General features: G+C 39.2%; 4 protein-coding genes and 1 long non-coding RNA gene across 16 annotated transcripts in view; 2 read left to right on the top strand and 3 right to left on the bottom strand.

Moving 5' to 3' along the window:
- Positions 1–28,974: 28,974 nt before the first annotated feature.
- On the top strand, positions 28,975–45,110 carry LOC128318155 (B-cell receptor CD22-like). Its single transcript, XM_053233534.1, has 7 exons — positions 28,975–29,087; positions 31,415–31,713; positions 39,564–39,836; positions 40,708–40,974; positions 43,223–43,468; positions 44,261–44,371; positions 44,467–45,110. The coding sequence occupies exons 1-7, from the start codon at positions 28,975–28,977 to the stop codon at positions 44,523–44,525; spliced, it is 1,368 nt and encodes a 455-aa protein (XP_053089509.1). The 3' UTR covers positions 44,526–45,110.
- A 3,452-nt stretch (positions 45,111–48,562) lies between these two features.
- LOC113524717 (uncharacterized) lies at positions 48,563–56,290 on the top strand. 4 transcript variants are annotated; one of them, XR_008301578.1, is made up of 6 exons: positions 48,563–48,978; positions 49,494–51,664; positions 52,016–52,901; positions 54,514–54,707; positions 54,954–55,887; positions 56,014–56,290. XR_008301578.1 is itself a non-coding variant. In XM_053233094.1 (2 exons), the coding sequence occupies exons 1-2, from the start codon at positions 48,769–48,771 to the stop codon at positions 50,106–50,108; spliced, it is 825 nt and encodes a 274-aa protein (XP_053089069.1). In that variant the 5' UTR covers positions 48,563–48,768; the 3' UTR covers positions 50,109–53,149. The 4 variants fall into 4 exon arrangements, 1 of the variants encoding a protein (XP_053089069.1); XR_008301577.1 differs by having other exon boundaries at positions 49,494–51,274; positions 51,391–52,901; XR_008301576.1 differs by having other exon boundaries at positions 49,494–52,901.
- A 1,550-nt stretch (positions 56,291–57,840) lies between these two features.
- LOC128318089 (uncharacterized) lies at positions 57,841–62,964 on the bottom strand. Its single transcript, XR_008301579.1, has 2 exons — positions 62,697–62,964; positions 57,841–59,251 (listed from the first exon to the last, which is right to left on the bottom strand). It is a non-coding gene; the product is annotated as an uncharacterized LOC128318089 (long non-coding RNA).
- A 3,096-nt stretch (positions 62,965–66,060) lies between these two features.
- Positions 66,061–92,421, bottom strand: LOC128318156 (carcinoembryonic antigen-related cell adhesion molecule 5-like). Its single transcript, XM_053233535.1, has 15 exons — positions 92,262–92,421; positions 85,011–85,283; positions 83,976–84,248; positions 78,333–78,605; positions 77,298–77,570; positions 75,012–75,284; positions 73,864–74,130; positions 70,740–70,985; positions 70,537–70,644; positions 70,280–70,333; positions 70,146–70,187; positions 69,983–70,051; positions 68,296–68,373; positions 67,963–68,022; positions 66,061–67,137 (listed from the first exon to the last, which is right to left on the bottom strand). Exons 1-15 carry the CDS (start codon positions 92,419–92,421, stop codon positions 67,130–67,132), a joined length of 2,457 nt encoding a protein of 818 aa, XP_053089510.1. The 3' UTR covers positions 66,061–67,129.
- Positions 92,422–137,154: 44,733 nt separating this feature from the next.
- LOC113540087 (zinc finger protein 570) overlaps positions 137,155–144,179 on the bottom strand; it is a 12,639-nt gene continuing 5,614 nt past the window's right edge. For 2 of the 9 annotated variants that reach the window (XM_026936304.3, XM_026936305.3), the window contains 5 exons: positions 142,919–142,982; positions 141,929–141,998; positions 141,227–141,275; positions 139,703–139,889; positions 137,155–139,449 (listed from right to left, as the gene is read on the bottom strand). In XM_026936304.3, the coding sequence (XP_026792105.3) occupies positions 137,794–139,449; positions 139,703–139,889; positions 141,227–141,275; positions 141,929–141,998; positions 142,919–142,982 (2,026 nt within the window). In that variant the 3' untranslated portion in view covers positions 137,155–137,793. Of the gene's footprint in view, positions 139,450–139,702; positions 139,890–141,226; positions 141,276–141,928; positions 141,999–142,828; positions 142,983–143,255 lie in introns of all 9 variants that reach the window. The other 7 variants (XM_026936306.3, XM_034303876.2, XR_008301575.1 and 4 more) reach the window with 6 other exon arrangements.

The following is a 144,179-nucleotide window of genomic DNA, read 5'->3' on the forward strand; positions in this document are numbered from 1 at the left end:
AACCGAGAGGGGTTACAAGGGCAAAGTGAAGACAGTGAAGATGAAGAGGCATATCCACAGATACAAACAGAAATGTTTAAATGAAACATCAAACTATTTAAGTCCACATAAGAAGTGTAGCATATGATGCACTCAGATTATAAGAGAGAGTTCAGATATACACAGCTGTTACTGATGCAATATGGTCAGTGTACTATAAAGTAATATAGTCAACATGTGCCAAGTAAATTTCAAATATTTCAACTCGAGACCATCTTGCTATGGGATCACACCAGCCACGATGCAAAATCAGAATTGGAATCAGAAGTCAAAATCACACATCACACAATCAGTGTGTGTGGCATGTTTACGTACATGTTACGACTAGGGCTGAAACAACTAATCGATAACATAGATAATTATCGATAATGAAAATCGTTGTCAACGAATCTCATTATTGATTACTTGGCCTGCGCACTTCATGACACGTTTGATCATAGCGTTTCGGCAAAAACAGACGCACTTCAGAAGAATGGCGGAGAGTACAGGTGCAGCAACAGTGGGAAAAAAGTGAGCGACCCAAGTCCTCTAAGGCATGGGAGCACTTTCCATTAAATTCTGTGAGGAAAGTTGTAACTTGCAAACTTTGCAAAGCGGAGCTCCTGTGGCACGGTAGGACGACAGTGATGCACGAGCACCTGAAACGGAAGCATGTGGGACTCACAGATGACGGCGAAACATCAGGGCGGTGAGTTTAATTCACATTTGTTATTATCTGCTGTATCTGTATGCTTACAGTTTTATGCTGCTTTTGCATGCTTACAGTGTCCGTAGTTAGTATAGCGGAAGCGATCTAGTTGTAAAGAGCGCCGTGTTAGCTAATAAAAACAGCTGTTCATGTTAGTTCACAGTGCATTAACTAATGTTAACAAATACAAGTTATTATTTAATAATGTATTGGTAACTGTTGAAATTAACATTAACAAATATTAATACATGCTGTAGAAGTAGAGTTCATTATTATGTCATGTTAACTAATGTAATTAACCTTATTTAAAGTGTTACCAAAAAATCTAATATAAAACATAAATGATATACAAGTAGTTTAATAATCAGTGCTTTATTATTCATACGCTATTCTTTATATTACATATATTTTACATACATACATGTATACACGTGTGTGTGTGTATGTGTGTGTGTATATATATATATATATATATATATAATATACACACACACACACACACACACACATATATATAACCTTTATAAATATATATACATTTTTTTTTTCATTTCAGAAAGAAACAGTGCACCATGAGTGAGTTTGTTCAGAGAAAAAAATCAGCCATGCACTCCACAAGAAGCAGCTGTTGTAACTGATGCCATCCTCAAAACGCCGGTCACTGACATACGGCCACTGTCAGAAGTTGAAGACCAAGGTTTTAAAAGCATGATCAGCGTACTCAATCCAGGATACACACTAATTTCAAGAACACATTTTACTAAACTGATGAAGAGAAAGTACCAGGAGACATTCCAGAAGGTAAAAGGTGACATCAACAATAGTGAGAACAGAATTGCTTTAACTGCAGATATATGGACAAGTGTAGCCACTGAAGCCTACCTTGGCATTACATGCCATTACATAGGGGATGAGTGGAAGATGATGTCTGTCTGCCTCACTACCATGCCACTCAAAGACAGACATACAGCAACAAACATCGCAGAATGGTTGGAGGATGTAGTGACGAAGTTTGAAATTCCCACAGAGAAAATCATTGCCATTGTACATGACAATGGTGCCAATATTGTGGCTGCAGCAAACATACTGGAGAAGAAGTTTGGATGGATCAGTACCCGCTGCACTGGCCACACACTGCAGCTGGTGATCACTGCTGCATTAAAGATGGAATAGTATGTACTACGTGATTAGTCGACTGATTGAGCAAAGGTGGCCAGTCACTGCAACTCTCTCTGACCCATCCATCACACAAAGAGGCAAATCTTGACTTAAAACCTGACCAGTGGAGTCTGCTTGAAGAGCTTTCCACTGCTCTTAAGCCTTTTGAATGTGCCACTGTGTTTATGAGTGGACAAGAATATATCACAATCTCTTCAGTGCCTGCACTTGTGAAAGGGCTGTTGAGGTCCACTGAGGGTGCAGCCTTTGATTCAGCTCCACTGAAGTCCTTCCAGGCCATTGCAAAAGAGCAGCTTCAAACTAGATGGAAGGACATTATTTTTGAGCAAGTACCAAACACAGTAATTCTCTCCTCTGCCCTGGATCCAAGGTTCCGAAGGATGAAATTTCTAACACCAGAACAAATGATAAATGTGCAGGCAAAACTGCAAACAGAGGCGCTTGCTGTAAGAAGGGAGACGGTGCAGCAGAAATCATCCACTTCGACTGTGACTGCAGCTGATGAACCCTCAACATCTGGCTCTTACCTTGACTCACTCCTGGAGTCTGGAGGCAGCAGTGAGGAAGAGAATAAAGAGGAGCAAGCTGAAGAGAACATCACCAGCCAAGTCAGAAATGAGATCCAGGCTTATTTTTCTGAGAGGCCAATTGCCAAGGAGGAAAATCCTTTGGACTGGTGGAGAGTTAATTATGCAAAATATCCCACCTTGGCAAAGCTTGCAAAATCCTACCTATGCATCCCAGGCACCTGAACTCCACCTGAGCGCCTCTTCTCTGCTGCAGGCAACATAGCTTGCAAAAAGAGAGCCAGCCTCAGCCAGGAGCATGTGGACATGTTGACTTTTTTGCATTTCAATTCAAAGTTTATGGAAGATTGACTGTTTAAACAAACAGTGATGGTCTAGCACTTTGTAGTTCTATCTCTTTGAGAAAAACAGTTTGTGGTTTGGTTTTGTTCATTTATATAAAAAAAAGTTCTGCTGCTAAAATAACTGGACAAAGTGTTATGATAATGTGAAGTTTTACTTTGAAATTTACATTTGTAACACCCAGTGTGTTCATTTAATTTAAAATAAACAAAGATATTTTAAAAATTGTGGGTTTTTAAAAATCTGATTAATCGATTAATCGAAAAATTAATCGTCCAATTAATCGATTATGAAAATAATCATTAGTTGCAGCCCTAGGTCCGACCCATGAGTACTCGGCGAGTACTCGGACTACACCCATCTTTGAACTCGGCCTTCATTTTGATCTCAACTACACTAACTAACTATTCCACCCTGAAGCTCCGCCCGGTTGTTGCTTGTACAGCACTTGTATATATCTTGCATAATATTCCACGTTTTGTATATATCTGGTGTGTCCCGTGTGTGTGTTCCCAACAGCACCTCATACTGCCCTCCAGCTAACACAACCCTGTGCTACTAACGCTGTATGACCCAACCCTAGACTGCGTCATAACAGTAGATTTAAACAGAAACTGAAGCCCAATAACATAAAAACTTTAAGTACAGTGCTATTTTATTTGCTAGTCTATTAAAATTTAAAGTAATTGGGACACAAAAAGAAAAAAAAATCCTGAGAATCAGTGGAGGTTCAGTGCCCCTGTGACCTTCAGCAGCAACAGGAATCTGTGGAACCGTCACACATTCCCCCTCAGTGCACAGCAGCGTGTGTCCTGCAGTGAGTGCTGCTGTGCATTTGTTTCTGTTTCTGGAGCCATATTTCCATGTTCCTGTGTAAATCCACACTTTTCATTTGGATTATGGACCTGCCTACTTTGATATTGACTTCCTGAACTTTCACCTCTGCTTGGAAATATGATGATGATGATTGGTTTGCCCTTAATAAAGAGCATGCTGAGTTTACTCACTTGTGTCCTGTCTCATCAGCTTTGCACATTACAGCTTCTCACATTATTTTTTTTTGTCTTTATCCCTGAGGAAAATTGTTTTGTTGCAGCAGTACAATAAACAACAAAAATGCAAGGACACAGAAAATGCACAGATTGTAGTACCCATTACAGTAAGTAAATAAAAATAAAATATGATAAAAATGAAATGCTAAGTAGCAACAAAAGTAAAGTAACTGTAGTCCAGGTGATTAATAAAGTGACTGTAAGTAGAATTTGTCCATAAGAAAAAGAATATATATGAAAAAAAATACATTGTGAAGGAATGTAAAAAATGTTGCATTATTGCATGGTTAATACAGGGTGGATGAGCTGTGCAACAGCTCTAACAGTAAAAATGATGAACTGTTCACACCTAAAGGGAAAAAAAAGCACACCACATTCACTGACTGCTTACATGCTGGTCATTGCTATTATTGGTGACTTTTTACCACCACATACAGAAAAAACAACAGCTCTCTCTGTCTGACTCTCTGCACTTCCTCTTTGAAACATATGGTTTTAAGACTCCCACTACAGAGGACATAAAAAGTCTTTACAGTCCTGTTAAAATTGCAGGTTTTTGTGATACAAAAAATGAAACCAAGATAAATCATGTTAGATCTTTTCCCAACTTTAATGTGATATAGAAACCAACAAAATTCAAGTGAAAAACAAGTAAAGTTTTTTTTTTTTTTTTTTTTTATTGGGGGTGGGGGTTCTAAGGGGAAAGAAAAACATATTTTGGTTGCAAAAATGTGCACATTCCTTTACTAATACTTGGTTAAAGCACCTTTTACTTGTAATACAGCACTCAGTGTTTTTGGGTAAGAGTTTACCAACTTAGCATATCTTGATCTGTCAATTGTATTCCACTCTCCTGTGCAAAAAATGCTCCAGATCTATCAAATTGCAAGTCAATCTCCTGTGCACAGCCCTCTTCAAGTTATTCCTCAGGTTTTCGATAGGATTTAGATCTGGGCTCTGAGTGGGCCATTGCAAAACACTGAGCTTCTTCTTCTGAAGCTATTTCTTTGTTGACATGGATTTGTGCTTTGAGTCAATATCATACTGGAAGGTGATTTTTTTTTTCATCCTCAGCTGTCTAACAGAGTCCTGCAGGTTTTGTGCCAAAATAGAACTATCCATGATTCCATCTATCTTGACTAGAGCGTCAGTACCAGCTGAAGAGAAGCAGCCCCATAGCATGATGCTGCTACCACCATGCTTCACTGTGGGTATAGTGTTCTTTGGGTGATAAGCTTCCTTTTTTTATAATTATGCCTAAAAATTTCTACCTTGGTCTTTCTCATCTGACCATAACACATTTTGCCACATGATTTGGGGTGATTTAGGCAGGCTTGGATGTTTTTTTTTTTTTCATGAGAAAGGGCTTCTGTCTAGCCATCCTACTCTATAGCCCAGATATGTGTAGAATAAAAGAAATTGTTGTCGCATACATGGAGTAACCAGTACTTGCCAGATATTCCTGCAGCTCCTTTAATGTTGCTTTAGGTCTCTTTGTAGCCTCCCTGATAGGTTTTCATCTTGTTCTTTCAACAATTTTGGAAGGACGTCCTGTTACAAATGTCACTGTGGTGCCCCATTGTCTCCACCTGTTGATGATGGCCTTCACAGTGTTCCATGGTACATCTAATGTTTTGGAAATTCTTTTGTACCCCTCTCCTGATAGACCTTTTAACCATGAGACCCCATACATGGTTTGTAAGCTCTTTGTGGACCATGGCTTCAGCAATCGGATGAAACCAAGAACCTGTTAAGAAAATTCACCATAAACAGATGATCTTTATTTGGGGTTAATCAGAATCACTTCATTGATGACATGTGTATAATAATTACTTTTCAACATGAGTTTGAATGTGATTGGTTCATTCTGAGCACAGTCACATGCCCCTTTGTATGAGTGTGCACTATTGGTTGCTATATCATATTAAAGGTTGAAAAAAATATGACATGATTTATGTTATTGTTTTTTTTACTTCAATTTTAACAGGAGTGTGTAGACTTTTTTATATCCATTGTATATTCAGCCATGTGGGGAGACTTTTTAAACCACTACTATAATGCACATAATGCACACTATGAGTGGTGAAAACATTTTTGCTGCTTGTAGTGAATCCTAATAACATATGTAACTATAATATAACTAATGTATGAATTTCAACCTGCATTACCTCTCTCTCTCTCTGTCTCTCTCTCTCTCTGTCTCTCTCTCTCACACACACACACACACACACACACACACACAAGTGTGATTAGTCTTTAGAAACACAGGAAGTGTTGAGGCTTTAATACAGACACTGCTCATTCAGTCAGTCATCAGTAGGACAGGATGGAGCTCCGTCCACTCCATGTGATGCTCTGTGAGTAAATGTTCTCTGTATGTCTTCATGGCAGTGAGGGGTGCTGAATTAAGTTTCTAATTAACAGGCTGAGAGTCCTGTGTCTGTGTGATTATTTCATTTGTCTGTAGTTCTGTTTCGATGCTGAATTTAGAATGAGCAGTGAATTCTGCTTTTTGTGGTATGTTTACATTCCACCCAATTTATTTTCTGAGTAAAATATTAAATCTGCAATTGCATGCTGGTGTCTCACATATGTGCAGAACATTAAAGCTGAGTTCATGATTTTAACTGCAGTTATCTATTGGAAGTCAGTATTTATTTAAGATTTTACATTTTATAGTTTATTCAATATTTGTTTGGTGATATTTTCTGTACTCTAATGTTTGTAAAGTGTAGAATGTTGCTCTTGTAGATATACTATAAAACCTAGCGTCTGGCAGGAGACTGTGCCAAGCAGACAGGAAATCAATTGACTCAGTTTCTAAATATAAGATGTTTATATTCATAGAGACATGGCACTGTGTTCAATAACAGAACAGAATGGATGCTGCTTTGAATAAATCTATTTGAGATTTATATAGCATATAGAGTGTGATAACAACTAACAATTCATATTATACTACCACGCTGGTGAATTCTCAGTTCTGATTGGTTAGAAGGTGTTGATTAATTTTCTCTAACAGCAGCTCTGACAATAGTGTTTGTTGCAAGACAACAAATTTCAACCTGTTTATTTCAACAGGTTTATATTACTGTTGTCACGCTTTATCATTTCTTTATAAAGTGACTTGTACAGGGACTTGTGTAGTGGACAAAATCATGTTATTTAACAGACAATTTCATAATGGTTGATATGGTGATGTTTTCTGTAAGAAGACGATTATTAACATTTATGGAACGTTTATTTAACATTTATGGAATATTTATGGAGTCTCGAGTGTCAGTGCTTTGTAATGGTCAGTAATTTTTCCATCATGAGAAAGCCTTTATTCCACTAGATTTGGAAAGGAATGTAGATTAAGACAAACTGTCCTTTGAGGTTTCTCAGTAACATGACAACATTTTTTGCCTCTATATTTTTTGTAACTTTAAGTGTGAAAACAGATGCTGGTGAAAAGGAAATGACTGACTGTTGCTATAACACTAGTGACAACAAGAGCTAACTTGTGGTTTGTGTCTTGTGATTGTCACACAACATTAAACATGAACATAAATGGTAAAAAGTATTACATGTTCATTAATAATTTAAAACATTGTAATTGTTGGCAAATTGCTGTGGTATAAGAGGAATAAAACACTTCAGGATATGCTGTTATTGGAAAATAATCAACTTTGGAATGGTAAAAGTAAATCCACTTCACAATGAGCCACATCAGACCACCCCATTGTTGGATTATTTTACTTCATCTGTCATTTCTTCTGTTTCTCTCCCTACTTTTAGTGCTGACGGGACTCATCCACTGCATACCAACAGGTGATTCTTGTTCTTGTATATGTAAAACTCAGCCTGCTCATTTTAACAGATGATTAAGACAAGTGGCTCAAATTAGTAAAATCATATCTAATAATACATGTACTGTAAATTTGAGTTTATTCATCTTTCTGCCTTAAGAACATTAAACTTTACTCAGTGTTTAGATCAGCTTTACACATATAGATTCAGTGAGACCTTAGACTAAGAGCTTTTAATATAAATGCATGGTCTGGATCAGTATTGGGCTTGGGGGTGGGGGATGGGTGCATGGTTGAAAGTGTAACAGAGGTTTCTGTGGAAGTATGCCCCCTGTGGTCAAAAGTGTACAAGATGTGTGTAGTTTTTATGGGGTGGGGATTATCTGCATATTTGCATAAGACTGGTGTAGATTACAGTACAGTAAATTAGCATCATGATAGGAACACCTCATTCCTTTTTAGAATGGACCGTACCATTTGGCCTTAAAGAAAAAAAAAATATATAGGAATTAGGACATATAGCATGTTTTAGTTATAAATCTATGTATATACTTGTTAAAAAGTCATGAATATAAGAATATCATGAATACATCAAGCAAATTGTCTGTTCCATCTTGAAAGACTAATTAGACTTAGCCTATTTAGAAGATGGTATGCCCCATCCTTGCTACCCACCTACATAATGAAGAAAGAAAGAAAGCTCCTAGCATGCTGTGAATTAACCTTTTCAACTTGGTCCTCACTGTGACCACCCCTCCCCAAACATCATGTCTGATACACTGTTAACAAAGCAGCTAACATACTTGTCACACTCTTGTGGGTTATGAGTGAAATGAGGAAATGGTAAGCAGGCCTGGTACGACTCAGAAAGGCTGTTTATTCTTTCTTTTTTTCTTTTGAGCACTTTTTTTTTTCTTTTGAGTGTCAGGCAGCAGAGACATTTGCAGTTAGGTTTATTAAGATCAGGCAAACAGTTCAAAACTTGAAGCAAGATCAAGGTCAAAAACAGGTGGAGATTCAGGCAATCAGCAAACAACATAAAGTAGGCAAAGACAGAACTCATGGAACCAGATTAAAAAAGTCAAAACCAGAATAGCTAGAACAGAGATAAAGGCATGGTAAGTCAGACAATGATACATTGAGTATTACTTCGCAGTGAGTGAGTGTTTTTGAGGTCTTTATATAGTGGTGAGTGTGAGACAAGTGTGCATGATTAGAAGTCTGGTGACTGTGAACATGACAATGGACGTGTGAGTTGGGAAGTGTAGTCGGTGGCAGCCAGGTTTGTAGACTGCAGTGTGTTCTGGAAATGGAGTCTGGTGCTGACATGACATACTATTCTAGCTATTCTAGCTCTCAATTCGACATCTCAAACACACACACATACACTTCAGCTCTCACTGCTTGGCTCACGTGCCACGCAGCACACTGGCGGTCTCTCTGATACACTGTTAACAAAACTAAGTTACTAGCATGCTGTATAAGTGTGTATAAACCTGGCAAACCCAGTCCCCACTGTGACCATCCCTACCCCAAAACTGTTTTGTTTAACTGTGTGGATTGGCTATATCTGGGTTCTGTTCCAAGGGGAAATCCCAGAGGGTAATCCCCGTGAAGGATGGAGGGGTGGAGCCCTCCCCACCCTCTGTGTTTCCCTGACATGGAGGTGATGTGGATGGTACCAGCACTGCCTTCCCAGCTGATGCTGTGTATAGTTCACACCATGCCTTGTACTGCAAACATTTCTCATACTATTTCCTGAAACCCTGGCCAATTTGTCCCAAGAAACAGTGGATGGGTGAGGCGAGGACTAACTGCCACCTCTACTCAATGTAGAGGGCCCTGGACACCAGCAGATACTTGTGAACATCCCCGTGCACACACATTACCTTCACCAGTTGTGCATTACCCAATGCCCCGCCTTGAATTAGGCTTTGGTAGAATGAGTTTTGGTTACAACCTCCACCAAGGCCTGACGTGTACTCCCTTGTATACTCACTGGTATTCAGTATGTTCCTGCTCAATCAAGGGAGGCTTGCGTTGAGTCAGTGCTCCCACCTCTATAAAGGAACACTGATCCTGGAAATGCTAGGACTTTCCAGAATCCCAACAAACCTGCCCATGCTTTGCCACTGTCCTGGCGGGCACAGATGGTTCTGCCTATGTGGACAGAGAGGGGGCAAGGGGAGACATCAGGGAGGAAGGCGAGAAATGAGAGACAGCCGACACTCGACCATGCCCCTGCTGCCTCAGAGGTCCCCACAGGTAACCTTCCAATCACACAGAGTGAAGTTCCCTTTCGATACTAAACTCGTACTGCGTCGCTAGACGCTATGGGGAAAAACTCCTTTTTCTCCGATGACTGAAGCCTTTACAATCACGCAGTGAAACTGCATGGCCATTGGTTCGTGCAGTGCAATAAAGCGAACCAATGGCTCGGCAGCGGAACTGCACGCGCCTATGGCAGAGAGGCCCGCCAGAATGGGCGGAGCCATCTGGCTATATAAGCGGGCATAGTGCCATAGGATCTCAGATCAATTCAACTGAAGCGCTGAAGATTTCTCTCCGCTGGTTAGGAGACTTTAGCCTGCGCTCGCCGTCGACACGCCTCGCAGCGGACAGAGCTACTCGCCTGCGCCGTCCCGTTGTCTGCCGAGCGTCAACCGCCGTCAGCGTCCGGCGCAGATACCGGCTCGTTCCCTGCCGCCATCCGGTGAGTTTGAAGCGCGTTTTCGAAACCAAAACCGAAACCTAAGCGCTAACAGAGCAAAGCGTTAAGAGCATTTCCGCTAAAAGAGCAAGCGTTAAAAGAGCATTTTTTCTTCTAAAAGAGCAAGCGGCATTGAGATAATGCCGCGCCGTCGCTGCGGTTCGTGCAGAGTCTCTCTGCACGCTGATGACGGCCATTCAGAGTGTGTTTCCTGCCTGGGTAAGCCCCATGCGGAAGCCGCTCTGACAGAGATCGAATGTTCACATTGTGTGAACATGAGTCTCTCTTCTCTGCACGCTCGGATCGCTTTTTTTCCGAAAGCGATTCCGCCTCTCGCAGAAAAAACAGCGGGGCAGAGAGGCTCAGCGCCCGGCCGCGAGCGAGCCCATGCAGAGATGATTCTCCCGTCCTTTTCGAGTGCCCGGCCCAGCGTCCCTCGGGCGACGCGAGTGACAAGGTTTCTTTCGGCGAGATCGAGGACGAGCTGCTAGATGACAGCATGTCTTTAGCGGCGTCAGACGCGGAGAATATTTCGGGCTCTCCTCTCGACCCTGTTCTTCCGCTGTCAGCGTCACCAAGATGGGGATGCACGCCGAGCTTTTCCGCATTCTCTCTATAGCAGTGGAAGAGCTGGGATTGGAGTGGTCTGTGCCAGAGGAACCCACTCGGAGCCGCCTTAAAGAATGGTTCCTGCCAGTGCGCCATCAGGCCCCCCGTCAGCGAGCCGTGCCTTTTTTCCCAGAGGTCCACGATGAGCTCACCAAATCGTGGCGCACGCCCTACTCAGCTCGCCTTCGCACGTCAGTTTCGTCCGCGTTCTCCACGGTCGACGGCGCAGACAAAAGGGGCTACGAGAGGCTACCTCCATTGGACGAATCAGTGGCCGCACATCTCTGCCCGCCCACTGCTATTGGATGGAGAGCGAAGGTCGCGCACCCCTCAAAGCCGTGTAGAACCACGTCTGCCCTTGCTGGACGAGCGTATTCCTCCGCTGGGCAGGCGGCTTCAGCTCTGCACTCTATGGCCGTGCTTCAGGTTTTTCAGGCCAAACCACACAGGCGACCCAGGCCCGCACCAGCGCAGCAGCCTGCTAAGCCTGCATCTGCGCCGGTTCAGCCTGCCCAAAAGCCTGAGCCTCCGCAGCGCTCCTGCTCGGCCAGACGCCACTCGTTTCTGAGACGTCAGGGACCCCAGCCCAAGCTGACGTTGGATCCTGCGCCTCGGGCGCCGTCCTGATTTGTCAGACAGGAAGAGGAGGGGGCAAGGTCTTGCTGTCGCCGGACCACCCCCCAAACTAGTTCTGTTATGTCCCCGAGCACCCTGTTCGGTTCCGGGTGCCGGTGGCTATGTGTTTGTAAATGCTGTTGTGGATACTGGGTCCATTCTAGTAGCGCCTCCACAAACAGCTGTTGTTCTAACAAAAATAAAACACAAACATTTTCAAAAAGAGAGCAAAATTCCTCTTCCACTTATAACGAGTGTCAGGCTCCCTCCCTCCCCCGCGATTCAGCGGTGTGGTTCCCACCTTAGTACAGGGCAAGGACGCTCACGTTCTACGCTCCGAGGTGATGGTTCTACTGGCGAAGGGCGCCGTAGAAAAGGTTCCGCCAGCACAGAGCGAGTCGGGTTTTTACAGCCGCTACTTCCTCGTCCCCAAAAAGGATGGCGGCCGTCGGCCCATCCTCGATCTCAGATGCCTGAATCACGCGCTCATGAAGCGGCCGTTCAGGATGATTACCTTGAATCAGATCCTCTCGCAGATACTCCCAGGGGACTGGTTCTTTTCTCTGGACCTGAAAGACGCATACTTTCACATCCAGATAGCCCCCCATCACAGACGATTCTTGAGATTCGCCTTCGAGGGAGTGGCTTATCAATACACAGTCCTGCCCTTCGGACTGTCTCTGGCTCCTCGTACTTTTACGAAGTGCATAGATGCGGCTCTTTCTCCTCTGAGACAGAAAGGAATCCGCATTCTGAATTACCTCAACGACTGGCTCATTTTAGCCCAGTCAGAGGCCGAGATAGTGTCTCACAGATCTCTCCTCCTCAGCCACTTGGAGTGCCTAGGACTCAGGATCAATTTCGCCAAGAGCTCACTGTCTCCCAGCCAACGGATTTCGTTCCTGGGGCAGTTTTTGACTCAGCCCACATGAGGGCTGTAGTCTCACCAGAACGTGCAATAGTCAGCAGCTCACGGCCTCCTTCAAAATTGGAGCTCTTCGCTCCCTGAAGATGTTCCAAAGGATGCTAGGCCTCATGGCCACCGCATCGCCAGTACTACGGCTGGGCCTGCTCCGCATGAGACCTCTTCAGTACTGGTTGAAACCACAAGTGCCACCCAGCGCGTGGCGTCACGGTTACCTTCGCATCAGGGTGACCCAGGCCTGCATAGTGGCCCTGGCCCCTTGGAAGGAACCCCATTGGTTCAAGCAGGGCATAACCATGGGCATTGTCCACAGAAGGAAGGTTGTCTCGACAGATGCTTCCAACGTGGGTTGGGGAGCTCTGTGTGAGGGCAAACCGGCCTTCGGCTCCTGGTCGGTTACAGAGGGTCGGTCACACATCAACTGCCTCGAGATGGCGGCAGTATGTCGAGCTCTTCAGACCTTCTTGCCGGACCTGAAGGGGCACCACATGTTAGTCCGCTCGGACAGCATGACGGTGGTCGGCTATATAAATTGCCAAGGCGGGCTCTCCTCGAAACGACTTTTCGAGATGGCAAAACGTCTCTTGGAGTGGGTACAGCTCAACCTGCAGTCGTTGAGGGCGGCACACGTCCCTGGCGTGCTGAACCGGGGAGCAGACATGCTATCTCGGAGCAACGTCCCCTCAGGGGAGTGGATGCTCCACCCGCAGACGATTCAGAAAATCTGGGAGGTCTTTGGCAGGGCAGAGGTCGATCTCTTCGCCTCAAAAGACAACTCTCACTGCCCAATGTATTTTTCAAAGAACGAGGATGCGTTGGCTCACAATTGGCCCAACCTCCTCCTGTATGCTTTCCCCCTGATCGCTTTGATCCCTCAGGTAGTCAGGCGAATCAGGGACCACAAACACAGAGTCCTCCTAGTGGCTTCGCTCTGTAGGAACCAGCCTTGGTTCTCGGAGCTCTCTCAGCTGCTTACGGCAGCCCCATGGCCCATTCCCCTGAGACGGGACCTCCTCTCTCAGGCGAACAGGACAATTTGGCACCCCCAACCCGAGTTATGGGCGTTGCATCTTTGGGCCCTCAACGGGAATCAGTAGATCTCCCTGAAAGTGTCCTGAACACTATTTCACAGGCTAGAGCCCCATCTACAAGACGCTTCTATGCCCTTAAGTGGTCAGTCTTCTCTGCCTGGTGCGCAGCCCGTGGCGAAGACGCTATTGCTTGCGACATATCGTGATATTGTCTTTTATACAAGAGCTGTTGGACAAGGGCCGCTCCCCGTCCACACTCAAGGTTTTCGTGGCAGCTATAGCAGCTTTCCATGCTCCTATAGCAGGACAGTCTGTGGGCCGGAACAATCTAGTTGTTCATTTTCTGAGGGGTTCCAGGAGGCTTAATCCGCCCCGGCCCCCCACCGTCCCTGCGTGGGACCTGCCCACAGTCCTGAGGGCCCTCAAGGGGTCTCCGTTTGAGCCACTACAGTCTGTGAACTTAAGGTTCCTATCGTTAAAAACCGCCTTGCTACTGGCGCTAGAGTTGAACCTTCTCTGCCCCGTCAGGGCGTTGAGAATTTACATCGAGCGTTCCGCTCCATTTAGGCAGTCGGAACAGCTCTTTGTGTGCTTTGGCGGCTGCACCAAAGGGTCTCCGGTCACAAAGCAGAGAATTTCTCGATGGCTAGTTGACGCTATTGCACTAGCATACTCCTCCCTGGGCCTCCTGAGCCCCATAGGAGTGAGAGCCCATTCCACTCGGGGCGTGGCCTCGTCGTGGGCATGGTCTAGCGGTGTGTCCATGGCAGACATTTGTGCGGCGGCCAGCTGGGTCTCGCTGTCCACATTCACCAGGTTTTATAGCCTGGATGTTCCAGCCTTGCAGGCTCGGATCCTATCTGCCTGAGAGACACGCCGGTTATGACAGGCGTATTCCTTGTGCATTTTTGGCCCTTTTGGGAGTGCTCAGTATTATTTCGAAACGATTATCCTAAGCTGGGTTCACCTCGGTGAGCTCAGCCCTTACGTCTCTCGCGGGTTGCACCCTGCTTATGTTGGTCCCTCTGAGCCTTAATCGCTCAAGGCCGGTTCATGCCAGTCATTCCACGTTCTTGGCACGGCGTGATTGTATTGGTTCCCCATAGCGTCTAGCGACGCAGTACGAGTGTAGTATCGAAAGGGAACGTACTCGGTTACTTACGTAACCTCGGTTCCCTGAGATACGGGAACAAGTACTGCGTTGCATGCCGTGCCAGGACGTTGCACAACTCAAGGTCGTCGCTTCAGTCGAATTGATCTGAGATCCTATGGCACTATGCCCGCTTATATAGCCAGATGGCTCCACCCATTCTGGCGGGCCTCTCTGCCATAGGCGCGTGCAGTTCCGCTGCCGAGCCATTGGTTCGCTTTATTGCACTGCACGAACCAATGGCCATGCAGTTTCACTGCGTGATTGTAAAGGCTTCAGTCATCGGAGAAAAAGGAGTTTTTCCCCATAGCGTCTAGCGACGCGGTACTCGTTCCCGTATCTCAGGGAACCGAGGTTACGTAAGTAACCGAGTACGTTATATTTGCACATGCAAATGTGACACCATTGTTCCCACCAAGTCGTTTGACCTGAAAAAGGGTGTTACGTATGTATTACCTAGCCTTGTGTCCCCACCTAGTAACAAAAACACTTGTGTGTGTATAATCTTGTGGGAAAATAACATGGAAAATCACTTCACCAATCATTAATCCAGATTCTTTTGAATTTTTTTTTTTTTTTTTTTTTTTTTTTTTTTTTACATTTTACCAACTATCAGCTACTTGGGAGAGCACTGCTTTTTCTTGATTGTGCTTATGTTTATGTTCTGCCACATGTATTCTTTTTGGTCCCAGTTCTTTCTCTGCCCTGTCTGGACACTGGTTGGTTCTCCTAATGTGTTTTGTTTTTCATTTTGATTAGTTTGCATTTTATACTCTTATGTTTCTTTGTCTCATCACAAAGGCTAATCGATTATCATGCATCGCTAAGCATGTTGTTCCCTTGCTTTCAGCTTTCAGATTTCTGACTCTTTCCTGTGTTAACATTTTTAAATATGGATTTCCCTCATTTAATATACATTAATATACTGTATATTGAACCAAGGAATTGACACTGACTATGATTTTTGGATTGAGGCAATCAGTGGTTCAATATTAAGTGCAACCAGTAATGGAGATAGTGGTCATCTTTGTAACCATTAGTTAGTACAGAGGCAAGGGGTGATACAGTTAGTATTATATAGTATTTCTGTCCATTTAGTTAAATATGGTCCAAATCCAAATAAGAGAGGTGAAAGGAGCACTCAAACACCTTCTCAGCATCTAGCGATGGATTTAGATTTAGTTGGCAAGAACAACTTTCAGATCTGAAACAATAGTCACAGAACTGATAATATAATCATTCATTTTTATTTCCTTTTTCCTATCTAACAATTCTATGTTTATTTCACAGTATGACTCCGAATAGACTGCTCAATACGAAAATGCAAAACCATAGGGTTCGCAACCTGGTATGTCTAAGAATACGGCAGTGAGGACTAAATTTATGAAACAAATAAAACATAAGTACATTTTTCATATTACCCACTTACATCGTTTGAAAGAAATAAAATAACACTCACAAAATTATGAGCTCCTGCACAACATGGTACTTTCACTCCATCAGAGTTAAAATCTTTGAGTTGAGAGTTGAGAGTTGAAGATCATATAAGGTACTCATAAAACATTTCAACATGAAGTGCACCACATCGTTACATTAGCAAAAGAATTTAAATAAATAAAAAATAACATTGCACTGCATGGTGTTGCATCATACCATTGTGGATATTACATGCGATATCATTCTCTCAATATGATACTTGCTTGACATAAAACATCAAAACATACATCCACAAGTGATACTTATCCAAAATATTGTCATGAAATATTATATTTACCACTGGATGACATGAAATACACCAAAAAAATTCAGAGTGCGCTCCTCTCCTGCACTTCTCACTGAGCATCGAGTAGTGTGTGTGCACACGTGCATAGTCTCTTTGCTCATACCTCACATCGCCACTTACTGACACCTCAAGGTTAATTCAGGCAATAACAGCTTTTCTTGTCCTTATACTTAGCTGGAGCCATTCATCTGAACAGGAAATAAGTTTCACACAGTGCAAGGAAAGAAGCAAAATAAAGGGACCGTTACCACCCTGTTACATTTAGGAAGTTATTACTATTGTACCATTGCATTAAGTTAATGAATCTTTGTGTGTTTTCTGTGGAGTGTCTCCCTTTGATGAGATCAATGTTCATAAGTGTGGGGATTACAGATTCTAGTTTAATTGACAGTGCTTTACTTATCCTTTATATATTTAAATTTATTTATGATATGGGATGGTAGTTGAAACATTGATTGGAGTCTTTATTTGGTTTTAAAATTAAAGTCAAATTTAAAATTAAATTAAAGTGGTTTTAAAACACCTTTGGGATGAATTAGAATGTTGATTGAGAGCCAGGCCCTCTCGTCCAATCAGGGACGGATTATGAGTAAAGGCCTCCCAGCGTCCAAACAGTGAGGTTAAAAGACACTAAGTTTTTAAAATACATAGGTTTAAGGACATACAACATAGTCTGAACCCCTGCCCCAGTAAACAGTTTAAAAAAAAAAAAATGTTGAAGAGGGCCTTTGTATGTACTAGTCAACATTTCATACTAGAATTCTCACCATAGTGTGCAACTATCACTGTACAGCACATGATCATCTATGTGCTGAAACTCTGCTTAAAATCGATGCCTGTCTGCTGCTTTTGATGTAAGTCACACTTGTATCTAAAACAATTCAGAAACACATAGGATGTGAACAGTGGCATACACAGGAATTGCTTTCAGTGTGATGAGGACCTATACAAAATAAAATCTTTTTTTTTTGCGTTATTTTAAGGCACAATCTACCTTCAAATGACTTTGCCATATTAATAATGTTGCCATAAATTACCTTTATGACAGTTCCAATTAAATGATTAAAATAACATCAATAATAGGGAAACGTTATGCCTTTTCTTATAAATCCTGATCTACTTTCTTTTCCTACTGGATTAAACATACTGCAGGCTACTTCATCAGCTCTAACTTCGATATCTCTATGCTTATAGTGTAGCTATCTGGCTAGTAGCTTTCAGACAGAAACGGGGAAGACGCATGGTCCCAATTGGTTAATCCTATTTCTCACCATAGCAGCAGCCATTAAAAAAGGAATGCATTCATTAAAAAAAAAACCTTTAATCAGGATAATAAATGAGTTAAACATGTCATAAATAAATAAATAAATATCATAGCTTTGGATTACAAACCACCCCTAACATCCTTGGCTTAGCTGTATATGGCCTAAAATAGTAAACTAAAAATAAACTAAAAGTAATCTATAAACAAACAAACAAACAAATTGTATATGTCAAAGGATAGTACTGAGCTACAAGAACACTATCCTCCTGTCCTCATGGATGTTTGTGCTGTAATTAAAACTAAATTAAAGTTTAAATAAAACATAGTGTATGGAAGGGAGCCTCAAGTTCTTCATTATATAAATATATTTCATGCCAATCATAATTGTAAAAGATGCCTGCACCCTCAATCAAGACAGGCTAAATCCATCCCTGAATCCCACTACCAAACTAGTGAGCCAAAATAGCTCAGCACAAGCTTCCCTTTCTTAAAAGATGATGATAATTAGCTTAACAATATTATACCTGCAATTACAGGGAGCAAACCCTGACTTGCACAAGGTGGGGCCCTATAAACTATTAAAAGAAAATTATTTGTTCCAGTGTAGGCCTAGCACTACATATTTAAAGGAGAAAAGGTATGCATAATATCTCACAGTACATAAGACTTCAATAGGCAGCACTCTCAGCACCTCTAATGGCCCACTCTACCCCGCAATATCAACTCTATGGTCAAGTGACAATGCAGTTGTATACTGGTCTGGAGGACCATGCTGTCTGAGTTAGGGCAGTGTTTCTCAACCAGAGGTCTGCTGACCCCTTGTGGTCCATGGCATAAATTACAGGGGGTCTGTGGGATTGTTTCTAAAAATATTGAAAATATGTATGTGGTATTTTTGTTAAATATTTCAAAGTAAGTGTAGTTTCAATACATTTTTAGGCCCATTAAATTTCAGAAAAGCCACAGCCACAGACTATGCTTAGTCGTGAACAGTTTCAACTCTCTCACTTACTTTGCTTGGTCATTCTGGAGTGTCCTCAATCAATGTACAGCATGTCATTATTAGCGCAAGGTTTATAATGTTAAAATTCAGAGTGTACATCAAATTACATGTAATGTTAGCAATAAAATGTGTGAACGTTTTTCTATTCACCTCAGGCTGCAAAAACTTCAATTTCAGGTTTAACATTGATGGGTAAAATGAAATGTTAAATGTGATAATGTCAATGTGTAATGTACAAAAATGTCATTGTTAATATTACAGCAGTGTGAATAGCAGGCAGTATATCAAATCTAATAATGAACTGAAAAATTATCAAATTTGACTCTTGTTGCTTTATGAAAATGTGTAATGTAGACTCCTTATATATTATTATACATTATATACATTATAATTATATTGTATATTAATGTATACATATTATGTAGGGGGTCCATGAGGATCAGTCAGAATATGCTAGGGGTCCACGGCTGAAAAAAGATTGAGAATCACTGAGTTAGGGGGTCTAGACAAATCATCCACAAAGCTACGACTACCTCATGTTGAAGGTGTAATGATGGTTTCTTTTCTTGTGACATCTTCAAAGTTATTGTGTAGGCTGTTTCTTCAGTTTTTCAGAGAGATTTCTGGATCTATGATCTTTTCATGGAGGTTCTGACATTAGGGCCTGAGTCCTTGAGCTCCTGGGCCTGTGCCCAGTAGGCCCGATCAGTAATCCATCCTTACGTTCAATACCTTGATCTCATAAATCATCGATCTCGATTCTCCTTTGATTCAGTGGACACAAATTAATGCCCATGGTTTTTTTGGATTGCAACTGTACTGGGATATGAGGTGGGCAAGGACATAAGGAGGGGATGGTGAAGCATGGGTTAACATAATTAAGGTAAGATAACATTTGGGAAGGGGGCAGACATATGCTGGTAAATGTGGTAAATGTGCATATACTATGAGCATACACTTATAAACCCTTTTGTCACTGGAGAAAGTGTACTACATATATGTTGACACACCATAATAGTGTGTTTTGGTTCACAGTTAGGACTATAGAACTGTGTGACGTTATAACTTATAAGCATATAAAGTTTATTCCTTTTATTCAAGGAAAAAAGCTTTTTATGTATTAAGACATTTTTTTTACCACAATTTCCCATTTTTTATTGTTTGGAGGTGACGAGATTCATGGTTAATGTAGAAACGTGGCAGTGCAGTATTCTGATGGCTCCACACACCCTCTCCAAAATTTTCGGCACCTCTGTGCTTTCCGGTTTTCAAACATGCTTCTGAATATACCCGGATTTCTGATTGGCTGGGAGAAGATAATCACTAAATTACACAGAATGTGGCCCCCGCTGAATATGATTAAAAATGAGGTAAAAGTATTTATTACATATCAACGTTATCCAAAAAGCATAGTGGATATGTGGGTGTGTTCAATTATTTTGGTACCGAACGTGTAAGAGCACCTTCAGAGCAGTGGACTGAAAGTTTGATACATGAATATACATCTTGCTTGTGACAGGATGTTAATATTTGTTTTGGTGTTACACGTACGATAAATGTGAACTTTTTTCTACGAGACTGGGTGTTAATACAGAAATTTGCTATCGCCTCAGTAGGGCTGTAAACACATGTGTGGTGCACATCTAGTAGCCAAATGCTACCTAAGGTTAAAATAATGGACAGGGAACTAAATCAAAGCTAGAAAGATAGAATATAAAATGCTTCATATACATAAACTACAATACACACAATATAAGCTAAACACTGAAAGATAAATAGGCTTTATGTTTAAGGACAATGGATTAAAAAATGGATTCATGTCATAATAAGTAATGATATATGGGATCAGTAGTTCCACCTTTTATTTATTTCTTTTTAACTCAGGAGAAAGATTAAGGACATTAATCATCTTGAAGCTGTCTGGTTTGGTTCACATGGAGAATTTGTCAAAATATAAGCATGTCTCATTTACGCACAGTTCTGACCTTGAACTTAAGTCCATTTTTCTTGGATAACTGTGTAAGCCATGACATTAACACAGCAAATGTTATTGTTTATTGATACTGATACTGATCATTTCTATTATCAGTATTGTTAATAAAGTGAACAAAAATGGAAGAAAATCATGATGATACTGAATCATCATTTCAGAGTTCATTTTTTGTCTAATAATAGCATATTTTATGAAAACGGAGGTTGGTCTTAAATGTGGATGAAAGGCGTGATGTCTACTACTGAGGGCTTATTTCACACACTCTCAGAACACATCTTTGTGCTCATTTAATAGAAACACACTCATCTACTCAACTTTAGTTAGAAAACCCAGAAAAGGTCTTGTAAATATATAGTTTCAGAATGAGAATTTTATCAATAGGCTATAAATGAGAATCAGGAAAAAAACAGTGGGGATGTGAAATCTGCCAGGATAATAAGAAACTACAAATGCATCAGGTTTAAAGGGTTTGTTAAAGTTTTAATGCTTTTAATGGGTTTGTATTTCTACTACTGCAGCATGCCATCTCCTTGCATTTTAAATACAATATGCTGAGTGAAAACAATGTTGAAATAAGAACAGTGAAGAATAAATACTATCTATCTATCTATGTATACATCTATATATATATATGTATTACCATAGTTACATATATATGTGTATACACACACACACACCGATCAGCCATGACATCTCGTTACAGTGGCACCGGTCAGAGGTTGGGATATATTAGGGAGCAAGTGAACAGTCATTTCTCAAAGTGATGTGTTGAAAGCAGGAAAAATGGGCAAGCGTAAGGATCTGAGCGACTTTGACAAGGCCATATTGTGATGGCTAGACAACTGGGTCAGAGCATCTCCAAAACGGCAAGTCTTGTGGGATGTTCCCTGTATGCAGTGGTTAGTACCTACTAGAAGTGGTCCAAGGAAGGACAGCCTGTGAACCGGCAACAGGGTCATGGGCACCCAAGGCTCATTGATGTGGGTAGGGAGCAAAGGCTAGTCCGTCTGGTCTGAACCCACAGAAGAGCTACTGTAGCACAAATTGCTGAAAAAGTTAATGTTGGCTATGATAGAAAGGTGCCAAAACACACAGTGCATTGTATGGGTCTGCAGACCGGTCAGAGTGTCCATGCATAGCCACAGACCAGTCACCACCCTGTCATCAGTGCCCACCCTGTCCACTGCCAAACGCACCTACAATGGGCATGTGAGCATCAGAACTGACCCATGGAGCAATGGAAGAAGGTGGCCTGGTCTGATGAATCACATTTTCATTTACGCCATGTGGACGTTTGGGTGCGTGCTTGTCACTTACCTGGGGAAAGCATGGCACCAGGATTAAATATTGGGAAGAAGGCAAGCCGAGACAGTGTGATACCATGTCCTTATGGACCTCACTTTGTGCACTAGGGCAGATGTCATGCTGGAACATGAAAGGGCCTTCCTCAGACTATTGCCACAAATTTGGAAGAATACAATTGTCTAAATGTCTTTGTATGCTGTAGCATTAACTTTACCCTTCACTAGAATTAAGGGGCCCAAACCCTGAAAACAGCCCCAGATCATTATCCTTCCTCCACCAAACTTTACTGTTGGCACTATACATTCTGGTAGGTAGCGTTCTCCTGGGGTCTACCAAACACAAATTCATCCATCACACTTCCATATAGTGAAGAGTGATTCATCACCCCAGAGGACACATTTTCACTGCTTCAGAGTCTAGTGGCGGCATGCTTTACACCACTCTAGCAGATGCATGGCACTGGGCATACTGATCTTAGGCTTGTGTGCAGCTGCTTGACCATGGAAACCCATTTCATGAAGCTCCCGATGCACAGTTTTTGTGCTGATGTTGATTCAGGAGGCAGTATGGAACTCTGTAGTGATGGATGAAACAGAGGATAGGCAATTTTTACGTTCTACGCTCTATGTTCTACACAGTAGGTGACCCCATTCTGTGAGTTTGCATGGTCTACCACTTCATAGCTGAGCTGTTGTTGCTCCTAGATGTTTCTGTTTCACAATAATATCACTTACATTTGACATTTCAACTGGGAAATTTCAACTGAGAAATTCCAACTGACTTGTAGCAAAAGTGGCATCTTATGACAGTGCCACGTTTAAAGTCACTGAGCTCTTCAATATGAACCATTCTACTACCAATGTTTGTCTATTGCGTTTGCATGGCTATGTACTTGATTTTATGCACCTGTTAGCAATGGGTTTGTCCAGACCCCTAAATCAGTTGCTTAAAGGTTATCCATCACAAAAATGTCAGGGAAAGGAGAACTGCAAAACTCCAATTACGACTAAGTATTTCAAGCCCTCACATCCATGTGGGTCTCGACGGGATGAACGTTGTAAGTTGGCTTTTCAGGAGCTAAAACGCCATTTGACACAAGCTCCAGTGTTAGCTTTTGGTGATCCTAACTTACTTTACATATTACATGTTGACGCAAGTACGAATGGCCTGGCTGGTGTGCTATACCAACCGCATCCTGAGGGATTGCGCCCAGTGGCATTCTTTAGCAGAAGTCTCTCCCCCTCTGAAAAGAATTACCCAGCGGACAAGCTGGCATTAAAATGGGCCATAGTTGACAAGCTACGTGATTATCTTTAGTGACTTTTGAGGTCAGATCGGACAAAAATCCCCTGACCTACATCCTGAAGTCGGCTAAGCTAGATGCTACTGGTCACAGATGGCTGGCAGCTTTGTCTACTTACTAGTTCAGTTTGAAGTATCGGCAGGGGAGGAAAAACATTGATGCAGATGCTTTGTCTAGGCGACCTCATTCCCTGTCGGAACTGGAAGAAAACTGGCAGAAAATTCCAATTTCTGGGGTTTGTCAATCTGCTGAGGCAAAGGGGAAATAGAAGAGCGACAATATTCTAGGCATAGATGACATAGATGAACAGCAGAGTGGTGACTTACCTGATGTCAAAACGGTCTGTTGCCAATCTACATTTCTGGTCACAGGGTAGTTACCTGACTTGAGGCCTGGTGAAATAAATGCCGCTCAGAAAAAAGGATCCTTGCCTTAGATTGGTATAGATAGTGGTTAGGCAGAAATGTCCTGCTAGCAGTGTTCAGTCTGATCACCCTGATGTGAAACTTCTAAAGAAAGAATGAGAGAGATTGTCAGTTAGTCAAAGCCTATTGTATAGGGTGGTTACCCGGCATAAGTGAAAGACAGCAACTCTTGCTTCCTACTGAGTTTTGTGATTCTGTGTTGACGTGTCTTAATGATGGTAATGGTCATTTATGGTTTGAGAAAACCCTATGCGCTCATGCGTGACAGGTTTTTCTGGCCTAGGATGAAAGCCGAAGTGGAGGCTTACTGTAAAAGCTGTGACTGCCGCATCCTGAGGAAGACTTTGCTTCAGAGTCACATTTACACAGTTCTGTTCCTCTGGACCTAGTCTGTATTGATTTCCAGTCAATTGAGCCGGACACCTGAAATGTATGCAATGTGTTGGTAATTACCAATCATTTTACTTGGTATGCCCAAGCCTTTCCATACAAAGACCAGAAAGCTTTATCCATTGCAAGAACCTTGTGGGAGAAGTATTTTGTTCACTATGGTCTGCTGAATCGAATCCATTCTGATCAAGGCCGGTACTTTGAGAGCCAGTAGATTAAGGAGATGCTGACCATGTTGGGGGTACAGAAATCCCGAACTTCTCCATACCATCCACAAGGAGACCCACAACTGGAGAGGTTTAACTGAAGACTTCTTGATATACATATGGGCCCCAACGGAAATCCAAGCGCTTGGTTCAGACCCCGCGTGCCTCGCTCTCGCCATGCAGAGGGGATTCTCCCGTCTTCTTTGAGCGCCCAGACCTGCATCCCTCGGCTGATGCGAGCGACATGGTTTCTTTGGCGCAATAGAGGAAGAACCGCTAGATGACAGCACGTCTTTAGCAGCGTCAGATGCGGAGGATATTTAGAGCTCTTCCTTCGACCCCGCCCCTTTGCCGACTATGGATTCCAGCGTCACCAAGACGAGTATGGACGCCGAGCTCTTCCACATTCTCTCTAAAGCGGTGGAAGAGCTGGGTTTAGAGTGGTCCACGCCGGAGGAGCCCAACAACGTCTGCGCTTGCTGGAGGAGCTTACTCTTCTTATGGGCAGGCAGCCTCAGCTCTGCACTCAATGGCCGTGCTCCAGGTTTTTCAGGCAAAACTTCTCCAAGTTATGGACGAGTCGGAGCCCGATCCTGCGGCCTTCAAGGAGCTGCGCAGTGCGACGGACCTGGCCCTTCAAGCTACGAAGGCGACAGCTGAGGCCATCGGGAGGTCAATGGCCAATTTAGTGGTGTTGGACCACCACTTGTGGCTAAACCTGACGGAGATCAAAGAGACGGACAAAGTTCCTTTCCTCGATTCTCCAGTTTGTCTCACGGGGCTGTTCGGACCTGCCGTCGAAGGGTTTGCACAGCGCTTTACTGCCGCGCAGAAGTCGTCTCAGTTACTGCGACACTTCTTAATGAAGCGTTCAAGCTCTGCGAGTGCCACCAGTCGCCCCTAAACCCGCCCCAACGCAGCACCCGGCTAGATCTGCGCCTACGCCTGCTCAGCCTACTCAACAGCCTGAGCTTCCGCAGCACTCCCGCTCGGCCAGACGCCACTCATTTTTGAGACGCCAAGGACCCCGGCCCAAGTTGACGCTGGATCCTGCGCCTCGGGCGCCATCCTGATTTACTGGACAGGAAGAGGAGGGGGCAAAGTCTCACCGTCGCCGGACCACCCCCTAAACGATCTCTGTTATGCCCCCAAGCACCCCGTTCTGTTCCGGGTGCCGGCGGCGATGTGTTTGTAAATGCTGTTGTGGATATTGGACCCGTTCTGAAAGCGCCCACACAAGCAGCCACTGTTATAGCAAGAACAATAAAACACAAACATTTTCAGACAGAGAGCATACTTCCTCTTCCACTTACAATGAGTGTCAGATCTCCTCACGGCGATCTGCCACTCGAACCAATCCAACCCCTCGCCACATGGGCAGAAGCCTGGCAGGCCATCCCCAGAGCGTCAGATTGGGTTTTGGGGATTATAAAGCGAGGTTATTCACTCCAGTTCGCTCAAAGACCCCCGCAATTCAGCAGTGTGGTTCCCACCTTAGTGCAGAGCAAGGACGCTCATGTCCTACGCTTCGAGGTGATGGCCCTACTGGTGAAGAGTGCCGTAGAAACGGTCCTGCCAGAGCAGAGTGAGTCAAGATTCTACAGTCGCTACTTCCTCGTCCCCGAAAAGGGTGGCGGACTTCGGCCCATCCTCGATCTCAGACACCTGAACCACGCGCTCATGAAGCGGCCGTTCAGGATGACTACTTTGAATCAGATCCTCTCGCAAATACGCCGAGGGGACTGGTTCTTTTCCCTGGATCTGAAAGACGTATACTTTCACACCCAGATAGCCCCCCAACACAGACGATTCTTGAGATTTGCCTTCGAGGGAGTGGCTTATCAATACATGGTCCTGCCCTTTGGGCTGTCCCTGGCTCCTCGTACTTTTACGAAGTGCATAGATGCGGCTCTCTCCCCTCTGAGAGAGAAAGGAATCCGCATTCTGAATTACCTCGACGACTGGCTCATCTTAGCCCAGTCAGAGGCCGAGCTAGTGTCTCACAGATCCCTCCTCCTCAGCCACTTGAAGTGCCTAGGACTCAGGGTCAACTTTGCCAAGAGCTCGCTGTCCCCCAGCCAACGAACTTCGTTCCTGGGTGCAGTTTTCGACTCAGCCCGCATGAGGGCAGCAGTCGCTCCAGAACGTACGCTAGCTATTCACCAGCTCGCGGCTTCCTTCAAAATTGGAGCCATACGCCCTCTCAAAACGTTTCAAAGGATGCTAGGCCTTATGACCTCGACATCTCCAGTGGGCCTGTTGGGCCTGCTTCGTATGAGACCCCTCCAGTACTGGCTGAAACCACAAGTGCCGCCCAGCGCGTGGTGTCACGGTTGCCTTCGTATCAGGGTGACCCAGGCCTGCGTTGTGGCTCCGGCCCCCTGGAAGGACCCCCAATGGTTCAAACAGTGTGTAACTATGGGCATCATTCACAGGAGGAAGGTTGTCTCGACGGACGCTTCCAACACAGGTTGGGGAGCTCTGTGTGAGGGCAAACTGGCCTTCAGCTCATGGTCGGTCACGGAAGGTTGGCTACACATCAACTGCCTCGAGATGACAGCAGTATGTCGAGCTCTTCAGACCTTCTTGCCAGACCTGAAGGGGCACCACGTGCTAGTCCGCTTGGACAGCATGACAGTGGTCGCCTATATAAATCGCCAAGGCGGGCTCTTCTCGAAGCGCCTTTTCGAGATGGTAAAGCGCCTCTTGGAGTGGGCACATCTCAATCTGCGGTTGTTGAGGGCAGCACATGTCCCTGGCGTGCTGAACCAGGGAGCAGACATGCTATCTCGGAGCAACGTCCCCTCAGAGGAGTGGATGCTCCACCCACAGACGGTTCAGAAAATCTGGGAGGTCTTTGGCAGGGCAGAGGTCGACCTCTTCGCCTCAAAAGACAACTCTCATTGCCCAATATATTTTTCAAAGAGCGAGGATGTGTTGGCCCACAATTAGCCCAATATTCTCCTGTATGCTTTCCCCCCGATCGCTCTTATCCCTCAGGTAATCAGACAAATCAAGGACCACAAAGACAGAGTCCTCCTAGTGGCCCCACTCTGGAGAAACCAACTTTGGTTGTCAGAGCTATCTCAGCTGCTTACAGCGGCCCCGTGGCCCATTCCCCTGAGGCAGGACCTTCTCTCTCAGGCGAACAGGACAATTTGGCACCCCCAACCCGAGTTGTGGGCATTACATCTTTGGGCTCTCGACAGGAATCAGTAGATCTCCCTAAAAGTGTCCAAAATACTATATCATAGGCTAGAGCCCCGTCCACGAGACGCTTCTATGCCCTTAAATGGTCGGTCTTCTCTGCCTGGTGCACAACCCGCGGCGAAGATTCTATTTCCTGCGACATATCAGTGATATTGTTCTTTCTACAAGAGCTGTTGGACAAGGGTCGCTCCCCTTCCACGCTAAAGGTCTATGTGGTAGCTATAGCAGCTTCTCATGTTCCTATAGCAGGACAGTCTGTGGGTCGGAACAACCTATTTGTTCGTTTCCTGAGGGGTTCCAGGAGGCTTAATCCGCCCCGGCCCCCTACCGTCCCCGTGTGGGACCTGCCCACAGTACTGAGGGCCCTCAAGGGGTCCACTTTCGAGCCACTACAGTCTGTAGACCTAAAAACCTTATCGTTAAAGACCGCCCTGTTACTGGCGTTAACATCGGTCAAACGAGTAGGTGACTTACAGGCTCTCTCTGTGAGTCCTGCCTCGAGTTTGGGCCTAACGACTCCAAGGTCGTTCTGAAGCCGAGACATTGTTATGTTCCTAAGGTGCTCTACACCCCATTTAGAGCACAGGTTATCACTCTCTCGGCGCTTCCTCCATCAGAGGAAGACCCGGAGTTGAGCCTTCTCTGCCCTGTCAGGGCACTGAGAATTTACATAGAGCGTTCCGCTCCATTCAGGCAGTCGGAACAACTCTTTGTGTGCTTTGGCGGCCGCATCAAAGGGTCTCCGGTCACAAAGCAGAGAATTTCTCGATGGCTAGTTGACGCTATTGCGCTGGCATACTCCTCCCTGGGCCTCCATAGCCCCATAGCAGTTAGAGCCCACTCCATTTGGGGCGTAGCCTCGTCTTGGGCATGGTCTAGCGTGGTGTCCATGGCAGACATTTGTGCGGCGGCTGGCTGGGCCTCGCCGTCCACGTTCGCCAGGTTTTATAGCCTGGACATTCCGGCCTTACAGGCTCGGATCGTTTCTGCCTAGGGGCACACGCCTGTTTATGACAGGCGTATTCCTAGTGCGTTCTTGGTCCTTTCTAAAACGTGCTGAGACGACACAGGATTATTTTGGAATGGTTATCTTAGGCTAGGCTGTCCTCGGTGAGTTCAGCCCTCCTGCCTCCATCGGGTTTCACCCTTCTTAAACTGGTCCCTCTGGGCCTTATTGCTCAAGGCCGGTTCATGCCAATCGTTCCACGTTTATGGCACGGCGTGATTGTATTGGTTCCCCATAGCATCTAACGACACAGTACGAATGTAGCATCGAAAGGGAACATACTCGGTTACTAACGTAACCTCGGTTCCCTGAGATATGGGAACGAGTGCTGAGTTGCAGGCTGTGCCATAACGTTGCACAACTCAGTGTCGTCGCTTCAGTCGATTTGACCTGAGATCCTATGGCGCTATGCCCGCTTATATAGCCAGATGGCTCCGCCCATCGTGGCGGGCTTCCTTGCCATAGGCGCGTTCAGTTCCGCTGCTGAGCCATTGGTTCGCTTTGTTGCACTGCACGAACCAATGGCCGCGCAGTTTTCACTGTGTGATTGTAAAGGCTTCAGTCATTGGAGAAAAAGTTTTCCCCATAGTGTCTAGCAACGCAGTACTCGTTTCTGTATCTCAGGGAACCAAGGTTTCGTTAGTAACCGAGTACGTTTTTTTCATCTACCTTTTATGCAACTAGTGTGTGTGGTAGTTGAGTTGTCATGAATTCCACTTCACAATGAGAGTGCTGCTTTCTCTTGGTTAGTTTTTCATGTGTTTTTGTTTGTTTTGCCATGTGCATTTGTTTCGGTTCCACTCCTGACGCCATCCCTGTCATGTCATTGGTTGGTTCCCCTAATGTGTTCATCTGTTCTATGTTTCACTTCGATTAGTTTGCCTATTTATATTGTCTTGAAGTCTTGATAATTTCAATATTGCCACCATTATTAGAGGTGTAACTTTACACATGTGCCTGTTTAACTTTTTTTGAGATTTGCCTCATGATTTGGATTTGTTGATCATTACCAGCCATTTTAATAAAAATCGTCCTCTGTAATTGTCACCGTCTCTGCTGCCTGAAACAATAATTTCAATATTGACAACAATATAAGCTGCATAAATATATTAGGATAAATTCAGTTATATTGGGACAGTTAAACCTAGCATTATTTATTTTCTGGCTTGATAAGTGAACGTAAAAACATATCTTTGCACCTTGCAGTGGAAGTGTTTGATGGAAATTACATGACTTCATTCATGTGACATCATATCAGGGGGCGTGGTCAGAATTCAACAGGAAGTCTTATTTATTATTACATTTAACCTTTATTTAACCAGATAAAGTCTCGCATGCATGCAAAGTTTCAACAAGCAAAACAGTCATGCAATTATACAATACAGTGAGCATAGCATCATAGCATCCCAAAAAGTTGACCTAAAAATTTCTTGAGGTAGAAAAATGACACACATATTGTACAGTTGTTTCTTTTTTAAATAAGATTCTAAAACTGTTATTTATGATGCATATAAACATGTGATAAACTGTAACAAAATAAGCATAAAGCTAGTTCAAATCATGTCCAGATGTTTATAATTTAATCATTGTGAAGATTTTCAGACATGGGGAGGTCATTTGGAACAGCACAGTGTTCAGTTTAATTGAGACTTAAATACAATAAGTGGAGAGAGGAAAAGTGAAGGGATGTGATGGATGCATGAATGGATGAATGAAACACCCCACAACTATGGTTAAATGAGGCATTGATGGATTATATGTGCTTTAAATGATGTTTTATGAAATGTTTGAATAAGCAGGTGATTAAGGTAGACTGGGAAATACAGAATGTTACTTAGACCTCCTACTGAGTATGCAGAGATTTCTACTTAGTGTACTGTCTTCATATCATTTTAATGATGTACATTTATTTGTTTATTTGTTTGTTGTGAGGTGGCAACACGACTCACTTTTACTGATGTTTAGTCAAAACACAAAGTGTTAAAAAACAAGACCATTTCTAAACATTTCCAATATGTCTTCCAGTAAAGATTATATGTGTACTTTTGCATTTTGTATTCCACTTTTCCAAAATAATCTTTACTCTATACACCCATAAAAATAAACTGATGTAGAGAGTGATTAAAGATCTGATAAATTATCACACACATATGAGTAGTGTCAATATAGCAACATTTACACAGCTACATACAAAGAACTCTTTCAGCTAAATCATTTATTAAAGTTAAAGAGAGACAGTGTGAGCACGGCTGAGCAGGGCTGGTGTGAGGTGAGCTGGAAAGCAAGTGGCACAACACTAGTTTAGCTTTGGAAGAAAATATCACCAAAATCTGTAAAACTCTTTTAACAAGCTTCTCAGAGGCTGTAAAAGGGGCTTCATAAAGGTCATAAAGTTACTCCTTCAGAAACATCAACATGCTCGAGTCGAGACATGCCTGAGTGTGAATGAGTGAAGAGGACGAGGAGTGAACTTTTATACACTGAGGGTAAGAGGCTGTAGAATCTGAAAGAATGAGAGAGATTAGAGAGTGAGTGTGTATGAGGAGTTATCAACTGATAACAGGTGTATAGTAATGACTAAGGATGTGTATCGCAGAGTTTTATGTATATATAACTAGTCTAGAACTAGTGTAGAAGATGTCACTTGTCAGTACAGTAACATGATTATTTTTAGGGCTGAGTCTGTATTTTAAGATTGTGATCTACATTTACTTCATCAGTAGTGATTGTTGTCTGACAGAACTTAATCATTTACATGTGAGCAGATATACTGTATCTACACTCTGAATGGTCACCTAAATTCTGTATTCAATTTTAATATGTTACTACTTCTTTAAATGATAGTGTCCGAAATAAATTCATACATAGAAACAGTAGTGATTTTTTTCTTACAGAGAGTCCTAAACCTGTGGTGTCTATAACGCCTGATACACAGATGTTCAGAGGAGAGACTGTGACTTTCAGGTTTGACATACAAGAAGGAAGAGACACTAAGTGGACACATGGCTGGTATAGGGATTACACATCCTACCCATCCCACACAACACAGAAGTTCAGCATCAGCTCTGCTGAAAATGATCAACATGGTAAATACACCTGCACAGGGAGGAAGAGAAGTGACTCTCAGATCTCAGAGACGAGTGATCCTGTTACACTCTCTGTATCAGGTGAGTGTGTGAATGTATGTTATTGCTTACGTTATGTATGTTAAATTTATCACTAGTTTCAGATTTTGTTCCAGATTTTATCATATGAGACACAAAGTCCCATTATAAAGATTATACAGCTTCTTTTTTGTCTGTTTACTTTTGACTTTCAATTTCCTAGTTTAAAGTTACCGATTCTATTGATTTGTAAAGAATCACTACAACTTATTAGTCAGTCTGACTGCTGGAATGTCATTTTGCCTTTAATTTTATTTTAAGATTGTTAGAAAATCATTGATATGTATAAGAAACATGTTCTTCACCTAATAGTCAAGCTGATGCTACTGTCATGATTCTACATGTTTGAAAACTGAGTTCAAGGTTTCACTGTTGTGGCTTCACAATAAAAATCTGTAAGTTTAGTTGCGTGAAGAAGATTTTTAAAGAGATACTGATGTGTGCAGTTGGTGGTGCAGGTTGTGTCAACCCAAGCTTACAACAGCAAAACACACTTTACCCCATTTTTCTTTAACATGCACACACAAGAACTAGAACACATCTCAGTCCAACACAGAGTCTCTGTAACACATCAGCTGCACCAAAGAGCCCTACGTTCACTGACTGGAGGAATTCAGCAATAAAGATCTACTTGTTAAAAATAACTAAAAATGTACACTCTAGTAAGAAAATCACAAAGCCAAACAATGTGTCATGTCAGTGCCGGAATCTGCACCGGACTCTATTTCCCACAATGCACCATTACCTACAAACATGGACACGGGACTACAACACCCATGCACCATGTTCAGTGTCACACTCACAGTCACCCAATTCCTGATCACACACACCTGGACCCTGTTAGCACACACACTGTATAAGCACATTCACTGCACCAGCACACTGCAAAGTATTTGTTCAGTTTGTGTTCTCACCTGATGCACTAAGCCTTTGTTTGTTGCTTCCTAATTCTGGTTTTGACCCTCGTCTTTGCCTTTGACTCTTGAACTTTGTCTTGTTCTGTGATCTCCAGTTTGTACCTCGCCTGACCTTCAGCCTGTTTAACTTTTTTGAGATTCGCCTCATGATTTGGATTTGTTTTTCATTACCAGCCTCTGTAATTGTCACCGTCTCTGCTGCCTGACACAATAATTTCAATAGTGACAACGTTATAAGATGCATAAATATAATAAGATAAATTCAGGTATATTGGGACAGTTAAACCTAGCATTATTTATTTTCTGGCTTGATAAGTGAACGTAAAAACGTATCTTACTGAGTCCCTGCAGTGGAAATGTTTGATAGAAATTACATAACTTCATTCATGTGACATCATATCAGGGGGCGTGGTCAGAATTCAACAGGAAGTTTTATTTATTATTTCATTTAACCTTTATTTAACCAGGTAAAGTCTCATTAAGATTAAAAATCTCTTGAAAAAGAAGGCAGCATGCAAAATTTCAACAAGCAAAACAGTCATGCAATTATACAATACAGTGAGCATAGCATCATAGCATCCCAAAAAGTTTATTTAAAAATTTCTTGTATATATTTTTTAAAATAATATTCTAAAACTGTTATTTAAGATGCATATAAACACATGACAAACTGTAACAAAATAAGCATAAAATGAGTTCAAATCATGTCCAGATGTTTATAATGTAATCATTGTGAAGATTTCCAGACATGGGGAGGTCATTAGGAACAGCACAGTGTTCAGTTTAATTGGGACAGTCTTAAATACAATAAGTGGAGAGAGGAAAAGTGAAGGGATGTGATGGATGCATGAATGGAGGAATGAAACACCCCACAACTATGGTTAAATGAGGCACTGATGGATTATATGTGCATTAAATGATGTTTTTATGAAATGTGTAAATAAGCAGGTGATTAAGGTAGACTGGGAAAGACAGAATGTTACTTAGACCTCCTACTGAGAATGCAGAGATTTCTACTTAGTGTACTGTCTTCATATCATTTTAATGATGTACAGTTATTTATTTATATATATATTTATTTATTTATTTATTTATTTATATGTTTGTTTTTTTGTTTGCTGTGAGGTGGCAACACGACCCACTTTTATTGATGTTTAGGCAAAACACAAAGTGTTAAAAAACAAGACCATTTCTAAACATTTCCAATATGTCTTTCAGTAAAGATTATATTTGTAGTTTTGCATTTTGTGTTCCACTTTTCCAAAATATTCTTTACTTTGTACACTCATAAAAATAAATTGATGTAGAGTAGAGAGAGATTAGAGACCTGATAAATTCACACACACATATGAGTAGTGTCAATATAGCAACATTTCCACAGCTACATACAAAGAACTCTTTCAGCTAAATCATTAATTAAAGTTAGAGAGAGACAGTGTGAGCACGGCTGAGCAGGGCTGGTGTGAGGTGAGCTGGAAAGCAAGTGGCACAACACTAGTTTAGCTTTGGAAGAAAATATCTCCAAAACCTGTAAAACTCTTTTAACAAGCTGCTCAGAGGCAGTAAAAGGGCTTCATAAAGGTCAAAAAGTTACTCTTTCAGAAACATCAACATGCTCGAGTCGAGACCTGCCTGAGTGTGAATGAGTGAAGAGGTTCAGTTTTATACTGAACCACTGAGTGTAAGAGGCTGTAGAATCTGAAAGAATGAGAATTATTGTTTTCTAGCACTATTTTTTTGCTTTTTTATTAAGTATACCTGTTAAAAGTGTAATCACTTTTTACTGTCAGTTATTTCTAACATTATTGTGATCTACATTTCCTTCATTAGTAGTGATTGTTAAAATGACTCAGTGCACCTCTGACAGAGCTTCATCATTTACATGTGAGCAGATATACTGTCTTCCATTTTAAAATCTTACTACTCATTTAAATAATGGTGTTGGGAATTAATTCATATATAGAAAAAGTATTGATTTTTTTTTTATGTAGTCCTAAACCTGTGGTGATTATAGAGCCTGATACATAGGTGTTCAGAGGAGAGAGAGTGACTTTCATGTGTGACATACAGAGAGGAGGAGACACTGAGTGGACACACAGCTGGAATAAGAAAGATCACACACTCTACTCAGACAGAACAACACAGGAGTTTGACTCAGTCAGAAATGATGCCAGTGTTAAATACACCTGCAGAGGGAGGAGAAGTGACTCTCAGAGCTCAGAGAACAGTTACTATTTATATATGTAGAAGTTATCAGTAGTTTTAGGTTTCATGTTTTTTCCCCAGATTTTTTCAGCTACATAGTGTCATTATAGCAACTTTAAATTTCTTTTTGATTTTTATTTTCCTATTTTAAAGCCATCAATTAACTTGATTTGTCAAGAATCACCACAACTGATTAGCCAATCTGATTGGTGGCACAGAGTAAGCATTAAGTAAGAAAGGCAGTCAGTCCCACATCATCTTCCCTCTGCTCTTATTTGAAACAGAAGAAAATAATTTTGTGTACGAGAAACACTTTCCTATTTATCTAATAGTCAAGCTGATTCTACTGTCATGGTTCTACAAGTTTAAAAAAGCTTTTTTCACTGCTGAGGATTCACAGTAAAGTGTTCAAGTTTAATAATTGACTAACATTTCTAAACAGATACTGATAGGTGCAGGTTGTGATACATGACTTAACACACTATTTACAAAACATCAAACTAACAATAACAAATACAGTGACTTTTACACTTCAGTTCAATCGTTCAATTTCATTTTATAGAATGTTCTGCATATAAGCTGTGTTGAAGAGTCATATTGAAAATTGTTTAACACTGTATCTAAATGCTGAATCAGACACAAAAATAATAAAACTTATGATGTAAAGATAAAAGAAGCTCTGATACCTTCATCATTTTATATCGACAGAAAAACCCAAACCGACTGTGAGTGTGAATGCTCAGAGCTCCGTCTACACTGGAGACAGCATTACTCTGAGCTGTAAGTCTGTGAAAAAAAAATTATTGGAATTGTGTAATTATATAATATATTTAAATGATGTTTACATGTACTGTATGTGCTGAAGTTTTTATTATCTTTGAATAGCGAGACCAAAGCCTGTAGTGAAAGTACAGGCAGCTGAGCGTGTGTTCATTGGGGAAACCGTCACTTTCTCATGTGAGATACAGACTGAAGGATCCTGGCAGTATCGCTGGTATAGGGATAATAATGAACTCAGAGATGCTGCAGGAAAGAAAACATACACAATCTCTAATGTTAAAGCCTCTGATAAAGGTGATTATACCTGTAGAGGAACACAGTCATCAGACCCAAATTACACACAGACCAGTGATGCTGTTACACTGACTGTATCAGGTGAGTGTGTTTTATGTCTATTATGTTAATATTGTCTATTGCATTAAAACTAAAAAGTGTAGAGATGTATTCTGTATAGAACTGCTTTAAACATTGAATAATATCAACTAAATGAGTTATGTGTATCACAAGAATGTATCAACTTTGTACATCAAGACTGAACGGATCTGAGTATGAGTTCATCGAGAAGAAAGATAATCACGTTTAAATCATCTTATTTACTTCTTAAGTAATTTACTAATTATAAACCACAGAAGAATCACATCATGTAGGCACTTGCTATTTCCTATTCCTATTACTGTAAAATCTACAGTAAAGTTTTTTACAGTGAAAACAAAGTTTCTGTAACACATCAGCTACAGCACAGAGCCCTACCTTCACTGACTGGAGAATTCAGCAATAAAGATCTGCTTGTTAAAAATGACTACAAATGTGCACTCTAATAAGAAAATCACAAAGCCAAACAATAATTTTCAATATTGACAACATTATAATATTGTAAATATAATAGGATGAATTCAGGTATATTGGGACAGTTAAACTTAGCATTATTTATTTTCTGTCTTGATAAGTGAATGTCATTTATGTGACATCATATAAGGGGGTGTGATCAGAAAGAATGAGGGAGTTTTATTTATTATTTCATTTAACCTTTATTTAACCAGGTAAAGTCTCATTAAGATTTAAAAATCTCTTTTTCAAGAGATACCTGGGCAAGAAGGCAGCATGCAAAGTTTCAACAAGCAAAACAGTCAAGCAATTATACAACAGAGTTAGCATAGCATCATAGCATCCCAAAGTTGACCTAAAAAATTTCTCAATGTAGAAAAATGACACACACACACACACACACACACACTATAGTTTTTTTTAAATAATAATGTTCTAAAATTATTAATTAAGATGCATATAAACACATGATAAACTGTAACAAAATAAGCATAAAGCTAGTTCAAATCATGTCCAGATGTTTATAATTTAATCATTGTGAAGATTTTCAGACATGGGGAGGTCATTAGGAACAGCACAGTGTTCAGTTTAATTGGAACAGTCTTAAATACAATAAGTGGAGAGAGGAAAAGTGAAGGGATGTGATGGATGCATGAATGGATGAATGAAACACCCCACAACTATGGTTAAATGAGGCATTGATGGATTATATGTGCATTAAATGATGTTTTTATGAAATGTGTAAATAAGCAGGTGATTAAGGTAGACTGGGAAATACAGAATGTTACTTAGACCTCCTACTGAGAATGCAGAGATTTCTACTTAGTGTACTGTCTTCATATCATTTTAATGATGTACAGTTATTTATTTGTTTGGCAACACGATCCACTTTTATTGATGTTTAGTCAAAACACAAAGTGTTAAAAAACAAGACCAATTCTAAACATTTCCAATATGTCTTTCAGTAAAGATTATATGTGTAGTTTTGCATTTTGTGTTCCACTTTTCCAAAATATTCTTTGCTCTATACACTCATAAAAATAAATTGATGTAGAGTAGAGAGAGATTAGAGACCTGCATCATCACACAGCAGTTATTTTTTGACCCTCACTTCGATCACAGCTGTTATTTAAGTTAAAAAGTTTAAAGTTTCACTGCTGTGCTTTTACAATAAAGAGTTAAATGATTGAATAAGATTTTTAAAAAGACACTAATGCATGCAGTGTGATACAGAATTTGAGACACGATTTATAAATCATCATGTGGAAAAGCAAAATCACAGGAGCAATACAGTGACCTTTACACTTCAGTTCAATCATTAAATTCTTTTTGTAGACAATATACTGTATATAAACCATGTAAAAATAAAAAGTCACATCACTGAAACCTTTACAATAAACACTGTATCTAAATGCTTAGTTAGGCACAAAGATTAAACTACTGCTCATGTTGTAAAGGTAACTCCAGCTTTTCATCATTTTATATCAACAGAAAAACCCAAACCGACTGTGAGTGTGAATCCTCAGAGCTCCGTCTACACTGGAGACAGAGTTACTCTGAGCTGTAATCTGCTGTCTATTGGATGGACTTTTCTCTGGTACGATAATCAGCAGTCAAAATATCTGACACCTGTAGATGCACACAGTAACACATGTGATGTAACAGTCTCTAATGAAGGACAAATAAATTACTACTGTAAAGCACGCAGGGGAAACTACGACTCAGAGATCAGTTATCCAGCCACGATTACAGTGAGAGGTACGTCATGTTTTCTACATTTTCACTACACATTTAAAATTAGGAAGACGGTGAAAACCTAATTATTTTATTATTTTCGTAACTGTTTCAGGAAGTATTATAATTATGTAATTATGTAAATATCTAATATGTTAAATTTATCCTGTATATGGTTAAAACGTTTTTGCTCTCTTTCTATAGCGAGACCAAAGTCTGTAGTGAAAGTACAGGCAGCTGAGCGTGTGTTCATTGGGGAAACCGTCACTTTCTCATGTGAGATACAGACTGGAGGATACTGGCAGTACCACTGGTATAGAAATAATAAAGAACTCAGTGATGCTGCAGGAAAGAAAATGTACACAATCCCTCATGTTAAAGCCTCTGATAAAGGTGATTATACCTGTAGAGGAACAAAGTCATCAGACCCAAAATACACACAGACCAGTGATGCTGTTACACTGACTGTATCAGGTGAGTGTGTTTTATCTCACATATTGTCTATTTCATTAACAGTGAGAAGTGTAGAGGTGTATTTTGTATAAAACTGCTTTAAACCTGTCTTTTATACTTAATAACGTGGGTTTGTAAATTTGTCTGATGAACACAGTATGTTAGAAACTCTAATCCTGCCAAGAAACTCACCTCATAAACACTGGCTACATGAGCTAAAGGCACGGTTATTATCTTACTGTAATCAAACTTAATTTTGAACTTAACCAGAAAGTACAAGATGCAGGAATGAAGTGTTTGTATGTGTGATGAATAAAAGTGATCTGCAGGTAAACTGATGTGATCTTCTAAGATTGTAGAACAGAGTTCTGCCAATATAAACATGTGATATAACAGTGAGAGATTACACTTATGACCTGAAATAATAAAAGAATAGAACAGCTACTTTTGCTATATTCAGCTTTATGGATTTGAAAAAAGAAATCATTATTCTACTTCTAATTGTTAATTTGAATAACATCCACTGAATGCGTAATGTGTATCAAAATGTGCATGGTCTCTGTACAGCAAGACCAAAGAGATCTGAGTATCATCAAGATGAATTTATCAAGATGACTATTTTGTCATTATATCATTTATTTATAATAAATCACACAACGCTAAATATGTTGAATAAAAGAATCACATCATGTGGGGACCTGCTACTGGTCTAATCTTTGTTCAGTTTCTCTTTCAGCAAATAAATCTGAACATGATTATTTTAACTTACTGTGCTACACTAATAAAGTAATACAATAATAGAAAAATATGTAGGCCTAGTTATTGTTTAGCTGAGACCAGGATCATCACAGAGACAGCAAAAATGTTTTTCACTCTGTAGAGGTGATTAGTACAGTAAAGATTACATTACTCCTGAACTGTGTGTTTCTTCTCTAACAGAAAAACCTAAACCTGAACTCACATCAGACCTTAAAGGAGCTGCACTGACAGGAAACCCAGTGATTCTGTCCTGTACACTGAAGCTGCAGTCTGCTGGATGGAAGTTTTACTGGATCAAAGACACACAGAGCACTGAGACTGAGACTGAAACACACTCCTACTTCATCAGATCAGTTAGAGTCTCTGATAGAGGTCAGTACAAGTGCAGAGCTGGAAGAGGAAACCCAGTCTACTACACACACTACAGTGATGCACTCTGGGTAAACGTTACTGGTGAGTATGTGCCTGCACTGCACAGAACATGTTAACAGTAGAGCTGGGTAGGAACACACAGTTACTAACCCTAACCCTAAGCTATATTTACACTTCTTTATATATAGAAGAAATAAATTTTCCCCAGTATCATACTCGAGTGTGAATGAGTGAAGAGGAGGAAGTTTGAACTTTTATACTGAACCACTGAGTGTAAAAAACTGCAGAATCGGAAAGAATGAGAGAGTTATTGTGAGGTGTTGTGAATTGTGTGTGTGTGGGTGTGTGTTTGTTGGGGGGGGGGTTTAGTGGTTAGCATGCTTGCCTCGCACCTCTGGGATTAGGGGTTTGAATCCTGGCCCTGCCCCGAGTGTGTGGAGTTTGTCTGTTCTCCTTGTGCATTGGGGGTTTCCTCCAGTACTCCAATTTCCTCCGCCAGTCCAAAGACATGTGCTGTAGGCTGATTGGCATCTCTAAATTGTCTGTAGTGTGTGAATGGGTACGTGAGTGTGTGATGTTGCCATGCCATGTGTCCCCTGCCTTGTACCCCGAGTCCACTGGGATAGGCTCCAGGCTCCCTGCGACCCTGTGTAGGATAAGTGGTACAGAAAATGGATTGTGTGTGTGTGCAGCATGTAATAATGAGTAAAAAATGTGAAATTTTGTGACTTAGCTCTGGTGCAATGTAGCACTTCAAACAGAAAGCTCCTTTTTACTCAGTAAATTATTGTCACTAGCATCTTTTATGCTCTATGTATAGTTTAATCTATAATCTTCCTTACTTCACACTGCAAATCTTTTTTTATATCATTTAATTTTCTTACTTTCTTAAGCAAAATACATTATAATATTGACATACATATTAGAATAATATGAATATAATTATTAACAGCTGAAGCTCCTCCAGTGTCTCTGATCATCAGTCCCAGCAGAACTCAACACTTTACTGCTGACTCTCTCTCACTGAGCTGTGAGGACCAGAGTGACTCTACTGGATGGACAGTGAGAGGATACACACACAGTCAGACATTGTTCGATTGTTCATCAGTTTCAGGATCTACATGTAACATCAGCTCCCTCTCTACATCACACACTGGAGTTTACTGGTGTCAGTCTGAATCTGGAGGACGCAGTAATTCTGTCAACATCACAGTGCACAGTGAGTCATTTTATCAATTCTCATCAGTAGTATTTTAATACATAAAACATATCTAACATTTAAAAAAAATATTCTAAAGTTTTGTAAAGAAGTTAATTGATAACTTACTTGCAGTAATAACAGATGAATACTTATTTATTATATTGTGATTAACAGAACTGCAGTAAAACCTGTTTTAATGTCTGAAAGCTACTGAAAAACTTCTGGAAACTTTACTTAACACAGTGCCTTAGTTCCTTTTAAATGAACAATTACATTAGACTCTTCAGCTCATGTAGCTCTCTGTTTCCTTCTCTCTGAGTCACTCTGTCATGGTTAACATAACTGCATAGCTATGTATTTCCATAACCTGAGAAAATGATGAAAGCTTTAACATTAAACTACATTCATAGATAGTTATTAAGCTGCTGCTGTGTTCTTTAAGATTTATGATGTTAATTGTGTTGTAGGCAGGACAGCATGTAGGTCTGAATGACTGCAATATTAGCTCGAAACTTCTGATATCTTCCATAACTGGATTTAATATTTTTTCAATTATTTTTAAAAATAATTTAAATTATAATATTCATAATATTCAGTCTGTAACTTAACTCCCATTTATTTGTAAATTCCACGAGCTTTGAGTGATTTGTAATTGTAAAAAAAAAAAAAGTCAAATGAAAAAATTGCCACCACAAGCAAAATAGAATACTAGAAAAATGTAGGGAAGTTAGAGCCTGTGGGTCATATAAATGCTACATTGCATATTAAACAAAAAGTTATATGGAGTTGCCATCCATATAACTTGTGATTCCTATTCATCTATTTCAGTCACGTTACGTCTTTCTTATAGCTGTCATAATTATGACCATAATTTATGATCCATACCAAGTCCCAGGGGAAAATATATAGAGATCTGGAGTCAGAAGAGACATTGCCAAATCTACAATTCACATACATTTACGTATTTATTTAATCTACAGTCCATCTCTGTACATGGGCAAGAGTCTGAGGGCTTTAGTGCACAGATACTTAGCAGAAGGAAGTAAAAAACGAAGGCACAAAGATAATAAACTTTATGTAATCTCTGTGTAAACTTATGTAAACTTGTGGACAGACCTCTACTGATCTGTTCCATGTGAGGTTACTGTATGATCACACTGCCATATTTATGATCAAAAGATTGTGGAAGATGTGGCTATAGATAAATAAACAGCAGTATCACAGCAGTCTCTAGCTTCATAAATAGAAACAAAAGTTTGTGGTCACATTATTTGTGAGCTAAAACTAGCTAGTGAACTGTGTAGCCTAGGTAGATATGTACAGCTACCAAATTCAAATTCAACACTTGGAATCAACTTTAGACCTTTTATCTCCTTAATTTGTCATGAAATAAGGAGGAAACAGGCCACACCTGCTCATGAAACTGCATATCAGTCAACTGTCCAATTACTTTTGAGCCTGTGAAAATGGAGGAACTAATAAAAAATGGCTGTAATTCCTAAACGGTTAATGCAATATTTTTGTTAAACCCCTTGAATCCACTGTCGAGGTGTACAGAGGCAAAATGATGAAAATTGTGTCACTGTCTAAATACTTATGGACCTGACTGTAGATATGGCCAGCAGATATGTACAAGAAGATATTTATTATTTTGAAAACCCACTGGTAAAGCTACAGACAGCAACATTAAACATAAACCCTCTGCACATCTGTCTCAGACAAATGTTCAGATAATTTATTTAGCTTAGCACATATAGCTATAGCCACCAACTTACTGATGTAAGGTGCTCATTACAGAGAATGGAGTGTTTTGGAATGGAGTGAAAGTGAATCATTCAAATTGAATCAAAATCATTATTTTTGACTGAGATTTTCAGAGTCACATTTTCCACAATCTTTTGGTCACAAATATGGCAGTGTGGTCATACAGTAACGTCATATGGAAGAGATCAAGAGGTCTGTCCATAAGTATTTGGACAGTGACACTGGAATTACAGCCATTTTTTACATAGTTCCTCCATTTTCACAGGCTCAAAAGTAATTGGACAAACTAACAATCATAAATTTTAGGAATATGTCTAATACTTGGAAGCAAATCCTTTGCAGTCAATGACTGCCTGAAGTCTGGATCCCATGGATATCACTAAATGCTGACTTTCCTCCCTTGAGATGCTTTGCCAGGCCACAATTTCAAAAATTGGACCTGACTGTATACTTGTATTTTACACACTTTGTGTTTTCAGTGTCGTCTTTCTCTTTCCTACAGATGGAGATTTGATCCTGGAGAGTCCTGTCCATCCTGTAACTGAGGGAAATCCTCTGACTTTACACTGTTTAATTAGGTCAAAGATCTTAGATTCTGGTGCTGATTTCTATAAAAATTATTCCATCCTCCAGTCCCAGACTACAGGAGAGATGACCATCCACACTGTCTCAAAGTCAGATGAAGGTTTCTACCACTGTAAACACCCAGAGAGAGGAGAGTCACCGAAAAGCTGGGTTTCAGTCAGAGGTGAGAAATAATTCTTATATTCATTTAAAGAAAACTTTTGCTGTGTTGGAGTCAGTTTTCCATTCTTAAAGCATTTAAAAAATATTTATTATGACTTATTTCTCCTTTACACCTTTTAAGCTACTTGAATGCTAGTCACAAGATATTTACTACTCATTGTAATTTATGGTGTAGAAATCTCTTTAAACCTCCTTGAAATGCCATGACTTTTACACCATTTTCAGTAAAATAAGCACAAGTTGTGTTGTATTTGGAGTACTGTAGAGCAGCGAAACATGCTGAGTGATTATCAAAGGCTGGCAGGCTGGACTCTGTGTCGATGTTTAGCCAAGATACTTGCATTTCAAGCATTAACACTTTATTTATTAAAGCCCACTTCAGACACTCTATAGTCAACAAACCATCTATAGGCTGTGACTAACCTGCCAGGTGACTGTCATCAACCAGCCTATCAACTCAGGCTAGACAATACAGCACTGTCCAAAAGCAAGCCTGATTTTTATATACATTTTGTCTTAGATGTTTATTTTATATCTTCTACATTATCAGTAGGAAAGAGCAAATATATCTGTCCTCATGTTCAACTAAATATTCCAGAGAAACACCAGTATGTTGTTAAAGAAAGTAACATCAAGTTACAGACATCTTTTCAGACTTATTAGAGACAGATTCATATTTTGACATGAAACTTAAATGTATGACCACTAAATTAATGCTTTATATATGATTAATTGTAATTTATTATTATTTTAATTATATTATTATCCATAGTATTTACCCCTTCATTTCTAGCACATGGAGAAGCTCCATTGTCGGTGCTGAAGCTCCTCAGCAGTGTCGTAGCGGCCTCTCCGTATGTGCTGGTGACCATCATTCTGGCAGTGAAATGTTCCAGAGCTCGAAGTAAGAACTCACAGTGTTCTTCATTAGCTATAAAATTAAACCCTAACATTTAATAAGAGGCTAATTTAAAGTGCTCATGATTGTGTATTTTACAGATGACCCTGATGAGGACAACAGACCGTACAGAGTGATAGAAGCTGAAGCGTCTGTCTGACTGTCAGGTTTTTACATTATTTTTATAAACTAGCTTTTAAATAACAACATCTCTCAGTGCAACAGAGAACACATTCGTGTATGTGCTCTGTCAGTAAGTACAGTTTTAGTGATGAGTGGCTGTGATGCTGTTTCTGTGATTTTGGATGAAAGCTTTAACTTCTAATGATGCGTTAGGTTTTATATAGAGTGATTTCTATTCCTGATATATTTGTATTTGTATTACTTGTATGCATTTATTTTCACTATTTAAGCTTTGCTTTGTATTATTGTTGTTTTTTTAGCTATATGTCTTGTAATTTGTTTAAATTCCATATTAATGTTTATATTGTAGCCAGCATTTACTCAGGGATGAATATGCAGTATGGTTTGATGCAGTGTGATATTTGTAATTAAATAGAGTAAGGCTTATTTTGTAATATTTTATGGAAAGATGAGTTTTGTTGTTTAAAACAATGTTGTAATGAGACTGAAGTGTGCTTGTTGGATACATTTTAATAAAAACAATGAAGTCTGTAAGAAAAAAAAAAGGTTTTCAGTTTTTACTAAATACCCCATTGGATCATTTATTGCCTAGTTGTCTTTCATAACCCATTCAAAAAGGTTGACAGAGCAGATTTGTTTGAAAATGTTGAGGAGAATGGAGTGTCTGCGTCCTGCAAGACTACAAACCACGCCTATTACAAGGAACGCCCTCTACAAGGAACGCCTACTAGCAAATCACACTACACAACATTCCCACGCCCACTACACAACATTCCCACGCCCTCTCCCCCCTAACCCTAACCCTATGTTTTACGTATTTGTTGTGGGTGTAACTTGTAATAGTGGGTGTGCCTTGTAAGGGGTGTGGTTTGTAATCTTGCAGACGGATACACTTGCTATTGAGAGCTACAGGAAGCACGTGACTGCGTGGCGGCGAGAGCAAAGAGAGCGGAAATGATCTGGATGCAGTCTGGTTTGGTTACGCCTGTTGTCTCTGATTCTGTTGGCATTGTGTACCATCTCTGAACATCCTGCATGACTTGAATTTCTTTTCTGTCTGTTGAAGGAGCTCAGCGCCTAAAGCCGGGGTTGGATCTTCTGGTGGCAGTTTTTCCATTCACTTGTTGGATCTTATTCACTTGTGCTGTATGCTGTGCTCTCAGTATCATGTGTGTGTCTGTGTCTCCATGTGTGAGTGGGGGGACTCCTTGATTGGTGGGCTGATTGTGTCCATCCTTAACCTCCTCCCTGTGAGTAAGCCTCGGCTCCTCCATTAGGAAGTTCAATGATCGTTTCTGATCTTCAGATGGATATCGTATATCATATTTACACTTAGTGTGTGACTATCAGTGACCTGTCTTCATGGTCTGTTTCATGGATTATTTTTTTATTGTGGGTTGTAAATTAATATTTGTATTTTTATATATCTACGTCTCCTGCCTTTCACTAGTGAAACGATCCTGTGTTGTTCTTTTTGTGATCCTGTTTAGATTTAGTAAATATTCTGAGTAAATTTCCCAGGGTGGTGTAGTCATTGCTTTCTATTTAGCACTTGAGCTATTCTCTTTGCCCCTGATGCCACACAGTGAAAAACCCCATCTCTTTACACCTGTTACTGTGTCTTATCTCATGAACATATTTGGCATGGGTTTGTACAGTTTCACCAAATTAGGAAACGTCCAGGACAACCTTCCCAAATTGCAGATTGTTTACTGACTGCTGAAGAATCAACACGGGAAACCTCCATTCTTTCTTGTAGTCTTTGTAAATGTAACAAGATCCAAGCTCTTGTCTCTCTATTTCTTTTTTTTCCCTCTTCAGGTATAGCTCATGAGCCACCCATATTCATGTCACTTGTTTCTCCTTTTTCCTTAATAAGGTATTGTAAGAATGATTGATTGTGTGTCGGCTCATTAGCGGAAAACTGCTAACAGTTCAAAGCAAACAAATAGCAGGTCACTGATTGTTTGCTACAGCTGACTACATTAAGTCATTACAAGCAATAGACTGTATATAAGCAACACACAATTACAAAAATATATGAGAACAACAGTCCAGGAAGTGAATCTAGGCAACAATAGTTTTCCTCCCCACTATAAAACTAAACAAACTGTACATGGATTGTGCAGAAAAGGATGACATAACCATCAGGACAGTCTATGTGAAGCAGGGAAAGCTCACAATCTGCACATCTGAAGCAGGGACCTGATGATGTACAGCCTCAGTTGTATCAGTAGTCGAAGACAGTGACTTTGACCATTCTTGGCCAGAATCCACAAGTCACAGTTCCTTTCATAGTGCATGCTCTTTATGTAAAGTCTGAACAGATATCCACCAAAAACACACCCCATCTGCTCCTACCCAACAGAAAGTAGTCTACAGTCTAAAAGAACACGCTGTGGAATGCAAATCTTTACTGATCTATGCTAAACAAACTGATTCAGACGTCCCTCAATGTGAAGACTTATGACATTACCATGCCGGTAAAATCACAGTCACATATTTAAGATGATAAACCATTAATGTGGAGTATTACAGCAATTTTATATTTAAAAATACATTTTAATCATTTAACATAAAAACTGTAAATGGGCTTTTATGAGGTTGTAGGTTAAATGTTCTGTGTAAAGTCGTGTATATATCCATCTGAAAACCCAGCATTGTGGATTTATTCCGTTTATATAGAACAGCATATTAATCTGAAACATAAGAGCATGAAACAATGAGGTAATGACGTATATGTGAAAGCCTACAGTAAACAGACTTTGTCATAATTTGAACATTTAAATTAAACACTTGAAATTGAATTGAACATTTTTTTCCCAACAAAAGTACCAGGGATTTGCTAAAACCTAATTACGTTAGTGTTTATGATACAGACTGAGTGAACATTTCCAACTCTGTTCATCACTGGGCTTGAAAATGGCTGTTGTGTTTTGGCTTTTCTCAGCAGTGTGAGTTAAACAGTGAGAAAGAGGGAGCAGGTGCTAAAATGTTTTTGCACTGCTGAGCCATCGTTTCACACTCTCAAGCTAAAAGGCTAAAAGATGCACTACTTAAAACTTCTATGGGAGGTCCAGATGACTTGTAATGAATAATGAAATAAGAAAAAGAGAATATAATATTATTGTGAATGAAGCAGCTCCACACAGATATACACCAGTCAAGTTTGTCACCATATACTGTAATAAATAAAAAGTTTAGAACATTAGACACATTTACCCTGACTTTGAGTATACAGTATGTTAAACAAAAACATAATGCTAACTCTCTGCTCATATGTGAAGCTCAGTACCACAGTAAAGCCACATTCATTGCAGTTATGTTGTGTTTTACTTGCAGTACCTTGTAGAACCAGTAGGTACACACAGCACAGCCGAGCTCAGATGTGCAGACGCTAATCTATGATTACTGAGGCTTTTTTTTTTTCAGCAGCAGTGATGGCAGTTTAAGACAAACCTTTAAAGTAACAAAATTCCAACTTCTCAGTTTCACTTCATGCTCCTGTCCTACCTAATAATCTGTTCTCTCTATGGAGAGCTGTAAATGCACTCCGGCTGCCCGATATGATTAACTCACATCTACTGCTGTGGCTCCTCTCAGCCTCGAAGCTGCCTGACTGCTGTTGATGTTCTACGATTGCTCTGCTCCTCCTGCTGCTTCGGCTTTCTGCATTATGACTCGCCTCCTGCTGCTGTGGATAATCTCACCTGTATACCCTGAAGATGTGCACTTCCCCAAACCAGTTTATATCCACCACTCACCTTCCTGCTTCACTGAGTAGTCTTATCTGAAAACCATACACAACTGCAAATTAGCTCACGTCAGTTATTTCAGATCATTTCAGATCTAAAAAATAACCATTCACATCTAGCAATGAATGTTCTGATTAATTAACATTATTACACAAAGTTTCCTCTTATTTGTTCTTCAGAAAATAAGTGACGTTCAGTGGTGTAAAGTAACGAATTACAAATACTCTCGTTACTGTAACTGAGTAGTTATTCTCAGGAATTGTACTTTATTAGGTAGTTTTAAAACAGTGTACTTTTACTTGAGTACATTTTTAGCGCTGTATCAGTACTTTTACTGCGCTACTTTCCCTCAACCTGCCGTCGCTACTTTATATGTTTATTTTTTCGTCAACGGTGATTGGCTAAGGAGAATAATCAGTCCCGTGATTCCCGTCGAATCAAATCACACATAGAAAACTTGCATCAGACAGACTTCAAGACACCTGGCGCCAATTTAGTTTAATCATGGAGGAGGGAGGAAGTGTGGTGGATGCTTCAACATGCAACAGCTCAAATACAGCACTTCAGCATCCTTGGCCACACCTGAAGCAGCTTTTTGCAGTGAAGGCGAAGAAGGGCAATTGTGTCATTATGTCCTGTCAACTTTGCCTGCCTAGACCTGTTGAAATATTGGCATTCAAGAGTTCTTCCTCTAATTTGAAAAAACACATCGAGGTAAGTTTTGAATATCTGCTAAGTATCATACCTTAAATATGTTAAATGTTATAATAAAAGTCACAACCAATATAGTGCGGGGGCGTAAATGCGCAATCTTTCTGGGAAAGTGTGTTCATGTAGAGGTTTTATGAGCCAGTGTGAATTAGGGATGCACTGAACGTTTGGTAACCAAAAAATAGCACAAAAACTGCTGGACACTCTTAGCTTGTTAGCCAGGATTCAAAGTGCACCTATCGTTAACCTCTCGTCACAGCTGTATTTTTGCCTCTTACACAGGTTTCGCTCAGCATATAAACACATTAACCTGCTTTCTGTCGGCTTATTATCGGTGCATATATTAATGTAATGTGTTCTCACATGGGGATTTAAAATTGTAGTCCATGAATAGCAAGTAACATTTATATTTTATAGTTTTATATTTAAATCATGTTTGTTTTTTAAATGATGCAAGCAAAAGTTATCAGTGGTTACAAATGTGAGTTACTCAATTTTGAAGTGTATTCTTTTTACAGAGAAAACATCCATCGAAATTAAAGCAGTACAAAGAATGTGTCTTGAAAAGAAAAAACTCAGAAGAACAGAGGTGTGATTCAGCTGTGAAACAGATGAAGATTAAAGACTACTCCATGTCATGCAGGCAGGTTACTCAGTCCACAATTGACAGGCTTGTAGTTGAGTTTGTCTGGGAAAGCCTTCAGCCCTTTACCATAGTTGAACTTCCAACATTCAAAAATCTAATCCATACAATGCAACCTAGCTGTACAGTTATGTCCAGACCAACTGTGAAGTTGAGAATCGAGGAAGCAGCCGCAAAGGTAAAAAAAAACATTGCTGAGATGGCAAAAGTCAGCTATATAGATACCACTACTGATTGTTGGACAGCTCGACAACGGAGTTACATCGGTGTAACCGCACACTGGATCGATGAATCTACACTGGAAAGAAGGTCTGCTTCGATTGCCTTTAGACGCTTGAAAGGATCCATACATTTGATTTGCTTGCAGGGTGTTATGTGGCTAGGCGATAAGATGTTCAAAAGTGTCGCGCCGGCCCTGCTTGTCCGGGAGGACAATATATATGGTATGAAAGGAGCCAAGTGCGGAGACGGATCAAAAGACTCCGCCTAAAATGCGGCCGCCTAAAGCGGGACACGAACCGGAGAGTTTGTGAACCCCAAGCTGTAACTGAGCTAATTCTATTGTATGGGATTTGTGAGTGTTGCAGTGCTTGTGAAACTGGATCGGGAAGCTCAGATCCAACGGCTGAACTCAAAAGCGCTGCAGTGCGGCGGAAAAACAACTCAAAACTGGCCCTCCTTCTGGCCGAACTTAAAGGCACCAAATGAGACAAAAATCTCTAACTTAAGATGGCTGAATCTTTATCTGGGAGTGAGGACTCTCAGTCTGTCCTCCTCTTTAGTTTTGTGCCTACTTCCTCTTTAATCCTGAGCTCCCTTTTCTTTCTTTCCCTCAATAATTTCTCTCCCTTTCCTTTTCTTTCTAAACCTAAATATTTTATTTTATTTCTTTTCTTCTTTTTTTACATATCAAAATCACCGATCAGAGTAGCGTGGCGCTGCTCTGTTACCTGGCACAGATCTATATCTGCACGCGGAGTGAGGCAATCAGAGGGCTTATAAAGAGGCGCGGCCAGGTGCTGCACGTTTACACTGATTACCTTCTTGAGATCACCTCGTTATAAAAGCCCGTGCAGGTGGCCGTGGATCTGCCTGAGAAGGCACCTGCCGCGTTACACAGGGATCCTGGATGACATCCACTCGGAATATGGCATCTCAGGAAAAATAGTCAGAACAACAACAACTGATAGTGGATCAAATTTAATTAAAGCATTTAAGGTGTATGGTGAACAGAGTCAGCAAGAGTTGACTGGTGCTGACTCTGCTGAGGCAGTGACACTGGAGAGTGAGGAAGATGCAGAAGGAGTTGAGGTTCAGGACACCTGTTCTATTTTAAACACTAACAGTGGGTTGGAGTATCATCTACCCGAGCATCAGCGTTGCGCGTGTCATCATCTTAATTTGGTGGCTACTGTGGATGCTTCCAAGGCAGAGGACAGCAGTGAGGTATATAAGAAGCTTACCCGTTCAACGTTTGCAAAATGCCAGGCATTATACAATAAAACCAGCCGGTCTGCCATCAATGCAGAGATTGTCCAAGAAGAATGTAAGCTGCAGTTCATTCAGCCCAACCACACAAGATGGAATTCGGTGTACAGTGCTGCAGAGAGGGTAATGCGGATCCTAAAGGAGCAGGGAGAAGCATCCCTTCAGAATGTATGTGCAGCATTCAAAATGAAAATGTCAGTCTGTTTGCTCAATCTCACATTGTTCTAATTGGAGTACTTAAGGTGTTTGTTTCTTGCTTCTCTGAATACTGCACTGTGATGAAGCCTGTATCCATGGCCTTGAACATCCTTGAGTCTGAAACCAACACTCAGATGGGGTGGCTGCTTCCCACCATCTACCTTCTTGAATCCAAGTTCAGAAAGATGGAGAAGATGGAGGCTTCAGTCAAGGTATGTCTTCCCCTTATTCGTGCTCTGCAGCAGGCTCTACAAAAGCGCTTTGGGGAGTTTATGGAAGATCCGGAGCTCGTCAGTGCTGCAATTCTTCTTCCAAAATTCAAAATGTCATGGACAGACAAGGCCCACATCATAAAAGCAGGTAAGATGTTCCTAATATTTTGTCAGGAGTCATGGGTACATTTTGCTTATCCCACTTGTAACTTGTCCACTACTGTGTATGGGTTTGTGTGGAGTTAAGCTATTGGTTCAATATTTATTTACTTGCCTACTGTAGCACAGTCAGACTGTGAAACAGTGTTAGAAAAGACAAGGGTATTGAGTTATAGGGGAGTAAATGCAGCAGGGCTTATGTAGCAAGTGAACGGTTTTATTTAATTTCTAAACTATCCATGACAACCCCAATAGTTGGTCCATAACACACTAGTAAACATGCCATAGTTTGTCTGTCAGCATTATCCACAATTATTATTAATGTTTGTGTGTATGGTAGGTATGGATTACATCCTGCATTATCTTGATGCCATTAAGGGCACCCAGCAAAACGAATCACAACATGACGCCTCTGACGAGGATGACTTCTTTTCTTCCATTAAGACTGTTCCATCCCCAACTGCATCTGAATTGGATGGATACTTGGCTTGTGCCTCAGAAGAGATGGGACTGCTTCACTCGTTTCCTTTGGTGAAAAAGCTAAGCCTCAAACTGAACACACCCTTGCCTGCCTCTGCAGCATGTGAGTGCCTTTTTAGTTGTGCTGGGCAGCTGTTTACACCTAAACGCGCAAGGCTGGACAGTACAAATTTTGAGAATCAGCTCATTGTAAAACTGAATAACAAATTCAGAATATAGGCTCGTTGTTGACCCCTGCACTAAAATCGCTGCAAGCCTGCGTTCATGTTCAGAGACTTGTCAGTTAATGCATGTTCTATTCACTTCAGTGTCATTTTCTAATTTGTGCTACAGGCTCATCTTTTTATGTTAAATTGTTAATGTACAATGCTTTGCAACCTTTATTAACCTGCAAGAAGACCTCTACAGAATGCTTGGCATAAATGTTACCTGATTATTGGTTGCTTTATCAAATATTACATGCCTGGATTTTCAGTGCTAGCAGTCAGAACAGGGTTCCCACAGGTCCTTGAAAGTTTGTGAATCTGAAAAAAAAAAATTCAAGGCCCTGGAAAGTTTTTGAAAATAAACATACATAGATACAGAAGATTACAAAGAATGGCTTGCCAGAGATCCAAAGGACCATCACTTGGCCAGGTGCAGAGCCTGTTGTAAATCTCTCAAAGTGCATAGGATGGGAGAAGCGGCTCTTTCAAGTCATGCAGCTGGATCTACACACAAGACGGCACTGCGGAAATCGGAAGCAGGTAAGTCCTACCATAGCCTGCATCTGACATAGAAATGTTGATTTCGAAGGCTGTTGAGTTGTTGGCAATGTGAATAAATTTGCACCAGCTCTGCAATCGGCACTCCAGTCACGCCACGTTCATTTATATAGCGCTTTATACAACAGATTGATTTAAAGAAGTGATTCTCAAAGTGTGGTAGTGCCAGTAGTGGTACTCAGGCGCCCTCTAGTGGTGTGCAGAGGAATCACTAAATTAAATATAAATTAATGTTAAAACACAATACATTTTAATTTCATCTTTATTTGAGTGTGTGTATATATATATATATATATATATATATATATATATATATATTTTTACATTTAAGTACAGTACAGTTTTTATTTAACTTTTAGGTACAACACATTTTAATTTAATCATTATTTAAGATTTTATTCACCTGTGTGTAAGCACAGTGCAGTTATAATGTTCAAACTGTGTATTTACAATGTTAAAGTGGCTGACAACAATAAATATTCTTATTAGGAATAAAACTGCCTCGTTTTTTTAACTGTGCAGAGCTGTAGCTGAATAGTTAGGCCTACTACACTACTGTATTTTAATGTTGGTCATTATGGTGGTACTTGGAGTGCCAAATAGTTTCTGAGGTGGTACTTGGTATAAAAAGTTTGAGAACCACTGATTTAAAGCAAGCAGCTTTACAGTATTAAATATGAAAAAACAGTGTCAGTGTCACTTTCAGTTAGAATTACAACTTGATTTTCTGTTATTAAGCAGCTCTCCAGTGTGGAGCTAGCTAATGATAAAATCTTTTTATTAGTGAATGCAAAAATAAATAAATCATTACATTAAAGTGATAGTCTGGTTTGCACAGATTAAAGCTTAATCTTGCTCAGGACTGTTTTGATTATTATAGCATTATAATGTTTTTTTAAGGGAGCTAATGTGATTAAATAATTTATCCAAGAATAAAATGTCTCATCACTTACCTTTATTTTGGTCCATATCCATATGTGTGACAAAAGGAGATGTGATGTCTGTCTGTCATCTCATTTTGTGTGCCAAATATATATATTTTTTTGTATTGTAAAAAAAATAATAGTAATTGTACAATGGTAATATCATTGTTTGACATTTACAAAAGCTGGAGTGATTACCTAATTTATTAGTTAGAATATGTGTAACTCCATATATTTATCCAATTGTAAAAACTGAGTAATAGAACAAAGCCTACTGATTAATTGGTGAAATACAATTAGTCGATTAGTCAATTGTTGTAATAATCGTTAGATTAATCGATTATCAAAATAATCATTTGTTGCAGCCCTATCAGTGGTATCAGTAGGCTTACCAAGATATTGTATGTCACCCATTGTAAATCAAATATTGTGTTAACATATGTAGGCTATAAGCTAATTGGTTTATGATGCATATATAAATAAATAGATATACCTGACTATTTACCACCACAGGAAATAGTTGTATCAGCTGTTAAATGGGTCTGGATGGAGTGTTTTTAAAGGTGGTATTTAAGTCCTTGTGCCCAAGCTGTGTTATATTTAGATGTCATACAGCAGTTGTTCTTATAATAAGTCAGTGTTATTTCTTACAATATGTCTATTTCTTACAGCACCCACTTTAGTCAACTTTGTGGAAAGGTTGGTGACATCAACTCCTACACCATGTAGACCTGCAACGGCTACCACCATTGCCACATCCTCCAAACAGTCAATAATCACAGAGAGGACACATTAAAAGCTCAGGTCCTGTGGTGTTTGAACATGATGGAGTCTCACTACTCTTTCAATTCCAGTGAAGGGACAGGTAAATGAAATGATTTGAACTTTCACCTATGACATCATTTTGAGATTCCAAGGTTAAGTGCAGCAAAGTACCAAATGCCAAAGTTTGATTTAATGCAGTCAGATTTGTATGCAGAGATTTGTATTTGTATGATTTTATGTGCTTCAAAATGATTTCAGTCAAAGGAGGTGCCGAAATCTGACTTTGTGGTGGCTGTACTTTGTGAAATGTGTTTGATTTCAATCTTTCTTTTTTCTTTACTTGTAGGTGTGCTATTTTCTGCAATTTTTTCCAACAGTGCAGTTGCGAAGACTTTTGCCTGTGGAGCAACAAAGTCCACGTACATTTGCACGCATGGTTTGGCTCCGCATTTCAAACACTTGTTGTGCAAAAAACTCTCTTCTAATAGGGAGGACTATGATGTTTTCAGTGCTTACACCGAACCCAAATATGTTCAGTCAATGACTGTATCTTGTGTTCAATAAACAAAACATTTGTGATAATCTGTTGCCCAAATATTTTATTTAATGTAATGTTGAATTGCTTTGCTTGTTAAGATAATGTAAACCCATGAGGTGAGAAAAACTTAAAAGCATATTCATATGTCTTAAAACTTCTGGTTACATGATCCTAAGCTCCTTTCAATAAAATCCATGCAAAAGTTAATATCAGAATTTTTAGAATACAATATAGGATATACCGAACATTCTTCAGTTTTATGCAAAACAGAAATACGACAAATAGAATATCAGATCTGTCATATGGCCAAAAATAAATGCAAAAAAATGTTTTTTTGCATAGTTGTTTGACACATAAACTGTAACAATGTATCTTAACAAGGTAACACGATGTAACCTTGCTCTCACTTGAAATGTGTATTGGGTATTGGACCTGGATAGTCCTTGATAGGTCCTTGAAATTGAAGTTAACCAAGGTGTGGGAACCCTGGTGTTAGTCTCGATTCATACAGAATTGTGCTGCTCTACTTTCCATGGTAACAAAATAAGAATTTTCTAATCTCAGGATCTACCTGATAATTATCTTCTGTAGGAAGAATAATTGTGAAGTAAAAGTTTGTTGTTCTGTTGTAGTGGAATATACCATAGCGCTATTCAGGGCACTCCCCACACTCTTTCCTTCTCCGACTGCACCACCTAAGAAGCTGGGACATGCCAGTGAGGCATTGCTACATGTCCTTCAGGTGAGAGTTTGTTCACATTTTGTCACATCCAACTCTTTTTGTTTGGTAGTATGCAATGGCTTTTATATGTTTGATTTTCTGTTGTACCCTGAAGAAAATGTTCATATTTTTTATCTTTTATTTCAGCAAACAGAAGATCCCACAATCTACCTTCAGACGAGATCTCTCTCCAGCCCTGTTTTGCTGTTTGATGGTTCCAACTGTCTTATCGCTATTGGAACTACTCCCTTCACCACATTTGCCAAGGAAGACTTCAGTGAAGGCCTGCTGTATCTGATGGCTTACTACTACACCCTTCATCTTACATACTCTAAGTGTGTGGCAACCCTCTGGCAAACATCTGGAGGAGTTGGAGGGACTGATGTTCTGTGTTCAAGGAATTTAAGAAAAAAGTAAATGTTTATGATGTGTGGTTTTTTTCTTGTTTTTTTGTTTTGTTTTTTTTGTTTTTTGGGGGGGGGGGGGGGGGGGGGGGACTCTGTTCTTTATACGAAGTATTTAATGGCTTTTTACTAAGTTGTTCTGTAGTTTCTTTCAGTTTCTCATGTTGAATATCTTTCAGTGTTCAGTAATGTCAAAAACATTCAATGTTTTGTTGCAATAAGTTGAAGTATTTTTGAGAAGCAGCAAGTAATGATTGTTTTTGCATCATAACTACTGTATGTTACAAGAGTCTTCATTTGAATAAATAATTGTTGACGATATGTATGCGTGATCTTGATTTTAATAGTCTTGTTTTAAGTTTAAATGCTTTGTCTCACTTTAAGTCAGAATATATAATGATGACAATTCTTAAATTAAGAGGAATTATCTTGTTTAGTAGCTCTGGTTTTAAGATATTTTCACACAAGTTAAGATAAGCAAACTTTAAAAATTAATTAAAAAGCTAGTTTTAAGTTAAGTAGACTAAATGCACAGCTTGGAATAAGTGTTTTAATGCTTATTTTAAGACATTTTGTTCTTTTCTAAAGGCTAGATATGTTTTCTTATTTCAAGAAATCTTACCAAGTGTAATTATCTTACTGCACTGGCAGATAATTTGACTTGTTTCTAGTCTGTATCTTCTTAAATCATGCATTTGTTTCTTATATTTACACGGTTATTTTTTGCAGTGTGAAAACAGTGTTTAATGACTATTTAAGGTTTTACTCATAAAATAGATTGTCGAATGTAAAAAAACACCACAAAATAGCAGAATGCACTGTTCATGCTAAATTTAGTATCAACCCTTAGCTACAGACTAATGAAATAATCATACAGAACGTGATGACAGGACTCTCAGCCTGATAATTCAAAACTTACTTCACCACCAACCACTGTAATGAAGACACACAGAGAACATTTACTCACAGAGCATCACACAGAGTGGACGGATCTCCGTCCTGTCCTACTGATGACTAACCGACTGACTGTGAAGTGTCTGTATTAAAGCCTCGACACTTCCTGTGTTCTTAAACACCAATCACACTTCAGTGAGAGAGAGAGAGAGAGAGAGGATTCACACATTTTCACCCTGAACACAATATTTTTACCACTCATAATGTGCATTATGTGCAGTTTAGCAATGGTGTAGAAAAAGTATCTCTCCAAATATCTCTCCAAATACAAAGTCTAAAAACAATAAGTGTTGAAAGAGGAAGTACAGAGGCAGAGAGAGATGTTCTGTTCTGTATATGAGGCGAAAAAGTCTTGGTGTTGCTGACACTAATAACAGCAACTGATCAGCATGTAAGCATCTTGGTGTGCTGTTATGTTTTTTTTTAGCCTAAGGTTTAAGCAGATCATCAGTTTTACTGTTAGAGCTGTTAGTAAAAGGCCCGAAATGAGACACATGAATTTTAAACTTTTTCTAAGGGAGCAAATATATTGTTTCATTCACACATGGTCTGATGGTCTGAATGTTGCTGTCTGTGTTTGTTATGTCTGTTTCTGATGAGACAGGACACAAGTGAATAAACTCAGTGTGATCTTTATTAAGTGCAAACCAATAAACTTCATCATAATTACAAGCAGAGGTCCTTCACTTCCAAAGTAAAGGAAGGCAACATTAAAGTAAGCAGATCCATAATCCAAAAAACAGATTTACACAGGAACATGGGATTAAGACTCACTACTGCACTAATAAACTCAACAAGATTTCAAGCAAGGTGAGAATCATCAGGGTATAAAAAGACAAACAAATCATGGGCTAAATCATATCACCGAACCTCCACTGAGTCTCAGGACTCTTCCTCTGATTTGTGTCTTGATAACTGTTAACAATTTTCAGTAGACTCGCAAGTAAAATATCCAGTTTAGGTGAACACAGCACTGTACTTAAAGCTTTTATGTTATTAGGCTTCAGTTTCTGATTAATTCTACTCACTGCCTGTGGATGGTATGGACACATTTCAAGCTATTTCCATTCTGAGCTCTCTGTGTTTAGATTTTTTGTGGCGCAAAATAATGTGTCGTAAGTTAAGATACGATGCTGTAGAGGCTGCAGTGACATCTAACATTATGTTCATCTTTCATTATTAGCTCATCTCATTGAGTGCTGATAGTGTTTGTGCTGAAAACCATGGCACATGCCACAGAAACCAGCAGTAGTGGGAACATGCATGTGTGGCGAGGGTGCCGTACAGGTTTTAACACACAAGCCCAAGTTCATCTACTTGTAGAAAATTCGACTACGCCACCTGGGGGATTTTCACCCAGGAAATAGAAATAAACCCCAAAGTTTATTATTAGGTCACACAGGTTCACTTCTCTTATAAAAGGGTAGGCAAGAAACGTAGGTATCGTATAAAAATACAAAGTTTATTCACAATGAATTCAACAAGGTAGAAAAATACTTAAAATAGCCTCAATGGTAACATGCCACTCCTGGCAGCTCTCTCTCTCCAATAGCAGTTCAATAAACAAAAATACACTATCCCACGGGGCTGAGGTTACACACAGGAGTGATCAGCAGCAATAATTATCCAAAAGCACACTTCCACACACCCCACCGTGCACTCAGATCACACACCCAAACACTTCAAAAAGTGTCCAACGGCAAACGTTGAAGCAGCACCACCACCAAAGATCCTTCACCCATGGGACCCCAGCTCCTGAAAGAAAATCAAAAACAAAATAGATAATTCTTATAAACAGAAGTAAATGAAAATCAAATGGAGTCACAGTTCCATCAAAAAACAATAATAATGGGTACAAAAAAAATAACCACAATACAGCACAAACAACATACAAAAATTCAAAAAAAAGGAAGAAAAAGAAAACCCAAAGAAGAAACTCAGCTCAACTACGAGGAAGACAGGACTCATAGGGAGCGACCGCGTAGTCTGTACGCCAGCTCCGATAATCAAACGGACGATCCTCCACCCTGAGATAAAAATAAATAAATAAAATAAACTAGAAATCAAAAGAAACCAGACAGCAGAAAAACGACAGAGCTGCAACACTAATCACCCAAAACGAAAGGGAGAATCCTGCAGCAAATACGAATAACAAAACACAAAACACTGTTACTAATAATCACCCACTAAAATTGATTTTAGTGGGTGAGATCACATGACCCAAGTACTGCACTTCACGTTTAAAGAAGGCACACTTGGACAACTTGGCCTTCAAACCTTCCCTGAGTAACCGGCTTAAGACTACCTCCATCCGAGCTAGATGTTGGTCAACAGAAGAGGAAAACAACAATGTCATCCAGGTACAAGAGAAGAGACTGGCACTGTTGGTCCCCAAACAACCGTTCCATTAATCGTTGGAAGGTATTAAAAAACCCAAACGGCATCCCGTTCCATTCAAAGAGACCGAACGGAGTACAAAAAGCAGTCTTCAGTCTATCTGCCTCGCTAACAGGGACCTGATTGTACCTGCTGGCAAGGTCCATGGTAGAAAACCACCGTGCCCCTGCCAGCGAGTCCAGTATCTCCTCAATACGGGGTAGAGGGAAGGCATCCTTCCTGGTCTTAGAATTTAAATGACGGTAGTCTACACACATGCGTAGGCTACCGTCCTTCTTTTTGACCAGGACGATGGGCGACGCGTAAGGGCTGCAGCTCTCTCTAATTACCTGGGCCTCAAGCAGTTGGTTAATGTGTGCCTTCACTACCTCATACTCAGAAGGAGGAATGCGCCTATACCGCTGCCGCACAGGGACCTCATCTAGCAAGGGGATGTCATGGGAAATGAGACTAGTGCATCCCAAATCCCCATCGTGTATAGAAAACACAGGCGAATACTTATCCAGTAGCGCCCTCACCTTACCTTGTTCTTCCAATGACAACACAGACAAATCAATCGCCCTGATCTGTTCTTGTACAGACAGGGAAGCCTCCATAACTTGTGTACTCACCCTAGCCGAAACCACCTGAACTTCAGTGACCTCTGGGGGTAAGCTAACCACATAAACATGGTTGACAGTGCCTACGACCGTGCTAGCATACATCACTACATCTATGGTGCCCACATTAACCACAGGCACATAGGCTGTACCACGGTCCACCTGTACTAGAGAAGGAGATGCCAACAAACCTGCTGGAAGACCAGAATCTAGTGGCTCAAACAGTACTGTACCACTAGAGTACTGTGCAGAGCACGTTATGGCAACCAATTTCATGGTGCCCCCATTATGTGACACGCCCGGCGTCCGCGCACTTTGACTTGACCCCCCCGATCCGAGACTGGCTGGACTTCAATGTGATGGCAATGTTGTAAGGCCTGGAAAACAGGAATAGGGGCCTGTGACTCAACAGGTAAATCAAACAGACTCGTGCCATGCTGGCCAAAGAGCTCAAGAAACAGCTCTCCGTAATGGTGGACACCATAGAACCAGTGTCCACCAGGCAAGGTACATTGACCCCACCCATACACACGTCAAGTTGCGGACACGTTGACATCAAACGAGACATAAAATCTGCATCAATTAGAACACCCGAGCCTGTTTTGTTCCCCAACCAAGCCATGGCCCTGCAGCTTGGCGGGAACTAGTTTTCCGACGGTTGCCTGGACTGTGACTGCACACCCCTTGTTAAAGCTGAATCTGCACGCGCTGATGGAAAACGAGAAGGTCTCCGCTCCCCATCACAATCCCTGGCAAAATGACCAGGCTGCTGACACCTTCTGCAAATAATCTGACTAGGCCGGGATGATTGCAAACGTGGCTGAGGATTTTGAATTTGAGCCACACTGAGTCAATTGATTCAATTGTTGTTGCTGCTTTTTCAGCATTTCTCGCAATTCGCTCAATTCAGAAGTCGCTGAGATACTACTACTCCCTGTGTGCTGATGTCCCTGTACCCCATACTGAATACCATAAGCAGAAGGAACGGATTGGCTTCGACCGGGCCCCCCCCCCCCAGGCATTCCCTTGCGCTCCCAGCGCATAGCTTCGCTGCAAACGTTCAACAACATAGCAGTGGGTTGGCGACAGACTAACTGTTTCAATTCACATCGAAGAGCACCATCACTAGCATGTTCAACAAATTGATCTCACAGTAAAATATCCGCATTAGGCATACCATGGGGTGATTGACATTTCACTTTTTCCAGGAGATTCAACAGGGCCAGGGAGAACTCCAACAAGGTCTCCCCATCCTGTTGTTTCCGGGAAAAGAAAGACTCTTGAAGAGCTACATACGAACTCGTGCAACCATACAATTCACGCAATGCCTGAATAATTTTGTTTGGATCCTCCCTCTCGTCTTTTGCCCGATATTGAATTTCCTCCCTGGCCTCTCACTCCAAATGATCAAACAAAAAAAATGCCTGATCAATAGTCGAGAGATAGTGAAGCTGCATGCAGGCCTGAGCCTCTTCTACCCACTCATCAATCGTAACACTAGACCTACCATTAAATTTTGGGCACTTTCCTACGCATGTGTGTAGACCACTCCTGGCAGCTCTCTCTCTCCAATAGCAGTTCAATAAACAAAAATACACTATCCCACGGGGCTGAGGTTACACACAGGAGTGATCAGCAGCAATAATTATCCAAAAGCACACTTCCACACACCCCAACCGTGCACTCAGATCACACACCCAAACACTTCAAAAAGTGTCCAATGGCAAACGTTGAAGCAGCACCACCACCAAAGATCCTTCACCCATGGGACCCCAGCTCCTGAAAGAAAATCAAAAACAAAATAGATAATTCTTATAAACAGAAGTAAATGAAAATCAAATGGAGTCACAGTTCCATCAAAAAACAATAATAATGGGTACAAAAAAAATAACCACAGTACAGCACAAACAACATACAAAAATTCAAAAAAAAGGAAGAAAAAGAAAACTCAAAGAAGAAACTCAGCTCAACTACACGGAAGACAGGACTCATAGGGAGCGACCGCGTAGTCTGTACGCCAGCTCCGATAATCAAACGGACGATCCTCCACCCCGAGATAAAAATAAATAAAATAAACTAGAAATCAAAAGAAACCAGACAGCAGCAGCAATCCCCTTTTATTAGTTGCGAGGTAACAGCGTTCTTGCAGCGCGGCAGCAGAAAAACGACAGAGCTGCAACAATAATCACCCAAAACGAAAGGGAGAATCCTGCAGCAAATACGAATAACAAAACACAAAACAGTGTTACTAATAATCACCCACTAAAATTCCCCACTCGTAGCCACATGCAAGACATTTACCAACGAGGACAAATGTGCTTTATGATCCGTTCACAGGCCAGGATACACAGCCTTCATATAACCCACTGCTAAACTGAAGTACAGGGAACTGCACATTACTCAAACCAGCCGCCAAATTGTCAAGCCCCAAGCGAAGCTAGATCTGTTTGCTACAAAACAGCTTTAACTCACATACCTGAAAGGAGGGCAGTCATCAACTCTACTACTGAAGCAACAGAAGGAGACACGCACACAGATGAAACGACAAGCTAGGATGCAACAAACGAATCGTTAATGCCCCACGAACAGTAATTAAAAGGTTAGCGAGATGCTACATGCTAAGAGCACATACCTGAAACCACCTTCAATAAACAGAAAGGGGAGGATCCGGACGTGACGCATAATAGGCTTCTTCCTTCTTCTTCTTTGAGGTTTAACGGCAGCTTGCATCCAAGAGAGTTGCATTACCGCCATCTTCTGGATCATTCTCCTGCGATGTTACTCCAGTTTATTTCCTTCAGCTTGTTTTCCGCGATCATGTTTTCCGCGATCATATTCTCCTCATCAAACCCGTACTAATTAAGAAATTACATATACTTTTCCTGCCTTTTCTAATCACACCACTTTGCAGAATATCTTTTATACCTGCCCCTGCCAACCCATCTCTTCTTAATTCTTCCATCATATTTCTCCTCTGTTCTTCATATCTTCTGCAACTTAAAAGTATATGTTCTATGGTTTCTAATGTCTGACAATACTCACAAAAACCTGTGGGATGCTTCCCTATAATGTGTAATGTACTATTTAACTTACTATGTCCTATTCTTAATCTTGTCATCACTATTTCTTCTCTCCTAGCCCCTCCCCAGTTCCTCACTGCCAACTTTATTTTGAATGGCATACAAATGTCTTCCTTTAGCTTCCCTGTCCCACTGACATTGCCATTTCCCCATGGCTTCTTTCCAAACTATACTTTTCCCTTCAGATTTTGACATCTTTATATTTACTTCAATATTCTGTTTTTTAATTGCTTGTTTAGCTAATTTATCCACTCTCTCATTGCCCAGAATGCCTATATGAGCTGGGGTCCAGATCAGTTGAATCTCATTGCATTTTTCCTTTACTCTTGTATATGTTGCCAATATTGCATATAACAGGTCCTGACGGCTATTGGACATACCTGTCCTGAGGCTGTACAGCGCTGACAATGAAACACTTCCAATTAAAACTTTACTTATTTTGCCCTCCTTTCTAATCCATTCTAATGCCATCATGATAGCATATAACTCAACGGTATACACATTCAGATCATTCGTGGTTAGTTTGCTTTCCTCACCTCTTTGATTAACTATAAAAATTGCTGATCCAGTCCTTCCTGTTTCAGGATCTTTCGACCCAGCTGTATAAATCTGAATATAATCTCTGTATTTATCATTCACATATCTGGAGAATTCAGTTACAAGGTCTGCACTATTGTTTATTGTTTTGATTTGATGTAATTCAGAATCAACTTCCATGGTTTCAATCTTCCATACTAGAAAGTTTGGCCATACAACAGTTGGGCAGAACTCTTTTCCGCTCACTCCCAAATCTCTAGCTGCCTCATCTCCCATCCATACAAAACTAAACTTATGCGCCCTTTTCTTTTCCCAGCTAGCTTGCAACATTCTCTTAGTAGAATGACCCTCTCTATGTCCCTTTAGATTAATCCAATAATTTACCAGCAATTGTTTACGCCGAATGTCCAGTGACATTTCTCCCGCTTCCACTTGTAGTGCACATACTGGCGATGTTTTTACTGCTCCTGAACATAGTCTCAATGCTTCGCATAATAGGCTGCAACCAACCAGCTCTAAAATAGGAAGCACTCGTCGCTGATTGGTGATCACAAATGTCAATCACCACCACTTACCTCATTCATACTGTCACACGTGTGGCTGTTTTAATTTCGGCTTTACTAAGAATGTGAATGACAGAGCATTTCCTCGTTTCTTACTGGTTAAAGCCACACAACTTTAACCTTTAACACACAGCTTTAACAACTACAGTAGAAACCAAGCCACAATAGTATGGCATGTCTTAACTGCTATTAATGTAAAATGAAAGTCACATTTTGATGAGGAACAAATGAGTAAACTCATCAAGTAATAATGTCAATTAATCACAATATTCATTACTAGATATGAAGGCATGGGGATTTTTTAATGTACTAAACCAGATCTGAAATGACTGACGTGAGACTACGAAGCAAAATGTCAGTCAGTATTACTCCAGAAGCAGATTTAACTAAACAGGCCTAATTTCCTGTGATCTGTGTTCTTTGTGTCTGAGTCGTTTCTCCTGTTAATTAATATAGGCATCTTCCAAGTACTGAAAGGGAGACTTTCAAAGTTATCAGTAAGTCTAAGCAGGTGACAGTAATGTTATTAGGATGGCTTACTGTGTGGCTTGCAGTGTGAGTTCACTAAATTTGCCATCAAGCTTTTCATGGAATTCAGGTCAGGGCTTTGTGATGGCTACTCCAATACTTTCACTTTGTTGGCTTTAAGCCATTTTGTTACAATTTTGGAGGTATGCTTATTATCATTGTCCTGCTGGGAGACTCATTTGCAGCCATGTTTTAACTTTCTGGATGATGTTTTGGAGTGTTGCTTCAGTATTTCTAGATAATCCTCCTTCTTCATGATACCATTTATTTTCTTAAGTGCACCAGTACCTTTTCCAGCAAAATACTCCCACAACATGATGCTGCCACCCCCATGCTTTACAATTGGGATGATGTCCTTTGAATTAAAAGCCTTACAGTACATACATAGCGCTGATCATTATGGTCAAACAGTTCAATTTTTGTTTAATCAGAGAACACTTCTCCAAAAGCTACAAAATACAGTCTGGCTTTTTCTGCTGGTCTTAGAGTATGGGCTTCTCCCTTGGGCGACAGCCTTTCAGACCATGATCATGTAGGACTCTTAATGATGGCTGTAGTTTACAAAATTTGATACCTAATGTATGGAACTCTTATCAGTTCCTTTGTTGTCATGGGGTTCAGTTGAACCTTTTAGACCAAAGGTTGTTCATCCCTGGGAGTTAATTTGTGCCTCTTTCCTGAACAAAGCAGGGTCTGTTTGGCTCCAAGACTTTTACTGTATTGTACTGTTGTTTTGAAATTAATCTTAAGGAGGAACCAGACTTGTCCACATTTTTTTTTCTTAGGTTTTGGCTGAGTTGCATTTTTCCATGGTTTGTGTAAAAAGTGTAAAAAGTGTAAAAAGGCATTGCCTAAGAGAAGACAGGGATTCTGCGTATTGTAATATTTGTAATGGCAACGTTAGAAGCTGAAGGTTAAAATAAAACATTGAAACTTTGAAAATATTCAATTCATATTGTGTAAAATGTCCACAAAAGAAAGAATAATTGACTTCCAGACCTTCATTTAAAGTGAGCATACATGTTACATACAGTCAATCAGCACTGATTTAACCTCAATCATGTCTGATAATGAAGAGAAGAACAGAACATAAGAGCTGCTGTTGTTTTTAAAATTGTTTATTCATGCTAATTTCAGGCATCATGCTTAAAAAAATACAAACTTTAAATTCATTTTTATGTACTGCTTAAATTAATTATATAATTTGGAATATAATACTTATAAAAATACATGAGAATATAATGAAAGGAACAATACAATGAAAGGTACAAAATTCAAGCATAAAAATACCATAATAAGATATTGCTGAGGATAATTATTATTCAAAGCTCTTCAAACAGCATGTACACAGCCTTATATTTCTTTTGCTCCTGTAACATTCTGGTGGATATGGAAGGCAATAAACCAGAGGAAAACCAAAGAAAGTACATTATCTAACTCAAAATGATGAAATTTATTACTTTACTGATACTTGTATTTATATACTGAAAAATATATAATTATAAAAAATAGAAATGTACATATTATATAGGCACTAAACTCGAAAAGATTTTAAAAGATTAAAAAAAAAAAAAAGACACAATATCAGTCTGTGTGCCAAAGGTCCATGAGCTGCTCCCTCAAGAACAATACAGCATTACTGACTGTTTAAAGCAGTGAAGACAAAATATCTGATTATTCCTAAACTCTAAAATCCAGTGCTGGATTTTTTTTCCCTTTTACAATCCATTAATAGGTAAATAGCATAAATGAGTAAATAAACACAAAATACATGAATAAAATAATGTACAACACAAAATACATGAACAAAATAATGTACAACAAATTAAATGCGGAATGTTAAATGTGAAACAATAATATACTTGTTTTTTTGTAATTGAGATCAGTATTAAAATATACGAGTGAACACTTAGTAATCAACACTGCCAGCTTAGTTATACTGATCCAGTGAATGAAAACTGGCAACTAAATTTAACCTGGATAAAGCCAATTCCAGCCCATTGTGAAAGATAGAAGGTATAATTTTAAATGCATTCAGCTTCCTGTTCCTTTAACATCCCTATCAGGAGTTTGTACAATGCTTAGATTTGAATTAAGCAAAAAACAAGCTTTCCAGAAACTACAGTGTCCTCCCTAAAATATATATTTACCATGTTCTTTGGCTGTTTCAGCAATTCTTGATTGGAGACTTTAGACTTTCTTCATGGACCTATGCAAAAAGGACAGTTTATATCATTTAGTTATTAATGATCTAACTATTGTTGGGTGCCATTTATCAAACATTTAGTAAAGTTGTGTGTAAATATTTCTACAGGCCAAACTGAACTAAAAATTCCTGCCAATTTTAAAATGTTTCATTAACACTGTTTTTCTTTGTACTCATGTACAGCTGTTGATACATGACCCATTAATTACCAAGCACATTCAAGTGCAACGTTATAATCCAGCCCACCAAATACATTTTGAATCTGTGTTTAAAATTGAAATAGTCTTTTGGACTATAATTAAATTGAAAGCTTTATTAATAATAATAATAATAATAATAATAATAATAATAATAATGGAACTAGGCTAAAAAAAAAAACTTTATTGTAAGTTTAGCATATTTTCCCTTGTCGTACATGGGAAAGGGGCGGAGTTAAAATTGTACTGCAACCAGCCACTAGAGGGCTTCAGAGACATTGTGGCTTCACTTTGAAACTCCTGTTATGATGTCCAGCCATATACTGTACACAGTCGGTTTGATCAATTTAAAAACGGTGAATAATACTGTATCTTATATCCACTGGATTTATGGTACTTATGTCCCAGTTCTGACCTCCAGGCTATTAATCCTTGCCTATTCTCTGGGTGATTTGTATTGCTGTGTTTTGTATTGTATTCCTTCACCTGTTTGCACATTTCTAAGTTTCTATAAGAGCCTTTTCCATGTTATTGAATGTAGTGTAAATGCAGTAAACGTATAAATATCTCTGTTTGTCTAAGCAATACTGTTGTCTGGAGAGATTGTGTAAACTCTTTGAGCTCATCTTACCTTTATCTGTGTTCTGCTTCAGATCTGAGTAGACAGTGTCAGCTGCCTCACTGCTCTTTCCTAGTGGGCAACAGTCACTTATTTAGCATTCGCTTAGATAAAATACACCATTCTTTTAACCCCTTAAACTTCCATAACTACAGTACATTTACCTCTTTTGTTATTTTATTGTAGTTACTGAATGATTCATAGCAGTTACTGAATACTATGCTTTAAGATGAATAACTGGCAAATAATTGATGAATAACTGGCAAAAAAAAGGTTTTAAGAGGTTAAATGAAATCTAAAATGGTGGTCATTTGCACTGCATAAATTGAAAGAATTTAGTCCCACCTTGTTTTCTCTTTGGTTTCTTTTGGTTTTTCAGTTCAATGTCAGCATAAGTCACATCACTCGGTCCAGTGGCAGCATCTGTAAAAGATTATAGACACAGCTTTGTTATCCCATTGTTTCCCATTCTAAAAATATATTATGTTGTATAACATGATGCTGTTGTCCACAGCCAATCTTTCAAATAAAAGAAAATAAAAATCCAACTCCACTAGCTGCCATACAGGCCCTCTCCATGGCACTACCTCTGTGATTAACTAAGGCCAGCACTCTGTATTAGTCTTTAAGCTATCTCTCTATAAGATTTTTCCCAGAACTTTTCAGACTTGTTAATAAACTTCTGAGCAAAGCATAACCTCTGGTTTCTACTGCAGTGGATTGTATCTTGTAATCTCAGTGAGGTTATGCTGGTGGTACTGGATTATTTAATAATGCTAAACTGGTTACTGTATTTTCCTTTCAAAATTATGAACTAAATGGATGATTTCAAAAAAATCTGTTTCCAGATTTAGTGTGATTGTGAAACATTTGAATTTTGGCAGGCTCCATGAGGGACACCGAGAAAGTGAAATAGCGGTAACACTGTAATATGCAATTTGCATGTTCATTTGAATTGTCACAATTTATGCGTCCACAAATAGGAAATGCAATTACAAATGTAATTTGCAATTACTTTTGAAATTTGCTGTGTACTTACTGGCTGTATATGGTTAAAATGACAATAAACTCCACTTCACTTGACTTGGTGTAATAAACATTTAAAGCTCACAGTCCCTCCACCTATGCTATGAGGCTTTTAAAAAAAAAAATACTTCTCCTAAGCACACTGTTTTCAAGAGACGATGTGCTAACATACTAGCATAGTAGATTCTATGTTCAGCAGCAAGCAGGAGCTGAAAGATTCCCCTAAAACATTAAGGTCTGGTGTAATGGAGCACTTCACCTTCCTGGTAAGTTATAATCCTGAAGGTCAGCGAGTTGTCGACCAAAAGGTTACAGTGTATAATACACCAGCACTAATACCACAAACATGCACACACCTGCGAGCATGCAGCAAACTCTCTGCTGTATTCAGGCTGCTTTTATTTGCTGAAGAAATTACTGTGGCAATTGAGAAGTTCATATTGAGTAGTGGAGAATGCGGAGTTCAAAAGCACACCTATAGGGTTACGTGACACTGCTAGCACAACTACCTGACAGCAGAATATGAAAATCTCCAGGCATCTGACATGCCCTCTTGTGAGTCACACCAGTAACAGCTCAGCCAATTACATGCACAAGTTTTTTTTTATTACAAGCTGCTAAGAGTCTGAACACTGCGTCATTATTAAGTTTCAATTATTGTACGTTTATAATATTGAATGTTTTAATCAGTTGAAATGTAAACTTAAGACATATATTCAGGCAGTGTTTATTTTTGTTCTACTGAAAATGTATTGTATCGAGGCACCGCCTTTTCTAAATCGTATTGAATTGAATTTGAATTTTGTGTATCATTACACCTTTTATACATGCAGAGTCATATGATGAAAAACAATTATCATCTTAAAAAAGTTTTTATTTCAATTTGGGAATAGATCACATCACCTGGCTTTCTGGCAGCATCATTTAATACAGAAATTATTTTAGATGAACAACAAAGGCAATTAAAAACAAAAGGTTTGACATTAGTTGCATGTAGTATTCTTACCCTTTTGTTTCTTGTTTCTAGTGACAGCCTCTGAGTAGAGCATATTGCTGGCTTCAGCTGCAGAATCATCTAGAAGAGATTAAAATAGAGTCAATACAGAAGCTCTTGCAATGTTATGTTACTAAATCTATCTCACATTTAGCTGCAAAAATTTAGACTATACCTGTGGTTCTGATATCAGTATTTTCATAGATGTTATCACCATCTTTTAAAATAGAAAAAATAAAGACTTTAGGGGAAAAGGTTAACTAATGTCAAAAACAAATGCTGATGTGATTAATGTTATTGCAGACTGACCTGCAGGCTGATTGGTGTCCTGATTTACAGCAGAAGGAGTCTGATATTCTACACCTTCTCAAGAGAGTAAAGCAGTGATACACATTAACACATTGCCTTTATACATGTATAAGTATTTCTGGTGAAACGTGAACATTTTTCCACAAAAATTGCAAATTACAAATTATCTGAAATAGCAAATACACCATAGGATCTGTCTTTTAGTGGCCTGTAGACAGGCTTTTTGTGCTATGGACATGAAGAGCTTATCATCAAACCTCTTTTCTTCTTGTACTGCAACAGCAGGATCAGTAAGATCAATAAGATGACAAACACGAAGGCCGAACTCAGTCCTATAATTACACCAGTGGATCCAGAAGCTGAAACTAGGGAAAGAAGGGAACCCAAATATCCAGTTAAACACTACATATTGAAATCGTATTGTTACAAATCTAATTCATGCAAGACACGGTTTCCTCACCTCTGACTGAAACCCAGCTTTTCGGTGACTCTCCTCTCTCTGGGTGTTTACAGTGGTAGAAACCTTCATCTGACTTTGATACACTACTGATGGTCATCTCTCCTTTAGTCTGGGACTGGAGGATGGAATCATTTTTATAGAAATCAGCACCAGAATCTAAAATCTTTGAGCGATTTAAACAGCGTAAAGTCAGAGGATTTCCCTCAGTTACAGGATGGACAGGACTCTCCAGGATCAAATCACCATCTGTAGGAAAGAGAAAGACGACACTGAAAACACAAAGTGTGTAAAATACAAGTATACAGTCAGGTCCATAAGTATTTGGACAGCGACACAGTTTTTGAAATTGTGGCCTGGCAAAGCATCTCAAGGGAGGAAAGTCAGCATTTAGTGATATCCGTGGGATCCAGACTTCAGGCAGTCATTGACTGCAAAGGATTTGCTTCCAAATATTAAACATATTCCTAATATTTATGATTGTTAGTTTCTCCAATTACTTTTGAGCCTGTGAAAATGGAGGGACTATGTAAAAAATGGCCGTAATTCCAGTGTCACTGTCCAAATACTTACGGACAGACCTCTTGATCTCTTCCAAATGACGTGGAAAATGACATGGATTGTGGAAAATGTGACAATCTCAGTCAAACATAATGATTTTGATTTGATTTGAATGATTTGATTTTTTAATCCATTCCAAAACACTCCATTCTCTGTGGTGATACAGTAGCGTCACATGGGACAAATCAATAGAGGTCTGTCCATAAGTTTACATAAGTTAACATAGGGATTACATAAAGTTTTTTTTAATCTTTGTGCCTTCATTTTGTTCTTCGTACTGCTAGGTTTCTGTACACTAAAGCCCTCAGACTCTTGCCCATGTACAGAGATGGACTGTAGATTAAATATATACACTATATTACCAAAAGTATTCGGTCGCCCATCCAAATGATCAGAATCAGGTGTCCTAATCACTTGGCCTGGCCACAGGTGTATAAAATCAAGCACTTAGGCATGCAGACTGTTTTTACAAACATTTGTGAAAGAATGGGCCGCTCTCAGGAGCTCAGTGAATTCCAGCGGGGAACTGTCATAGGATGCCACCTGTGCAACAAATCCAGTCGCGAAATTTCCTCGCTCCTAAATATTCCACAGTCAACTGTCAGCTTTATCATAACAAAATGGAAGAGTTTGGGAACAACAGCAACTCAGCCACGAAGTGGTAGGCCACATAAACTGACGGAGAGGGGTCAGCGGATGCTGAAGCGCATAGTGCAAAGAGGTCGTCGACTTTCTTCACAGTCAATTGCTACAGAGCTCCAAACTTCATGTGACCTTCAGATTAGCCCAAGTACAGTACGCAGAGAGCTTCATGGAATGGGTTTCCATGGCCGAGCAGCTGCATCCAAGCCACACATCACCAAGTGCAATGCAAAGCGTCGGATGCAGTGGTGTAAAGCACGCCGCCACTGGACTCTAGAGCAGTGGAGACGCGTTCTCTGGAGTGATGAATCATGCTTATCCATCTGGCAATCTGATGGACGAGTCTGGGTTTGGAGGTTGCCAGGAGAACGGTACATTTCGGACTGCATTGTGCCGAGTGTGAAATTTGGTGGAGGAGGAATTATGGTGTGGGGTTGTTTTTCAGGAGTTGGGCTTGGCCCCTTAGTTCCAGTGAAAGGAACTTTGAATGCTTCAGGATACCAAAACATTTTGGACAATTCCATGCTCCCAACCTTGTGGGAACAGTTTGGAGCGGGCCCCTTCCTCTTCCAACATGACTGTGCACCAGTGCACAAGGCAAGGTCCATAAAGACACGGATGACAGAGTCTGGTGTGGATGAACTTGACTGGCCTGCACAGAGTCCTGACCTGAACCCGATAGAACACCTTTGGGATGAATTAGAGCGGAGACTGAGAGCCAGGCCTTCTCGACCAACATCAGTGTGTGACCTCACCAATGCGCTTTTGGAAGAATGGTCAAAAATTCCTATAAATACACTCCTCAACCTTGTGGACAGCCTTCCCAGAAGAGTTGAAGCTGTAATAGCTGCAAAAGGTGGACCGACATCATATTGAACCCTATGGGTTAGGAATGGGATGGCACTTAAGTTCATATATGAGTCAAGGCAGGTGACCGAATACTTTTGGGAATATAGTGTATGTAAATGTCTGTGAATAGTAGATTTGGTAATGTCTTTTCTGACTCCAGATCTGTATATATTTTCCCCTGGGACTTGGTATGGATCATAAATTATGGTCATAATTATGACAGCTAAAAGAAAGAGGTAACGTGACTGAAATAGATGAATAGGAATCACCAGTTATACGGATGGGGACTCCATATAACTTTTTGTTTAATATACAATGTAGCATTTATATGACCCACAGGCTCTAACTTCCCTACATTTTTCTAGTATTCTATTTTGCTTGTGGCAGCAGTGCTTATTTTTCTACATTTAACTTTTTTTTTTTTTTTTTTTTTACAACTACAAGTCACTCAAAGCTTGTGGAATTTACAAATAAATGGGAGTTAAGTTACAGACTGAATATTATGAATATTATAATTTTAATTAATTAAAAAAAATAATGTTAAAAATATTAAATCCAGTTATGGAAGATATCAGAACTTTGGAGCTAATATTGCAGTCATTCAGACCTACATGCTGTCCTGCCTACAACACAATTAACATCATAAATCTTAAAGAACACAGCAGCAGCTTAATAACTATCTATGAACGTAGTTTAATGTTAAAGCTTTCATCATTTTCTCAGGTTATGGAAATACACAGCTATGCAGTTATGTTAACCATGACAGAGTGACTCAGAGAGAAGGAAACAGAGAGCTACATGAGCTGAAGAGTCTAATGTAATTGTTCATTTAAAAGGAACTAAGGCACTGTGTTAAGTAAAATTTCCAGAAGTTTTTCAGTAGCTTTCAGACATTAAAACAGGTTTTACTGCAATTCTGTTAATCACAAGATACTAAATTAATTTTCATGTTTTATTATTAAAAGTAAGGTATCAATTAACTTCATTTTCAATTCATAACAGTAGATTATTTTTAATGTTAGATATGATTTTATGTATTAAAATACTACTGATGAGAATTGATAAAATGACTCACTGTGCACTGTGATGATAACAGAATTACTGCGTCCTCCAGATTCAGACTGACACCAGTAAACTCCAGTGTGTGATGTAGAGAGGGAGCTGATGTTACATGTAGATCCTGAAACTGATGAACAATCGAACAGTGTCTCACTGTGTGTGTATCCTCTCACTGTCCATCCAGTAGAGTCACTCTGGTCCTCACAGCTCAGTGAGAGAGAGTCAGCAGTAAAGTGTTGAGTTCTGCTGGGACTGATGATCAGAGACACTGGAGGAGATCCACCTGTTAATAATTATATTCATATTATTCTATTTCAATTTATGTCAATTATATATTAACATTTATTTTGCTTAAAAAGGTAAGAAATTTAAAGGATATAAAAAAAGATTTGCAGTGTGAAGTAAGGAAGATTATAGATTAAACTATACATAGAGCATAAAAGATGCTAGTGACAATAATTTACTGAGTAAAAAGGAGCTTTCTGTTTGAAGTGCTGCATTGCACCAGAGCTAAGTCACAAAAACTCAGACATACATTTTTACTCATTATTACATGCTGCACGCACACACACAATCCATTTTCTGTACCACTTATCCTACACAGGGTCGCAGGGAGCCTGGAGCCTATCCCAGTGGACTCGGGGCACAAGGCAGGGAACATATGGCATGGCATCTCATCGCAGGGCACAATCACACACTCACACACCCATTCACACACTACTGACAATTTAGAGATGCCAATCAGCCTACAACGCATGTCTTTGGACTGCCGGAGGAAATTGGAGAACTGGAGGAAACCCCCAAAGCACAAGGAGAACAGGCAAACTCCACCCACTCGGGGCAGGGCCAGGAATCAAACCCCCAATCCCAGAGGTGCGAGGCAAACCTGCTAACCACTAAGACACACACATACACACACACACACACACACACAATTCACAACACCTCACAATAACTCTCTCATCCTTTCTGATTCTGCAGTTTTTTACACTCAGTGGTTCAGTATAAAATTCAAACTTCCTCCTCTTCACTCATTCACACTCGAGCAGGATACTCGGAAAAATTTATTTGTTCTGTATATGTAGCTGTGTAAATATAGCTTACTGTGTGTTCCTACCCAGCTCTACTGTTAACACTTTCTGTGCAGTGCAGTCACATACTCACCAGTAACGTTTACCCAGAGTGCATCACTGTAGTGTGTGTAGTAGACTGGGTTTCCTCTTCCAGCTCTGCACTTGTACTGACCTCCGTCAGAGACTCTAACTGAGCTGATGAAGTAGGAGTGTGTTTCAGTCTCAGTCTCAGTGCTCTGTGTGTCTTTGATCCAGTAAAACTTCCATCCAGCAGACTGCAGCTTCAGTGTACAGGACAGAGTCACTGAGTTTCCTGTCAGTGCAGCTCCTTTAAGGTCTGATGTGAGTTCAGGTTTAGGTTTTTCTGTTAGAAATTAAATACAATTTCAGAATGTGAAGTATTCTTTACTACACTAATCACATCTACAGTAAAACAGTAATACTCTCTCTGTGATGATGCTAAACAACTTATGACTACTTTTAAATTGTTTTAGAATTTTTAGTTAAACACATGATGAGAATGAAAATAGGGATATTAAATGTAAAGCTTCACTGTGATTGAAGTGAGGGTCAGAAAATAACTGCTGTGTGATGATGCAGGTCTCTAATCTCTCTCTACTCTACATCAATTTATTTTTATGGGTGTATAGAGTAAAGATTAACTCCCCATGTCTGAAAATCTTCACAATGATTAAATTATAAACATCTGGGCATGATTTGAACTGATTTTGTGCTTATTTTGTTACAGTTTATCATGTGTTTATATGCATCTTAAATAACAATTTCAGAATCTTATTTAAAAAAGCAACAACTATACACAATATGTGTTTGTCATTTTTCTACCTCAAGAAATTTTTAGGTTAACTTTTTGGGATGCTATGATGCTATGCTAACTCTATTGTATAATTAATTGACTGTTTTGCTTGTTGAAATTTTGCATGCTGCCTTCTTTTTCAAGAGATTTTTAATCTCAGTTAGATTTATTTAACCACTTTACCTGGTTAAATAAAGGTTAAATGAGATAATAAATAAAACTTTCTGTTGATTTCTGGCCACGCCCCCTTATATGAAGTCATGTAATTTCTATCAAACACTTCCACTGCAAGGCCTCAGTAACATACATTTTTACGTTCACTTATCAAGCCAGAAAATAAATAATGCTAGGTTTAACTGTCCCAATATGCCTGAATTTATCCTATTATATTTATACATCTTATAATATTGTCAATATTGACATTATTGTTTCAGGCAGCAGAGATGGTGACAATTACAGACGAGGATTTTTATTAAAATGGCTGGTAATGATAAACAAATCCAAATCATGAGGCAAATCTCAAAAAAAGTTAAACAGGCTGAAGGTCAGGCGAGGTACAAACTGGAGATCACAGAACAAGACAAAGTTCAAGAGTCGACGACAAACACAAGGGTCAAAACCAGAATTAGGAAGCAACAAACAAAGGCTTAGTGCATCAGGTGAGAACACAAACTGAACAAATACTGTGCAGTGTGTTGGTGCAGTGAGTGTGCTTATACAGTGTGTGTGCTAATAGAGTCCAGGTGTGTGTGATCAGGAATTGGGTGACTGTGAGTGTGACACTGAACATGGTGCATGGGTGTTGTAGTCCCTAGTGTCCATGCTTGTAGGTGATGGTGCATTGTGGGAAATAGAGTCCGGTGCAGATTCCGGCACTGACATGACACATTGTTTGGCTTTGTGATTTTCTTATAGAGTGTACATTTTTAGTTATTTTTAACAAGCAGATCTTTATTGCTGAATTCCTCCAGTCAGTGAACGTAGGGCTCTTTGGTGCAGTTGATGTGTTACAGAGACTCTGTGTTGGACTGAGGTGTGTTCTAGTTCTTGTGTGTGCATGTTAAAGAAAAATGGGGTAAAGTGTGTTTTGCTGTTGTAAGCTTGGGTTGACACAACCTGCACCACCAACTGCACACATCAGTATCTCTTTAAAAATCTTTTTCACTCAATTAAACTTACAGATCTTTACTGTGAAGCCACAACAGTGAAACCTTGAACTCAGTTTTCAAACATGCAGAATCATGACAGTAGCATCAGCTTGACTATTAGGTGAAGAACATGTTTCTTATAAATACCAATGATTTTCTAACAATTTAAAAACAAAACTAAAGGCAAAATGACGTTCCAGCAGTCAGACTGACTAATAAGTTGCAGTGATTCTTTACAAATCAATTGAATTAGTAACTTTAAACTAGGAAATTGAAAATCAAAAGTAAACAGACAAAAAGGAGCTGTAAAACCATTATAATGAGACTTTGTGTCTCATATGATAAAATCTGGAACAAAATTTGAAACTAATCATTACTTTTACATATATAAGTAATAACACATTCACACACTCACCTGATACAGAGAGTGTAATGGGATCACTCGTCTCTGAGATCTGAGAGTCACTTCTCCTCCCTCTGCAGGTGTATTTACCACCGTCAGAGTCTGTAACTGAGCTGATGCTGAACTCCTGTGTTGTTCTGTATGGGTAGAGTGTGTAATCATTCTTATTCCAGCTGTATGTCCACTCAGTGCCTCCTCCTCTCTGTATGTCACACCTGAAAGTCACTCTCTCTCCTCTGAACACCTGTGTATCAGGCTTTATAATCACCACAGGTTTAGGATTCTCTGTTAAGAAAAAAAAAACAAAAAAAAACTATTTTTTAATTAATTCCCATCACCATTATTAAAACGATTAGTCAGATTTTAAAATGTAAGACAGTGTATCTGCTCACGTGTAAATGATGAAGCTCTGTCAGAGGTGCACTGAGTCATTTTAACAATCACTACTAATGAAGTAAATGTAGATCACAATTTGGAAAATTGACTCAGTCCTAAAATTAATCAAGTTACTGTTCTGAAAATTTAGATCTTTTTCACTATTGATAAATGTAAAAGACACACAGTAATGCTAGAAATAACTGACTGAGTATAATTTGATTACATTTGTAATGGGTATACTTAATAAATGAAAGAAAAAATAGTGCTAGGAAACAATAGCTTCTCCTCATATATCTCTAATCTGTCTCATTCTTTCAGACACATACACACCCATATACACGCACACATACACATGCACACACATGCACACACACAGATTCTACAGCCTCTTACACTCAGTGGTTCAGTATAAAAGTTTGACCCTCGTTCTCTTCACTCATTCACACTCAGGCAGGTCTCGACTCAAGCATGTTGATGTTTCTGAAGCAGTAACTTTATGAAGCCCCTTTTACAGCCTCTGAGCAGCTTGTAAAAATACTTTTACAGGTTTTGTTATACAGAGTTCTCTGTATGTAGCTGTGTAAATATTGCTATATTGTGACACTGCTCACATGTTGTTTATATGTTCAGTGTTGTGCAGAATCACTTAACAGAAAGGTTCTTACTCACCAATAACATTTACCCACAGTGCATCACTGTAGTCTGTGTAGTAGACTGGGTTTCCTTTTCCAGCTCTGCACCAGTACTGACCTCTATCAGAGACTGTAACTGATCTGATGGTGTAGGAGTGTGTTGCAGTCTCAGTCTGACGGCGCTGTGTGTCTTTGTTCCAGTAAAACTTCCATCCAGCAGACTGCAGCTTCAGTGTACAGGACAGAGTCACTGAGTTTCCTGTCAGTGCAGCTCCTTTAAGGTCTGATGTGAGTTCAGGTTTAGGTTTTTCTGTTAGAAATTAAATACACTTTCAGAATGTGAAGTATTCTTTACTACACTAATCACATCTACAGTAAAACAGTAATACTCTCTCTGTGATGATGCTAAACAAATTATGACTACTTTTAAATTGTTTTAGAATTTTTAGTTAAACACATGATGAGAATGAAAATAGGGATATTAAATGTAAAGCTTCACTGTGATTGAAGTGAGGGTCAGAAAATAACTGCTGTGTGATGATACAGGTCTCTAATCTCTCTCTACTCTACATCAATTTATTTTTATGTGCATTTATAGTAAAGATTATTTTGGAAAAGTGGAACACAAAATGCAAAACTACACATATAATCTTTACTGAAAGACATATTGGAAATTGTTTTTTAACACTTTTTTTGTCTAAACATCAATAAAAGTGGGTCGTGTTGCCATCTCACAGCAAACAAACAAATAAATAAATAACTGTACCTCATTAAAATGATATGAAGACAGTACACTAAGTAGAAATCTCTGCATACTCAGTAGGAGGTCTAAGTAACATTCTGTATTTCCCAGTCTACCTTAATCACCTGCTTATTTACACATTTCATAAAAACATCATTTAATGCACATATAATCCATCAATGCCTCATTTAACCATAGTTGTGGGGTGTTTCATTCATCCATTCATGCATCCATCACATCCCTTCACTTTTCCTCTCTCCACTTATTGTATTTAAGACTGTCCCAATTAAACTGAACACTGTGCTGTTCCTAATGACCTCCCCATGTCTGACAGTCTTCACAATGATTACATTATAAACATCTGGACATGATCTGAACTGATTTTATGCTTATTTTGTTACAGTTTATCATATGTTTATATGCAATATAAATAACAATTTTAGAATCTTATTTAAAAAGAAACAACTGTATAATATGTGTGTCATTTTTCTACCTCAAGAACTTTTTAAGTTAACTTTTTGGGATGCTATGATGCTATGCTAACTGTATTGTATAATTACTTGACTGTTTTGCTTGTTGAAATTTTGCATGCTGCCTTCTTTTTCAAGAGATTTTTAATCTTAATGAGACTTTACCTGGTTAAATAAAGGTTAAATGAGATAATAAATAAAACTTCCTGTTGAATTCTGACCACGCCCCCTCACATGATGTCACATGAATGAAGTCATGTAATTTCTATCAAACACTTCCACTGCAAGGCCTCAGTAACATATGTTTTTACATTCACTTATCAAGCCAGAAAATAAATAGATAAAATAAAATAAATGCTAGGTTTAACCGTCCCAATATTTGTTTTTTGTTTACTACTTTTTTAATCCCACACAGGGCAATTTCATAAGGCATAGGCAGCACATCCCAAACTTCAGTTCAAATATACATAAACACACACACACACACACAAAAAAAAGACATTTTTACACAAATTACAACAGTACAACATGCTTCATAGTAAATCCAACCACAAGTAAGATCTAAAAATAGTGCAGGACAAATTAAGAACCATTAATACTCATCAATACTCATTACTACAATTCAGGTTACAAATACGAAAAGCTTCTGGCACAAAAGTAGACTTATATCAATTGGTCATACACTTAATACTTCTAAGCCGCCTTCCAGAAGGCATTACCTCAAAATGCTTGTGCAATGGATGCGTGTCATCATTCATGATACGCCGAGCTTTCCTTATCACTTGTTGCTCATAAAATTCATTTAGGCTCCGCAGTGGCATACCAATAATTTTTGAACAAGTCTTAACTATGGTCTGGAGGTGATTCTTATTCTTTAGAGAAAGTGATGAAAACCAACATAAAAATGAAAAACTCAAAATGCTCTCAATAAAAGTATTATAAAATACACTCAGTAAAGGTTTTTGTACACAGAGAGAATTCAATTTCCTTAAAGCAAACATTCTTTGACAAACCTTGTTAATAATAACCTCTGTGTTCTGCTGAAACTTTAAAGTCGTATCAAAAACAGTTCCAAGATATTTGTACTCCTCTACTCTATCAACCTCTTTACCCTGAATAAGAGCTGCACCCTTGGAGCATTTTTTCTAAAATCAATCAACATCTCCTTTGTTTTTGTTATATTTAATCTCAACTCATTGCACCATGTAGTAAACTTAAGAAGTGCAAGACTATCATCATCCTTTGAGCTTGATAACAAGGATAGGAAAACTGTATCATCTGCATATTTAACAACATAACAATTATCCTCATAACTTTTACACTCATTTGTATAGAGGATAAAAAGAATTGATGACAATACACACCCCTGTGGAGTCCCGATAGACATACTAAGTGTATCTGACAAAACTCCATTCATCCTAACCCTTTGCTGTCTACTAATTTAAAAATCCAAGATCCATAAAACCAGCCCATGATTAACATTAAACTCATTCACAAGTTTCTTAACTAAGATAATTGGACTCATTGTATTAAATGCTGAGGAAAAGTCAGCAAATAATAGTCTGGCAAATGAGCCCCCATTTTCCAAATGTTGATGTAAAGTGTTCAGAAGAAAGAAACCTCTTTTAGTGCGAGAAGCAAACTGTAAGGGGTCTAATTTCTCATCGCAAACTTTCATAAGCTGTAACTTAACTTCCCTTTCCAGAGCTTTCATAACTAATGAGGTTAAGGCAATAGGCTGATAATCATTAAAAGAACGTGACTTCTCTCGCTTCGGGATGGGTTCTACAATAGAGGCTTTCCATAACCGAGGAACTATGGCTTGATCCAGTGAGGTTTGAAACCATGTGTGAAACACCCCACTGAGCTGCTCTGCACAGTGGTTAAGGGTTCTGCAACATATACCATCAGGTCCGGGAGCTTCATTAAAAGGTGTAGACTTCAGCTGTTTAATTATATTAGGGAGACACAGTTTCACAGAGGCAGAGGGACTCAATGTCTGTTTAAACTCTTCAAGTGCAGCACTTAAATCATGTTTTTCAAAATGCGGAAAGAACAAGTTCAAGTCATTGGCTAAGGACTTCATATCATTTTTATCCATTATACCTGGCCCCTTCTTGAATGTATTTATGTCCGCCATATTTTTGATACCTTGCCAGACAGCCCTCATATCACCTTGAACAAACTTTTCTTCTATTTTATTTCTATAATTTAATTTAGCACGTCTAATCACTCTTTTAAACTCCTTATTAATATTTTTTTTCTCCTCATTAGTCCCTAATAGAAATACCCTTTTTTTCATATTAAGAATATTTTTAAGCTCTTTGGTTACCCATGACTTGTTGTTCGGAAATACTGTCAAGCTTTTTGTAGGAATAATAGAATCAACACAAAAATTAATATAACTGGAAACCACCAAGACCTGATCATTCAAATCAGGGCTATCATTTAAAAACGAGTCCCAATCAGTACTCTCAAAGCAACTGTGCAGTTCTTTTATGCTAGAGACAGTCCAGTTCTTTATTATCTTTTCCTCTCTTTCCTCACGCTTTACCACTGGCGTGTAGGTCGAAGCTAAAAGTATTGTATTATGGTCAGCCGTTCCAATCAGCGGCATCGATTTATAGGCATCTTTGATCGGGCCATAACACTTGTCCAAAGTCCTATTCGCCCGAGTTGCACATGTTTCAGTCATCACTATCATGTGTGCATTCCTGTACTCATGTAGAAAGGCCACATTCCCTTGTATTTCATCCATCTTATGACGAAGAGAATGGACATTACTCTGTATAATATTAGGCAGTGGGGTAAATCTCTGATTCACTGTCAGCCTCCGTTTGACTCCTCCGCGCTTACCCCGTTTCCTTTTGGTCCTTGTTAACGGCCCGGTGTTGTAATTTTGCACTGTATCCACATTTGTGTAGGAACCTCGCCGTAGTTCTACAGGGATATCCCACGAAGGGTCCACCGAACCAGCAGCCGAGCGTAGACTCAGGATAAATTCCCTGGAGAGCATTAATGTATTGACTCGGCTTAAGCCGGGCACACACTTAAAATGTCTGCTCGACTTTAGTGGCATAAAACCGAGCACCGCTTCTCCCAGAAAGATGAGTAGCAACAGGAGTCGTCGAAGATTGAACATTTTCTGTGTTTACGCACTCCTGATCTTGGCGAATTTAAAATATGCTAAACGACTTATGCTAAAAAAAAGTAGCTAACACTAGACAAACGAACAAAAACACATTAAAAACTTAGCACGTGGGACGCCACACATATACCTGATTTTATCCTATTATATTTACACGTCTTATAATGTTGTCAATATTGAAATTATTGTTTCAGGCAGCAGAGATGGTGACAATTACAGAGGATGATTTTTATTAAAATGGCTGGTAATGATAAACAAATCCAAATCATGAGGCAAATCTCAAAAAAAGTTAAACAGGCTGAAGGTCAGGCGAGGTACAAAATGGAGATCACAGAACAAGACAAAGATCAAGAGTCGACGACAAACACGAGGGTCAAAACCAGAATTAGGAAGCAACAAACAAAGGCTTAGTGCATCAGGTGAGAACACAAACTGAACAAATACTTTGCAGTGTGTTGGTGCAGTGAGTGTGCTTATACAGTGTGTGTGCTAATAGAGTCCAGGTGTGTGTGATCAGGAATTGGGTGACTGTGAGTGTGACACTGAACATGGTGCATGGGTGTTGTAGTCCCTAGTGTCCATGTTTGTAGGTGATGGTGCATTGTGGGAAATAGAGTCCGGTGCAGATTCCGGCATTGCCATGACACATTGTTTGGCTTTGTGATTTTCTTATAGAGTGTACATTTTTAGTTATTTTTAACAAGTAGATCTTTATTGCTGAATTCCTCCAGTCAGTGAACGTAGGGCTCTTTGGTGCAGCTGATGTGTTACAGAGACTCTGTGTTGGACTGAGATGTGTTCTAGTTCTTGTGTGTGCATGTTAAAGAAAAATGGGGTAAAGTGTGTTTTGCTGTTGTAAGCTTGGGTTGACACAACCTGCACCACCAACTGCACACATCAGTGTCTATTTAAAAATCTTCTTCACTCAATTAAACTTACAGATCTTTACTGTGAAGCCACAACAGTGAAGCATTGAACTTGGTTTTCAAACATGCAGAATCATGACAGTAGCATCAGCTTGACTATTAGGTGAAGAACATGTTTCTTATACATATCAATGATTTTCTAACAATTTAAAATAAAATTAAAGGCAAAATGACGTTCCAGCAGTCAGACTGACTAATAAGTTGTAGTGATTCTTTACAAATCAATAGAATCGGTAACTTTAAACTAGGAAATTGAAAATCAAAAGTAAACAGACAAAAAGGAGCTGTAAAACCATTATAATGAGACTTTGTGTCTCATATGATAAAATCTGGAACAAAATCTGAAACGAATCATAACTTTTACATTTATAAGTAATAACATACATTCACTCACCTGATACAGAGAGTGGAACAGGATCACTCGTCTTTGAGATCTGAGAGTCACTTCTCCTCCCTCTGCAGGTGTATTTACCACCGTGATCATTTTCAACAGAGCTGATGCTGAACTCCTGTGTTGTTCTGTATGGGTAGAGTGTGTGATCATTCTTATTCCAGCTGTATGTCCACTCAGTGTCTCCTCCTCTCTGTATGTCACACCTGAAAGTCACTCTCTCTCCTCTGAACACCTGTGTATCAGGCTTTATAATCACCACAGGTTTAGGATTCTCTGTTAAGAAAAAAAAAACAAAAAAAAACTATTTTTTAATTAATTCCCATCACCATTATTAAAACGATTAGTCAGATTTTAAAATGTAAGACAGTGTATCTGCTCACGTGTAAATGATGAAGCTCTGTCAGAGGTGCACTGAGTCATTTTAACAATCACTACTAATGAAGTAAATGTAGATCACAATTTGGAAAACTGACTCAGTCCTAAAATTAATCAAGTTACTGTTCTGAAAATTTAGATCTTTTTCACTATTGATAAATGTAAAAGACACACAGTAATGCTAGAAATAACTGACTGAGTATAATTTGATTACATTTGTAATGGGTATACTTAATAAATGAAAGAAAAAATAGTGCTAGGAAACAATAGCTTCTCCTCATATATCTCTAATCTGTCTCATTCTTTCAGACACATACACACCCATATACACGCACACATACACATGCACACACATGCACACACACAGATTCTACAGCCTCTTACACTCAGTGGTTCAGTATAAAAGTTTGACCCTCGTTCTCTTCACTCATTCACACTCAGGCAGGTCTCGACTCAAGCATGTTGATGTTTCTGAAGCAGTAACTTTATGAAGCCCCTTTTACAGCCTCTGAGCAGCTTGTAAAAATACTTTTACAGGTTTTGTTATACAGAGTTCTCTGTATGTAGCTGTGTAAATATTGCTATATTGTGACACTGCTCACATGTTGTTTATATGTTCAGTGTTGTGCAGAATCACTTAACAGAAAGGTTCTTACTCACCAATAACATTTACCCACAGTGCATCACTGTAGTCTGTGTAGTAGACTGGGTTTCCTTTTCCAGCTCTGCACCAGTACTGACCTCTATCAGAGACTGTAACTGATCTGATGGTGTAGGAGTGTGTTGCAGTCTCAGTCTGACGGCGCTGTGTGTCTTTGTTCCAGTAAAACTTCCATCCAGCAGACTGCAGCTTCAGTGTACAGGACAGAGTCACTGAGTTTCCTGTCAGTGCAGCTACTTTAAGGTCTGATGTGAGTTCAGGTTTAGGTTTTTCTGTTAGAAATTAAATACACTTTCAGAATGTGAAGTAGTCTTTACTACACTAATCACATCTACAGTAAAACAGTAATACTCTCTCTGTGATGATGCTAAACAAATTATGACTACTTTTAAATTGTTTTAGAATTTTTAGTTAAACACATGATGAGAATGAAAATAGGGATATTAAATGTAAAGCTTCACTGTGATTGAAGTGAGGGTCAGAAAATAACTGCTGTGTGATGATGCAGGTCTCTAATCTCTCTCTACTCTACATCAATTTATTTTTATGTGCATTTATAGTAAAGATTATTTTGGAAAAGTGGAACACAAAATGCAAAACTACACATATAATCTTTACTGAAAGACATATTGGAAATTGTTTTTTAACACTTTTTTTGTCTAAACATCAATAAAAGTGGGTCGTGTTGCCATCTCACAGCAAACAAACAAATAAATAAATAACCGTACATCATTAAAATGATATGAAGACAGTACACTAAGTAGAAATCTCTGCATACTCAGTAGGAGGTCTAAGTAACATTCTGTATTTCCCAGTCTACCTTAATCACCTGCTTATTTACACATTTCATAAAAACATCATTTAATGCACATATAATCCATCAATGCCTCATTTAACCATAGTTGTGGGGTGTTTCATTCATCCATTCATGCATCCATCACATCTCTTCACTTTTCCTCTCTCCACTTATTGTATTTAAGACTGTCCCAATTAAACTGAACACTGTGCTGTTCCTAATGACCTCCCCATGTCTGAAAATCTTCACAATGATTAAATTATAAACATCTGGACATGATTTGAACTGATTTTATGCTTTTGTTATGGTTTATCATGTGTTTATATGCATCATAAATAACAATTTTAGAATATTATTTAAAAAGAAACAACTGTATAATATGTGTGTCATTTTTCTACCTCAAGAACTTTTTAAGTTAACTTTTTGGGATGCTATGATGCTATGCTAACTGTATTGTATAATTACTTGGCCGTTTTGCTTGTTGAAACTTTGCATGCTGCCTTCTTTTTCAAGAGATTTTTAATCTTAATGAGACTTTACCTGGTTAAATAAAGGTTAAATGTAATAATAAATCAAACTTCCTGTTGAATTCTGACCACGCCCCCTTACATGATGTCACATGAATGGAGTCATGTAATTTCTATCAAACACTACCACTGCAAGGCCTCAGTAACATACGTTTTTACAATCACTTATCAAGCCAGAAAATAAATAATGCTAGGTTTAACCATCCCAATATTTGTTTTTTGTTTACTACTCTATTAATCCCACACGGGGCAATTGCATAAGGCATAGGCAGCACATCCCAAACTTCAGTTCAAATATACATAAAAACACACACACAAAAAAGACATTTTTACACAAATTACAACAGTACAACATGCTTCATAGTAAATTCAACCACAAGTAAGATCTAAAAAATAGTGCAGGACAAATTAAGAACCATTAATACTCATCAATACGCATTACTACACATAAACCCATAATCAGAAAATGGAATTTCAATAACACCCTTTTGTCAGATAAGAAAATAGTAGAGGAAATTAAAAAACAAATCAGATTTTTTCTTGAAATGAATGATAGACCTGAAACCACAAAATCCACACTTTGGGAGACATTCAAAGCTTACATGAGAGGCCAAATTATTCTACTGAGTTGCCTTAAGAATAAACAGCGAAGGGAAAAAGAATCAAGATTAACCCAAGAAATTTTGGAGACTGATAGATTATATGCCATCTCTCCTACGCCAGATCTCTACAACAAAAAACTCTCTCTTCAAACTGAGCTAAATTTACTTTATACAATGGACACCACAAAATTATTGACACAACTAAAACATAAGTATTATGAATATGGGGAAAAAACGGGTAGATTGCTGGCGCAACAAATTAAAGAAGATGCTGCATCACGATTAATTACAGAAATACGAATGGAAACTGGACATATCACTACAGACCCAAGTGTAATTAACAATACTTTTAAACAATTTTATTGTAAACTCTACTCATCAGATTCCAAATGTGACACAAATCTTATAGACACTTTTTTTGAGAATATTATTATACCCACTATTAATCTGGAGAACAAAAAAGTGTTAGAGCAGCCTGTTTCAATTGAAGAAATAAAACAAGCGATTAATAGTATGCAAAGTTCAAAGTGCAGAATTTTATAAGGCGTTTAATGAACAGCTCGCACCACTTCTATTAACAGTCTTTAATGAATCTTTAACAGTCGGATATCTCCCACCCTCTTTATACGATGCAAGTATCTCCTTAATACACAAAACAGGCAAAGACCCGAAAGAGCCAGGATCTTTAGACCTATAAGTCTTTTGAATATCGATAACAAAATATTAGCCAAGATTTTAGCCAGGCGTTTGGAAACAGTTCTACCAACAGTTGTGTCCCTAGATCAAACTGGATTTGTTAAGGATAGGCAACTATTTTTTAATATTAGACGGCTTTTTAATATAATCTATACCCGCAGACCCAATAGTCGGATGTCGGAGGTGGTGCTCTCATTAGACGCTGAGAAGGCCTTTGACAGGGTCGAGTGGGATTTTCTCTTCTCGGCCCTGTCAAAGTTTGGATTTGGCCCCAATTATATATCGATGATCAAATTGCTTTACGCTAGACCCAAAGCATCGGTGCAGACAAATAACATCAGCTCCAGTCCTTTCTCTCTTCATCGTTCAACAAGGCAGGGGTGCCCCTTGTCACCTCTCTTATTCGCTCTAGCTATAGAACCTCTCGCCATATCGTTACGCTCTGCAGTAGGTTATAGAGGAATTTTAAGAGGAGATGTAGAGCACGCAGATGATCTGCTTTTATACATCTCAGACCCTCTAATCTCAATACCAACAATCATAACCATATTGTCGGAATTTGGTAAGGTGTCTGGGTACAAAATTAATATATCTAAAAGTATACTATTTCCAATTGGTTTTAAAAACGGAGAAAATTCACAGACACTATCTACTTTTCCCTTCAGCATCTCAAATGGTTTCCGATACCTTGGGATAAATATTACACGGGAGATCTCCGGTCTTTTTAAACAGAATTTTTTAAATCTTTATCAAAAAACTGATCAACAATTAAAAAGATTATGCACTCTCCCCTTCTCACTGGCTGGTCGCATAAGTATAATCAGAATGAATGTTCTACTCAAATATCTATTTCTTTTTCAATGTATTCCAGTTATATTACCCAAAAATAAAATATAGATTCTCTATATATAGATTCTCTCATTTCATCATTCATCTGGAATAAAAAAACTCCAAGAATAAGAAAGGCATTTTTACAAAGACCTAAATCCACAGGGGGTACAAGGGGATACAAGCTTTTGGTTGTATTACTGGTCTTGTAACATTCGATGTGTCTTTTTGGGATGGTATGCACCAACCTGACTGGGAACGGATGGAAAGTCGAGCCTTTTACCCAAACACTTTAAAATCACTTTTATTCTATACTTCCGATCTCTCCAAATTCAAATGCAAGAACCCCGTGGTCTCATACTCATTAAAAATTTGGTCTCAGATTAGGAGATACTTTAAATGGAACTGCTGTTCAATACAGACACCATTGATTAATAATCAAGCCCACAAGTTACTTTCAGAAAACACATTTAAATTATGGGACTCAAAGGGTGTTCATTCATTTGCAAATTTGTTTACCAACAAGATTTTTTCTACATTCGACCAATTGAAACTTAAATTTAATATAGATAATAAAGATTTTTTTAAATATTTACAAATCCGTGACCTTGCGAAGACGGTCTTTCCTTCTTTTCCCAGTCAACCACAAGAAAATGCTATGGATAAAATTTTTCTTCAAGAGCCACTTAAAAAGGGGTCTATCTCCAAAATTTACCACAGCCTTTCACAGATTGACTGTACTTCCACTTTGGACCATTTGAGGGAAGCGTGGAATGATGACTTATCGACAAATATTACAGTAAGTCAATGGGAAGATGCTCAAGGTTGGGTTCACTCCTCCTCAGTCTGTAGAAGACATGGCCTTATTCAGTTTAAAATTCTACATCGACTACATCTATCAAAAGAAAAGTTATTCAAGAGCGTATTTGTGAGCGTTGTGGACATGCCCCTGCATCTTTAGGTCATACATTTTGGAAATGCCCCAACATCACCCTCTATTGGACAGAGATATTTAAAACTCTGTCACTAGTGCTTGGGATACAGCTTCCTATGGATCCTGTGTTGGCACTGTTTGGGGTACCTGATGATAGATTATGTCTAAACTTCAAACAAAGGAATGTTTTATGTTATGTTACATTATTGGCCAGGTGTTTAATTCTATTAAATTGGAAGAGTAAATATCCACCAACTCACATAATACAAGTTTTAAGGGACACAATGCAACATCTAAAACTAGAGAAAATCAAGTTCTCATTGAGACAAAAAGAAGGTCTTTTTAATATTATTTGGCAGCCTTTTATTGAATATTTCAACACTAGAGTAAAAGGCAACATTTTAATTTGATATTGTATGTGCAGGTTTTTGTTGTGTTTTTGTTGCTGTTGTTCTGTTTTTTTTTTGTTTTTTTTTCTGTTTTGTTGTTTTGTTTTGTTTTTTCTGTATGTATTCGTGTCTCATTTATTAACACTTGTGAATTCTTGTATAACTAATGTTCGCATATTGAGACAGTGTTGTATATTGGAAAACTCTAATAAAAAGAAATGGAAAAAAAAAAACACTCATTACTACAATTCAGGTTACAAATACGAATAGCTTCTGGCACAAAAGTAGACTTGTATCAATTGGTCGTACACTTAATACTTCTAAGCCGCCTTCCAGAAGGCATTACCTCAAAATGCTTGTGCAATGGATGCGTGTAATCATTCATGATACGCCGAGCTTTCCTTATCACTTGTTGCTCATAAAATTCATTTAGGCTCCGCAGTGGCATACCAATAATTTTTGAACAAGTCTTAACTATGGTCTGGAGGTGATTCTTATTCTTTAGAGAAAGTGATGAAAACCAACATAAAAATGAAAAACTCAAAACGCTCTCAATAAAAGTATTATAAAATACACTCAGTAAAGGTTTTTGTACACAGAAAGAATTCAATTTCCTTAAAGCAAACATTCTTTGACGAACCTTGTTAATAATAACCTCTGTGTTCTGCTGAAACTTTAAAGTCATATCAAAAACAGTTCCAAGATATTTGTACTCCTCTCTTCTATCAACCTCTTTACCCTGAATAAGAGCTGCACCCTTGGAGCATTTTTTCTAAAATCAATCAACATCTCCTTTGTTTTTGTTATATTTAATCTCAACTCATTGCACCATGTAGTAAACTTAAGAAGTGCGAGACTATCATCATCCTTTGAGCTTGATAACAAGGATAGGAAAACTGTATCATCTGCATATTTAACAACATAACAATTATCCTCATAACTTTTACACTCATTTGTATAGAGGATAAAAAGAATTGATGACAATACACACCCCTGTGGAGTCCCGATAGACATACTAAGTGTATCTGACAAAACTCCATTCATCCTAACCCTTTGCTGTCTACTAATTTAAAAATCCAAGATCCATAAAACCAGCCCATGATTAACATTAAACTCATTCACAAGTTTCTTAACTAAGATAATTGGATTCATTGTATTAAATGCTGAGGAAAAGTCAGCAAATAATAGTCTGGCAAATGAGCCCCAATTTTCCAAATGTTGATGTAAAGTGTTCAGAAGAAAGAAACCTCTTTTAGTGCGAGAAGCAAACTGTAAGGGGTCTAATTTCTCATCGCAAACTTTCATAAGCTGTAACATAACTTCCCTTTCCAGAGCTTTCATAACTAATGAGGTTAAGGCAATAGGCTGATAATCATTAAAAGAACGTGACTTCTCTCGCTTCGGGATGGGTTCTACAATAGAGGCTTTCCATAACCGAGGAACTATGGCTTGATCCAGTGAGGCTTGAAACCATGTGTGAAACACCCCACTGAGCTGCTCTGCACAGTGGTTAAGGGTTCTGCCACATATACCATCAGGTCCGGGAGCTTCATTAAAAGGTGTAGACTTCAGCTGTTTAATTATATTAGGGAGACACAGTTTCACAGAGGCAGAGGGACTCAATGTCTGTTTAAACTCTTCAAGTGCAGCACTTAAATCATGTTTTTCAAAATGCGGAAAGAACAAGTTCAAGTCATTGGCTAAGGAGTTCATATCATTTTTATCCGTTATACCTGGCCCCTTCTTGGATGTATTTATGTCCGCCATATTTTTGATACCTTGCCAGACAGCTCTCATATCACCTTGAATAAACTTTTCTTCTATTCTATTTCTATAATTTAATTTAGCACGTCTAATCGCTCTTTTAAACTCCTTATTAATATTTTTTTTCTCCTCATTAGTCCCTAATAGAAATACCCTTTTTTTCATATTAAGAATATTTCTAAGCTCTTTGGTTACCCATGGCTTGTTGTTCAGAAATACTGTCAAGCTTTTTGTAGGAATAATAGAATCAACACAAAAATTAATATAACTGGAAACCACCAAAACCTGATCATTCAAATCAGGGCTATCATTTAAAAACGAGTCCCAGTCAGTACTCTCAAAGCAACTGTGCAGTTCTTTTATGCTAGAGACAGTCCAGTTCTTTATTATCTTTTCCTCTCTTTCCTCACGCTTTACCACTGGCGTGTAGGTCGAAGCTAAAAGTATTATGGTCAGCCATTCCAATCAGCGGCATCGATTTATAGGCATCTTTGATCGGACCATAACACTTGTCCAAAGTCCTATTCGCTCGAGTTGCACATGTTTCAGTCATCACTATCATGTGTGCATTCCTGTACTCATGTAGAAAGGCCACATTCCCTTGTACTTCATCCATCTTATGACGAAGAGAATGGACATTACTCTGTATAATATTAGGCAGTGGGGTAAATCTTTGATTCACTGTCAGCCTCCGTTTGACTCCTCCGCGCTTACCCCGTTTCCTTTTGGTCCTTGTCAACAGCCCGGCGTTGTAATTTTGCACTGTATCCACATTTGTGTAGGAACCTCGCCGTAGTTCTACAGGGATATCCCACGAAGGGTCCACCGAACCAGCAGCCGAGCGTAGACTCAGGATAAATTCCCTGGAGAGCATTAATGTATTGACTCGGCTTAAGCCGGGCACACACTTAAAATGTCTGCTCGACTTTAGTGGCATAAAACCGAGCACCGCTTCTCCCAGAAAGATGAGTAGCAACAGGAGTCGTCAAAGATTGAACATTTTCTGTGTTTACGCACTCCTGATCTTGGCTAATTTAAAATATGCTAAATGACTTACGCTAAAAAAAAAGTAGCTAACACTAGACAAACGAAGAAAAACACATTAAAAACTTAGCACATGGGACGCCACACATATACCTGATTTTATCCTATTATATTTACACGTCTTATAATGTTGTCAATATTGGAATTATTGTTTCAGGCAGCAGAGATGGTAACAATTACAGACGAGGATTTTTATTAAAATGGCTGGTAATGATAAACAAATCCAAATCATGAGGCAAATCTCAAAAAAAGTTAAACAGGCTGAAGGTCAGGCGAGGTACAAACTGGAGATCACAGAACAAGACAAAGTTCAAGAGTCGACGACAAACACGAGGGTCAAAACCAGAATTAGGAAGCAACAAACAAAGGCTTAGTGCATCAGGTGAGAACACAAACTGAACAAATACTTTGCAGTGTGCTGGTGCAGTGAGTGTGCTTATACAGTGTGTGTGCTAATAGGGTCCAGGTGTGTGTGATCAGGAATTGGGTGACTGTGAGCGTGACACTGAACATGGTGCATGGGTGTTGTAGTTCCGTGTCCATGTTTGTAGGTGATGTTGCATTGTAGGAAATAGAGTCCGGTGCAGATTCCGGCACTGACATGACACATTGTTTGGCTTTGTGATATTTTACTAGAGTGTACATTTTTAGTTATTTTTAACAAGCAGATCTTTATTGCTGAATTCCTCCAGTCAGTGAACGTAGGGCTCTTTGGTGCAGCTGATGTGTTACAGAGACTCTGTGTTGGACTGAGATGTGTTCGAGTTCTTGTGTGTGCATGTTAAAGAAAAATGGGGTAAAGTGTGTTTTGCTGTTGTAAGCTTGGGTTGACACAACCTGCACCACCAACTGCACACATCAGTGTCTATTTAACACATCAGTGTCAACTAAACTTACAGATCTTTACTGTGAAGCTACAAAAGTGAAACCTTGAACTCAGTTTTCAAACGTGCAGAATCATGACAGTAGCATCAGCTTGACTATTAGGTGAAGAACATGATTCTTATACATATCAATGATTTTCTAACAATTTAAAATAAAATTAAAGGAAAAATGACGTTCCAGCAGTCAGACTGACTAATAAGTTGTAGTGATTCTTTACAAATCAATTGAATCGGTAACTTTAAACTAGGAAATTGAAAATCAAAAGTAAACAGACAAAAAGGAGCTGTAAAATCATTATAATGAGACTCTCTGTCTCATAGGATAAAACGCAGAACAAAATTTGAAACTAATCATTACTTTTACATTTATAAGTGATAACATACATTCACTCACCTGATACAGAGAGTGTAACAGGATCACTCGTCTCTGAGCTCTGAGAGTCACTTCTCCTCCCTCTGCAGGTGTATTTACCACCGTCAGAGTCTGTAACTGAGCTGATGCTGAACTCCTGTGTTGTTCTGTCTGAGTAGAGTGTGTAATCATTCTTATTCCAGCTGTATGTCCACTCAGTGTCTCCTCCTCTCTGTATGTCACACCTGAAAGTCACAGTCTCTCCTCTGAACACCTGTGTATCAGGCTCTATAATCACCACAGGTTTAGGATTCTCTGTTAAAAAAAAATTAAAAAATCACTATTTTTTGTATGAATTAATTCCCAACACCATTATTTAAATGAGTAGTAAGATGTTAAAATGGAAGACAGTATATCTGTTCACGTGTAAACACTGAGTTATTTTAACAATCACTACTAATGAAGTAAATGTAGATCACAATTTGGAAAACTGACTCAGTCCTAAAATTAATCAAGTTACTGTTCTGAAAATTTAGATCTTTTTCACTATTGATAAATGTAACAGATACACAGTAATGCTAGAAATAACTGACTGAGTATAACTTGATTACATTTGTAATGGGTATACTTAATAAATGAAAGAAAAAATAGTGCTAGGAAACAATAGCTTCTCCTCATATATCTCTAATCTGTCTCATTCTTTCAGACACATACACACCCATACACACACACACACACACACACACACACACAGACAGATTCTACAGCCTCTTACAATTAGTATTTCAGAATAAACGTTTGCTTCTCTTCCTCTTCACTTATTCACACTCAGGCAGGTCTCGACTCGAGCCTTTTTATATTTATGAAACAGTAAGTTTATGAAGTCCCTTTTACAGCCTCTGAGCAGCTTGTTAAAAGAGTTTTGTGGGTTTTGGTGATATTTTCTTTAACTTTAGTAAATGCTTTAGTTGAAAGTGTTCTCAGTATGTAGTTGTATAAATATTGCTATATTGTGACACTGCTCACATGTTTATATGTTCATTCTTGTGCAGAATCACTTAACAGAAAGTCTCTTACTCACCAATAACGTTTACCCAGAGTGCATCACTGTAGTGTGTGTAGTGGACTGGGTTTCCTTTTCCAGCTCTGCACTTGTACTGACCTCCATCAGAGACTCTAACTGAGCTGATGGTGTAGGAGTGTGTTGCAGTCTCAGTCTGACGGCGCTGTGTGTCTTTGTTCCAGTAAAACTTCCATCCAGCAGACTGCAGCTTCAGTGTACAGGACAGAGTCACTGAGTTTCCTGTCAGTGCAGCTCCTTTAAGGTCTGATGTGAGTTCAGGTTTAGGTTTTTCTGTTAGAAATTAAATACACTTTCAGAATGTGAAGTATTCTTTACTACACTAATCACTTCTACAGTAAAACAGTAATACTCTCTCTGTGATGATGCTAAACAACTTATGACTACTTTTAAATTGTTTTAGAATTTTTAGTTAAACACATGATGAGAATGAAAATAGGGATATTAAATGTAAAGCTTCACTGTGATTGAAGTGAGGTGTGATGATGCAGGTCTCTAATCTCTCTCTACTCTACATCAATTTATTTTTATGGGTGTATAGTGTAAAGATTATTTTGGAAAATGCAAAACTACACATATAATCTTTACTGGAAGACATATTGGAAATGTTTAGGAATGGTCTAGTTTTTAACACTTTGTCTTTTGCCTAAACATCAATAAAAGTGGGTCGTGTTGCCACCTCACAGCAAACAAACAAATAAATAAATAACTGTACATTATTAAAATGATATGAAGACAGTACACTAAGTAGAAATCTCTGCATACTCAGTAGGAGGTCTAAGTAACATTCTGTATTTCCCAGTCTACCTTAATCACCTGCTTATTTACACATTTCATAAAAACATCATTTAATGCACATATAATCCATCAATGCCTCATTTAACCATAGTTGTGGGGTGTTTCATTCATCCATTCATGCATCCATCACATCCCTTCACTTTTCCTCTCTCCACTTATTGTATTTAAGACTGTCCCAATTAAACTGAACACTGTGCTGTTCCTAATGACCTCCCCATGTCTGAAAATCTTCCCAATGATTAAATTATAAACATCTGGACATGATTTGAACTGATTTTATGCTTATTTTGTTACAGTTTATCATATGTTTATATGCATCATATATAACAATTTTAGAACATTACTATTAAAAAAACAAAACAAAACTATATAGTGTGTGTGTGTGTGTCATTTTTCTACATTGAGAAATTTTTTAGGTCAACTTTTTGGGATGCTATGATGCTATGCTAACTCTGTTGTATAATTGCGTGACTGTTTTGCTTGTTGAAACTTTCATGCTGCCTTCTTGCCCAGGTCTCTCTAGAAAAAGAGATTTTTAACCTCAGTGAGACTTTACCTGGTTAAATAAATGTTAAATGAAATAATAAATAAAACTACCTCTTTCTTTCTGATCACTTCCCCTTATATGATGTCACATAAATGACATTCACTTATCAAGCCAGAAAATAAATAATGCTAAGTTTAACTGTCCCAATATACCTGAATTTATCCTATTATATCTACACATTTTATAATGTTGTCAATATTGAAATTGAAAATTATTGTTTGGCTTTGTGATTTTCTTATTAGAGTGCACATTTGTAGTCATTTTTAACAAGCAGATATTTATTGCTGAAATCTCCAGTCAGTGAAGGTAGGGCTCTGTGCTGTAGCTGATGTGTTACAGAAACTTTGTGTTCACTGTAAAAAACTTTACTGTAGATTTTAAGGTAATTTACTGGCAACCTGGTTTGCTAATAGAGTACTGTGAAATTTACAGCAAATTTTACTATAAAACATATTTACAGTAAAGCACTGTAATATTATACAAAGTATAAAATAACATGTAACCCCACATATTTCATTAAAGGAAACAACTGAGCTGAAGAGTCTTGCTCAAGGACCCAATCACTACAGTTTGGTGGTGCTGGGATTTGAACACACAACCTTCTTATCCTTGACTCAAAACCTTAACCACTGAGGTACCGCAACTAGCACCACTAGCTTTAATCTGTTAGTGGAGTTAATTCAGTGGTAGAAGTAGTTGAATGAGTGCAAGTTAATTATGGTGCAGTTGTGATGACTCAGTGGTTAAAGCTTTGCGTCATGAATCAGAAGGCTGTGTGTTCAAATCCTAGCACTGCCAAGCTGTCATGGTTTGGCAAGATCCTTCAGCTCAGTTTTATCCTGCATCACTCAAATGAGCAAGTGTTCTGGGTTATGTTATTTTATACAACATTATGATATTACAGTAATTCACGGTAAATATGTTTTACAATTGTTTACACTAAATTTTACAGTACGTTACTGCCAACACAAGTTCTGGCAAAGTGTGTTTTGCTGTTGTAAGCTTGGGTTGACACAACCTGCACCACCAACTGCACACATCAGTATCTATTTAAAAATCTTCTTCACTCAATTAAACTTACAGATCTTTACTGTGAAGCCACAACAGAGAAACCTTGAACTCAGTTTTCAAACATGCATAATCATGACAATAGCATCAGCTTGACTATCAAGTGAAGAACATGTTTCTTATACATATCAATGATTTTCTAATAATTTAAAATAAAATCAAAGGCAAAATGACATTCCAGCAGTCAGACTGAATAATAAGTTGTGATGATTCCTGTCTTGACCAGTAATCAAGTGAATTCGAGGCTTTAAGACAGAAAAGTGAAAATTAAAAACAGACAGAAGGAAGCTGTAAAGTCGTTATAATGAGACTCAGTTACAGTGCAGCTCACTGAAAAACTCTGGAACAAATCTGAAAACTTAAAATAGCAATACATTTTACATATAATAAAAACAAAAAATAACATATGTAATAAAAAAGTAATAACATAAACTCACACACTCACCTGATACAGAGAGTGTAACAGGATCACTCGTCTCTGAGATCTGAGAGTCACTTCTCCTCCCTCTGCAGGTGTATTTACCACCGTCAGAGTCTGTAACTGAGCTGATGCTGAACTCCTGTGTTGTTCTGTCTGAGTAGAGTGTGTAATCATTCTTATTCCAGCTGTATGTCCACTCAGTGTCTCCTCCTCTCTGTATGTCACACCTGAAAGTCACTCTCTCTCCTCTGAACACCTGTGTATAAGGCTCTATAATCACCACAGGTTTAGGACTCTCTGTAAAAAAAAAAAAAAAAAAAAAAGATGAAGCTCTGTCAGAGGTGCACTGAGTCATTTTAACAATCACTACTAATGAAGTAAATGTAGATCACAATTTGGAAAACTGACTCAATCCTAAAATTAATCAAGTTACTGTTCTGAAAATTTAGACCTTTTCCACTATTGATTCATGTCTGAATGACAGTTTGTTTGTTATCCTGTTTTCCTGACTATTCATCTTTAGGAACACTGAGTGTCAGCAAATGAACAAGAAACGAAAGGTAAAAGATACACAATAATGCTAGAAATAACTGAGTGAGTATAATTTGTTTACAGTTTTAATAGGAGTACGTAATAAAAAAAGGTGCTAGAAAACAATAATTCTGACACACACATCCTTACTCATCACTGCAAGTCTGATCAGTAACCAGGTCTTTAACTATTGAGCCACCATTGCCTTATCCTCCCATTTTCCAAGAAAATATATGTTTTGTTGCACTTTGCATATGTTAGCCTAAAAATTTAGTTTACTGTGCAGAATTATGCCCACATATCTATAACTATCTATGTTTTCAATATCAATGTCAATGTGTTTGAATAATAGAGAACCTTCTAAAAGCAATTACCATTTCCTTTGTTTTCATTACATTTAATCGCTAAAAGGACTGGTCACACCAAGACAGAATCATCCACTACAGTGCCATGCCATCTCCTCATCTTGTAAAAGACTCAGAATTACAGAGTCATCTCCAAACTTGATCAGATGTCAATCTTTATCATTGCTACGGCAGTCATAGGTGTACATAATGTACAGGAGAGCGGACTATACACAGGCCTGCACTGGATGAAGATAAATATACAGAAAACGTGCCACTGACCCTGACATGCCACAGCCTGTAAGAAAATTCATGATTCATTACAATATTAGGATCTAACTTAAAATCGGACAGTAAATTCTCAGCAAGCAAGTGTGGCTGAATAATATTGAATGCAGACGAGAAGTCAGTAAAGAGCCATCGAGCATGAGTCTTTTGTCTCTCAAGATGTTTTAACACTAAATTTATTAGGCTTAGATTGGCATCCTCCACACCTCACCCTGTTCTGCTGGGATGTAGATCTAACTGATTCTTAGATATGGATTTGGATCTAACTGATTCTTCACTTTCCTGAGCATATAGTTCTTAAAACGTTTCTCAAAGGATTTCATTCACAAAAGCCCTTAAGCCACTGGCCTATAATTATTCAGCTCTTTAGGATTGGACTTTTAGAAATAGGAACCACATGAGCTTTCTTCCAGAGTTTAAGAATGTTCTATTGACCAGGTGATTCACTGGAGATGACCTTAGGCCTCATTTATAAAACTTTGCATGGATTCCAGAGTGAAAGTGTGCATGTGCACAAAAAAACAGGAAATGGCTTACACACACACACACACACACAAAAATTATAAAACCTTGCATATGCACATGTGCATTCCATTTCCATTTATTTTCCATTATAATTCACAATGCACTGGTGAATCAGCCTCTTCTCCTGCCAGGTTACTGCCCACACATATCCATAAATGGTCAATGCAAAGTACTTGATACACATTTAAAATATGGGGTGTCCCATTCATTTTTGAATGAGGTTGTGTTGTAAATGGCAGAGAGAAAAGCAAAAAAGAGGAGAATTTGGGGAACAAGAAGTGGAAGTTGTGTCAGAGATCAACAAAAGCACACAGTTACCACTATTGAAAACTTGATAAATTAATTAAAAATAACAAAAATACCAATGATATTACAAGAGCTTGTTAAAAAAGATACATTTGCACTGGTCTCAGCTGTTCATAATCAACACATGACATCTTAAGTTTGTTGGGTAGTGATGTGAATTGGCTCCTGGGGTGGAGCGGAAGCCCAATCGGCTGTGCCATGTTGCGCAGCACAGCACCTGCCCTAACAATCCGGTACACTTTTTCTGGCAGTCTCCCACCTGAATCCGTCTCCCACCTGAAGACATCTTTCACATTTACTTACAGGTCACTGTAGCGTCTCTCCTCTGTGCTGTGTGGGTTAGGGAATTAAAATGACTTATAAAAGAAAATTCTGTCTAGGTGTCCTTATAGCAACATGAATCTAGTCAATTGCACCAATTACATTTAGGGAAACCGGATATTGCTGCAAATTGCACTTTGATGTTGCCCTCTTCACTCACTTTTTAAAGAAATCTCGACTTGTCAATTTAATTATGTCTATGGCAAGAGAATTAGTTGTAAGAGAATGGCTCTTAGAAATCTAAAACAGCTCATTAGCCTGTCAATATGAGCAAGGAAATCTTCTTGGTCTCTAAAAACAAGTTCTCATTATTATATATTTTTTTTTCTGGATCTCGTTGGATGGTGTGGTCTTCTAATAATGGCAACAGAACCATTGTGCTATAAACAACACATCATTCAGTGTAGCCTATTTATAGATCTGTGAATGTGTGAAATTACGTGTAATTATCCATGATTAATACTGATCCAAAATGAGTTACCATTTTGTTTGGGGAGGGGATTAAACAAACTGTAAGCTGCAAATATTTATTTGGAGCAATAAATATCAATACATAGAAACAGGCTAATTCATCAGTCTACGCAAGGTAATTAACTAGTTTAAACAAACAAACAAATATTGTTAGTCTTTAATGCTTGTCATGACCAAGTAGCCTGTATGCAGTTATGATGGAGCTGCATAATTTAATATGTAGTGTTACACGTGAGAGCCGTGAGTTGCACATTTAGCTGTGCAATATCCCTACATATACACAGGATCTCATCTATTCTCACAGTCACTAAAATGTTGCATATGGCTCTACACATGGGTGAAAGCTTCCATAAATATACACCCAATTTCTGACCAAGTATTTCTTTATAAATGCAGGTTTTTGCATGGGAGGATGCATACGCACATTCCAGACCCATTATTGAGTGTAAGCACTCTTTATAAATGAGGCCCCTGACCTTTTCAAAACTGTTGTCTGGCAGAATACTGTATACTGGACACTAAAGTTTACTTCTGGGGCTGCAATTGTTCTTCTACAAATCTCTGAAATCTCCTGAAAAAAAAAATCATAATAATCAAATCTAAGATAAAAATCTATTTACTTTCTCATCCAGCTGTTTATCTGAGCTAAAACCATTCAACCTTATCATACTACTATTCCTATTTTCAAATAATCCAGTCATGGTCCTTATCCCCTGCCAAGCAGATCTTAGGTTATTGCTACTAAATTCTGTCTTGATACTGAAAATCATTGGGCCTCATCCACCAATCTGGATATGAACCGATTTATTTGTAAATAGTTTGTATGGGCATTTACAGAAGAAATTTAGCAATTGTCAAGATTCAGGATAATATAAATAGGCAAACTAATCGAAGAGAAACACAGAATACACGAGCACATTAGGGGAACAAACCAATGACATGACAGGGATGGTGTCAGGAGTGGAACCAAAAAAATGCACATGGCAAAACAAACAAAAACACATGAAAAACTAAACAAGAGAAAGCAGCACTCTCACTGTGAAGTGGAATTCATGACAACTCAACTGCAACACATATTACTTGCACAAAAGTTAGAAGAAAAAAAATGCATTATTAATTAATACAATCTGTGCACTCTGATTTAACAACTCTTAATGCCTATTCAGTAAGATCTTTAACCACTTCACTGCATGCACAACCAGGGGCAGCCCTAGGGTGGTGGCAGACCCAGGGTTTGAGCCACTGTTGGGGCCCTATGCATACACCATAACATGAAACTACAATAGCTCCAACCAGAAAAAAAAATCAATGCCGCTATAACGCAAAAGAGTAACTACTATAATATCTTGATAACACGGCATCAGCAGACAATTTATGATATAATAGCAACTATTCAGCCAATCTCATACATTAACTGTATCTGATCCTAACATTATTAATTATTTAAAAATCCATCACATGTTCATGCATTAATTTAATTACTCATAAAATGTGATCAGATCTTTATACAAGATCAAATCATAATAATACTCTTATTCTGTCTAAACTAATAACACAAAGAGCTCTTAATTGAAGTCTTCAGTTGGGTAAATGATCTGAACCCCCTTTTTTATTAGTAGAACTAGTAGAACTTCTTTTAGCAGTAACAACCTCCACCAACTGTTTTCTGTAGCTGCTGAAAGGAGGATTGAGGAGGAATTTTAGACCATTCCTATAGCTCTATGGTTCCTACAGCACTACGGTGAGGGTCAGTTGCATGAACAGTCCTTTTTCAGATCAGCATGTAAAATAGGTTAAGACTGAACTCTGACTGCCCATTATAAAACATAAAATATTCTTCTTTTTAAACCAATCTCTCGTTTATTTATGTTTGAGTTTTGAGTCATTGTCTTGTTGCATCACACAACATTCATTAAGGTGATGGAGCACTACCCTGAAATTCCCCTGTTAAATTTCTTGATGCAATTTTAAGTTCAACATTTCCTCAATAATTGCAATCTGTCCAGGCCCTGACACAGCAAAGCGGCTCCAAACCTTGATGCTCCCTCCACCCTGTTATAAATTACATACATTTACATATATCAGCTTAGCTGAAATGGGTTTGTTTATTATTATGATTTGGATGAAGATCAGAGAACATGTTAAGAGTAATACGGTAATCTAGGTATATTTTAAAGGACCAGAAACTTTTTTCTGAACTGTACTTGGATGTGAGGTGGTTAAGGAGTTAAGGAGGGGAGGGTAGAGCATGGGGCATTAAGGCAACGTAACATCTGGGAAGGGGGCAGACATATGCTGGTAAATGCACAAGTCCCTTTGACAGCTTCTGAATATTTGTTAAAATATATGTACGCACTCTCCTGCTGTAATGAAACAAGGTTGAAGAAATTTTTTTGTGACCCTTTACTGTTAACATGTTGTTTATATGTTTAGCGTGTATAGAAACAGTGTTGTATGAAAGTCTTTTATTAGTATCAATGTTATGTGGTTTATTGTAAGTAAATAGTAAATCTATTTACACAAAACAGTAACTTTTTTCTGTGCTGAACTGCATACGTATATCTTATGGTCTTGCTGTACAGAATGGTGCATTCTTTTTGATACATACTGTATGACATCTTTCAAAATTACAAAAGGAAGGAGAATAATATATTTTTTTAATCCATCAAATTTAAGGCTATGTATTGCTGTTTTTTGACTCATATCTAATTGGTAAATTGTTGTTCCTAAAGTTATTAAAACTCAAAAAGAGCTCTATCACATCAGATTACCCAGAGAAAATGTTTTTGGAATAATGCCACAAAAGTAAGCCTAGCCCTAAAATAATCTGGTACTGTGTTCCAAATTGAATAACTTGAACATCTAGATATTCTATGCTGTTTAGTAATGTTTAAAATGCAGTTTGTTGGTCATTTTTTAAGACTACTCATTCTTAATTAAAATAAAAAAGTGAGACAAATAACCAAGAGTAACACAACATCAGCATGATAAGATAAAACTAAGCAAAAAATGGAGAACTGCTATTATAGTAATGACTGACTGAGTAAAATTTGCCCACTATATTTACAGATATTTAAAAAACAAAATGATGGAAAACACACAGACATAACTTCTGCTGCATTATCATGACAATAATGGTGGGATACACTTCCCTTTCATACTTCCACTCTGCACTTGCAAAAAGTTCAGAATTCATACACACTCCCTCTCTAATCTCTCTCAATCTTTCAAATTCTACAGCCTCTTACACTCATTGGTTTAATTAAAAAAAGAGTTCTCTTCATTCATTCACATTCAGGCAGGTCTCTTCTCAAGTATTTCAGTGTATCTGAAAGGGAAGCCCCTTTCACAGCTTTTGAGCATTCGTTAAAGGAGATGCACAGACTTTGATTTCACTAAATCAAGACTAGTATCAAGCCCCTTTATCATTTCCAGGTCAATGTCCTGCAGCTCCAAACCTGGAAAGGACAAAGAGGCTTGATACTAGTCTTGATTTAGTGAAATCAAAGTCTGTGCATGTCCACTTGAACTTGAGCCCTGCTTAGTTGTGCTCACACTGTCTCTTTCCTACTTTAATTAAACATGTTAAAGGCTGCAGAAGTTGTTTGCATGTACCTGTGACCTCTACAGTTTACATGTTGTTTATGTAACACTCCTGTGAGTTATAATGGCGCTCAGCTAAACAGCAAGACCTGGAGTCCCAGAGGTGGAATGGTGAACTGGCTGGATTTTCTCTGATAAGTTATTTTACAAACTACAATTTATATAGCACAGTGCCTTCAGTTAAGAAAACTATACTCAAATTTGCTTTGGTACTCTGTTGTTCCTAATAAAATGAAATTTTACCAATGAAATCTTTCCCTTTTGTCCGGTCTAGTAACCACCCTATACAATAGGCTTTGACTAACTGACAATCTCTCCCATTCTTTCTTTAGAAGTTTCACTTCAGGGTGATCAGACTGAACACTGCTAGCAGGACATTTCTGCCTAACCACTATCCATACCAATCTAAGGCAAGGATCCTTTTTCTGAGCGGCACTTATTTCACCAGGCCTCAAGTCAGGTAAGTATCCTGTGACCAGAAATGTAGATTGGCATGAGCCCGTTTTCACATCAGGTAAGTCACCACTCTGCTGTTCATCTATGTCATCTATGCCTAGAACACTGACTCTCTTCTATTTCCCTAGACAAAGCATCTGCATCAATGTTTTTCCTCTCCTGCCGATACTTCAAACTGAACTAGTAAGTAGACAAAGCTGACAGCCCTCTGTGACCAGTAGCATCTAGCTTAGCTGACGTCAGGATGTAGGTCAGGGGATTTTTGTCCTATCTGACCTCAAAAGTCAATAAAGATAATCACGTAGCTTGTCAACTATGGCCCATTTTAATGCCAGCTTGTCCGCTGGGTAATTCTTTTCAGAGGGGGAGAGACTTCTGCTAATGAATGCCACTGGGCGCAATCCCTCAGGATGTGGTTGGTATAGCACACCAGCCAGGCCATTCGTACTTGTGTCAACATGTAACATGTAAAGTAAGTTAGGATCACCAAAAGCTAACACTGGAGCTTGTGTCAAATGGCGTTTTAGCTCCTGAAAAGCCAACTCACAACATTCATCCCACCGAGACCCACATGGATCTGAGGGCTTGAAATACTTAGTAGTAATTGGAGTTTGGTGGTTCTCCTTTACCTGACATTTTTGTGATGGATAACCTTTAAGCAACTGATTTGGTCTGCACACACTAGAGTACCCCTTTACAAACTGCCAATAATAGCCACAAAAACCCAAGCTGTATGACGGTCTGAGGTCGCGGCCAAGCAATAACTGCTTCCACCTTAGAGGGATCAGTTGCTATGCACTCTTGTGACACTATGTGCCCAACATAAGTCACAGAGGAAAAATTACTCCTTCATTAGAGACTATCACACAATAATTCTGTGAACTTTGTGCTTAATTTACCATTTACATTCAATATTTATTGCAAAACCTATACAGTTTGTTTGCAGCAATTTGTCTTTGTGATGAAATTCATGATTGAACTGAAATGTAATGGTCACTGCATTTGGTGTTAGTTTGCTTGTCTACATAATGTTTAATATATATATATATATTAATCCTGCACCATTAACTGCACGTACACTGCGTGGCCAAAAGTATGTGGCCAATACTTCTAATTTATGAGTTCAGGAATTCCAGAGTTTCATAGTGCCTCCAGAATCAACATCTGCACAAAAACTGTGCATCGGGAGCTTCATGAAATGGGTTTCTCGACCCAGAACCGCTTTGCTCCCCTTCATGAGTCGGAATGCGACGCGGTGATCATCGGAGACTCCATCGTCTGGCACGTCCGTGCTACCGCGGCTAAAGGTAAGGTGCGCACTAGCTGTTTTCCTGGTGCTCGTGTACTCGATGTCGCTGCACAGGTACCCGCGATACTGAATAAGAAGAACATCAGAGCTGTGGTCCTCCATGCTGGCACGAACGACACCAGGCTGAGGCATACGGAGATCCTGAAGAAGGACTTCAGAAGCCTGGTCGAGAAGGTACGCAGCACATCGCCCACGACGAGGATCATCATGTCAGGAACGCTTCCCACGTTCCAGCGAGGAATCGAGAGGTTCAGTAGGCTATTTGCTTTTAATGAATGGTTACAGTCATGGTGTCAAGACCAGAAATTACCCTTTATTGATAACTGGAATATTTTCTGGGAGCGTCCTAGGATCTACCATACTGACGGCCTGCACCCAAGCAGAGCTGGAGCAGCGGTCCTCTCGGACAACATTTCCAGGACACTACGCACCATCTGACTGGTAGGTCATACCTCAGATCGCAATTATAATAGCTACTGTTCAACTCACCAGACTGATACAAATGGCTTAACCCAACCGTCTTCTAGCTGCCTAGAGTCGTCACCTAGGGTACATAGCATTGAGACTGTGTCTGTTCCCCGTGCTGTATTAAAATTAAGAAAGACTAAAGTCTGTTTTAGCAATTTAATAAACATACCTACATTAGATAATAATACTGAGAGTGCAGCCTGCACCTCTACTCTAAAGCTAGGTTTGCTAAATATCAGATCTCTTGAGTCTAAAACGCTCTTAGTTAATGAACTGATCACGGATCAGGAGTATGACGCGTTATGTTTAACAGAAATGTGGATTAGGCAGAACAATTATGTTGCATTAAATGAAGCTAGTCCGCCCGCTTATAGCTACATACATCAGCCTCGTTTAACCGGTAGAGGAGGAGGCGTCGCAGTTATTCATAAGGATAATCTGACCATCGTACAGAAGCTAGGACAAAACTTTAATTCATTTGAAGCACTTTATAGTAACATAAGTGCAGTCGCTAATGATAAGTCATCACAGTCCCTTCCATTAGTTATTATCTACAGACCCCCAGGACCGTACTCTGAATTTCTTAATGAATTTACAGATTTCCTATCAAACTTAGTTGTTTCTGTCGACCGAGCATTAATTGCCAGAGACTTTAACATTCATTTTGAGAATATAGGCAACCCGCTGAAGATAGCGTTTACATCCATACTTGACTTATTGGGAGTCAATCAGTGTGTTGTAGGATCCACACATAAAGCAGGTCATACGATAGACTTAATATTATCTTTTGGAGTTAATATAACCCATATAGTGATAATCGTGCAGTCTGAGGCAATATCAGATCACAGTCTGATTTCGTTTTGTGTGTGTCACAGTAGCATTGTACACACAGAACCGCGCTACCGAATTAGCCGTACAATAACACCTGCGACCGCGCAGAGCTTTATTAATCACCTACCAGAATTATCCGCTAGTATAGGGTCACCATCAGACCCTTTAGAACTCGAACAGGCGACAGAATTTTTAGAGTCGACATTCCGCTGTACCTTAGATAATGTAGCGCAACTCAGAAGAAAAACAATTAAAGATAAGAAACTCGCTCCGTGGTATAGTCACCACACCCGCTCTCTAAAACAGAACGCCCGAAAGCTAGAGCATAAATGGCACCAGACCAAACTCCTAGCATTTAAAATAGCATGGAAAGACAGTATTTTAGCCTATAAAAAAGCTCTAAGGCTAGCTAGGTCCACTTACTTATCAATGCTTATAGAAAATAATAAAAGTAATCCTAAATTCTTATTTAACACCATAGCAGAATTAACTAGGAATAAGACATCGACAGAAATTTCCACAATAACAGCATATAAAAGTAACGATTTCATGAAATTCTTTGATAGCAAAATTAAAAACATTAGGCAGAAGATACAGGCCCAAAGTTCAAATTATACAATAGACTGGGAGGATAGACTAACCATAGATCAGAGCTTAGAAAGTTTTACTCCTCTTGAAGAGAATGATTTAATCTCGCTCATCTCTTCTGCTAAATCATCAACCTGTCTATTAGATCCGGTACCAACACGTCTTCTTAAGCAAATAGTTGGAACCGTAACTGAACCCCTGCTTAAAATAGTTAACTCCTCACTGAGCAATGAGTACTTTCCAAAATCACTTAAATTAGCTGTTATTAAACCACTAGTGAAGAAACCAGACCTTGGCCCTAGCGACTTAACTAACTATAGGCCGATTTCAAACCTTCCCTTTCTATCTAAAATACTAGAGAAGGTAGTAGCGCAGCAGCTAATTTCATATCTACAAAGTAATAATGTCTATGAACTTTATCAGTCAGGTTTCAGGCCCCACCACAGCACAGAGACAGCATTAGTTAAAGTAGTCAATGACTTGCTATTAGCCTCTGATCGGGGTTGCATTAGTCTATTAATTTTACTCGACCTTAGCGCAGCGTTCGACACTATCGACCATAATATCCTTCTTCACAGACTGGGAAAAGTCGTAGGAATTAAGGACTCAGCCCTCAACTGGTTTAGATCTTATTTAACCGATCGTTATCAGTTTGTAGATTTAAACGGTGACCACTCAGCACGTTATCGAGTAGAATATGGCGTTCCGCAGGGTTCAGTCTTAGGCCCACTGCTTTTCACGTTATACATGCTCCCTTTAGGTAACATAATCCATAAACATAATATTAGCTTCCATTGTTATGCTGATGACACACAGTTATACGTCTCAGCTAGGCCAGATGAGAATAGCCAGTTAAAGAAAGTTGAGGCATGTGCGATAGACATAAGAGACTGGATGCTAAGCAACTTTCTCCCGCTAAACCCGGAAAAAACAGAGGTTCTGGTACTGGGACAACAAGCCGCTAGAAGTAAGTTTAAAGATCACACTGTTACTTTAGACGGTCTCTCTGTTTCAAGTAGTGTAACAGTAAAAGATCTCTGTGTGATTATAGACTCTAATCTCTCATTTGAGGCGCATGTAGATAATGTAAGCAGGTTAGCATTTTTCCACCTCAGAAATATCGCTAAGATTAGAAATATACTTTCGCTAAGTGATGCTGAAAAACTAGTCCATGCATTTATCACGTCCAGATTAGATTACTGTAATGCTTTACTATCTGGATGTTCATCTAGATGCATAAATAAGCTTCAGATAGTTCAGAACGCAGCAGCGAGGGTCCTTACTATTACTAGGAAGTATGAGCATATCACGCCAGTCTTATCTACATTACACTGGCTCCCAGTAAGATTCCGCATCGATTTTAAAATATTACTCCTAACCTATAAAGCATTAAACGGTCTTGCTCCGCAGTATTTAAGCGATATGTTAGTACCTTACGTTCCGCCGCGCCTACTTCGCTCTAAGGATGCAGGCTGTCTATCAGTACCACGCATTGCCAAAACCACAGCGGGCAGAGCTTTCTCTTACCAAGCCCCAAAATTATGGAATAGCCTCCCAGTTAATGTACGTGAAGCAGACACGGTCTCAGTGTTTAAGTCGAGGTTGAAGACTTATTTATTTAACCTAGCATTTAGCAACTAGTGTTTTAGACAAAGGAGTAGATCTGGGGGACTCGTGGATGTTGAGTGTTATGGTGATCTGGTGTGTTTGGATGCTGTCTTCCTCACTCTCGTTAGTCACTCAGGTTTGTGACGGCAGAGTGACTGTATGCCTTACATATCAGGGATCTCTCACGTCTGTGTTTCCCCCTCGTTCTCCTTTTAGTTATGCTGTTATAGCTAGTCCTGCCGGAGTCCCCTGCACTCCTCATTAAGGTTTATCTCCACACGGTGACTGTGAGTGTACCTGACCACTTTCCTTCTCTTTCTGCCAAGCTACACTCCTGAGCTGCCGGTGATCCAGACCCCCCTACGCTCTGGACCAGATGAGCACCACTCCTGAGCTGCTGGTGATCCAGACCTCCCCCCCCTTCACTCTGGACCTGTCCACCGGCAATGCTTCACACTGCCACGAAGACGCTTCAGCTGTTTTCTATGGACTACACAAACGCACATTGTACACACACGCACACTACAGTGTAAACCCATATGAGGATGGGTTCTCTGTTGAGTCTGGTTCCTCTCAAGGTTTCTTCCTATCACCATCTCAGGGAGTTTTTCCTTGCCACCGTCGCTCTGCTTGCTCATCAGAGACGTCACACACACACACTTCACTTTACTTTTGTTTGTGTAAAGCTGCTTTGAGACAATGACCTTTGTAAAAAAGCGCTATACAAATAAAAATGAATTGAATTGAATTACAGAGAGTGTGTCAAATTAAAACAACTGGCAATAGCAAATCACAGGCAGGGGGTCAGACGATATGCAAACAGAGCATCTAAGTTCAAGGCAAAAATCCAGAAACAAGAAAGAAGGTCAAAACTAGCGCTTGCTAGGATCAAAACCAGAAATAACAAACATGAATATAAGGCTTGGGACGTCAGGTGAACAGTCAGCACTGAACAAATACATTGCGGTGTCAGTGAGCGTGGAACATGCTTAAGTATTTCAAGGTGTCCATGTTTGTAGGCAGAGGTGCATTGTGGGAAGTGGAGTTCAGTGCAGACCTGTCAGTTGTGTGGTTTATTATAAGTAAATAGTAAATCTCTTTACACTAGAGAGTGATTTTTCCATGCTAACCTGCAAATATCCTTTGGTCTTACTGTACAAAAATGGTGCATTTTTTTTGGTACATACTGTACAAGTGTCTCTTATAGTGGAGATCATTAAAAATTACAAAAGGAAGTAGAATAATGCTTTTTAATCCATTAAAATTAAGACAATCTCATGCTGTCATACATATCATTGGTAAAATGCTATACTACATTCTGAGAAATATTTTAAAACTCAAAAAGAGGTCTATTGCATCAAGAGAAAGAGAAAACCTTTTATTATTTAAGTTATTTTGCCTTTAGGCCATGTAGCCAGTGTTTATGAGTGTGTATACAACATACTGTGTGATTATCAGAGAAATTTACAAACCCACCTTAATACCCGTTTATTCACAGAATAAAAGCATATAATTTGGTACATTCGATCAACCCTCTGGGCTATATAGTCAGCTTGCAGCCTCACAAGATAATATAACAAAACCCAATAACATACAACAACAAGAAAGGTAACCTAAGTAAAAGCCCTTGGTTGTGTATGCATGTTTGATATGCATTTTATATGTCAGGTTAGATGTGATTTTGAGATATGTGTATGGAATCCAGCTGATCGTTCATTCTGAGTGTGCAACCACATGAGGGCCTATATTTGAAGGTGGACATTTTTGTGTATGTGGGGTAATTAAGTGATTCACCATTAAGCTGAGTCCTCTGTCACAAAGACAAAATACATGTCTACATGTCTACACTTTTAATTGATAAGTGTTAAATATACACTAACCTGCTATAGTCTGATTAACAGCATCATTGCTCTGTGAAGATTTTGATGACTGTGAGACATTCACCTCAGGTTTTAGTATCGCTATACAAAGATAACAAAAACATAAACATATGCAGTTTATCTAAACATCAAAATTTCTTCACAGTCCTCATAACTTTAAACATGTAGTGGAAAAGTAGAAAACATGACATACCTCTCACTGTAATTGTGGCTGGACCACTGAACTCTGAGTCGAAGTTTCCAATGTGTGCTATACAGTAGTACTCTGTCTCTCCTTCATTAGATTCTATCACACAATAATTCTGTGAACTTTGTGCTTAGCATTTACATTCAATATTTATTGCAAAAGCTACAGTTATATGCTTTTCCTACACAGTTTGCAGCACTTTGTCTTTGTGATGAAATTCATGATTGAACTGAAATGTAATGGTCACTGCATTTGGTGTTAGTTTGCTTTTCTACATAATGTTTAATATATATATATTAATCCTGCACCATTAACTGCATGTACACTGCGTGACCAAATGTATGTGGACAATACTTCTAATTTATGAGTTCAGGAATTCCAGCCACACCCATTGCTAGTGCATAAAATCAAGCACATAGCCATGCAAACTCAATAGACAAACATTGGCAGTAGAATGGTTCATATTGAAGAGCTCAGTGACTTTAAACGTGGCATTGTCATAAGATGCCACCTTTGCTACAAGTCAGTTGGAATTGTTCAGTTGAAATTTCCCCGTTGAAATGTCAACTGTAAGTGGTATTATTGTGAAATAGAAGCATTTAGGAGCAACAACAGCTCAGCTATGAAGTGGAAGACCATGTAAACTCACAGAGTGAGGCCACCTACTGTGTAGAACATAGAGCGTAGAACATAAAAATTGCCTATCCTCTGTTTCATCCATCACTACAGAGTTCCATACTGCCTCTGGAATCAACATCAGCACAAAAACTGTGCATCTGGAGCTTCATGAAATGGGTTTCCATGGTCGAGCAGCTGCACACAAGCCTAAGATCAGTATGCCAAGTGCCAAGCATCTGCTAGAGTGGTGTAAAGCATGCCACCACTAGACTCTGAAGCAGTGAAAATGTGTCCTCTGGGGTGATGATTCACACTTCACTATATGGAAGTCTGATGGATGAATTTGTGTTTGGTAGATGCCAGGAGAACGCTACCTACCAGAATGTATAGTGCCAACAGTAAAGTTTGGTGGAGGAAGGATAATGATCTGGGGCTGTTTTCAGGGTTTGGGCCCCTTAATTCTAGTGAAGGGTAAAGTTAATGCTACAGCATACAAAGACATTTATACAATTGTAACCATTCCTGAACAATTTTTGCAGTGTGGTAGGGTGCATTATCCTGCTGAAAGATGCCATTGCCATTAGGGAATACCCTAATTTGGGATGGTGTTACATGTCAAACTAACATCCACATGAATGCCAGGACCCAAAGTTTCCCAGCAAAGCATTGCCCAGAGCATCACACTGTCTCGGCTTGCCTTCTTACCAATATTGCATCCTGGTGCCATCCCTTCCCCAGGTAAGTGAGAAGCACGCACCCAAACGTCCACATGATGCAAAAGAAAACATGATTCATCAGACCAGGCCACCTTCTTCCATTGCTCCATGGTCCAGTTCTGATGCTCACGTGCCCATTGTAGGTGCGTTTGGCAGTGGACAGGGTGGGCACTCTGACTGGACTGTGGCTACGCATGGGCACTCTGACCGGTCTGACCTGTTCAGCATGGACACGCTGACCGGTCTGCAGACCCATACAATGGACTGTGTGATTTGGCACCTTTCTATCATAGCCAACATTAACTTTTTCAGCAAGTTGTGCTACAGTAGCTCTTCTGTCGGTTCAGACCAGACGGGCTAGCCTTTGCTCACTACCTGCATCAATGAGCCTTGGGTGCCCATGACCCTGTTGCCGGTTCACAGGTTGTTCTTCCTTGGACCGCTTCTAGTAGGTACTAACCACTGCACGCAGGGAACACCGCACGAGACCTGCCATTTTGGAGATGCTCTGACCCAGTTGTCTAGCCATCACAATATGGCCTTGTCAAAGTCACTCAGATCCTTACGCTTGCCTATTTTTCCTGCTTCCAACACATCAACTTCGAGAACTGACTGTTCACTTGCTCCTAACATATCCCAACCTTTGACACGTGCCACTATAATGAGATGTCATGGCTGATCGGTGTGTGTGTGTATATATATATATATATATATATATATATATATATATATATATATACACTGTATATGTGTGTGTCTGTGTGTGTGTGTGTGTGCATATATAGATAGATAGTATTGATACTTCACTATTCTTATTTCAACATTGTTTTCACTCAGCATGTTGTATTTAAAATGCAAGGAGATGGCATGCTGCAGTAGTAGAAATACAAACCCATTAAAAGCATTAAAACTTTAACAAACCTTTTAAACCTGATGCATTTGTAGTTTCTTATTATCCTGGCAGATTTCACATCCCCACTGTGTTTTTTTTCCCTGATTCTCATTTATAGCCTATTGGTAAAATTCTCATTCTGAAACTATATATTTACAAGACCTTTTCTGGGTTTTCTAACTAAAGTTGAGTAGATGAGTGTGTTTGTATTAAATGAGCACAAAGATGTGTTCTGAGAGTGTGTGAAATAAGCCCTCAGTATTAGACGTCACGCCTTTCATCCACATTTAAGGCCAACCTCCGTTTTCATAAAATATGCTATTATTAGACAAAAAAATGAACTCAGAAATGATGATTCAGTATCAACATGATTTTCTTCCATTTTTGTTCACTTTATTAACAATACTGATAATAGAAATGATCAGTATCAGTATCAATAAACAATAAAATTTGCTGTGTTAATGTCATGGCTTGCACAGATATCATCCAAGAAAAATGGACTTAAGTTCAAGGTCAGAATTGTGCGTAAATGAGACATGCTTATATTTTGACAAATTCTCCATGTGAACCAAACCAGGAGTTCACGGTTCCCAACGTCATAATTCCTCTCTGATGGGGTTAGACGGTGGGAGAAGTATGCGCATGGATGTAATTTCTGGTCTGGCCCTGAACGCTGGGAGAGGATGGCACCCACTCCTATATCTGAGGCATCGACTTCCACTATGAACTGAGCCTCAGGATCAGGCATGTGCAGCACAGGGGCTGTCATCAATTTCCTTTTCAGGGTTTCAAAGGCTTGCTGTGCCTCTCTAGTCCACTTGAACCCAGCCTCGGTCTTCTTGGTCAGCGCGCTAAGGGCGGAAGCCAGGGTGCTAAAGTCCCGAATAAAGCGTCGAAAAAAGTTTGCGAACCCCAGGAAGCGTTGTACCAGCCGGACTGAGGTGGGTTGTGGCCACTGTGTGACTGCCTTTACCTTGTCTGGGTCCATACTAAGTCTCCCTTGGGACACAACAAAGCCCAAGAAGGAGATAGTGGTTACATGAAACTGGGACTTCTCTAGCTTGACATATAGATGGTTCTGGAGGAGGAGCTGAAGGACCCGGCGTACATGAACCACGTGTTCCTCCAGCGAGCTACTAAAAATCAAAATGTCGTCTAGATAGACGAAGGCGTAATGGTTCAGGGCCTCCCGGAGGGCCTCATTAATGAACCGCTGGAAGACCGCGGGGGTGTTCATCAGGCCAAAGGGCATCACCAAATACTCATAGTGCCCAGACGGCGTGATGAACGCAGTCTTCCACTCATCCCCAGTTTTGAGAAAATTTTTGCCTTCTGCAGGAGCTCAAATGCAGAATTCATCAAAGGCAGTGGGTACCTATCCTTCTGCCTATCCTTGACAAAAAAGAACCCCGTCCCCGCAGGGGAGGTGGATGGGTGGATAAACCCCAAGGACAGGGCTTCTTTAATATAGTCCTCCATGGCTTGGTGTTCTGGGGGTGACAAGGAGAATAACCTGCCCCTAGGTGGAGCAGCTCCTGGGAGTAGGTTGATCACACAATCAAAGGACCTATGGGGCGGCAGTGTCTGGGCATTTGTTTGGAGAAGACCTCCTGGAGGTCCCAATAATCTTGGGGCACGTGGGATAAATCGATTGGTTCCACAGTAGTTGGAGGTAGAGTGTGTGTTCCTTTGAGGCAGCTCTGGGAACACCTAGAGCCCCAAACAGAAATGGACCTGGTAGACCAGTCAATGCGGGGGTTATGTGCTTGAAGCCAAGGGAACCCGAGCACTAGGAGCAACTCAGGTACCCAAGTCACATAGAAGGTCAGTCGTTCTGTGTGGTGGCCTAACTGTAGAGTGACCGGTGACGTTTGGGTGGTTATGGGTCCCGAGCCTAATGGCCGCCCTTCAAGTGCGAAGACGGGTATGGGATGGGTCTACTGGGAGCCCTAGTCTCTTGACTAGAGTCTCATCCATGAAATTGCCAGCCGCCCCTGAGTCAACGAAGGCCTGCAGACTGGTTTCTTTGCCTTCCCCCAATCAATGACGACGGGAATGAAGAGGCCAGACGGGTGAGGAACAGTGTCTGGGGCCATCACAGGTCCCTCTTCCTGGGATGGCCCTGGCCTTTTGGCATCAGGTGGGGACAACGTGAACGCCAGTGACCCATCTGCCCACAATACAAACACCTATTCTCACTTCTACGAGCTTCCCTCTTGTGAGGAGGCAAGCCAGCGGCGCCCAATTGCATAGGCTCTACCGAAGAGTCGTCAGACTCTGGCCCACGGGAGAGGCCTATGGAAGCCTGTCTGTACTTGTCAGCCAGCATATTCCCTGTGGCTGAACGGCGTTCCCTGCATCGTTCATGCAGGCGGTTATTGATTCTGATTGACAAATCATATAATGCTTCTAGATCATCAGGAGGGTCACGAGTAGTCAGTTCATCCTTTAACTCCTCAGAGAGGCCTTGCACATATATAGCTAGGAGAGCTTGGGTATTCCAACCTGAGCTCGCCGCGAGAGTCCTGAACTCCACGGCATAATCAGCCACTGAGCAGCTACCTTGACGGAGCCGCAGAAGGGATGATGTCATGCCTTCCCACATGAGTGGATGGTCAAAGGTGCTCCTTAGTGCTGACACAAATGAATCCAGAGTGGGGTGGTTAGCTAATCTATTCTGCCCCACTGCTGTGGCCCATGCTAGCGCTCTTCCAGTAAAGAGAGAAATCATAAAGGCGATCTTCGCCCTTTCAGATGGGAACTGGGAGGGCTGCATTTCGAACACCAGTGAGCACTGCATTATAAAAGAGTTACACTTCCCTGCATCTCCAGCATAGGGCTGGGAAGCGGGCAACCTTGTCTCAGCAGGGGTAGAGGGAGACTGAGTCATGGGCTGGGGTTGGAAAGTCGACCCTGGCACAGAAACTATGTCCGCACGCGGAGTGAGGCAATCAGAGGGCTTATAAAGAGGCGTGGCCAGGTGCTGCACGTTTACACTGATTACCTTCTTGAGATGGCCGCATTATAAAGGCCCGTGCAGGTGGCCGCGGATCTGCCTGAGAAGGCACCTGCCGCGTTACAGATCCCATAGAACATTACATATTATGACATGAATCCATTTTTTAATCCATTGTCCTTAAGCATAAAGCCTATTTATCTTTCAGTGTTTAGCATATATTGTGTGTATTGTAGTTTATGTATATGAAGTGTTTTATATTCTAGTTTAGATTTAGTTCCCCGTCCATTATTTTAACCTTAGGTAGCATTTGGCTACTAGATGTGCACCACAAGTGTTTACAGCCCTATTGGGGCGATAGCAAATTTCTGTATTAACACCCAGTCTCGTAGAAAAAAGTTCACATTTACCATGTGTAACACCAAAACGAATATTAACGTCCTGTCACAAGCAAGATGTATATTCATGTATCAAACTTTCAGTCCACTGCTCTGAAGGTGCTCTTGCATGTTCGGTACCAAAATAATTGGACACACCCACATATCCACTATGATTTTTGGATAGCTTTGATATGTAATAAATACTTTTACCTCATTTTTAATCATATTCAGCAGGGGCCACATTCTGTGTAATTTAGTGATTATCTTCTCCCAGCCAATCAGAAATTCGGGAATGTTCAGAAGCATGTTTGAAAACCGGAAAGTACAGAGGCGCTGAAGATTTTGGAGAGGATGTCTGGAGCCATCAGAATATTGCACTGCCATGTTACTACATTACCCATGAATCTCGTCACCGTCAAACAATAAAAAATGGGAAATTGTGGTAAAAAAAAAAATAGCTTAATACCTAAAAAGCTTTTTTCCTTGAATAAAAGGAACAAAAGCAATAAACTTTATATGCTTATAACTTATAATGTGACACAGTTCTATAGTCCTACCTATGAACCAAAACACATTATTATGGTGTGTCAACATATATGTAGTACACTTTCTCCAGTAACAAAAGGGTTTGTAAATGTATGCTCATAGTATATGCGCATTTACCAGCATATGTCTGCCCTCTTCCCAAATGTTATCTTACCTTAATTATGTTACCCCATGCTTCACCATCCCCTCCTTATGTCCTTGCCCACCTCATATCCCAGTACAGTTGCAATCCAAAAAACCATGGGCATTAATTTGTGCCCACTGAGTCAAAGGAGAATCGAGATTGATGATTTATGAGATCGAGGTATTGAATATAAGGACGGATTACTGATCGGGCCTACTGGGCACAGGCCCAAGAGCTCAAGGAGTCAGGCCCCAATGTCAGAACCTCCATGAAAAGTTGCTCTTATTACATACTCAGAGTCACAGGTCCAGAAATCTCCCTGAAAAACTGAAGAAATAGCCTACACAAGATGTCACAAGAAAAGAAACCATGATTACACCTTCAACATGAGGTAGTGCTAGCTCAGTGGATGATTTGTCTAGAGCCCCTTAACTCAGTGATTCTCAACCTTTTTTCAGCTATGGACCCCTAGCATATTCTGACTGATCCTCATGAACCCCCTACATAATATGTATACATTATTATACAATATAATTATAATGTACATAATGTATAATAATATATAAGGAGTCTACATTACCTGTTTTCATAAAGTACTGCCTGCTATTCACATTGCTGTAATATTAACAATGACATTTTTGTACATTATCACATTTAACATTTCATTTTACCCATCAATGTTAAACCTGAAATTGAAGTTTTTGCAGCCTGGAGTGAATAGAAAAACGTTCACACATTCTATTGCTAACATTACACGTAATTTGATGTACACTCTGAATTTTAACATTATAAACATTGCGCTAATAATGACATGCTGAACATTGATCGAGGACACTCCAGAATGACCAAGCAAAGTAAGTGAGAGAGTTGTAAATGCCCATGACTAAGCATAGTCTGTGGCTGTAGCTTTTCTGAAATTTAATGGGCCTAAAAATGTATTGAAACTACACTTACTTTGAAATATTTAACAAAAATATCACATACATATTTTCAATATTTTTAGAAACAATCCCACAGACCCCCTGTAATTTATGCCATGGACCACAAGGGGTCAGCAGACCTCTGGTTGAGAAACACTGCCCTAGACAGCATGGTCCTCCAGACCAGTATACAACTGCATTGTCACTTGACCATAGAGTTGATTTTTGCGGGGTAGAGTGGGCCATTAGAGGTGCTGAGAGTGCCGCCTATTGAAATCTTATGTACTGTGAAATATTATGCATACCTTTTCTCCTTTAAATATGTAGTGCTAGGCCTACACTGGAACAAATCATTTTCTTTAATAGTTTATAGGGCCCCACCTTGTGCAAGTCAGGGTTTGCTCCCTGTAATTGCAGGTATAATATTGTTAAGCTAATTATCATCTTTTAAGAAAGGGAAGCTCGTGCTGAGCTATTTTGGCTCACTAGTTTGGTAGTGTGATTCAGGGATGGATTTAGCCTGTCTTGATTGAGGGTGCAGGCATCTTTTACAATTATGATTGCCATGAAATATATTTATATAATGAAGAACTTGAGGCTCCCTGCCATACAGTATGTTTTGTTTAAACTTTAATTTAGTTTTAATTAAGCACAGAGATATCGAAGTTACAGCTGATGAGGTAGCCTGCAGTATATTTAATCCAGTAGGAAAAGAAAGTAGATCAAGATTTATAAGAAAAGGCATAACGTTCCCCTATTATTGATGTTATTTTAATCATTTAATTGGAAAGGTCATAAAGGTAATTTATGGCAACATTATTAATATGGCAAAGTCATTTGAAAGTAGATTGTGCCTTAAAATGATAACGCAAAAAAAAAGATTTTATTTTGTATAGGTCCTCATCACACTGAAAGCAATTCCTGTGTATGCCACTGTTCACATCCGATGTGTTTCTGAATTGTTTTAGATACAAGTGTGACTTACATCAAACGCAGCAGACAGGCATCGATTTTAAGCAGAGTTTCAGCACATAGATGATCATGTGCTGTACAGTGATAGTTGCACACTATGGTGAGAATTCTAGTATGAAATATTGACTAGTACATACTGAGGCCCTCTTCAACATTTTTTTTTCTTGAGTTTTTTTTTTTTTTTTTAATTTTTTTTATTTAAACTGGGGCAGGGGTTCAGACTATGTTGTATGTCCTTAAACCTCTGTATTTTAAAAATTTAGTGTCTTTTAACCTCACAGTTTGGATGCTGGGAGGCCTTTTGTACATCCGTGCCCAGGGGCCCACTTTCTCAGGGGACTTTAATTTTATCATAATATCATAAATAAATTTAAATGTATAAAGGATAAGTAAAGCACTGTCAATTAAACTAGAATCTGTAATCCCCACACTTATGAACATTGATCTCATCAAAGGGAGACACTCCACAGAAAACACACAAAGATTCATTAACTTAATGCAATGGTACAATAGTAATAACTTCCTAAATGTAACCGGGTGGTAATGGTCCCTTTATTTTGCTTCTTTCCTTGCACTGTGTGAAACTTATTTCCTGTTCAGATGAATGGCTCCAGCTAAGTATAAGGACAAGAAAAGCTGTTATTGCCTGAATTAACCTTGAGGTGTCAGTAAGTGGCGATGTGAGGTACGAGCAAAGAGACTATGCACGTGCGCGCACACACACTACTCGATGCTCTGTGAGAAGTGCAGGAGAGAAGCACACTCTCTGAATTGTTGTGGTAAATATAATATTTCATGTCATCCAGTGGTAAATATAATATTTCATGACAATATTTTGGATAAGTATCACTTGTGGATGTACGTTTTGATGTTTTATGTCAAACAAGTATCATATTGAGAGAATGATATCGAATGTAATATCCACAATGGTATGATGCAACGCCATGCAGTGCAATGTTATTTTTTATTTATTTAAATTTTTTTGCTAATGTAATGATGTGTGCACTTCATGTTGAAATGTTTTATGAGTACCTTATGCAATATCTTCAACTCTCAACTCTCAACTCAAAGATTTCAACTCTCATGGAGTGAAAGTACCGTGTTGTGCAGGAGCTCATAATTTTGTGAGTGTTATTTTATGTCTTTCAAACGATGTAAGTGGGTAATATGAAAAATATAATTATGTTTTATTTGTTTAATAAATTTAGTCCCACTGCCATATTCTTAGACATACCAGGTTGCGAACTATATGGTTTTGCATTTTCGTATTGAGCAGTCTAATCGGAGTCATACTGTGAGATAAACATAGAATTGTTAGATAGGAAAAAGGAAATAAAAATGAATGATAATATTGTAGCAAGTCTGAGAAGTGGGTTTTGTTCTGTCAGGTGGGATTTAAGCATGTATGTTCTGTTCATGTGTTATGTGTTCATTTGTGAATGGGGCCTTTAAGGGGTGGGTGGTGTTCTGAAGAACGAGTCTGTGCATTAGTGCGTGGGTGGAGGGTTTTTTCTGGAAAAAGAAGTCCAAGAAGTGTTTTTTTGCAGTTTGTTGTTTTCGGAGCTCAAGGATTGGTTTTCATGAGCGCTCATGTTAATAAATAAAAAAGGCAAAACCGTCAAGTGAGTCTTTTCACTTATCTTGATCGCCACAATATTATCAGTTCTGTGACTATTGTTTCAGATCTGAAAGTTGTTCTTGCCAACTAAATCTAAATCCACAGTCACATAAATAAATCACCATTTATATTAGCATCGCTAGATGCTGAGAAGGTGTTTGATATGGATTTGGCCATATTTAACTAAATGGACAGAAATACTATATGATACTAATTGTATCACCCCTTGCCTCTGTACTAAGTAATGGTTACAAAGATGGCCACTATCTCCATTACTGGTTGCACTTAATATTGAACCACTGATTGCCTCAATTCAGAAATCATAGTCAGTGTCAATTCCTTGGGCCAATATATATTAATGTATATTAAATGAGGGAAATCCATATTTAAAAATGTTAACACAGGAAAGAGTCAGAAATCTGAAAAGGTAGGACAAGGAAACAACATGCTTAGCGATGCATGATAATTGATTAGCCTTTGTGATGAGACAAAGAAACATAAGAGTATAAAATGCAAACTAATCAAAATGAAAAACGAAACACATTAGGGGAACCAACCAGTGTCCAGACAGGGCAGAGAAAGAACTGGAACCAAAAAGAATACATATGGCAGAACATAAACATAAGCACAATCAAGAAAAAGCAGTGCTCTTCCAACTAGCTGATAGTTGGTAAAATGTAAAAAAAAAAATTATTAAAAAGAATCTGGATTAATGATTGGTGAAGTAATTTTCCATGGTATTTTCCCACAAGATTATACACACACAAGTGTTTTTGTTACTAGGTGGGGACACAAGGCTAGGTAATGCATGGTGGGGACCACGCTTTTTCAAGGGTCTACAAAGTAGAGAATAATAGGTGGGAGCACTGACTCACCGCAAGCCTCCCCTGATTGAGCAGGAACATACTGTATACCAGTGAGTATACAAGGGAGTACACATCAGGCCTTGGTGGAGGTTGTAACCAGACCTCATTCTACCAAAGCCTAAGTCAAGGCGGGCCATTGCGTAATGCACAACTGGTGAAGGTAATGTGTGTGCACGGGGATGTTCACAAGTATCCGCCGGTGTCCAGGGCCCTCTACACTGAGTTGAGGTGGCAGTTAGTCCTCGCCTCACCCATCCACTATTTCTTGGAACAAATTGGCCAGGGTTTCAGGAAATAGTATGAGAAATGTTTGCGGATAGGTCCTGCAGTACAAGGCACGGTGTGGAATATGCACAGCATTGGCTGGGAAAGCAGTGCTGGCGCCATCCACATCACCTCCATGTCAGGGAAACACAGAGGATGGGGAGGGCTCCACCCCTCCATCCTTCACGGGGATTACCCTCTGGGATTTCCCCTTGGAACAGAACCCAGATACAGCCAATCCACACAGTTAAACAAAACAGTTTTGGAGTAGGGATGGTCACAGTGGGGACTGGGTTTGCCAGGTTTATACACGCTTATACAGCACGCTAGTAGCTTAGCTTTGTTAACAGTGTATCAGAGAGACCGCCAGTGTGCTGCATGGCACATGAGCCAAGCAGTGAGAGCTGAAGTGTATGTGTGTGTGTTTGAGATGTCGAATTGAGAGCTAGAATAGCTAGAATAGTATGTCATGTCAGCACCAGACTCCATTTCCAGAACACACTGCAAGTCAAGTCAAGTCAAGTGGAGTTCATTGTCATTTCAGCCATATACAAGTACACAGTGAAATGAAACAACGTTTCTCCAGGACCAAGGTGCCACATAAGACAACACAGAACAACACAGAACTACGGGGACTACATAAATTACATAAATTAAACTGCAGATGGCGGCGCGGCAGTAGCACGCAGCGGCCACTCCGGATACAAAATGGTGCTTTTTTCGTCCTTAGGCCGACTTTTAACGGCACATGGACATCGGAGCTACCGGTGTTCGCGTTTACCACCGGCAGACACTCATAAACCTCAAACACTACAATACAGCCTCTCTGCAAGATGATCTGTTGGAGAACTGCAGTCTACAAACCTGGCTGCCACTGACTACACTTCCCAACTCACACGTCCATTGTCATGTTCACAGTCACCAGACTTCTAATCATGCACACTTGTCTCACATCCACTACTATATAAAGAACTCAAAAACACTCACTCACTGAAGTAATACTCAGCGTATCATTGTCTGACTTACCATGCCTTTATCTCTGTTCTAGCTATTCTGGTTTTGACTTTTTTTTTTAATCTGGTTCCATGAGTTCTGTCTTTGCCTACTTTATGTTGTTTGCTGATTGCCTGAATCTCCACCTGTTTTTGACCTTGATCTTGCTTCAAGTTTTGAATTGTTTGCCTGATCTTAATAAACCTAACTGCAAATGTCTCCACTGCCTGACACTCAAAAGAAAAAAAAGTGCTCAAAAGAAAAAAGGAAAGAATAAACAGCCGTTTTGAGTCGTACCAGGCCTGCTTACCATTTCCTCATTTCACTCCTAACCCACAAGCGTGTGACAGGTATGTTAGTTGCTTTGTTAACAGTGTATCAGACATGATGTTTGGGGAGGGGTGGTCACAGTGAGGACCAAGTTGGAAAGGTTAATTCACAGTGTGACGTAGTGATTCTAGCTATGCACGTTACCTTAAATCACACTTCACAGAACAGTACAAAAAAAAAAAAAAAAAAAATGCACTCTTACAATTGCAAAAATGTTTTTCTTTTTAATTTAACCCAAAGTGGGGCTTGTTTCTTTTTCCACTATCCCTTGCTTATTCAAAGCATGTCAAAGTACACAACAAATAAAACAGCCAAAAATAAATCATCTCATGAAATAAATTACCATATAAATCAGCATCAATATATCACAGTCGTCTTTCAAAAGAGGGAGAAGAATACACAAGTCTACCAATCATCAATAGTAAATCAATAGATATCATAACTACAGCTGTAAATATTCCGACATAGTACTTGTCAATGCATCAAGTCTCTGTAATTTCAAAGTCCATAACTGAAGCAACCCAAACATAACACATCAACTCATATTGCATTAACTTATAACACATCAACCCATGGTTCCTTCAACAGTTCAGATGACTCTTTTGAATGTTCATTTTCTTAATCAGAAGGTCCGGCCAAGACAACACGAAACTCACTCAAAGTTACAGCGTCCCAATCCTGTGTAGTTCAAACACAGCTGATTAACGAGTGCTGTAGTGAACATCCGAACACTCGTCCACTGTGCAGCCAGCGAAACTCCTGTAACACCGTAATCTTCAGTCTCGTCGTTTCATTGTCAGTGGCTTTACTTCAGAGCGCTTACTGTCTAACGATTCAGCTTTCATACGGCCCAGACACCACAAGGAAAGGAGCAGCTTGCATGAATTGTAGAAATCCAAGCACTCCTCCACAGCGCAGGGAACGAACCTTTCATAACACGGTAATCTCTAGGCTTGTCATTTCTTTTTTTTTTCACATTTTAAGCATCTACAGACTCCAGGCAGTTCAAACTTGTCCAAATTCTTACTCTTGATACAGAAAACGAAAACTCTTACACGCGGATCAGCGGACACAACTCTCACTCACGTACACATACACTTGTGTCTAAATGGATTTTATCTCCTCCATTTCCTTCGGCTTACTGACTCCTCCCACTTGATGCATTCATTTTGGGCTCTGTAGCTCATTTCCGTCACAACAGCATGATAGGAGCTTTCTTCCTTTCTTCCTTTCTTCATTATGTAGGTGGGTAGCAAGGATGGGGCATACCGTCTTCCAAATAGGCTAAGTGTAATTAGTCTTTCAAGATGGAACAGACAAGTTGCTTGATGCATTCATGATACTCTTATATTCATGACTTTTTAACAAGTATATACATAGATTTATAACTAAAACATGCTATATGTCCTAATTCCTATGTATTTTTTTTCTTTAAGGCCAAATGGTATGGTCCATTCTAAAAAGGAATGAGGCGTTCCTATCATGATGCTAATTTACTGTACTGTAATCAATATGTACACTTTTGACCACAGGGGACATACTTCCACACAAACTTCTGTTACACACACTGTTGTTCAACCATGCACCCATCCCCCCCACCCCCCCCACCCCCCCCACCCCCACCCCCCCACACACACACACACACACACACACACACCCCCGCCCAATACTGACCCAGACCATGCATTTATATTAAAAGCTCTTAGTCTAAGGTCTCACTGAATCTATATGTGTAAAGCTGATCTAAACACTGAGTAAAGGTTAATGTAGAAAGATGAATACACTCAAATTTACAGTACATGTATTATTAGATATGATTTTACTCATTTGAGCCACTTGTCTTAACCATCTCTTAAAATGAGCAGGCCGAGTTTTACATATACAAGAACAGCAATCACCTGTTGGTATGCAGTGGATGAGTCCCGTCAGCACTAAAAATAGGGAGAGAAACAGAAGAAATGACAGATGAAGTATACAATAAAGCTTGGGGGGCTTGCTGTTGTAAGAAAATAATCCAACAATGGGGTGGTCTGATGTGGCTCAGTGTGAAGTGGATTTACTTTTACCATTCCAAAGTTGATTATTTTCCAATAACAGCATATCCTGAAGTGTTTTATTCCTCTTATACCACAGCAATTTGCCAACAATTACAATGTTTTAAATTTTTAATGAACATGTCATACTTTTTACCATTTATGTTCATGTTTAATGTTGTGTGACAATCACAAGACACAAACCACAAGTTAGTTCTTTTTGTCACTAGTGTCATAGCAACAGTCAGTCATTTCCTTTTTACAAGCATCTGTTTTCACACTTAAAGTTACAAAAAATATAGAGACAAAAAATGTTGTCATGTTACTGAGAAACCTCAAAGGACAGTTTGTCTTAATCTACATTCCTTTCCAAATCTAGTGGAATAAAGGCTTTCCCATGATGGAAAAATTACTGACCATTACAAAGCACTGACACTCGAGACTCCATAAATATTCCATAAATGTTAAATAAATGTTCCATAAATGTTAATAATCGTCTTCTTACAGAAAACATCACCATATCAACCATTATGAAATTGTCTGTTAAATTACACGATTTTGTCCACTACACAAGTCCCTGTACAAGTCACTTTATAAAGAAATGATAAAGTGTGACAACAGTAATATAAACCTGTACTTTGTCTTGAAACAAACACTACTGTCAGAGCTGCTGTTAGAGAAAATTAATCAAAACCTTCTAACCAATCAGAACTGAGAATTCACCAGCGTGGTAGTATAATATGAATTGTTAGTTATCACACTCTATTTGCTATATAAATCTCAAATAGATTTATTCAAAGCAGCATCCATTCTGTTCTGTTATTGAACACAGTGGCATGTCTCTATGAATATAAACATCTTATATTTAGAAACTGAGTCAATTGATTTCCTGTCTGCTTGGCACAGTCTCCTGCCAGACGCTAGGTTTTATAGTATATCTACAAGAGCAACATTCTCCACTTTACAAACATTAGAGTACAGAAAATATCACCAAACAAATATTGAATAAACTATAAAATGTAAAATCTTAAATAAATGCTGACTTCCAATAGATAACTGCAGTTAAAATCATGAACTCAGCTTTAATGTTCTGGACATATGTGAGACACCAGCATGCAATTGCAGATTTAATACAGTGACTAATTAATATTTTACTCAGAAAATAAATTGGGTGGAATTTAAACATACCACAAAAAGCAGAATTCACTGTTTACTCAAAATTCAGCATCAAATCAGAACTACAGACAAATGAAATAATCACACAGACACAGGACTCTCAGCCTGTTAATTAGAAACTTAATTCAGCACCCCTCACTGCCATGAAGACATACAGAGAACATTTACTCACAGAGCATCACATGGAGTGGACGGAGCTCCATCCTGTCCTACTGATGACTGACTGAATGAATGAGCAGTGTCTGTGTTAAAGCCTCAACACTTCCTGTGTTTCTAAAGACCAATCACACTTGTGTGTGTGTGTGTGTGTGTGAGAGAGAGAGAGAGAGAGAGAGAGAGAGGTAATGCAGGTTGAAATTCATACATTAGTTATATTATAGTTACATATGTTATTAGGATTCACTACAAGCAGCAAAAATGTTTTCACCACTCATAGTGTGCATTATGTGCATTACAGTAGTGATGTAAAAAGTTTCTCCCCACATGGCTGAATATACAATGGATATAAAAAGTCTAGACAGCCCTGTTAATATTGAATTTAAAAAAAAAAAACATAAATCATGTCATATTTATTTCAACCTTTAATATGATATAGCAACCAAGAGTGCACACTCATACAATGGAGCATGTGACTGTGCTCAGAATGAACCAATCACATTCAAACTCATGTTGAAAAGTAATTATTATACACCTGTCATCAATGAAGTGATTCTGATTAACCCCAAATAAAGATCAGCTGTTTATGGTGAATTTTCTTAACAGGTTCTTGGTTTCATCTGATTGCTGAAGCCATGGTCCACAAAGAGCTTACAAACCATGTATGGGGTCTCATGGTTAAAAGGTCTATCAGGAGAGGGGTACAAAAGAATTTCCACAACATTAGATGTACCATGGAACACTGTGAAGGCCATCATCAACAGGTGGAGACAATGGGGCACCACAGTGACATTTGTAACAGGACATCCTTCCAAAATTGTTGAAAGAACAAGATGAAAACTTATCAGGGAGGCTACAAAGAGACCTACAGCAACATTAAAGGAGCTGCAGGAATATCTGGCAAGTACTGGTCACTCCACGTATGCGACAACAATATCTTTTATTCTGCACATATCTGGGCTATAGAGTAGGGTGGCTAGACAGAAGCCCTTTCTCATGAAAAAAAAAAACAAAACATCCAAGCCTGCCTAAATCACCCCAAATCATGTGGCAAAATGTGTTATGGTCAGATGAGAAAGACCAAGGTAGAAATTTTTGGACATAATTATGAAAAAAGGAAGCTTATCACCCAAAGAACACTATACCCACAGTGAAGCATGGTGGTAGCAGCATCATGCTATGGGGCTGCTTCTCTTCAGCTGATACTGACGCTCTAGTCAAGATAGATGGAATCATGGATAGTTCTATTTTGGCACAAAACCTGCAGGACTCTGTTAGACAGCTGAGGATGAAAAAAAAATCACCTTCCAGTATGATATTGACTCAAAGCACAAATCCAAGTCAACAAAGTACAAGCTTCAGAAGAAGAAGCTCAGTGTTTTGGAATGGCCCACTCAGAGCCCAGATCTAAATCCTATCGAAAACCTGAGGAATAACTTGAAGAGGGCTGTGCGCAGGAGATCCACTTGCAATTTGATAGATCTGGAGCATTTTTTGCACGGGAGAGTGGAATAAAATTGACAGATCAAGATGTGCTAAGTTGGTGGACTCTTACCCAAAAACACTGAGTGCTGTATTACAAGTAAAAGGTGCTTTAACCAAGTATTAGTAAAGGGATGTGCACACTTTTGCAACCAGAATATGTTTTTCTTTCCCCTCAGAACCCCCACCCCCAATAATAATAAAAAAACCTTTATTTGTTTTTCACTTGAATTTTGTTGGTTTCTATATCACATTAAAGTGGGGAAAAGATCTAACATGATTTATCTTGGTTTCATTTTTTATATCACAAAACCCTGCAATTTTAACAGGAGTGTAAAGACTTTTTATGTCCTCTGTAGTGGGAGTCTTAAAACCATATGTTTCAAAGAGGAAGTGCAGAGAGGCAGATAGAGAAAGAGAGAGCTGTTGTGGTTTGTGTATGTGGTGGTAAAAAGTCTCAGTGTTGCTGACACCAATAACAGCAATGACCAGCATGTAAGCAGTTAATCTGTTCACACTTTTTTTTTCCCTTTAGGTGTGAACAGATCATCATTTTTGCACAGCTCATCCACCCAGTATTAACCATGCAATAATGCAAAAAAAATTTTTTTACATTCCTTCACAATGTTTTTTTTTTTTTTTCATATATATTCTTTTTCTCATGAACAAATTCTACTGACAGTCACTTTATCACCTGGACTACAGTTACTTTACTTTTGTTGCTACTTAGAATTTTATTTTTATCATATTTTATTTTTATTTACTTACTGTAATGGGTACTACAATCTGTGCATTTTCTGTGTCCTTGCATTTTTGTTGTTTATTGTACTGCTGCAATGAAACAATTTTCCTCAGGGATAAAGAAAAAAAAAATAATGTGAGAAGCTGTAATGTGCAAAGCTGATGAGACAGGACACAAGTGAGTAAACTCACCATGCTCTTTATTAAGGGCAAACCAATCATCTTCATCATATTTCAAAGCAGAGGTCAAGGTTCAGGAAGGCAATATCAAAGCAGGCAGATCCATAATCCAAATGAAAAATGTGGATTTACACAGGAACATGGAAATATGGCTCCAGAAACAGAAACAAATGCACAGCAGCACTCACTGCAGGACACACGCTGCTGTGCACTGAGGGGGAATGTGTGACGGTTCCACAGATTCCTGTTGCTGCTGAAGGTCACAGTGGCACTGAACCTCCAATGAGTCTCAGGATTTTTTTCTTTTTGTGTTCTAATTACTTTAAATTTTAATAGACTAGCAAATAAAATATAACAGCAAATCAAATAGCACTGTACTTAAAGTTTTTATGTTATTGGGCTTCAGTTTCTGATCTGAAATCTATTTACTGCCTGTGGATGGTATGGACACATTTCAAATTATTTCCATTCTGAGTTCTCTTGTGTTTAGATGTATTTTTGTGGTGCAAAATAATGTGTCATAAGTTAATATTAGATACTGTAGAGGCTACAATGACATCTAATGTTATCAGATCTTTCTCTAAGGTCATCTTTCATTATTAGTTCATCTCATTGAGTGCTGACAGTGTTCGCCACAGAAACCAGCAGGAGTGGGAACATGCATGCGTGGCTGTTTTAATTTTGGCTTTACTGAGAATGTGAAGAAAGGAGCATTTCCTCATTTCTCACTGGTTAAAGCCACGCAGCGCAACTAGAATAGAAACCAAACCACAATAATGTTTCGTGTCTTAACTGCTATTAAAGTGAAAGTCGCGTATTTGCTGAAGAACAAATAAGAGTAAACTCTTTGTGTAATAATGTTAATTAATCAGAACATTCATTGCTAGATATGAATGGTTGTTTTTTTTTATGAAAATCAGATCTGAAATGACTGACATGAACTAATTTGCAATTGTATATGTTTTTCAGATAAGTACTCAAAGGAAGGTGAGTGGTGGATATAAACTGTTTTGGGGAAATGCACATCTTTAGGGTATACAGCAGGAGAAACAGAGCAATCGTAGAACATCAACAGCAGTCAGGAAGGTCCGAAGGTGAGAGGAACCACGGCAGTAGAAGTGTGTTAGGATTAGGTACTGGCATCATATCAGGCAGCAGGAGTGCATTTACAGCTCAACAGACAGGAGCATACAGTGGCTTTCATGCAATTAAAACGACATAATATTTTGCTGTTGCAAGAAGATAATGATGTGCTGATTACCATTTTGTGTGTTTATACTAGGCAGAAAATGAACAGTCAGTTCTCAAAGTTGATGTGTTAGAAGCAGGAAACATGGTCAAGCGTAAGGATCTGAGCGACTTTGACAAGGGCCAAATTATGTTGGCTAGGCCAGAGTCAGAGCATCTCCAAAACGGCAGGTCTTATGAGGTGTTCCTGGTATGCAGTGGTTAGTACCTACCAGTGGTCCAAGGAAGGACAGCCAGTGAACCGGCGCCTGGGTCATGGGCACCCCAGGCTCATTTATGTGCGTGGAGAGCGAAGGCTAGTCTGTAGCACAAATTGCTGAAAAAGTTAACGCTGGCTATGATAGAAAGTTGTTGTTGTGTATGGGCCTGCATAGTCGCACACGGGTCAGAGTACCCATGCTAACCCCTGTCCACGGCCGAAAGAGCCTACAATGAGCATCAGAACTGGACCATGGAGCAATGGAAGAAGGTGGCCTGGTCTGATGAATCACATTTTCTTTTACATCATGTGGATGGCCGGGTGCATGTGTGTCGATTATCTGGGGAGGAGATGGCACCAGGATGCACTATGGGAAGAAGGCAAGGTGGCAGAGGCAGTGTGATGCTCTGGGCAATGTTCTGCTGGGAAACCTTGGGTCCTGGCATTCATGTGGATGTTAGTTTGACACATACCACCTTCCTAAACATTGTTGCAGACCAAGTACACCCCTTCATGGCAATGGTATTCCCTAATGGCAATGGCCTCTTTCAGCAGGATAATGCGTCCTGCCACACTGCAAAAATTGTTCAGGAATGGTTTGAGGACTTGGCCTCCAAATTTTCCAGATCTCAATCTGATCAAGCATCTGTGGAATGTGCTGGACAAACATGTGTGATCCATGGAGGCCACATTTCACAACTTACAGGACTTAAAGAGTCTGCTGCTAATATTTTGATGCCAGATACCGCAGCACACCTTCAGAGGTCTTGTAGAGTCCATGCTTTGATGGGTCAGAGCTGTTTTGGTGGCACAAGGTGGACCTACACAATATTAGACAGGTGGTTTTAATGTAATGGCTGATCTGACACACTATGTATACACACACATATACATACATTATATATATATAATATATAATTGTCACCTTCCAAATACGTATGGACCTGACTATATCTATCTATCTATCTATCTATCTATCTATCTGTGTGTGTATATATATATATATATATATATATATATATATATATATATATATATATATATATATATGTACACACACACAGATAGATAGATAGATAGATATAGTTAGGTCCATACGTATTTGGAAGGTGACAATTTTCGTGCCTCTGTACACCACCACAATAGATTTGAAATGAAGCAGTCAACATGTGATTGAACTGTAGACTTTCAGCTTTAATTCAAGGGGTTTAACAAATATATTGCATTAACCATTTAGGAATTATAGCCATTTTTCACGTAATTCCTCCATTTTCACATGCTCAAAAGTAATTGGACAAATGATTGATGAGCAGTTTCATAGTCAGGTGTGGCCTGTTTCCTCATTATTTCATGACAAAATAAGTAGATAAAAGGTCTGGAGTTGATTCCAAGTTTTGAATTTGCATTTGGTAGCTGTTCATGGGAACACTCAGCTCCAAAGAAGTGTTGATACAAGTAAAGGAGGCCATCATTAGGCTGAAAATCAGCAATTTGGTACATTTTTGAAAAGAACAACACTACCCTTCACAACATCTAGCCAAGTCAAGAACACTCTCTAGGAGGTAGGCGTATCACTGTCAAAGTCAACAATCAAGAGACGCCTTCAAGAGATGTTGGTAATTAGCCATTAGCGTGTAGTTATATTAGACCTAAGCAATCTTATGGGATCTCAGTGTGTTTGGAGTGTGTTGCTCTGTTTGGAACTGTTCATCGCACCTCAACTCTTTCAGTCGGGTAAAGTGTAATCCTGTTTTTTTGTTTGGTTGGAGTGTGATTGGTGTGTTCTAACAGTTGAATGGGGATATATATGAGTGAGTGTACCTAACCACTTTCCTTCTCCTTCTGCCGAGCTACACTCCTGAGCTGCCGGTGATCCAGACCTCCCCCCCTTCACTCTGGACCTGTCCACCGGCAATGCTTCATACTGCCACGAAAACGCTTCAGCTGTTTTCCATGGACTACACCAACACACATTGTGCTCACACACACGCACACTACAGTGTAAACCCATATGAGGATGGGTTCTCTGTTGAGCCTGGTTCCTCTCAAGGTTTCTTCCTATCACCATCTCAGGGAGTTTTTCCTTGCCACCGTCGCCCTGCTTGCTCATCAGAGACGGCACACACACACACTTCACTTTACTTTTGTTTGTGTAAAGCTGCTTTGAGACAATGACCTTTGTAAAAAGCGCTATACAAATAAAAATGAATTGAATTGAATATACATGACGGTGAAGCTGGGAATTGCTCTTCACTCCTTGTGAACTTGTCATAAGGTGTGTTTTTATGTAGCCTTTCCACACATGTTGTACTTTGTGGCTGCAACATTGTGTTTTGATTTTTTTTTTTTTTAGCATGGTTTTACTGGGCTCTAAAGTAGGTTTCGCCTGGTGGTACCACTTCTGAAGAATAGAAGGCCATGACATACTTCACTGGTTGACTGGCGACTGCTTCAATTCCAGAGTGTCTATTTGTAATCTTGTGACAGTGACGTTGATATTTTGCCTTGATTTTACTTCTTGCACAAGTTACTCATCCTTTCATTGCTATTAGGCTGCTGTATAAGCTTTGAGTATTTGTTGTTTTTTTTTTTTTTTTTTTTGGTTTGGAGAATCATAGAGGTTGGAGTAATCGTACAGGTTATTGTGCGCTGACTGGCATCGCATGTGTATTGTTTTAGTGAGCATTTCTAATGTTTTTCTTTTTTCCTTTAGTTCAAACGGAGGCAACGGCTGGAGAGACTAGTCCCCTGGTGGTGGTTGCTTTTATTGCACACTCTTATCTCACTAGTTTACTGTATGTTTGTCTATTTTGTGTGGCGTTTTGTGTCTGTGTGCATGTTTGGGGTGTTAGTCTAGGGAACACCCTGGAAGTTTGTCTCTCCCTGGTAAGACTCCACTCTGTTTTTAGTAGTCTTGTGGCCACTTTTAGCTTTTGAAAAATGTTAAAGATTCTGATTGAATTAGCTTTTTTTTTTTAAAATAAATTTGTTAATTTTGTTATTGTTAATAAAGTTATGATTTGAGTTGGAGCTCTGGTTTCTGCTTACTATCGCACCAACAAACCTGAGTCATTTTTTGGTCTGGGAAACGTATCTCCCTGTGTACAGTTCCTAGGGTGGCATAGTCAAGGATGTGGTTTCAATTCTAAACCATTCGTTCCTCTCAGTCCCTCGGTAGGTAACACAAGATTAACCTGTATCAGAATGATGGGAAGAAAAGAGTATGGAGAAGGAAAGGAAGGGCTCATGTTCAAAGCATACCTTATCATCTGTCAAACATGGTGGAGGCAGTGTTATGGCATGGGCATGTATGGTGCCAGTGGAACCAGGTCACTGGTGTTTATTGTTGTGACTGCTGAAAGATGTAGCATGATGAATTCTGATGTGTATAGAGCTATACTTTCTGCTCAGATTGAGTCAAATGCTGCAAAACTGATAGGACAGTGCTTCACAGTACAGATAGATAATGACCCAAAAAGTACCATGAAAGCAACCCAAGAGCTTCTTAAGGCAAAGAAATGGAATGTTCTTAAATGCCCGCATCAGGCACCTGACCTCAACCCAACTGAGCATGCTTTTCACTTACTGAAGACAAAACTGAAGTCAGAAAGACCCACAAACAAGCAGCAACCGAAGGCAGCTGCAGTAAAGGCCTGGCAAAGATGTCCATGGGTTACAGATTTCAGACAGTCATTGATGAAATGTATTAAAAATAATCCTAATATTTATAATTATGTTCGTTTGTTCGATTACTTTTGAGCCTGTGAAAATGGAGGGACTATGCAAAAAAATGGCTGTAAAACGGTTAATGCAACAGACTTTTTATTTATGAAGTGACTGCTGACAGAAGTAGCAAGATGAATTCTGAGGTGTATAGGGCTATACTCTCTGCTCACATTCAGCCAAATGCTACAAAACTGATAGGACACCGCTTCACAGTGCAGGCGGATAATAAACATACTGAGAAAGCAACTCAAGACTTTTTGAAGGCAAAGAAATGGAATATTCTTCAATGGCCAAGTCAGTCGCCTGATCTCAACCCAGTAGAGCATGCTTTTCACTTACTGAAGACAAGACTGAAGGCAGAAAGACCCACAAACAAGCAGCAACTGAATGTGGCTGCAGTGAAGGCCTGGCAAAGCATCTCCAGGGAGGAAACTCAGTGGAAACTTGGTGATGTCCATGGGCTCCAGACTTCAGGCAGTCATTGACTGCAAAGGATTTTCATCCAAGTATTAAAATTATGGTTATATTTACAATTATGTCACTTTGTCCAAATACCTCTGAGCCCCTGAAAATGGAAGTACATTGCTTAAAATGGCTGTAATTCCTAAATGGTAAATGCCATATTTTTGTGGAACCTCTTCAAATAAAGCTGAAAGTCTACACTTCAGTCACATCTTGATTGTTTTATTTCAAATCCATTGTGGTGGTGCAAAATCACAAAAACTCTGTCATTGTCCAAATACTTCCAGAACTAACTGTGTGTGTGTGTGTGTGTGTGTGTGTGTGTGTGTGTGTGTGTGTATATATATATATATATATATATATATATATATATATATATATATATATATATATATATATATATATATACACACACACACACACACACACACACACACACACACACACACACACACACATATATATATATATATATATATATATATATATATATATATATATATATATATATATATATACACAGATAAATACTGTATATTATGTTAAATGATCTAGAATTTAGTTATTACAATATAAGGTGACAAAAACTTTCTTATTTCTGTGTGGAGCTGCTTCATTTACAATAATCTATCCATCCATTTTCCATACTGCTTATTCTACACAGTGTTGCTGGACCCTATCCAAGAGAACTTGGGGCACATCCTGGATGGAGCCAACCCATCGCTGGGCACAATCACACATACATTCACACACTACAGACAATTTGGCAATGCCAATCAGCCTGCGACGCATGTCTTTGGATTGGGGGAGGAAATCCCTAAAGCACATGGAGAACATGCAAACGTCACACACACAGGGCGGAGACAGGATTTGAGCCCTCACCCCTAGAGGTGCAAGGCAGCTGTGCTAACCACTAAGCCACCATGCCCCCATTTACAATAATTTTATAACCATTATTTGTCAATGGTTATTATTATGGTCATTATTGCATATTTATCTGAGTAAATGCTAAATTGAGTAAATGCTGGCTATAGTATAATAATTAATATTCAATTTTAACCAAAGTAAAAATCATACAGCTAAGAAAACAGAAAACAACAACAATAGTATAAAGTAAAACTTAAAATAGTGAAAAGAAAGTACATATAAGTAACACAAAGGAATTGTACCAGGAACAGAAATCACTCAATAATAAATTCAGAAATCCTGATTAGAATTTAAAGCTCTTGTCTAAAAAAGAGAGATGAAACAGCATCACAGCCGCTCATCAATAAACTGCACTTATTTACAGAGCGCATGCACAAACATGTTCTTTGTTACACTGGGAGCTGTTGTTATTTAAAAGCTAGAATAAAAAACTCAGACAGAAGCTTTGGCTTCTATCACTCTGTGTGGTCTTTAGTCCTCATCAGGTTCATCTAGACTGATTGACCACAGAACACTCTGATATAACAGAAACAAATTTACTCACCACTTTACAGGAAGTTTACACAAGATCCAACATGGCTGAAAGAGATCCTCAGAGAGGCCAATCAAGACAATGGAGACAAACTTCAGGAGAGCAACACTAGATAATTATTTTTACTGTATCAAGAGACATTACTTTGCACATCTAATAAAGATATCTAAACACAGAGTGCTTAGAATGGAAATACTTACCAGAGGTTCGTTTTTGAAACCAGGGACCCCTTTAGCACAGATTTATTTTCATGAACTGTTTAAATATTAGAGTAATTATTACAATTTGTACTATAATATTTTTTTTATATTTATTGGAGCCACAGAGCTTTTAATTTCTGGACTTTCCACTGAAAGAATTAAGTTCAAGTTGACAATATTTATAGGCCTACATGTTTTTGTATTAGATTAAACTCATTTAATTCAAGTGACATACACAGAGAACCCGTTCCAAACACAAACAATGCTATAGCAGTTTATGTATTTTTCCAGGTCTACTCCTTCTACTCCTAACTAGCAGGTAGTAATAATAGTTATAGTAAATGGTACATTATATTGAACTCTTCAAACACATGCCTAGCTCATTAAATGCCCGTAATCAAAGATTACAAAAAAAAAGAAAAACACTTTTGCATTTGAATTTGAAACAGCCATTTTCATAAGTTTTTATTTCAAAGATTCACTTTGTATAATTCTCTTTGCTCCCAAACCTTTGACTGGGCTTATGAATTCACATGTCCTTTAAACACACATTGCATTCTTTAATAAATTGCACTTATATAATAATGTGCACTTCGTATTGGTTGTATGACATTTGTTACATACAGCAGCATTATTCTGTAGTTGCAGCCAGCTTCGTTTTCTAAAATAGAAAATAAATACTTTACTTTTAATGCTGTTTATCAGTCTTGTAAGAATTTCATGGTAGGAATGTAAGGCACTTTTGGTAAGACTGAAGAACAATTCTCAACTATAACTTGATTTTAAACAGTACATAACAACTATAATTTGATTTTAAACAGCACATAACAACTATAATTTGATTTCAAACAGTACATAACAGTACATATTAAAGTGAACACTGACCTGTAGGGGAAACACTGTGTAAGCAAACTCCTAGCTAGTAACTGCTTTACTTTTCAGTAATTCTGGTGGTTTCTGCTTGAGTGTATATGCAAAAATAAAATCATGTGGTCTCTGACACCATTTGATTTCTTGCATCTCATCTCAATGAACAGATCACGCACGTGTAAAAGTACATTTCTCTCTTATACAGAGCTCAAATGTCTGCTTGTACATTAATTTTTCCTCGTTTCTTCCTTCTGGCTTTCCTCTTCCGACATCTTTTCTGCTGTTCTTCATCAAAGTCGGACTCGCAACTCTCCATCTCAGCATCAGCAGTAGAGTGCATTTTTCTTTGCCTTCTAAGCTGATCTTTGTTCCTTATGGGTCTACCGATCTGTTTGCTCTCCTCTGCTGGCACACAGCTAGAGTTGATGCCATGTTGTCTCTGCCGGTGGTTCTTCAGGCTGATGTTGTGATTAAACGATTCTCCACAATGCTCACACAAGAAGGGTTTCTCCCCTGTGTGGAGACGCATGTGGGACTTCAAGTGTCCGTCCTGGTTGAAGGAACGGTCACACACCTCACACTTGTAAGGTTTCTCCCCTGAGTGTATGCGCAAGTGTCTCTCATATCTGTGAAGCGCGGTAAATTTCCTATTGCATGTGCTGCAGATGTATTTCTTTTTACCTCGGTGGGTCTTTAAATGCTCATTGCGTGTAACAAAATCTTTAAACTTTTCTGGACAGTCCGGGCACATATAGGGCAGCGTGTCTGTTTTGTGACTCTGCTCATGCTCTAGCTTGGACTGTTTTGTATCAAACGCCATCATGCAGTACTTGCAGGCGTGTTGGTAGTCTCCGTGCAAGCGACGGTAGTGCACTTTTTGTCCAATTTCTGTGAAGAAGTGCTTGTGGCACACATTACAGGAAAATGGTTTAATCTTGTACTCGCACACATGGCTCTTCTTGTTGGGGTCCGTCTCCACCCTGATTGTTTTATTACAGTCCTGACAGATCTTGCGCTCGTAAAGGTTTTCCGTGCCACTATGCTCAGCCATGGCATGCAGATGAAAACTCCGGACATCATTAAAACGAACGGAGAAGTCCTTTAAACTGAGGTTCTCGACACTATCGCCAGAGATGCACTCGGCACAGCAATAGTTCTTCTTGTGCCGCTGAATTGAACATAACATTTTAGCTAGAGCTTCACAGTCTATGCACCAAATTACTGGTTTAATAGTGTTCTGAAATGGTTTCTTGGTATACTCCTCGTCAGAAGTTTCTTCATCACAGCTCTCCAAGGCCTCGTCCGAGGAGCTCGGCAGGTACTCATCCGAATCGTCTTGCTGTCCCTTTTTAGAGGACTTGTCGCTCGCTTTCTCAGCAAGCTCTTCACTTCTGTCCTCATCAGTAAATATGTCCTCGTCTACACTCACATTGGCTTCGTCTGAGGAGCTCAGGAGGTACACGTCAAAATCCTCTTCCTGTCTGTTTTGAGAGGATTTGTCACTTTCTTTTTCAGCAAGCTCTTCACCACTGTACTCATCAATAAACAGTTCCTCGTCAGCCGTCAGCGTGTCAGAAGACTCAGGGTAAGTTTGGTTAGCGGTGTCATCGCTTATCAGTGCAAGGTTTGAACCCTCTTCCTCATCACTGTCCTCATGTGTTTCCATCAGGAGACTCAGCTCCTCCTCCCTCACATTCTCGTCATGCTCCTCTCTCCCTGAGATGGAATCCTCAGCAGCCTGAGCATTGTCCTCATATGTCAGCTTTGGAGACTCATCAGACACGTGTTCCTGGTCAACAGTCACAGGTATGCTATCAAATGACGGCCCACAAGCATCGCCACATGGCGAACACTCATCAGTTACCTAAAGAGAGGAGAATAAAAAAAAAAAACCTAGGAATTACCAACCTGTATACAGAAAACTACTTCCAAATGAAATGAATTAACAAATGAAGCATTTGCAGAAATCAAAGTCAGAAAAAAAACAGGACTTTATTGGTAACTGTGAAGTTCAGCAAAACAATTACGACATATAAGTCAAACATGAAAAAGTGATTTCTATTGCGCGTTCTTAGTCCATGCGATAACTTGCTGTAGGGACTTGCTTAAATACACACCTTCTTGTTTGGTATACCAGCTGCCTCAGAGGTCCACACTCTGTAGTTACAGCAGATCAGGCACTCTTGTCTGAAAGTGAGATTCCCACCTCTGCCTTTCCCTCGGATCCGGCACTCACTGGAGCACTCCAGACAGCGGAACATCAGACGCACAAACCCCTCCTTGGTCAAGGTTATATACCTGGTTCTATAACATATCCAATACATGACTTCATGACTTATGCTCTTATTAACTATAAAATAGTGAAGTTATGTACATAGATGTTATGGAATCAAAACAAGCAATCGTGTGTCTTATTAACCATGCTCAACAATTCTGTCTAGAACTGTCAATAACCGTCCTCTTCAGTAGGCAACATCTTATCTCGTTCATACTAGCAAGCAACTTGTAGTTTGTCACTTCTGGGCATGCACTGTACAGCGTGTTTTTTGTTGTTGTTGTTTTTTTTTTGGTTTTTTTTATGTGATGAGAAATGATAGCAACCAAAATGTTAATGTTTCTAAAGCTGACTAGTCAAACACAATCTAAACAATGCACTAATCAATGTGAAAACTGTTTGTTCGATGAAGTAATATAGCTCTTGTGCAAAAGCAGAAGCTGTGCAAACCAGAAGCTGTAATGCATGTATATTTTAAGGTAATCACCAGGCGTTTGGATAGAACTAAAGACCAAAGAGCACTAAAGAGAAAAATGTACAAGGAAAGCAGAATTAACAGATGAGCTGAAGCAGCTGGTGGTAACCTACAACACCATATGTACACACACACTCCAGTTTCTACCATGAACAGCTTGACTGCACTGTCTGATCGCATCCATGCTGACCAGCGCAGGAGAGCATACAATGTCCCTCATTACTTTCTAATTATCATTACAAGTAAAATTATTTGTAATGTTTTAGATGTGACACTTCTTTGTGGACCTATTTAATCTTTTTTTATCAATTTTTTTCCATTCTTTTAACCAAAAAATCAAGACAAGAGAAATGGGGTAAGGGGGAAGTTAACTGTTAATCTGTCATGATTTGTACGTCAATTGTCATGTCTGCCGTTTTTAATTGGGGGGAAAAAAAACGACTCGCCTTTGCCTATCTTTGAGGGATAACTCAAATTTGTAAAGGCCGGGAGGTCTGCGTTTAACCACATCATAATCAGAATCAACTCATATGCACAGAATTGAGAAAATTTCAGTTCAAAGCTTGCCATGCTGTGGTTTTTAATTGCGGCTTCGTGTCATGCTTTGTCGCAAGCTAGTGTGAATATCTAAATTAAATTCTTATAGCTGTCCCTTCTGTTTCAACTGGAATATTTAGTCTCCTCACTCAAACACTACAAGAAAAACTGGAAATTTTACTAATACCAGAAAGAAAAATATTACTTTTAATTTAGAAAGTATGCAAACAATTAAATTCATGATTAATATTCAAGTCAAATAAGAGAATACAATACACACGTGTACTGTTGACTAGTGAAAGGTTATATACTTTAGTATATGTATATGCGATTGTGTAAACCAAAAGGACATACTCAGATAAGTTTATTTTTGCACCTGCAGTAAACGGCCTCCTTTGCACATCTGGAAAAAAAAAAAAAAAAGATTACCGTAAAACACTGTGAAATATTTGTCGGACAAGCCTTTTTTTTCTGCATTTTCTGCCCAATTTGGTCTTGCTAATTCTCACTGACTCTTCAGCTCTCCCTTATCATTTGACAGCTACCAACCAGGGAGGGTGAAGGCTAACACATGCTTCCTCTGAGACACACGAAGCCAACCAAATGCATCTTTTCAAACTACTGCCTATGCTGCATCACCACACAGTGTAATACACTCGGAGGAAAGAGCTATCTGCCCTCTTCCGCACGCATAAGTGAGCTCAAAGACGCCCACGATTGGGTAGTGCTGGGTAGATTGACAGAGTGAGAGACAGTACATCATCCCTCCCACCAGGACAGCATGGCCAGTTTTGCTCTGTAGACTCTAGGCCACAGATGGCTGTGGCATTATTGCGGGTGGGAGAATGCTTTTCTCTTGTGCCACTCGAGAGCCCTGTCTGACAAGCCTTTTAACCCAAAGCCAAGACTTCAGCTGCTAAATCTTTAATGACATACTTATGTACAGTAATAAAACAAGAACAAAGCACAGAATATTCATTCTCATCATAAAGGACGTTCTGAGTAAACAAGTTTTCTGAAAAAAAAAATATAAAGTTACACATACAAACACCTCACCTCTTCTGTTCCAGCTGATGACTTCTCGTGAACCTGCCATTGGCTTATTCGTCATGCTTTTTGTTAACACCTATAAAGTCAAAATCGTAGTATCAGAATGGGTAAAACTGCATCCAAAGTGAAATGACCTTATCATCAATCTAGTTTTTTTTCTAAAGCCAGCAAACTATTAGCTGGAAGGAAACAGAATATACCAAGGGGTGGACAAATTTCTAATAACCAGTCTATATTCTGATAAAGCCCAGTGGATTCCTTGCATCATCACTCTAACTCCTTTTCCATTTTAAATTAATTTAACTGTTACTTTCAACAACAGCTACTCAGTGAGCCAGTTCCGAGCTAACAAGCTAAATAAAAATACATATCTGTATAGCAGGTAGGAGAAATGCTAGTGTTAGCTTCAAAACAACTCAGCATAATTAATTCATTACAATTTCTGGTTAATATTAAAGCCCTAGTCCATTGTTTGTTGTGCTTGATCTGGTGTGGTGGTGAACTATATTGCTTAGCCTCTATTACAAAAAACTACATGATGATGATGATGATGATGATGACAATTGCAGGTCGACTGTAAAATGGATGAGTCATAAAATGACCAATAATTTATTACATTTTGGGTTTGAAAAACACCCAAATAAATAACAGAAGAAAAACACACTTCTTTATGGATTTAAAAAACAGGAGACGACAGTGCAGGCAGCTCTAGTACAGCTTCGGGATTAGACGTGACAGGTGCAACGAATTTTAGGATCAAAACGATTAAATAAATGTAATGAAAGCAGAGCACATAGAGAATGTGAGGCATGCTAAAAGAGTATAATGACAAAAGAAAACTAATTGGCTACTTTCAGTGAAGTTTTTTTTTCTCCACGTACAAAGACGGACTACTAGAACGTGTACCTGGATTACATGATCTGGAAAGCCAGTAGCCCAGCAGGCTACTGTGTTTATCTATAATTTGTCCACCCCGACACACATAACAGCATGTACCAACTCTATCTCCACTGGTGTTGAGGCTGCGTCATCTTGTGGTAACTGTCTGTCATCCCAAGCACTGTAAATGCACAGAAACAAACATTTTTTACAAAGACTTAAGGTTGGGATGCAAACTATATACAGCAGGATTAAATAATTTAGTAAATCAGATATTATTTTATGTAACAACTGCTACATTAGGATCTTTTTATTAATATGGTTAAACTACCAAGACTATTTTCTGCTGTTTCTTCATTCATAACCATGTTACTGGGAATAAATTATTTCTCCACAAATTATTTATCCAAATATTACAGTAGTCAGTTTGTATGTTAACCAATGGTATCAGTACCTCATACAATAAAAAGGATCACACCTCACCATCACAAGCCTGACTCTGCAAGAATGAGCAGTTTACCACGGTGGCATGTAAGTGCGAAAACACTTTAACAACCCAAAAATGCAACAGCAAAAAAGAATATAAGAGGAAAACCAAAACCGCAGGAGCAAAATCAAAACCACACTGGCAAAACCACAACTGCAAAAGCAAAACAGCAAAACCAAAAAACAAACAAAACAACTTTGGGAGAGAAGGGGGAAAAAAAAGAACGAATTTGAAAATCGTACAGCAAAACCAAAAACATCACCAAATGTGAAAATAACAGCAAAACTAAATCCACATCAACATTAATGTTAACTCATAAGGGAAAGAGGAGGTCCTTATTGAACATCACTTGCCCGCTGCTGATTGGCTGCAGAGCATGTCAGTCTGACAGTCGACAGCAAATGGACAACCGGAGGATGTTTTTCAGTAAGAGGAATTATGAGCCCAAATCAATCTACTGATGGCTTCATGCTTATTTATTTATAAATAATCAAGGACATTCATATGATGTTATTTTAGAGATGCTATGCTCAATGTTGCACAGCATTAAAACCTGCATAAAGGAAGCTGGGTTATTCAGTAGAAGGATTATTTCTCGCTATAACAACATAAGCAACTTTGCAGAAAAATCATATTTACTAGGCTAATTAGAGTTCAGACTGAAAAAGTACAATTCAATCAGCATGTGATGTTCAATAAGGACCTTCTCTTTTTTCAGGTAATGCTAGGGTTACATGATTTAGGGGAAAAAAATCTAAATGCGATTTTATTTTATTTTATTTTATTTAACATGCAATTTTTTTTTTTATTATTCCAATTAGCTAAACATTCACCATCTTGCGATTTGTGGTACCGTCTGAGATGCTCGTATAAGTTTGTGGTGTTACTACA

Source organism: Pangasianodon hypophthalmus, chromosome 4 (genome assembly GCF_027358585.1).
Source record: "Pangasianodon hypophthalmus isolate fPanHyp1 chromosome 4, fPanHyp1.pri, whole genome shotgun sequence".
NCBI lineage: Eukaryota > Metazoa > Chordata > Actinopteri > Siluriformes > Pangasiidae > Pangasianodon > Pangasianodon hypophthalmus.

Bases quoted from the DNA above. Each gene is read 5' to 3' on its own strand.
- LOC128318155 (XM_053233534.1), top strand. From the start codon at position 28,975: ATGGCTCCGCCCATCGTGGCGGGCTTCCTTGCCATAGGCGCGTTCAGT. The intron at 39,837-40,707 runs GTGAGTATGTGC...AATTATTAACAG, and splicing joins ACTCTGGGTAAACGTTACTG to CTGAAGCTCCTCCAGTGTCT. The intron at 43,469-44,260 runs GTGAGAAATAAT...CTTCATTTCTAG, and splicing joins AAGCTGGGTTTCAGTCAGAG to CACATGGAGAAGCTCCATTG.
- LOC113524717 (XM_053233094.1), top strand. From the start codon at position 48,769: ATGGAGGAGGGAGGAAGTGTGGTGGATGCTTCAACATGCAACAGCTCA. The intron at 48,979-49,493 runs GTAAGTTTTGAA...TTCTTTTTACAG, and splicing joins ATTTGAAAAAACACATCGAG to AGAAAACATCCATCGAAATT.
- LOC128318156 (XM_053233535.1), bottom strand. From the start codon at position 92,421: ATGCTCTCCAGGGAATTTATCCTGAGTCTACGCTCGGCTGCTGGTTCG. The intron at 70,334-70,536 runs GTTTGATGATAA...TCTCTTGAGAAG, and splicing joins GCAGTACAAGAAGAAAAGAG to GTGTAGAATATCAGACTCCT. The intron at 70,052-70,145 runs GTATAGTCTAAA...AATCTCTTCTAG, and splicing joins TACTGATATCAGAACCACAG to ATGATTCTGCAGCTGAAGCC.